Raw genomic sequence first — 103,777 nt, forward strand, 5'->3', positions numbered from 1 at the left:
TAGAGCATCATCGCATTGGGATGTACCGACCATGTTTGATGACTTTTTCATAACTGCTAAAAATGTCCACTCCCATTACACGAGATCCTCATCGAAGGGAAATATCTACTTGCCCCCACCCAATAGCAACCTAAATAAGAGATCTATCGTCTACTCAGTCAGGACCAATGATATATATATATATATATATTTACCTATTAGACTACTTTGGTGGACAGTCCTGTTTTGAAGCAGTTGGGCGACAGTTATCGCCAACAGAAGGAGACAAACTAGGCGTCTGAAAATAACTCGATTGGTTTTGGAATATCGATTCCGCGCTTTGTCACTGGTGATTTGCGGTTTATATCGCAGCGTGTAGAATATACACGAAATGTCCTCCAACTGCGGTCGCCCTAATTTTTCCCAACTTTTTCAATATCTAATAGACCACTTTAGTGGACATTTGTTACTTAGGGAGACAATTCGCCATTTTGAATTACCAGACCATGACCATTGCTGTTACTGAACTAAGGTGGACATTGACGTCGTATTATATGACAAGGTTCGGGAACCAGTTTCGTCAAAAGAGTCATTTACCAATGACAATCACTTTTGACGTCACTATTTGAAATCCACGACGTCATCCTTGTACGATATCGATGATCGCGATATATAATTCGCCGTTTGTTTGTTTTTTATTCATGGTGTTTTGACTAATTTCGTAGTTTTAGAGTATGCCTATATTCATTTTTTGATTCCGTATTCACCGACTTTTAGCACAGCCCACTCCTAGGCTTTTATAAATCACCGCTTACGCGGATCACAGGATGACGACGAGCCTAGATAAACCTCCAACACTTGGGTAGGAATTCTCGTGTCGTCCTCAGCCGGACTCGAACCAACAACCCATTGGTGTTGCAGCTGTGGATTATACCAATGACCATGCCATTTCACCACGCACATATTTGCGTTTGAAAACTGCTGTGAAAATACGGAACATGTGTCTTTATAAGAAGCTACAGTTGGCCATGCTGCAGATTAGATCACCAGTTTTTTACGGCTAGTATCCAAATCACTATGACATTCGTTGGCCAGCCGTGGCTACTCTGTCGCATTAGCAGATCCAAGTTCTAATTAGGTAATAAATATATTCGGTTTAATATAAGCAGCCCTAATATCCCTCGGAAGTATAACGTCTCATGGACCATACAGTCTACTAGCAGGTATGAGGCAATTTTTCCACTAAGGCACTGTACACTTTTTGATCCAATAATACCGAATAAAGACCACTTTAACATGTCTCTAAACCGATCTCAGGCTCTCGCCATGTTATAGCCGCGTCAAATTGTAAGGAGTTACCGTATAAACTTCGCTCCAATTTCATGTTTCTCTTAAAAACCCTACAGCAGATCACATTGAATCTTGATTCGTGATAATCTTGGGCACTTGATAATTGCTAACTTCCATTTGTTTTAAGCCATACGCCAACTTGTTCACTGTTCAGTAATTCGGACCTCGAGCAATACGGCTACGCCCCATGGTGAGCCATGGGTGCATCCTCCAGCCAATGCTGAAAGCGGCCAAAAAATCGTTCGATTCTACCAATGTCAACCTGCTAAATCACACCAAGAAATGAAATAGTTCGAAGCATGCGATCGAAACCAATTTATCAAAACACATTCGCAACAAAATGTTGTGAAGAGAATGCAACGAAAATCATGAAACGAATTGTACATTTAAAATTGCCACCAGGTACTAAACGAAATTGCTCAATCGTAATCTACAGTCGTCAGTGCTAGAGATCACTGACGCTACGTGCTGAAAGTCTGATGTCATAGTCCATGACTATTCGTGCATTTGTGACATCCCCTTATGCAGTGCAGAGCGGCATCTTTTTCTCTCATTGAAGATTTTGGTTTTAACCATTTTTATCCTCTGCATGTCCGGTAAACCTTTCAGGATGTCGCTGCTTTCCACAAATTCTCCAATTTCTTTGTACCCTAAAAAGACACGAGCATATTTCATTAAATCTATAATTTGGGCAACTAGCTGCATATAACTATTGTAAGGTTCAATGGTATTTCAACGACGACGGTCAGAAGAAATCATATAACATCGAAGGCTGGCCTAGCTCGGAAGTAGGATCCAAAGAAATCGATATCTTCACTGCCATGATCAATAACTAATAAATGTATATTACGCGAACACACAGCATCAATTTACATTCCCCCTCGCCATCTCATCCCTGTAAGCGGCGTCTTATAAAAGCCCAGAAGTGGGCCCTGCTAAAAGTCGGCAATTATGGGGGGAATGACCATAGTAGTCGACAAACACCATGAATACCACAAACGAACAAACCCATTCCACTCTACCTGGCAATACAATACAATACGATATTTTTTATCCCCCGCGGGATAAAACACATTCAAAACCTACATATAGCATTATAGCAATTTCGGCTTTTGTGAAAAATCTATCATGCGGTAGCCTTGATGGCAGGTCAGCGATTTACTTGATATACTCGACTATCATAACGAAATTACTATCCTGATCACCGAGTCACACCCTCAAAAATTGGTTCAGTGTAAGATGCAATCACCTGACCTTCAGCCTACCGCATAACTGATTTTTCACGAAAAACAGTATTGGTATGTGTACATTTTGATTGTTTCCTATATGGCAAAATTTCGGATTGTATATCTTCATGATGGCATCTAACATTGTATGAAGATTTAAAGGCTGTGACCCAATAATTAAAGTAGTAAGTACGTTATCAAAGTCGACCATATATTGGCACGGGCTGATTTACTAGATGCTCGACTTTGACAGCGAAATTACTGCGCTAGTCATAAAGTCATAGTCTTGAAACTTGGTAAGATGACAGCATCAAAATATACCATACGAAATGATGTTCCCCAAATCGATATGAAACATAGTTAAAATCAACGAAGAGCAATAGCGACTTTGCCTTTAATTACTGTTGCAGACGGATCGACAATAACAAAGTCGTCAAAGGTTGGACTAGGTTCTATTACGGACTTGAAAAAATTCTATTGTTTGCGAATAACGGGTTTGATAGAGTATAACCGCATCATACATGGGCTGTATAATTGAGTATTCAAGTGCTCAACTGAGGCGTTGATTTTGAGGTAACATTTTTGATTGATGTAACTGGTCCGCCACGCGAGCGATTTGAAGGTCTGAATCCGGCCGGCGAAGCAATTCGAGTTTGACACCCCTGGCTCATGGTACACGGTAGTAATAAGGGAGCGAACACATCACGTAATATCCTTGTCAACAAACCGTAAACATATTGCACAATGTACATTGTACGTGGATAACAACGCTATTTGATGAAATATACCATATCATCGATCATCGAAACATTGCGAAACATTACTCCTCATCAAATTGACTCAATTGATAATAGACATAATGATGAATGGTTCGTTTTCAAAACTTGGCGTCAGCATTGGAATTATTTCGGGCTCGAATCAATAATTTAAAACTTTGTATCATTGCTCTGTTCGAATAGTAAATTAACTGAAATGTGGTATAGACATTTGATAGTTGAGTAAAGAGTAGAGATAATACTTCCAGTTTCGACTTCAACATAGATATAGGCCTACTGTAGGCCTGCTTCAAGCGAAACAACTAATATTATGCTACTCGTATAAGAAGCTGTATGATCATATCAGTAAACTGAATCATTCATGATGGTACAGGGAAGAAACATACCAACACTATGCATAATTGTATACGCACATGACACACATTTTACATAAATTACGATGACCGAAACACATGGCGTATAGTCCCTATGTCTCAGAAAGCCCAACGAACGAGCCGTACCTTGATGTATTTGTCAAATGTAAATTTGCGATTATAATTAGGGCTGGGCAAAATCGAGTACCTGAGTGATTCGATTCTGAATCACGTAAAATGCTTCGAGTCGAGTCGAGTAATCGAGTATCACTCATTATGGCGTCATAGCAGAATATTATTTGTCAAAGTTCAAATATGTACCTTTTAAGCGACCACAAAGAATATAATGCCTGTTACCCATCATATTAAGGATACTTTGTTATTTTTTTCGACCATACCGATTTCATTGCACTTGGTGACAATATTGTGGGATGATCATGACTTCGGAAATGTGCTATTTCCAGTAACGTTCGTAGCTTTGTACTTCATGTTTCGTATGCTACGATATACGGCCAATCAAGGTTTCAAGGCTTCAACAGTGAAATTAGCATAAACTCGTTGATCGTTGATAAACTCCTCGTTGATAAATCAACTTTCAGTGGTGAGGAGCGTATAATTTCAGTACTCGAAAAAATCGGCTTTTACTACTCGACTCGAATCATTAAAATTAATACTCGATTCAGATTCGAGTACTCGAATCATTGTGCCCAGCCCTAATTATAATTTAATCGAAAGATTGTTATACCACCTTTCTGTTGTCCTTTAATACCCTCTAGACTATTTCCACTTGTTTAATATATAATTAGGAACCACTGATATATTGAAATACATGTAATCATACGGAATTACATCGTACCTTTGTCAGAAGAGACATATCTTCCGAGCTTTATTGGCTTAGGATCAAATGCTTCGTTGTCGCAGTCAGAGTCGGTTAGTATATCCATCATATAGTCAGACTAGTCAAACCTAATTCTAAACAGATGCGTGTATGAATATTCTGCTTGATACCGAAGAGAACGCACCGCCTGAAATCCAGCAAAGCTAACCCAACATTCGCCTGTACTCGGAGACACGTCTAGATCTCGAATTCAAGGCCACTCAATTAGTGAGAGCGTCGCGAGAAAACGTAGTGATATGATCCACAGTTGCGATACCAGCCAGTTGCGGTTTCGAACCTCCTTAATTACCTTGGCGCATGATGAGATAATCATCATTGTAAACGAGGATTGCATGCGACATTATGTGATTTATTAGGCTCCAGGCTCCACCTATGTCCGCAGGCCTGTGCTTCAAATCCCGCACTAATCATAAATGTACGTATGTGCTTGTGCACTCGTACTGTACATTTACAAGTAGAAATGTACGTGAGACAATAGCATTTCATTATGATATCTCTAGATATTACCATCCCGGCCACTTACAAAGTATTTGTCTCCGCCAAATCAACTAACGGTTTCGATTCGCCCATATGACTTCCTTTGGTAATAACCCTGCCCGATCAATTATAATTACAATTATCAACATGGCCAAAGCGCCAAACCCTGTATAAACTAATCCCAACCTATCTTCATTTCGAATTGCGAACCTCCTTGATTACATTGGCGTTTAATGGGGTCATCATCATTGTAAACGAGGTATTGCATGGCATGCGACGTAATATGATTGAATAGGCTCCAGGCTCCGCCTATGCCTGCAGGCCTGTGCTTCAAGTCCCGCACTGATCATAAATGGACTGTACGTACGTACACTAGGGCTGTTCAAAAATAAAGTAAAATTTCGGATTCCAGCCATTGACTTATTAAATTGTCAGGTTACCCTAAGAACACTGCACACCAAAGTTGGTTCAATTCTAACAAGTAAAGGACTCCGCAGATCAAATTAAAAATTTTAATTTATTAGGTGAAATTTTGAAAAAGAATTCAAATTTTTCTGCCAACCCCATGAAATTGTTTAGCTGTCTTCAAAGACGATGCAAACCAAATTTGACTCAATTCCGACCAGTAGAAGCGGAGATATGTGAGTTTTTCGATTATAATCCTCGGATTATCCTGGATCGGTGGATCATCCGAGAAGTTCACGTTTTTCATAGGCGGGCTTTTCGAGGTTCCGTCTCGGTCGTTCACACCACTGGGCCATACGAGGTACCGCTGCGTTCGTCTTCGGGCCCCGCGTAGACCGATACCCGATACGATCGTATCGGACTTTCAGCCGACTCGGGATCGGCCTTCAAAAAACAGTGTATAGCGCTTTTTTCACAGTTTTTTTAATCACCGATTTCTCGCCAACCGAATATCGTAGCCGGATAAATTTGGTACCGGCAGACGCGTAATTCGATTACGATTCCAACGATACCCGGGAAATGGGGCTGAGACGCGTAGAAAAAAGTTTTCTTCCAAAAACCCGTGATGGTACGCCAATACGGGTTACGCAGTTGGTTTTTCGATCGGTCGGTATCAGAACATAGATCGAAATACCGATCGACAACCGCTGGTCTTAGGGGTTCGACAGAGTTATCCCCGTTTTCCTCTCGTCGAACTGAACGCGATGATATCCGATTCAACGGCTTGGGCACGGGGATGGCCCGGTATTGGTGTCTGAAAAGTCGGTTTTTGTCTCCCAAAGGCTACCGAATTCGCAGAATATACAGATCGATCAGTAGCTTAGGAATAGCCTACTTTTATCACAAAAAATTTAACATGCCGCCTTTCTTACGGAGATAGGCACAATTCACAATGTTGAATTAGGTCGATGACTTTTGTATTGTATACGTACGCGCGACCAATTGCGTGCCATCAACTGGTAAGGTCTCATGTCCGCTGTCACCGAGTGATTGAAAGATTAGTTTCAGCGTATTAGCAGGTTATTGTAAATGGACGTTACTTTGGACGATGGACTAGCAGATGATGTAGAATGATGCAGAAGATGTATTAGCACCTCATGGCCCTAAAGTTTCATGACAAGTATATCAGCATGAATCCTTAACACGAATCTTATATGAAAAGTTAAAGACGCAAACATGCGTGATGGAGTTACTTCCCAATCAGTGTTTTCATCGAACGATTCGTTCTGTGTATTGAAGAGTATTCTACGTAGCTGCTGAATTCTGCGTACAATAGCGTACAAATTTGGATCGCCACGCTGACTCCTTTTCCATGACAAAAAGTGAGTATTCAGTATAGAATGCATTTCCCTTCTGTTGTAAGTATTATATTTCGTTAACTACGTCACGCGGAAGGGTAAGTACTGGACAGAACAGTCGCCAAACGGAGGCTGCGTCCTGTGATGTTTCCCTCACTAATTCAATTCGTGCCGTGGTAGATTTTCACTGCGTAACGTGCTTTCTGACAGATTATTAAACGTCTATGTGAGTAGCAACGGATTTAGAATCGTCCTTGAAAAGGTGTTCACAGAACTCAATTAGTAAAATGTTGACTTCACGCTCAATATATCTGGGAATAGGCCTACTTTTATCGCGTAACGTTAACTTTATATTGTTTCCCGATTAATTTCAAATAATTCAACTAGCTAGATACTTTCTAAATATTGATAAATCGTATATATACGCTGTGTGAGTGAGCACATAGTTACGATAACATCTGCCTTTTCGTTTCATTGATTCAAAATCAAGTGTGTGGCCTGTGATAAAGCTCCATCTTGATGAAGCAACCTATCATGTTGCATTTTTGTTTTGAAATTTACTGGAGTTGTGTATAATCTTCAAACGTATGTACTGTGCATGGAGCTAACAATTTGGCATTAGATCGCTGCCTTGTTTTTCAGCCACTGCAAACAATCGAGACGTCAAGATAGCTGGGAAGACACTTTAATGAATTTGCCGTCAAGCAATTCTGATCAAAGTGCCTGCGGTCTCCCTAGTCTGCCATAATGATCAACGATGATGACGTGACGCTCTGATCACTCAAACATCAGACTGTCAATGTCAATATATGTATTGTTGCCTTGGCTTGAACGGACGGGGCCGTAATTGATAGCCGAATCTGACTGCTTCTTACCGTGTGTTAATATAAGGAAAATAGAATATCTGTACCCATGTTTTAGTTAGTGCAACGCATATAATGTAAGATTATCGGTTGTAAGCCTAGATTATACCGAGCGTTGTGACCAGCGCATTGTGCGAAACCTGGGTATTTACAACTGATACCACAATATGTCTGATAGCCAGTGATAGGTGTTTGAATGGACACTCTCTTGCCGCAGCATTGTGACGTTATGAAATGACAAAACAAGTCAACTTTGCAGTTGGCTGCTTTCCGAACCTATATCGCCACATTTCAGCCTGATCATCATTATTTGTTTATGTTAGCTTTGCAAAGTCATTTTATCCTTGTACGTGATGACGAATAAACGAGTTTGATTTTTCAAGCAACACTGCTGCATGGTATGAGCGGATGACATGAGCTACGTCAGTTGAATTTAATGTTAAAATTACGGTTGATTGATATCACGCGTTTTCAACCCAGATATGCGTTTCTGGTAAGATGATAGGGTGATTACAATCATTTAAGGAATTGCTACAAACTTACGAAGGTATGGAAAGCTGATTGAGGTCACATGGTCCGTTGGACCTTGCACATAATTTGAAAATTACGACGAGATATATTGTTATTATGCTAGTCGTTGCTGTTCTCCTCTCTCTAGCAACGAAATTATTGTGGGTGTGGAGAGGGATGATTACACCCGCGGCCATATTAGGTCACATTTTATATTCATCTGGTCCAGATTGACACGACATGAATATTCGGCGCCAGCAATTTAGGTACCCGGATCAAGACATTTTTATATCGAAGTTTACGGTCAACATAAGGGAAATCCTATTCGGCTAATGTTTTCTTGCTGACGATCTTTTTGGCTCACTTCTCTGAGACCCATGTTGACCCACACTTTATATGTCTTTTTACATCGTGGCGTGGTAATGGCCAACGCTCGCTTAGATGCCTACGTCTACAGATGATGCGCATTTTTTGTGGAGGAAGGGTGCCTAATAAACAAACATTTATCTACATGAAATCGCGTACAGCGCGAGAAAAATTAAAAAGTTACGAAAATTTTCAAATAAATAGTGAATAATTAGTGTTCATTCACGAAATAATTTTGGCACCATTCGAGCTCGCCCTCCCCCAAGCGGGGTAGGAATATCTGGGTGTGGCAGGAATGGGGGAGATAGCGTAGCAGTGATGCGTGCGGCTTTTTGATCTGTAAATCGTTGGTTCAATCCCCGGGCGGGTCAGACCTAAGATTCGAAAACTGGTATCCACGGTATCCGATGGTTAAGATAAAAATAAGTTTGTTTGCTTTCTCTCTTTCTCTCTCTTGAGCATTAGTAAGGTGAATCCTTTCTTATTTGCACGGTTAGAGCAACAACCCTCCTTGGTTTATCTGGGCTACTCCTCCGACAAAGACATGGATTTGCGAATGCCAGGAAAGCGAACACTGAATTGCTAGGACAAGCAACTGAAACACAGCTGAAGAGAAAAAAATGGAAGCCAATCACCTTCACGATTAGGCCGAGATGGATGCTATAGATTAATAATAACCGTGCTTGGTAGTTTTACCATTCTCTTCTCTGTTCAATATGTCGCAATGCATCTTTAGTACCGCATTGCACATTGTCTGGCTTGAGCGGAAACAATAATTTGAGCTAAATTAGAAATAAAAGTCGGGGGTTCGCTGAGGCTCGCGACGGTCCAAAAGGGGTCCGCAAAGACATGAAAGGTTGAGAATAACTGACAAAAGGTATATGCCTTACGCTCGCAACTGACAGAGCATCTTAAAGCTGTCTTGACACAAGCAAATCAACGACCTATCAGCTCGATATATTGGGTGCGGGAAATACTACAGAATATTTATCATGCTATAACCAATACATATATTTGATGGAGTTGTATTAAGGTAAAGCAGGGATTCTTTTTCACAATATGTATCAGGAGTGTTGAACAACAAAATTTAACGATGGTATAGTGCCCTTTCGCCTTTGCCAAGAGCTAATCAGGGCCCAAATAATAGGAGTCGTCATTAAAATCGTACGATTCGCGGTGTCTACCAAGATCGCAACTAGAACTTATGTCGAGTCATCACAATGGTAGTCAGCATTTTTTATGTCGTCATTTTTTAAAACAGTGTATAAAGTCTTAAAATCCCTATATATACTGGAATGGTCTAAACTGAGTAAATCCTAAACAAAAACTATCATGTATGCAAAGCGGTGTCATTTTATACACGCGAAAAGTGGAAGAAAATCCCCCCTATTGATTGTCGACTTAATGCCACTTTTCAAAATACGGGGTTTATACAGGGGTCAAAATGTCGCCATTGTAACTCGAAATTCCTGCTACTTCATGACTTGATTTCTTTTGGAAGGGACAAATGAGGGACTAATAAGCGTGGTCCCAAACGGATTTGCTTAACAGACGATAGCAACCGAGGGAAAAATGTCGCCAAGAATTAGGGGGACACAAAATTGTCTCCCAATTTTTTTCGTCCCCCAACTGCTACAAAAATAAGTGCGATTGTCTCCCAAAGTAGCCTAATAGGTAAATATATATATATAATGTATACATATCATTGGTCAGGACCTGTCATCTGGAGTGAATTACCACAAGACATCCGTGAATTGCTTCATAATAGATTCAAAAATACCTACTTGATCACCTGTTGTCGTTATATTAACACTGTTGTCATACCTTGCCCAGACATTGCTTCATTGATCATTTGCTACCATCGTTTACTTTTTCTTTTTTCTTTTTAAACCAACATTTTTACAGCCTGACTGTATAGAGTCAAGCATACCTGTTTGATGCTGGCGTGATCAGACTAGTTGATCTTCACGGTCGTATCGATCATTCTCATTCCTATCTGATACCGAATTCTGTGCATGCATTTTTTCTGTACCACCATCGTTGCCGTCTGTTTTTAATGTATTTTGGTTGGATGAAAATAAATACTCTCTCTCTCTCACCGCTAATTCCGAACCGGATAAAACTGAACTGTATACTACGTTGACGAGACGTGTCAAAGCAAAAAAGTATGCATGAAAATATTTGGTTCTAACAAACTCTGGATCCATGAAGAACTCCAGTAGTTACATTACGCATTAAAGTACAAATATTGTCTACCATGTCAACCATGTCATTTGACTGTCTATGATTCACGATGAGCAGACAAATGGGCTGTCTACAACGGTAGGCCTATAAAGTATAGGCTACATGCTGTGAAACGTCGAATAAGTTCACCGAAAATGCAAACATCAACGACACCAACGAAATGCAGGTTGCAAAATTTTTGTGACTTTATAAACAATTTTGACAATTTTTTGACCTAACGCTACAATTTTAACAAAATTTGTAACAGTTCATAACATGACCACTCGCGATTTCGGTGTGTATAGCAAGCCGATATGAAAAAAATGATTAGTCCAGAGTTCACCGGAAATGGAGATGAACATAACATGGGTATTTGGCGTCCAGTTTGTTGATTACGATTACGTCCTGGAATGCGGCCGTGAATATCAAAAAGGTTGGCCATCCGTGCAATACAGAGACGCCGTTATGCACTTACCATAAGTAAGAAGCTGACTTGGACACCGCATACTAATGAAGAACACCTTCGATGCAAATTTGCAAACGGAATCTATTTTTCGGAAGCACAGCGAAACTCTACCTATAAACGATATGCATAAGAAACTCATTCACGTCTACTAACTCGCAGAGTGAAACCAGTCCACCAATGTTAGAACTTTTAAGTTGATAGAAAAAATACGAAAATTGAAGGCAAAGTCGCATTGGCAGCATAGGAACCTGAGCTTTCTACTTAACCTTCGCATGAAGAGAACGTGCTTGCTGTTAAATTTATTCATAAATCGTACCCGACGTAAGTAAAAGAGGATGATTGCAACCTCAGAAATCATGGAATGATACAGTGGGTCATGATAGGCAATACAAATAATTTATTTAAATTAATCTGCTATAGGGAACATTAGTCGCTAATACTTTCTTGGGAACTCAACGGTTAACGGAGAATAATTGAAGATGAACGGAAGTTGGTGCGACCAGTGGTTACTGAAGAATGCATCCGGCGCCTGCGGGTTTTTCTTCCACCAAATATTTGTTCTAGAAAATACGGGAAGACGCATTAGTCTACTGTCGGTTCTATGACATACCAGCATGTGTCGTTAAAAAACCATTGGTCTTGACACCGAAGGAACATAATGCCGGTCACACATCATCACAAGTAATATCGCAGTACTTCATGGCCAGCATGATTTAACCTTGCTTCGTTACCATGCTGCTATTACAGACATGCCGGTCAATCGAGGCTCCAACGGTAGAAAGAAAGTATCATAGCTATATTTCCCGTTGGAAAAAAATTCTTTATGTAAAGAATATATAAATTCGGTACTCGAAAAAAACGATGTTTACAATTCGGTTCGATTCATTACAATTGATACTAGAATGGTTGTGCGTTGTGCCAATCCCTATCCAGGGTTGTAACCAAGTCACAAGGCTCCAAGTCACAAGTCAATCTCACTTTTATATTTTTGACTCGAGTCAAGTCGAGTCATTTTCAATTCCCACCGAGTCCAAGTCAGCGAACAGAGGATCGAGTCCGAGTCATGGTATTATGACTCGAGTCCGAGTCCAAGTCATTGTGTTGACTGCTCGGTTTCCAGTTAAAGTCTTTCTAAACCCACTTTTCTAACTCTGTTTGGTGATATTGAATGGTTCGCATTTATAATATATCAATTTTCCTCACTTTTAGCAGTTTCAGGTCGCATTTTCAAGGACCAGTACCAACAAACAAAATCCCAATAGTGTGATGGCTTCGAAATTACAATGAAATGTCGGTCTTCGCCGTCTGAATCTCGAGTCAATGACTTGCTTCGAGTCATGCGCAATGACTCGAGTCCAAGTCGAGTCAATACACAGATTGACTCGAGTCGAGTCGAGTCAATTCCGTATTTTGAGAAAATGACTCGAGTCGAGTCGAGTCATCCGAAAATCGTGACTCGAGTCTGACTCGAGTCGAGTCATGACTCGAGTCATTACAACCCTGTCCCTATCTAACAATACTACTCCCTAAGACTCCTAGTATTGCAAGGTATGGACGGCAGGCATATTCAACGGTAATATGGGACTGTACCATTTTCAAATTTTTCTCCGTATACGGAGGATAGCGCGACGCAAACAACGCTTCCATGTTCTGACTTCGTGCGTAGACGCCGCGTTGATATGAGAACGTGTCGAAGCCGAACTTTCCGTGATAGTTTCCGCATCCGCTTGGTCCTTGAACATTGAAAAATGAAATAAGAGGCTAGAGCCTTGGCGAGAATATGGATCAAGATCACGAGTCAACCATACGCCCATTGTCTTGGTGAACAAATAGGAGTCGCTGATAATATAGTCCTACTATTCCAGCGAAGTCGTCCGTAGCAATTAAAAACAGATTTGCTCAGCAATAAATGACACATGATCAGTACAAAACACGTGGTGGGCCCACAAAATATATGTTCATCCACGTGTCAATCCTCGTAATTATAAAATTTAGAAGCACGTCCCTGGACATACCTAATCTGGTTTTAGAAGACGCAAACCATCACGAGATGTAATCCTTTCGGCAACACCCATTCCAGATTATAGAGGTAAGCAGTGGTTGGATTCAAATTTTCGTCACACAAAAGTCACATTTTCATTCAGATCGGTCACAAACGGTCATTGACAGTAACCAACAACGCTAACCGATTTGATGATCTAATAAAACTACGGGTGAAGCTTATATAGAATGCTGCACGCTGGCAGAATGCGACCACTGGAGGTAAGCCTGCAATCGAGCAGTCTGCAATTCTATTACGGTGGCACTTACCAACGCCACCAAAGGGAAGGTTTGTGTTGGACATGTGAAGTATCGTGTCGTTCACCGTGACTCCGCCGCTCGAAGTGTTTGACAGCACATATTCCACCACCTTGACAAGAAGCACGTTTTAGAACATGCAAAAACGCAGCAGACACCATTCGTACGCACCTGTTGGTCTTTCGAGAAGACGTACAACGCCAGAGGTTTCTCCATTTTGAGAATAGTCTGCACTGCGTCTTCCTTCCCGTTCACGGCCATTACCGGTAATATGGGCCCGAATATCTCATCGGCCATCGCAGGATCGTCGAGCGAACATTCGTCGATGACCGTCGGAGCTGCCAAACAAAAACAGTGCGATAAAATTAAGGCTGGGCACAATATGAGTACTAATGAGTACTCAAATCCGAATCGAGTATTAATTGAAGTTGATTAAAGTTTCGGGGGGCGAATCGAGAACGAGATTTTACCCCGAGCGTGATATGCATGTTTTGACAAATCTAGGGACATGCTGAATTAACTGTATTGATCCGAGCTGAGTAGAGAGATACCATTTTTGTCGAATACTAAAATTATACGCAGCTTATGTTATCAAAGAGTATCATAGTTTCAATACCTCTTTCGCGCCGTGTAAAGCATTGAAACTGTGATTGGCGGCAGGCGCGTAGCCTTTTGAAGCGCGAAACCCCGTGCTTTTGAAATGACCGTTCAGACGCAAATATTCGGTTGCAATTCAATAAGTCGTATTATCAGTGTTGCGCGCGGCCAATTAGCGATAGGCGTGTTGCCAATTAGCGAGATTGACAGTGCACATTGCACTGCGCAATGTAACGCGACGCGATCTCCCGCTGAGATGATTGCGAAATCAGGTCATTCATTGTCGCGCGCTCGACAATCGTCGCCTGATTTATCACGTCTATAACAAGCCTAGTTCAGCTGGCTTTAAGAATCACTCTGTAATAGGCCCGGTGCGCACAATACCATCGATAGCCTGCACAATCGCGTCTGCTTTGCGTGAGGCGCACGCTATCATCGGTTGGCCTACACAATCGCATCTGCAATAGGCCTAATACGAAAGATATATAATCACTAGCCTAACTTCATCGCTAGCCTAACTATCGCGTCTCGGGCCTAGCATGGTTTGGTTCCTATCTCTCGATGGCTTGGAGACAATGCCGTTAAGTGTATGCTGATTAGCGGTTGTGATTAAAGAGTGACATCGCGAAACTAAATGACATCGAATGTCCGCAAACATGTGCGATGCGTGGGTAGCTGGGTACGTACATGCGTAATCGATTTCCGCAAATGCTTTAACATACCCATCAGAAGAGGTGTGTCAAGGCTTGAGTTATAAAAGAGGACAGGTTTGAAGCACCTGAAATCGGCGTCATTATAGCACATGTTCCATAAAAACTAGGACATTTTGACTTGCGCAAATCGTCGGCGAGGCTACGTAAGACGCGTTGATAAGCGCGCGTATTCAATTGTTCTACGCGTTGATAAGCGCGGGTACCTAATTGTTCACGATAGATCAGGGAGTCGCTAATTAACAGCACTTCCGGACTCGTCGACACTGAGCTTATCATGCGCGTATGTATAATCGTCATTTACGCATGTACTTGACCCTAATGAATTGACGCTATATTAGTAAATTCGAAAAAAACTGAAACCCCGCCCTTTTATTTCAAAACCCCCTCCTTATTTTTCGACTGGCTACGGGCCTGATTGGTGGTGTCACAAAACATGCAGTATGAAGCGACGACATGGTCAGTGGTCACAAAGTGCAATGAAATAAGCATGGTTGAAAAAATTAACTATCTTCGATTTGTGATAGTACTGGAATTATAATCGTTGTGGTTGCATAAAATGCACATATTTGAGCTCTCTACATCGTCCATAGTCTTATGGCATCATAATGAGTGATGATTGTATACCCAATTCACAATCAAATCACAGTGTTCGATTTTCTCCAGCGCTACAAAAAGTGACCACTCTCATCCGAGCAAGCCAGTAGACAAGCATACGGCTCACCAATATACTTATCTTCAGCGTCGGTATCCCCGCCAAAGACAATCTTCTCTTTCGGGGTCTGGTCCAACACACCTTTCAGCCTGTTGAACTGCCTCTCGTTGACGAGTCTTGTGAGGTCGGACGACTTTTGCGGGTTTTCTCCGTACCATTTGGTGGCTACTTCCCTGGATGAGTAAATGTAAAGGTGAATTTAAAAAGTAATTTCGATAGCAGTCGCGGTACCGATGCAAGCAAAAGGCTCGTGCCATTAGATATCGTATCTAGCCTGTCTACTAGTTGTTTGTTTTTGTTATTATTACGTCATACAGACAAAATAGTTCTTACATTTCGAATTTGATTCACCCCATCACTAACGTTCGCTACTGATGAGAGTTAGTCGAAAAGCTTTTAGCGAATAAATTAACAATATGAAGTTATTGTTTCGCGTTATTCTGAAGTTCTGTACCACAAATCACTTGTTCATTAGATATTTCGCCATGCCCAAGCATAAAACAAGACACGAGCTACATATCAACAAAGGATTCACAATATAACGATCCGAGATGGTTTGTTTCCCTACGTTACCATGAATTAGGAAATGATTTACTGTTGAAATCAACAATATCAAAGTGGAGACACAAAATTATGACACTATAGCAGGGTCGTCAGTTCATTCTACTGCCGACACCATACATTTTCAAAATACTGAACCCGACTACTGAAACTTTTCTCCGACCAACATTTCTGTAAATCAGGGGTGGCCAACTTCTCCAGTCGGCTGGACTGCTATGGGAAAATGAAGTACTGGGCGGGCCAGATATCTGAATCCATATATTAATCGCGTATTTCTTCCCCTATACAAGGGATATATCGTATTTAATGCAAAATTTGAAAATTTGAAGTTTGAATCATAAAGACCAAAAACAGTATTCAATTAATTTATTAACGTAATGTACTTCAAATAGCTGTTGAAGTCAATGAGACATCAGTGGTCGATCGAAGTTGTCAACAAGTACTTTGAACTCTGGCTGCATGTCTAACATAGAAAGAATAAAAAAACACAAAGAGAAGAACTAAAGACTAACCTACAGCCACTATAATTTCACGTAGTAAGCAAGTGGTAGGGAATTGCGGTGGACTGTGCAGGAAACTTTTTAGCAACATTTGAGAGCATTTCGTTCCATTTCAAAGTAGTTGGAATCGGAGTATTTTGACAGTATCCCCGAGTCCCGACAGAATGTGTTTCCTCAACTCATATTCCAAAGAATACTACAAAATTTCTGCGACTTGGACTCCATCAAGAGAAAAATATATATGCCCCACGTTCACATCATTGGCGTGATGAAACATGATACCGGGCATAACTAATCTGTTATCCACTTACTTCATAGCCTCGATGAAATCCCGCTTGATTTCCGTATCGCAGAGGACATAATCGGGAGCCACGCACGTCTGTCCAAGATTCATCCATTTTCCCCAAGATATCCGCGCGGCGGCTGGTGAGCACAGACACAGTAACCAACGCGATATGCCAAAACACGCCTGACAAGAGAAGCCGCACCTATCTTTGGATCGGAACTCTTATGAATATAGACAGGCGACTTTCCGCCAAGCTCCAGCGCCACAGGGGTGAGATGTTCGGCAGCAGCTTTCATCACGATTTTTCCCACCTAGACAGCAAGCGAGAAAAATCACCCCCAGTCAACAGATTGGGCTGCGTGTTGGTTACCGTCTTGTTTCCGGTGAAGAATATGAAGTCAAACCGTTCCTTCAGTAACTCGGTAGTTTCCGGGACGCCACCTCGGTAGACAGGATAGCACTCCTAAATATAGAAAAAATCCAAAAGTGAGAGCCCATTCGGCAGATGGATCGACAAAAACTTGGTTTTCGAAGGTACGCCTACCTCATCGAAAGCTAGCGGAAATTTCGCTCCCCACTAGCGCCGCTATAAAACCAGAGGTGGTCAGTAACTTAGTACTTCTACTTTTTCAAAGTACTCAAGTAGAATATGCCTACTTGAACTACTACTAATGTGATATGATATATAACATGATTTTAGCAGGGTTGTAACCAAGTCTCAAGGTTCCGAGTAAGATTTCAATCTCACTTTTATATTTTTGACTCGAGTCAAGTGAGGTTCACCTCTCACTTCAGTGAAACTCTCGGGTTATGTCGAGGGTTTCGCATTCATAATATAAGCCTACTCACTTTTTTCGCTCAAAACATGTTTATTCAAATATAGAAAAGACCGATTTCTGGGTCTATTTTTTAAAGGATAGGTCACGATACACGAGACAGGAGAATGCACAAATTGAACCAAGTCGAATCGAGACACTTTCAAGATAATTACTAGAATCAATTCAAGTCAACATGAAATTGCGACTCTAGTTTAGCCATGACTCGAATCATTACAACCCTGGATTTTAGATTACTTCTACTTACCAATTTTCAGTCTTTTATGCAAAACTAGGTACAGAACAGTTACATTTTTACTAGGAAACAGCTACTTCTGTACTTGGGTACAAATTTACGATGCCACTTCTACGTTTGCTGGAGTGCCAACGATTGCTACTTTGACCAACAAGTCCACTAAGTCAAGCTGCGTTCGTAATGCTGAGCTAAATCTACACTTACCGGATCCAAGTATTGCGGTATCAGCCTGGCTATCACATCCGCCGTGTGAGCGGCTACCTCGGAGGCTTTCAGGATCGCGCAATTTCCTGCGAGAAACGGCCACGTTGAACAGTGGGGAAAAGGAAATAGCATCCAAAACATGCAGTGCCAAGCTACGCACGTTAGCGGAAATGACATTTCTGTGAAGCCGTTATCAGCTCACGGAATGCCCACAAAGTTCAATGAAGTAGGTATGGTCGAAAAAATATCAAATTACTTTATATGGCGTAGAACTGTCATCGATTTCTTTGTGGTCACATAAAATGTAGCCTACATATTTCAACTTTCCATATCATCCACACTCGTATGATATCATAAATCGTAATGTGTGGCACTCGGATACTGGCCTTCGTCACTTCGAACCATGATACTCAAAAGCACAACACCACTGTCGGATGGTTATGTGGCCAATGAACATATTCGACATTTCCACTCTTGGCGGATTATTTGATGGAAGCATTTCCTACTAAAAATCCCACAATTTCTGGTAATGTGCTGGATAATACGAGTATTTTTCATTTTACTCAGAATTCCTTCACGGGCCGTATGTTTCACACCCCTGGTCTAAATCATTTTATAACCCGCCCTTATTAATCAGTATCTACAGATCCGACATTTACACACACCGAAAGAATATGAAAGTCTCACTTCCCCTAATTACGAACCACTGTTCCAGCCACATATTACTTGGATGGCATGTGAACACTGCACAAAACATCAAAATGGTACAGCAGGTGAACTTTAAGAATCCTCAACTTCATGTTTAATTGTCATTTCAGCGGTATCCAATATACCTGCAGCAATCGCAGCGACAAGGGGGTTGAGTATAGGGTTGGTAGGATAGTTCCACGGTCCAATGATCAGGGCAACACCGTATGGTTCTGGCTTGACATAAACACTTGCGACGGCTTGCAACATAGTCCTTGATGGCTGACAAATAAATTGGCATGTGAGCGTGTGCATAAGATACTGGTAAAATCACACCATACATGATTCGGTTTTGTCCAGTCCTTGAGATTATTGATAGCGTGAGCAATTTCACTTCGAATGATAGCCACCTCGGTCATAACTGTTTCGAAGGGCGGCTGAAACAAACAAAAATCTCAATAACAATTCATTCTTTCCCTAAAACTTGATATGTTGTGATTGAATGCAACAGAGATTCCAACATCGTGTGACATGTGATTCGATTGATATTACCGTATATTAAACGTAGGGCGAAGAAGGTCAGATGTAAATAATGCATACACAACATACCGAAATAATCTCAAATCTTCAGTTTGAAGATTGTGACCCTCTTCAGATACTTATCGGAACATGGGTATAAATAATAGTGAAACTGATCATTATAATTGGTTTTTCATCTTTATTATTGGTTCATCAACATAATGGGAACACACAAGCATATGTTCATGACACAGGAAACCTAAGGATTGGATTTCAATCAAGAAGCATGCCAGTCATAGCAAATGACATGCTACAACGAAATCATATTTACACTTTTTGGGGCACTCCATATAATATGTTCATCACTATTTCGATCTCAACTTGAAATTCTACACGAGCTCGTGGTCAATACCTTTCTCAAGTCTTTTTGTTCAGCTTCCACGAACGCAGATTCGTGGTCACAAACCATTTTATAGAGTTGTTTGAGTTGGGCGATCCTCCACTGGATATCTTTTGTCCTGCCGCTTTCGAAAGCGGCCCTATGGAAACATAGTACGTGGATTGACACTGTTTATCAGCATGGAAGAAGCTTGAAAATTGGATCATCAAGACATCGATGTCATTATCATCAGCGGACATTACCTCCAACTATTTGATCGCTGGAAGAGCGGTGTATGTGATTTGAGACCCCTCCAAAAAGAAAAAACAGGTCTTTCAAGTCCGTCGCCTCACACAGGTAAGCCTGCATGCCTACTTGATCATTTCAAGTTTCAGCAAAACCACACAAGGTAGCCAACGACACCGATTACTGGAATCGTTACTCCAAAAGTTATCTCAATTTGATAGCAAGAATCGAGAAAAATCGATGGAAAGTAATTTCAAACACACCTGGTTTTCGCAACAAGTTCTTCAGCTCTCGACATGATCAAATTTATCTGTGAAGGAGTGCTATAAAATTACCGAATCAAACGATTAAAGCATCGAATACGTCACGTAGACCCGGCCCTTCATGAAAGAATAATCAATAGAAATACATATTCAAAACAGTCGAGTATGTAACGGACGCAATGTCAAGAGGACATGAAAATGTATTACCTCGAATAGGGGCCATACATACAGTGGATGATTAAGTGCTAGATAATAAGTAACCAATTCATGCTTTGAAAGAAACAATGTTTAACTCTATATGACTAGCTTCAAACTTCACTCCTCTAAAACCAATACTCACAGTAAATTTTCAATCGGTAAAAAACAGAATTGAGTTCAATTGCACAGTATAACAGATGGTAAGATATTGTTAAAATAGGGCAACTAACTATGGTTATCGTCTTTTGACACAGTATTCCTGATGATTCCCGATTTATCGCACAACAGCATAGGCTTGGCTTTCCTTCATATTCTTCTATTCTCATCACTTTATTCCAGCGTCTCTCTATGCAATACACTCTTCTTGAAAATTGATAGTTGTTGATCACATGCACTTGCAAAAGGCTTCAAAGTCCATTTCTATTCCCGGCAATACGAAACAGTTTTGTTGAATAGGTCACAATTGACAACATATTGTCTTCAAGCGACGAACATCTCTGCGGTACTGATCACATGATTGGTGCAGTTCAGATATCAGCAGCAACATAGCCACGGATTGACGATCACAAAGACGGACCTTCAAGACGTAGCCTACAGCTTCAAATGCTGCGCCTTTGCTTTGACGGCTCTTCATTCATTTGAGTAGACCACAGACGGTCGATCCCATTGCACCATTTTGCAATGGTTTAGTGATGGCGCCATTTCAGCGATGGCGTGCCATTTCACTATTTCTATACATTTTTCAATGTATAGGTATTTGTATGTATCCATTTGTAATGCATACATATTGTACACGATACCGTATTCTATGTTTTCCTAGAAAGGAAAATTCCAAAGAAATTACACACGGCAATGTGTACAATGTAAAATATAACCGGCTGCTACATATCGTTTACATGATACGGAATAGCACAGAATAAAATCAAACAAAAAGCCCACAACCTAAAATCACGGGCTCGTGCTTCGTAGGATTGTCGAGGCGGACAACAATTGCCGTGAGTCTGAAAATTGCAATTTCGCCCATGCGCAAATCCACACGGCCAGAAAAGCAACTAAGATCTTTTTGTAGAACCGACAATGCGTGTTCGTCAAACATGTTTGGCATGCAGTCAACACAACATGATCTACTTTTAATCGTTAATTTCCGCCATGTATACATCCAATTCCGCATTCATTGCACTTTTAGTCTTATTCATGTAGCTGTCGAGTTGTTCATCCAGTTTTTGCTTGTCCGCAGGTGGCTTCCTGGTTCCTACGCCTCTGCCTCGGCTGGCTCCCCTGCCACGTCCACGGCCTCGCCCTCTTCCGACCCCTCTTCCAAATCCACGGTATCCTCTTGGTGATCTTCCTCTCGAAAACCCGCGTCCTCTGCTACTAACAAAAGCACCTCGGCCATTGACAGCAGCGCCTCTTGTCATGATTCTACCCCGCTGAAAACGTCCGCGACCCCTTCCTCTCACAGATGCCCGTACCCCGCGGCCACGAGACGGCACAAAGCCCAGGCGATCCCTCACCGATCGCGTTTCCCTAATATCCAATTCAGCCGCAACCGACGGCCGACGTTCCATTTGCTGGGCCAGCCTTCTGTTCTTTGCGCTGGCAAACCTGTCGCTTGCGGCCTGCGCTCGAATGGTGGCCGGTGTTGCGGCGGGTCGGCTTTTCATGATACCCGAAAAACGGTCGTTCAGACTTATCTTGGTGGAGTTCTTCAAAATAATTTTGGCCGGCGCTGACATTTTGATTTTAACCTAGCGAGAGCTGCAACGCTACTGTGTTAAATTAAATAGGGCTGTAATTTTTTCAGATATAGATGCGTCAAGAGCAGTGGTTCCCAACCTTTTTCGGTGGCAGGGCCAAATTTAGAATTTCAGAGTACGGTGGGGGCCGCACGAATACCAGGGCAATGAAAGGACCCAAAATAGTCACCAAAATATGAAAATTGGCATTGCTCCGATCATTCGCTTGACGCCATTGGCGATTGTGTTGTCGCACTCCCGTTGTTCAGAACAATCAACCTTTGCTGGCTGTTTCGGAGTAGTTTTATTGCCCTGGCGAGATTTCAATTCGTATTTTTGGAATCAGTGCGGCACTTGCTTTCGATAAACACCGACATATCAAATTATTCGGACGTATGGGTCGCGAGCTATAGGACTACCAATTATGCTGCTTTTTGCCGGCTAAGCAGTACGCATCTCGGCGTATTCAATCATGAGTCACTTGTTGCACATCTATCCGTAAATTAGTTATCAATACCCAGGGCCGTAACAGCACTTCGTCAGCCCCCCCCCCCCCCCCCAAACGTTGCTCTTGGGCCCCCATAGGGTGATAAACCTAACTTCGAAGCCCCCCAGACCCCCTCAGGCTAGATGGCTGTTTACCGCTATTTATCATCTAAATCGGGTGTCCGTTTGAGGCAGCTTCTCTCGACTAATCGCGCCAAGCGCGAAAAAGTTCTGTAATTCATGATTGAATCGGTCAATATAATCGGGAATTGCATATATATTGGTATCAATTTTTATCCTCTCTCTGCTCACGTAATCAGATTGACCGAATGAGCCGAGTGAGTTGTGTCGGCAGGAACGAAACAGCACTTCGTCAGGCCCCCCAAAAGACTTAGGTCTTGAGCTCCCATAGGGTGATAAACCGACTCCCCCGTCTCGTTGTTCGCATCTGCCACGAAATCAGGATCCCCGTTTAGTGAGCCAGCGTGGAGCGCGAAAATTTTCGATAATTCAAAATAAAATAGCTCAGTAAGATCGGGAATTGCATATGTATTGCTATCAATTGCTTGTCCTCTCTGCTCATGTAATCAGATTTACCGGTAGAGCTGAGTGAGGTGTCTTGGAAACTGTAGGGCCCGTGAATAATAATTAAACATATTCGGACAGGCGGACCCGTTGGTACGACTTCGTTACATGATGTTATTTGATTATTTCGTGACCTCCAGTCTGCTATATCAAAAAATATAGAATCGCCCAAACGTACTAAACTAAAAGATGCACACGATTTCGAATTGGTAGGCTATAGTTTCTCACTGGCATATAATTCTTCCCTGCGGGATGGTAGCCTATTTGTCTCATGAGGTTCGGATTGCCAAGACAGGAACATTCGGCGCCAGTCATTTAGGCGCCTATGGTCAAGTATACCTATCTGTATCTTTTATAAACATAACAAAGTTTTCGGTCAGCGTAAGGGCAGTTCATTTCGGCCAAGGTTTTCGATCGTTCTGGCACACTTCTTGGAGTCGCATGTTATATGGCCTAAAACTTTATATGTCTTCGTGCGTCGTGGCGCGGTAATGGCCAACGCCGATATGCCCACTTCTATAAATCTTGCGTATTTTATCTTGGTGGAAAAGTACCCAATAATTAAGGCCCAATAATTAAGGTACTTGGAAACTTGAAATCGCACGCAGCGCGAAAGATTTTTGAATATTATGCATAAAATTTCATAAAATACTCTATAATTTATGCTAATTCACTAAATAATTTTGGGCCCCCTTCGAGCTCGCTCCCCTCAATTTCCTGCAATCCTAATTGAAAACTCCAGATTTCAAGCCAAGCAAGAGTATTTTATAAATATAATTTTTTTGACATAAATCGATTTCTCAATATTTTTGTGGGGGCCGCAAGAAGGCTAGCTGGGGGCCGCGGTTGGGAATCACTGGTCAAGAGGATCGATTCAAGGTTGTAATGACTCGACTAAAGTCACAATTTGACTTGAGTCATTTCTTAAAGATGGAAAAAGATACAACTCCCAGTCAGTTTGTGCATTGACCCAACTTGTCATCGAGTCATTGCGTATGACTCGTCCAAGTCATATGACATGAGACATTCTATTATGACAGAAGTCTCATATATAAGGACTGGTAATTGAAAAATAGGCCAAGACACCGTCATTTATCTGTTCGGATAAACATGTTGAGAGTGAAAATAATGAGTAGACTATATTGTGAATGTGAGGCCTTCGATAGGCGTATCACTTAAAAGTTTCAAAAAAGCGAGTTGAACTGATTCGAATTTTGAACACAATGACTTGGACTCGAGTCACACACACTATGACTCGATGCTTGCTCCCCGATTTAGATTCGGACTTGACTCGTGGTGAATTGAAAATGACTCGACCCGGCTCGAGTCCAAACTATAAAAGGATGATCGACTTGTGACTTGGTTACAACCATGGATCGATACAAATATGCTTGCAGTAACTAGTGATGGAGTACGATTTCTATCAACCATTGACATATTCAATACTCATTTTTTATCAGCAACCGGAAATTGAGCTTAATGTTCCTTTGCAAGCAACAAATGATGACGTACCATGTCAACATGCATTTCAAAACGGAGTAAATGAATCAAATCTCACTAGCCTACATACTGGTCACTGGTGTTTAGTTTGCTATTCGAAATCGAATTCAAAACTTATTCGACTCATTATTCTCATCCTACATCCGGCCGACCCGGCTCGAGTCAAAACTATAAAAGGAGGATTGACTTGTGACTTGGTTACAACCATGGATCGATACAAAATATGCTTGTACAGTAACTAGTGATGGAGTACGATTTCTATCAACCATTGACATATTCAATACTCATATTTTATCAGCAACCTGAAATTGAGCTTAATGTTCCTTTGCAAGCAACAAATGATGACATACCATGTCAACATGCATTGCAAAACGGAGTAAACGATTCAAATCTCACTAGCCTACATACTGGTCACTGGTGTTTAGTTTGCTATTCAAAATCGAATTCAAAACTTATTCGACTCATTATTCTCATCCTACATCCTCAGCACCACATTTTAACATGCACTGATATTATATTTTCAATTAATTTACACTGCTGCATGAACCAATCCAAATCACCAGAGACCAGGTATCTAAGTCCCTTCTTCGGCAGTTTTCAAACATTTTTTACCGATTAATTGTCACGTATAGCTTGGCCTAGGGGTTAGTATTATAGCTTTGGTGAGCTCTGAAACTCTGGTTATGGATAATTCAGAAGCTGCCTTATTGATGCACATTAGTCAGCAAAACCCGTTAAAGTAACTAGTAAACCTGTATCCTAATCTCAACCAAATTTAATCCGAACCTCGTAAGCAAAGAATGTCTTGGAACAATCAAGACTAACAGAGCCATAGCTGGACCGGACGACACATACTGTAAGCTGTTACAAATTACAACCATTTGGTAAATTTTATGAATTCGTTTCAAGCTGACTCATACTTGATTCCTACTAGATTCCTATTTCCAGACCCTGGTTCATCCCACATAATACCGATAGCAATATGATATACCCAAAGGCGGAAGTCGACCAGACTACAATTACTGATATCAGTATCACACAGCATGCCAAGTGTACGTGTACAATACATGTACAGTTGTACACTGTACAGTGTACACCTACCTCTACCGACCAGTCGACGACCTGAAGTTAGCATATAGGCCTACTGCTAGTTAGTTATTAGGACTAAATGGAATTACTAGCTCGGTACGCATTGTATGGGAATTAGTATCATTCTATTCTCTCCCATTTCCAATGCAAAACTCATCGTACCGGCAGCAGTTTCTAAACTGCTGACAAGCGGAAGCGCCAATAAGCCAACCAAAAGCACAGCTTCTCCAGCTTCTTAGCCACTCTCATAGCATAGTATAATGTGATCAATACCGTTCTACAGTTATGCGATTGCTAGCTGTCCGCTGTCCATGCAAAAGAAATAACTATATGGCGAAATAATAAGTCTACGGTGGCGCTGACGATTATATTCATCATTGATTTCGGCATTGCGCTTTTCAGTTATTTCATTCCGCCGGAATCTTGTAACAGATACGCCTGACTGACTCGGTACAGCTGGCGTAATTTTTGTGTGGCGGCAGCATACCTACCCAGTACCCATCCTCTTTAGCAGGCAGTGGTGCCACTCCTTGTGTTTTTACACTAGATTTAGTGTATTTTGACTTGACCTAGTGTTACAGCATAGTCGTTATAGTGTATCTATTATCAAAATTCTGCAAATTATTTTGATGTGTTTTGCATATACTTTGACTAATAATTATTACTATGCGTCTACACCTCTTGATTTAGCACAAGAACAAACCCCATAGGTAGATTGCCTTGCTGCCGCTCACGACACCTTCCCGACACGTCCGACAGTCGTCGACCATGTCTGCATTCGAGTCACATTGCAAAAATGACTTGACTTGACTCGGCGCTTCAGAAATGTGGATTGACTCGTGACTCGGAGCAAAAATTATTAGTCAATTTCAAGTCTTCAAGTAAACAGAGTCGATTAAATAACCGTATCTTATGTATGTTCTGATTGTTCGCGATACGCTGGTGTCACTTGTGAGAACAACCAGAGATTCACTGATTAAACGTTTCACTGGTCCTCCATTGTTGCATCACAAATAGATTGACCACAAACGAATTGATCATGCTTACGTTGTCGTAGCGTAGTAGATTAATCTAATCGCAACGGATCTCTGTTTCTGGGACAGCTCAGCTTTACTAATCATCTTGTATAATTTAAATCGAACGAATACAGTTTATGCGTTTATATTCTCATGAATGTATAGATGGGTAATGTATTGTACCATATCAATTTGTATCAACTTCTCGAGGCATGCAGCTATTATACAATTACGCAATCATGTATTTATTAGCAGTTCTATCTGTGCTTGAACGATTCAAAGCCTTTTTGCATGTATATTTAACTTTATATTCATTATTTGATTCAGGCATCTGTATTTCATACAGCTAGCAAAATGTAATGACTTTGAATGATTTCTCATACTTCGAAAATTCAATTTGACTTGAATTGTGACTTGACTCGTGACTTGACTTAACTTGACTCGACTTGACTCGAGTCTACTCCAAAAATTGAGTGACTTGACTTGACTCGAGTCAAAATGTGTAATGACTCGAGATGACTCGTGACTCGAAGGTAGTGACTTGATCCCAACACTGGACAATGTTTATTTTGCATTGCCACATTTTCTCACATTCCATTTTGAGGTCTGCGTATTTCGATTGTTTTTCTGGTTTTTTTTTATAATATAATTTGATCAGCTGTCTGATCTCAAAGACTACTCCAAGTCCTTTCGACTCCGCCTATCTTTTCATTGTGTCGCGGTTTTGTGATGTTTTGAAATGATGAAAGTATTAATAAACTGTACTGATACTGATACTGACCTTTTATAAATATAAAGGCGATGCGTATTGATATAAATAATATCATGTTTGGGAGTCCATTTTGAAGTTTACCAGGCCATGACTGGCAGTTTGTTATTCTGATCGTCATGTCAAGTGGGAAGCAGCGTTTGGTTATATTCACATCACACACGATTTCTTGAGAGTAACGTGGGAAACCCAATACATAAATATATATACGGCAACCTAATATCGTATGAATCCGTTTGGGCACATATTTTATCATCAGGCCGTATCATCGTAACAACTTTAATGAACATGACACTTATAGGCTATGGTACAGGACACAGTGGACTTGGAAACGACCAAAGCTACCACAGAACAAGATCGATCATCACGCGTCTAAAATTAACGATGCAAATATTACGTACATTAGGCTATATTGGTCTAGTGTGGTATAGCTAGTAGCGACCAAGATTTTGTACCCTTCGCGACTAATACTGTAAGACGCCCCGGCGTAACCGCTGCCATTACATAGTTGCAGATTAGCGGTTGGTGTAATTCCTTGCTTGAAACGCAAAATATGACAAAATTAAAAATCATTGGCACGCGAGTTGGTAATATTTTGACAATGCGCATGCGAAAGGTCCCCGACGCCCGGACTAGATTTTACCCATCCCTTATAATAGGCAGTGCGGTAGGCAGTGCGGTAAACAAATTCGGCGTTAAAAATTACGGCATTTTTGAAAAGGAAAATGCCACGCTCAAAGCTACACGCGACTAAAAGACAAAGTTAAAACATTTTATAAGTGTGAATTGGTTAGTTAGCATACGCATAGTTAGTTATTTTTCTACCCTCTTCGTCATTTGATATTGGCTCAGACCAGTGTTCAGATAAGTTCAGTCATTACTTAACTCGAGTCAGACTCGATTCAACATTTTCGTTTGACTTGACTTGACTCGTGTCACTTTGCAAAAATGACTTGACTTGCCTCGGCGCTTCAGAAATGTGGTTTGACTCGTGACTCGGAGCAAATTTTACGAGTCAATTTCAAGTCATCAAGTAAAGTGTAAACGGTACCGATTAAATCACTGTGTCTATATTGTATGTTGGGATCGTTCGCGATGCGCGGGTGTCACATGTGAGAGCAATCAGGCATTCACTGATCCTCCATTGTTACATCACAAAAAATAGACAACAAACGATATCGTCACAGTTTACGTAGCCGAAGTAGAAGCAATTGTAAATTAATCTAACAGTAACGTCTTCTTATACGACTCCGTGCTTGCATTGCGGAGAGCTCACTTTTACCAGCCCTGTTATATGATTCAAATCGAACAAATATAGTATATGCGTTTATATTCTCACGTGTGTACCAAATCCATTTGTTTCAACTTTTCGGGGCTCCGTATTCGATTTTGGCTGACAAATAGCAGACTGTTGCATGTGGCTATATACAGTTCCTCACTATTTTCTAGAAGTTGTACGTGTACGTGAGCGACACAGCACCTTTTTGCATGTATATTCAACTTTGTATTCGTTACTCGATTCAAGATTAATGACCAGCTAGCAAAACGTAATGACCTTGGATCATCTTCATCAATTGTACTTGGCAAATTTAATTGACTTATTGATTAATTCGAGTCACCTCCAGAAAACGAGCGACTAGACTCGATGAGTCACTTTCGCAAGCCGATTGGACTTGACTAAGAGTCCATATGTCCAGTATCCCGCCGGCCATCCGACAGTCGACGAGCATGTCCACATTCAAGTCGAAATACAAGCAATTACTACTAAATAAATACAGTCCATCCTCAAGATTACCGGACCACGACTGACCTATCGATCTCGCTTCCCATGACATGCCGCCCTATTTATTGTCGCTTTCTTTTTCTATACTATCTTCTTTACTTTCATTCAGAGTGCATGCCTCCTCTTTATATCGCCTAGGCCAAGGTGGGTGTCAGATTCCATAGACTGCTCCTTGTCGCTTCGACACCTTCCTGTCTTTTCATTGTATCGCATTTTTTGTGGTGTATTGAACTGATAAAATTGCTAATAAACCAATGATGAATGATGATGATGATGATATGTCCATGACTCGGGATCACTCGTGGCTCGAGGGTAGTGATTCAAATCGCAAAACTGTCTCGACTAAATGGCTTGAGAGCAATTAGCCTAAAAATATTTACGGCTCCACAACACTCGATTAACACTTGTCAGCCTGCTGCAAAATGTTCCAGTGGGTCAAACTTCGCACACCCTGGTTCAAGACTGGACGGAAGGAACTGTTGCTATCCTAAGCAGGTGTAACCCCTTAGCAGGTGTAACCCCTAAACAGGTGTAACCTAGGTCACATTTCCAGCTGACTTCCGACTGCCCACCAGATAACAGTATTCGGTTTGTAGGAACGTATATTCTAGGAATACTTCCTACGAAAGCAGCAATTTACATAATTATTAAATAGCGACAATGAATATGTATCCGCGTGTTCATGCTCAATGCTCCGGAGGTAGCATTCGCTCCCGACTTTCAGTCCTTCTCAATCGGAATATCCGTCCGAGGCGACCGCGCAGCCCCTCGCTCGTAGTCGAACCTGCATTCAACAGAATCACTATTTCCACGTCATTCGAGATACTCAGCTAATACCATACTGAATTTTAGGGTGCTGGAGTGACCTGTCCAGTGCTGTACTGAATCTTAGAGTGCTGGAGTTAATTGGCATTCAACCTTCCGTAGAAACAGGTATACAGATTTTCCGACAGAGATAACAAGAACTTGCGTTGGCACGGTCGTTGGAATGGGCGACCATCTAGGTTGGCAACTGTCCTTAACGAGATACCTCCGCCGTTTGTAGCGGTACATAGGACTCTTCTACTTTATACTTAGGACTGTTCTACTTCACTACATTATTCTTAAACCTAGCATCAGGTCGAAGAATGCAAGTTTGATACAACTAGAATACGCCATTATCAACGAAACGAATTCATTTCAGCAACTGCACATTTTTGCGGTGTTCGTCTGCAAGATGTGCCTTTTAAAAGTACCACATTACCGCGCGACTTCCAAGAACTCCTTGGGTAATTTTTTCAACTTCCTCGACAGTCCACTTCTACTTGGTATAAGCTACTTCTACTTGCAACAGGTACAAATTTCACCAGTCGTACACTCGTACTTGCAGCAACGGTACCAATTTCCCGCCTTTTTAATTAGCGATGGCAACGGGTTATGCACCAATAGCACTATATAACAACCCAACAGATCTAGTCAGACAAACCTAAATTTATCTCTTCCACAACGAAATCATTATCAAGACCTGGATCCTCGGGTGACAGAAGCCCGCTTGTGTCGGCAGGATTGGCAGCAGGCTCGAAACAGTATGTATCGCTCAGACTTGAAGATGATGAGCGCGAGCTCAAAGACGCATGTATCCCGCTGTCCTGTAAACACAGAGCTCAATATAGTCACATGGAAATATTAAAACCATGCGTTACGAACTCCGTCCCCAAGGTTCGGTTTCGGCAAGCGCTTGCGTTGTTCCTGGTAATTCGGATTCGCGAACGACGACGAGCCTAGAAACAGAGTATGTCAGCTACTTGAAGTTCTTAGAACTTCCCATATCCCGCGCAAACCTGCTTTCGAATCCACAACAATCCGTGACACTTTGCTGGCACTGTCTGCTGGTCTACCGTACTTCATGTTCATGTTCACAGGATAACGGCTTTTTCTGTGCGTGAAAGAACCAAGTAACACGATCACGGACTTGGTTACATGCAGGCTATACATTGTACACTACCTGGTCCACTTCCAGCATAGAACTGCACAAGCAAACGAGAGGAGAACCGCAAACACGGTCAGCACAGTCTGAGAAGCGGATAATCCGCGCCCGGCAGCTGATGGTGACACGCGAGAGGATGTCTGAAGAACATGTCGCGAGGCTGTGGTAACCTCGTTAGCTTCATCTTTCTCACAATCTCCTTCGCAAACACATCTGGTCCCTGCAGGGCAACGTCGGCAGTCAGGACACTTGCGTATCAATTGTAGACAATCAATATCATAAAAACCCACAAACCTCCGTCATCGATGGAAACGCACGTTTGCTTTGTCGAACACGCTGGACTGCAGACTTTCGGCGTCGGAAGAGGCTTTCCAACAGTAGTGTAAATTTCTTTTGGGTGTTTGAATTTGCCTCCACTGTGGATTCTCGATCCGCTAGCAATCTGACGACTGGGAACACATTCTTTCAATGCTTCATCCCACCCGCCGCTCGAACCGCATGTGATTTTCAATGATTTCATGTGTCCACCTTTTGTTGCTGTTTCAACAGGTCAAATATTCAGCGGATTACTTTGAGGTCTTATTAAATCCTGCTCACCTGACGAAATACGAAATCCGGCATGGCAATAGTAAGTAATTTCATACCCCACCGGATAGCCTATCACTTTTGGAAGAACTTTCGGGTACGAGATGGAATTTTCGATTTGCCCTGGGTTCGGGCATAGCGTCGACTTCTCGGCAGATTCGGTGCTCCGAACAGCGTACGGGCTTGTCGGCATTTCAACGTCGCTGGTGGTTGACGTAGGGATATATTGCCGTTTTGTTGACGTCGTGGAAGCCGCTATACGCGAGGAAATGGACTCTGTCACTGGTATTTCCGTCCTAGGCCAGGCGATATCAGTCGCTGATGCGGATACTGGGCTGGCAGGTTTTGGTAAAGACAGACACCGCCTCCCATCCTTGCTGAGTTGTTGGTTGTTCGAACACAAACATCGAGGCTCTAGTTTGACCGACTGTAACGATAGGACATCGCTAAAAGAGGATCCGGCGACTAGGACACAGATTCCGCGACACCCCGACGAATCGCAAGGATTTGTTCCTGAACATGAATGAAGCAACTCTTTACATCTTACTTCTCCAGTATAGGTCAGAAATTTTCGGGTCATGCTACCTAACGGATTGTATTGTATATATTCTACCACGCAAAATCGAGAGCCGTTAGCGAGACTTGATGCATTGTAGCCGACTGTCAAATGAACAAAACTATATGCAGTTGAGATTTTCTATGATACACATTCAATCCAGAAACATGTCCGGGTGTGCAGCAGGGATGGCGTGAACCTAGTCAAGGTTCAGGTTCGTGTGCACGCGAACCGTTTTGAAGGTTCTGTAGGAACGCAAACTTGAACCTCAGACGTCGCGTGACGTCATATTGCTAATTCCAACCCAACATTTCAGGGAAGCGATAGCACAGGTACAATTGTACGTGTTACCCAGCGATGACTCGGGCCGCTCAATGCCACAATGCGAAAGTACATATCGACATCTTGAACGCCGCGAAAATTATCAACTGGGGCAATTAACCAACACTCCCAATCGCACGGATTCATTTTTTTATGATACAATAAACATATGAAATCAAGATTGACCCCGTACGCCTACTGGATTTTTCATATCGGACAACGATATCAATTTCATTGATTGGTTGATTAAGCAGCATTTGCCGACTACCTACAGGTAGTGTATTTCGCTCTCGATGTTGTGATTGCGGGTGTCAAGCTCTCGGCAGAGAGTCACTAAAGACAAAACGCGAACGTGAATCTCGCGTTCACACCAGCCCTAGTGTGCAGTAGAATAATCGAAGTCATTTTTTGCGAAGTAGGTTACCAGTAATCAGCATTTACCAGTATCCTTGCGACGGTTGCATTCGAAACAAATGGCTGTTTACAACATGTTTTGAACAGTGTTTTGAACAAGTTTTGAGAGTTTTAAACGAAGGTCCCTTCCATAAACAGAATTTGTTCATTTCCAAGTTGCATAATTATGCCATAATTGTATACATACTTTCCTAGAAACATGTAGTAGTATGAGCTTACGGACGATTTACACCCGATATGACAGACGTATACGAAATTGAATGGTTTGAACGCTCGAAATGGGGACCGCCGACCGTGAAAATGCCGGATGACGATGTGGTGCTGGTGAAGAATATTTTCGGTCCGTATATGACAGGGGTTAGAAGCCCGTTTCGTCAAAGAGCCCTAGTTTCCCTATATTTTCAATTGTCAATGTCATTCGACTAGGACTGGGACATGTTTTAACCAAGGGCCACGTTTGTTTGAACATGTTCGTTTTGAATGCCACTCTACTTGGTGACTTAATATAGTAAGCTTATTCGCTTGTCGTATCACGCTATAATTATTTGTTGATTAGGACTCTCATGCGTCACTGCTAATGATGACCCGACCAGCGGTTTCAAAAGCAACGTGGTTCGCGGACCGGAATTCATGTTTGATCGCATTCTTACTGGCCTATGTATCGAATTGAATGAACTCTTCAAACATGATTCATCAGGTTCCATACCAGTCATATGTCTTTGCAGCACGGCATGAGAAATCCTGGCAACTCCCACTCTATGATTGCGTTGCTTGAGTATCTCTTTACTGTCGTGCAGGATATTCCGCTTCCCGTAAAGGTCGATGTCATGAACATTCCACGACCTGACTTCGCCGGCGAGCCTATCGGCAACGTACAGATGAGCTTCGAAGATAGAAACGGACGCGGGACTGATAGGAAATCTCCCGTTCTCCCGCGACATTATGACCTGCGAAAATACATTGTCCCGATGTTTGACGCACCACCGCAATGCATGATACCAACCCCCCGCTGCGATCCGTCGAGTTTGATGCTCTCCACCATCGCATTAGAATCGTCGCGACTCGCCCATATCACAGCGTCCTGCACCGCATCCACGATGACGTCGGTTGGCCTCAAGCTCCCGCCTTCAACCAAAACACGCGATTCGGAACCATCAGACCTGGCGACTAATATTCTCGGACCACGATACATTCCGCCATCATCAGCAACCAGGATCAACCTGCAGAAAACTATGTTACAGATGATATATTTCCGGTACACGCCTCTGTTCGATCACCCTTTTTGCGGATAAGCTGCTACGGAAACGGGATCATTCAAGCCATCAAGTACAGATGCGACGTCGGTAGACGTTTCCTTCAATGTGTCTGATAATTTCATGACGTATACCGCCGACCTCGAATGGGGCTTTTTCGTAGAAACGACGAGATTTTTCGAGAGCCAATCAACGCATACTGCTTTGGCTTTGAAATCTATTTGATAATTTTTCAACGTGAGCTTGAGCACTTAACTGCTGCGAGGAAGGCGTATCGGTCTTACTCAGATCAAAGGAGATGATATCCTGTTCTCCGTCGATAGCCTTCAATTTACCAGATGACTCCTCGGTCCAGAACACTGCAGAGATGTTCTCATACGGGGCGATATCCAAGATGCTGCTCAAGAGTGGGAATGGTTACACACGTCAAACTACGGGGGTCTCGATGTCCAACTGTCGAGACGTGGTTTGGTTGTATTGCACAGGTGGTTTTATTTCAGACTACACCTCCACTTCTACTCAAAATCAGTTGTGGGTAAAATACTTAGTCTTCGAGTATATGGTTTACATATGATTGCATCACTTTTTTATGAGTGCAGTTGTCACGACAACTGGGCGGAAGAACTACTTTTTATCACGATAACTGGAATATACTTTTCGAACATTCAACTATATTCTACGTTGGCACATACTGCCATTTTTGAAAATGCTACGTTCATTTGTTTAGAGAAGAAATTTACAGTGTTACTTCTACCAGAGAAGTGCTAGTACTAGAAATTATCGACGCCGTCAGGACGACTAGTCTGACGCCATGGCGATGCCTTCAGCTCGATGCATACGCTGCGTAGCAATGATGTTCAACCTATATTTTACCTCTCATTCAGGTCTTCGCATTCGTAGAGCTCATCATAGTACAGAGCTCGTTTGCCTGGATCCCTAATAGAGAGACTCCTGATACCCCGTCCGACTGCTACATAGAGCTTGGGAACTGCGTCTACAAGTGCATTTGTATTTCAAGACAGGGTTAACGCAAACAATCGCATTTGAACTTACCGTCGTCCGCTTTACAAGTGTAATTATTCGCATCAATGGAGTATCCGTCCGCGCACGTGCAACGGAATGATCCCACAGAGTTTTCGCAATATTGGCTGCAGATGTGTTTGATACCAGCGTAGAACAATGCTTCCAATTTTTTTTCGTTATGGATGTTGCTCGAGAGCATCTCCGCGCATTCGTCGATGTCAATGCAGCTGACTACGTCGTCGGACAATCTAATACGGCGTCGATAGCCGATTTTGAATTGGACTGTTGATTACAAAATATGATCAACTTACGTGTAGCCCCAGGAGCAGGTGCAGTGAGCTCCAACTGGTGTCTCGTGACAAATCTGCTCGCACTTTAAGGACCGCGATATGCCAGCTGCAGCACTGCTACAAAGTTTCGCATGACATAAACCGGCTTCGTCGGAACCATCATAACAATCTTCGAAGCCATCACACACAACGTCCCAAGGCAGGCATCCATCGTCTCCTCGACACGAGTACAGTCCATTAGGACAGGTCGCTGAAAATGAGCGCCACCAATAGAATATATACGACTTTCATTGAGTACTGCAACATACAGTTTGAAATGTTTATTTCCTTGCAGGCTAGCTCATCCTCTCCCTCGTCACAATGCTTCAAACCATCGCATCGCCATATGGGATCCAAACACCACGCCTCACCGTTGAGCTGGCATCTGCAAGGTTACGTAATTATATGCAAACGGGAGGACTTGTTACGTTCGTTAGGCCTGAACAAGGCAGATGGACAATAGGAGTGCTCAAAAGTGTCTTTTTTTTTCTCAAATTGTACTGGCTACTTGATAAAATTGTTCCGTTACCTTATTTAAGCCTACACAACAAGTTTGGTTCAATTACAGCCAGTAGCCGCATTGCCACAGGAGAAGAAAGTTTCTATTCACTACATAAAAAAACAATTTCAACATTTTCTGTTCACCCATCAAAGTGTTAGGTTGTCTACAGAAAATCCTTGAATTATATATTATAGTTGCTCCCACCGTAAATACCATTTTATTCAATTCTAAATTTTTCGACGGCAATAACTCCACCTCCAACCAGGTGTTCTACAGAAAATCCTTGAATTATTCATGATAGTTGCTCCCACCGTAAATACCATTTTATTCAAATCTAAATTTTTCGACGGCAATAACTCCACCTCCAGTGCTTGGAATTGAGTCAAATTTCTTGAACATCGTTTCTATAGACAACCTAACACTTCATGGGGTGAACAGAAAATTTTGAAATTTTTTTTATATTAATTTTTATACAAGAAATGAAAACTTTGTTCTCCTGTAGCAATGCGGCTACCGGTTGGAATTGGAACCAAATTTGGTGTGTAGGCTTAAATTAGTTAACCTAAGAACTTTATCAAGTAGCCAGTACGATTTGAGAAAAAGTCATTTTTTGAGATCACCCCTATAGCGAGTAGCGACCTCAAATCCCATCATTTGTGGTCTTCGTGCGTGCTACACCGAAATCATGTGGGCAACGTTACACAAATGCTCATTACCGTTAGAAAGTTGTTGCGATAAGCTATTACACGAAGTTATATCCGAAGCTACGTACGGAAGCGAATCATCGTCACATTGACAATCCTTTTCGTCCGAGCCATCATTACAGTCGCGTTCCCCATCGCATATCCACGATTGCCAGACACACATGTGATCGGATTGACAGACGAAGTCACATTGCTGACCAGAATACTTCGGGTTGCTCGCTATAATCGTATTCTGCAGTGGAATAAAATATCGAACAATTAACTAAAAATGTGAAAGCGGTTTGGACCGGTATAACCTCATCGCATCTGGGCAATGAGCATTCGCGTAGTCAGGCAGGACGAATATTTCCGAGGAGCACAGACATGTGAATGTGACGTCACATGACTATTGTGATGCAATGAAAACGAATGGTCCTCATGAGCTAGTCGAAAAATGAGGCGGCAATAGTGTCAAGTCGCGTGTCTCTTGATGTTATCACACTTTACAATGTGTCCAACCCGATTTCGAACTTTGTACCAATAACGACATCCAATTGGTATACCAAACTAAATCTCATGTGCGTTCACCGTTCATAAATAAGAATCTGTTGGTGAATGCAAACTAATTCCGAACAAATTTGAATACATTTCAATTACTTCTGTACGGCAAGTTGAAAGCCGTGTGCTGAGAACAGAACGAACTACATCCCTGGGATGTATCTCTATAAGAATTGGTGTATTCGACTCATTTACACCTGTTGAAATGGGTGTGAATGCACCTCCTGATAACTGGTAGTGCTGTTGACCTGATTTACAACCCTACATTGTACGGCTAACAAATCCAGTATTCTATAAATACTGATCATTAATAATGACTAAACGAGTACGAGGAGTAGCCTATATGACTAGTCATATCCAGTGCACTGCTCATTACTATACCGAGCAAACTGCGGGGTCTTCGTCGGAGGTATCGCCATCGAGACAGTCGACTTCCCCATTGCACTTGAAGCTCTCGTGGATGCACCTCGAGTTGTTGCATCGAAACATCCCGGACTTGCAAGTCTTGTAGCCTGGGGTGACAAAAGCCGACATTGTAAGCGATTTACGTTGCCCGAAATGATAACACTCGACGTCCTATACTCACGGCAGTTGGATGGGGATTCATCGGATCCATCCGTGCAGTCTACCTGGTCATCGCATAACCAGTCGCCGTCAATTTCTTTTCCATCGTCGCACGCCCATGCTAGAACGTTATGATATTATCTCGTGTTCCGAGCTAAATACCCCGACTTATAGCACAGTACTTACAGGTTACCGCGGGAATCAACGAGACCACGGAAATCCACACCAGCAGGCGACACATTCTACGTTGGTGACCGCGTTAACTGATAAACAAAACAACTGAACCCAAGGTACATGAAATGAAGAATGATCCGTGTTGGATTCTCATGCGCCTGAAACGATTGCTTCGCCCGTGGTAGGTACAATCATATAATTAGTAATTCGCGTCAACCAATCAGTCGTTCTTCGTCACTCGATTGAGTTGGCGCTCAACGAACCAGATTGACAATACGAATTTACATTTGGTAACCGATCCACAATGCAGAGCCCGTGTATCAGCGGTTCTCAACCGGGGGTCCGCGGAGTAGTAGAACTCACATGAACAGAATGACCGTCTGAGATGATATATCCTACTGCGCAGCCTCATTTTAGTTGCTAAATTGCCAAAAGCTTACTGATGCAAATATTTTGCTGTATGGAGGTGTCTTGTTGGAGATTGTGTAAAAATAAAAAGTTTGATCAGTCAATCATCTGGTGACTTGGAAATGTTTATAAAAATCCTTTTCTCCTGTGATATACATAACCATTTTTTACATATTAACTTCAAGATGACCTACCAGATAGAAATCACCAGGCTGGACGGTATATGTTCAATGAAAAAATTACTTTGTCAATTTCGGTGCTATATTTGTTGCGATCACACCCAAATGTGTCGTCGAAAGCGTTACGCAATACGTTACGTTATTACATTCGCCATCACCTCTCTTTGTGAAAACGGATTTCAACAATCGTTTATACCAAATCGAAGGCGCGGATTTTCAAGACACGACCTCGCATTTCAAAACATTCAGCTTCAGAATTCAATTTTAATTAATAAAAGTATTTCCAATTTCTACATAAATAAAAGGCCATGACATTTTTCTCAAGAAGGTCAGTGGTCATTTCGTTGCTGTTTATTACTGTCCTACAGTTGTTATTTGCAAGGGCCAGAAAACGGTCGCACGATAAAAGAGCTAAATTTGAAGTGAAACTTTGGGGCAGTTGCAGAATTCGCCTTGAAATATAAAGTCAACACAATTTCTACATAAATAGTACGATTGATTTTCGAGAAAAGTCATTTTGTAGCTGTTTATCACTAGCCCACAGTTATCATTTGCAGAAGACAGATGACGATTGCACGATAATTGAGCTAAATTTGAACTAAAATTTCGGGGGGTCCGCGGGGTCCGTGACGGCTCAAAAGGGGCCCGCGAAGACAAAAAGGTTGAGAACCACTGCTGTATAGGGTATATATCAGCCTACTATCTACTCACAGGAACATCCTACACAGAAAACGGTCGCTGCTTATTGGCAGAAACCGCCACTCACAACATGTCCTGTTCCTGGCTCGTGGACAAACTATACAAGACTTAACGAAATAGGAAAATAACCGCTGTTTATATCGTTATATAGGCTTACTATCTGAAATTTTGCGAGATGCAATTTAGCCAAATGCCGTGTAAGCGATAGATGAAGATGGAACACCGATCTACCGCGAACCGCAGCCGTTCTAGTTTCACCGTCATATGCTACATACTTGATCGAAATACAATACAATATTTTTACAACAATGCAATCTCGTCCATCAAAATGTAGATATCACGTCGTGTGAATTGCGACATTTAACTATGGCGACTCTTGGTCACGTCGACACGGGAGTGTGAAGTCACGTCACCACGGGGACATTTGAGCATGCGGGTTTAATTTTAAAATCGGAACCTATACCTGGTCACACTTGATTTATGGTGAATTCGAATGCATCATGCACCAGGGGTAGAGTACGGGTTAGAGGCGGGGCTGTAAAGTCATATGCTCACTTGTGGCACGCTTTATGTGTCCACACCACATGCACTTGTGTCCCTACGCCATATCTCCCCGCGGTCGTGTGTGCCAACTGCCCATGTTCATTAGTCTCCATGCTCAAGAATAATTATGCGGAATTGTCGCATCGCATGCTCTCTTAGCGAAAATAGTGTGTATTCACACCCAAAGGGTGGTACACGAAAACAGTACCCAACTCAGAATTTTATACCGCGGTCACAAATCCTCCGCGCTCATACCTTCCTATACGTTCCAACGTACAAGCCTCATTTGGACTATTATGTTGTGTTTGATCTAAACCGTGGTGTAAATCTGAGGTATAGGTTCAGGTTTCGGGTAACATGGGTGTATATTCACACCCATACATCACAGGTGGTACACGGATCCAAATAAACACTTTATCGTTAAGAGGGTGTTCCACCGTCGTTTTTAATTTAGTTGAAAGTACAGATGTCGGCCAACCACTGTAATCGCTGCTGATGACTTACGATCCGAGTATTTGTAGAAACTGCGATGGACACCATTCGCTTTGTCCTCTTAGTTACATCACAATACTTTCATCTCTTAAACCTCTATTATTACTAGACACTTCACTAGGATGACCATGACCATTGCCGACCAAGGACCAATCATTTGGTGGCGATTTTTTCTGTCCGTAACATAATCGAAATTCCCTGGATCCCAAATATATAGGCGACATTTGTTCTGTTTTTGTAATGGAATCTTTACAGACTATTTATAGTTTTCGACACATCGCTGGTTTAAAATGTTAATGACGCGGTCTAAATTCTCAAAGGTTGAGAACTAACGAACACTGGCGTAGCCAAGGAGGGGCGAAAGGGGCGGTCGCCCCTCCCAAATTGTTTGAAAAAGTTTCGCAAAATCAATAAATATTACAGTATTTTGGGGCAGATGAATGTAACCTAAAATTTTTTTCGCGCTTCGCGCCATTTAGTGTCAACACATGTATTGATTTTGTTAAAGGTATTCCGAAAAATAAATTCTACCGCAAATACCCACAGTTGTATTTATCTGCATTCTCAATTATGAGAATAGCACAGGACCAGTATAGATACACTGGTAGCCCGAGGTCGTTGAGTTGATTGAGTCTAGGGGTGTTAGTCAAGTATGGGGCTGGGGACTGTTAGCCGTCAATTTCTGTTCCGGAACACACGAAGACATATAGAGTATAGGCTACACGCGACTCTGCAAAGTGCGCTCCCAAAATGATTGACGGTCATAACACCGACGCGTGTATTCCGAATATAGATTTTCGGGTGCATAAATGGCTGGCGCCTAATGACTCCGTACCTGCAATCAGACCCCTTTGACATAAATGGGTTTGACATAGGAAAATATCGCCACCTCCCGTTAAAAAGGGTTAATATAAAATCGCACGAGTCTGATCAAAGGAGCTTTTTTAATTGGTTTGGTATGTATCAGCGATTCCAATCTTTGAAGTAGCGTCAATCTTTACCAGAGGTTACTAAATAACCGTGCTTCCACGAAGTAATTAATAAGAATGGCAGCACTTGCTCATATACACGCGCGCACCAATATTATTGATCAAATTCTTTCATTTATTGGAAAATAATTACGCTCGGCGGTGCGACTAGGCCCGAAATGCACACTGATGGTTCATCACCGCCTAATACAAGTTGTAGCTGGCAACTGGAAGTTTTCATAGGGTATGTGTGTGTGTGTGTGTGTGTGTGTGTGTGAGTCTAAGAATCGTATGTATAAAAGGGTAGTGATGAAAATGGGCAATGGAAGGATGTACGGTTCTGCGAGGTGTTTCCACAGGGGAGCTCACCTAAACTCATTAACACCCCGTTTTAAAAAATGTTTTTTTTTCTTCTGGCTACGTGGGTACGAGCCTGCGTGTGAGTGATCTTTTGAATGGTCCCAGCATTCTCCGCAAGTCTTGACGTGTAACAACAATAAATGACAACTATGTCCTGCCCGGCAGCCACCCTCTAGAAATTCATAAATATAGTCTCGCCGTGTGGTATGAACGATATAGATCAAGATGCATCATTAAGTGCCCCCTGAATGTTCTATGAAACCACTTATATCAGCCCTACCGGTAAATATGACAATTGAAACGTATTTGCAATATGGAAGCAACAATATAAGGATCCAATTTCATTCATTGAACATGAAAATTTTTCGCGTTTCGCGCGAAGGTGTTGACGCCTGATATTTCCACAATCATTATATTATCACATCACTTTATATCTGTAAGTGGAATATATAAAGATCGCCCCAGATGTTGTGTTAATCATCCAATAAGGGTCCAAGACCATCAGGGAAACCGTGGAAATCTTCTACCAAGAATTATACGGTAAAGAGAATACAGATAAAAACACTGAATCTCTCTTTTTTAGCTTCCAAAAAAATCAAATGAGAGAAGACCAAAGAGAAAAAATGGACGCTGAGATCAAGGAGGAGGAGTTACGGATGGCAATCCTACAACAGAAGAAAGGAAAAACCCCGGGCGGGGACGGAATTAGCTCCGAGTTCTACGTGCAGAATCTAGAAACAATCGCGAAAGACCTGACCGAGGTGCTAAATGACATATACATTTTACAGAGAGTTCCAGGATCCCTGGCAAAAGGGGTAATAAAAGTCATCCACAAGAAGGGTGAAAGGGACAATATCGAAAATTACCGCCCGATTACGCTCCTCAACGTTGACTACAAAATTCTCACAAAGATCTTGTCGAACCGCATGAAGGCCTTGCTCGCGACCGTGACTCACGAGCACCAATTTGTCAATCCGCCAAGGACAATAAACGAACTCAACCTCCTAATACGGGAAGTGGCGTCGGACATGAAGCAGAATGAGTCAGGTGCGATACTGTCGGTTGATTTCAGAAAAGCTTATGATTCAGTAGACCATGAATTTATGCACGATGCAATTAAAAAAGCCGGTTTCGGGACAATTTTCCAGAACTTCATTAAAAGGGTATATAAGAACGGAACGGCAACAATCTCGCTGAACGGGATAACAGGAAGAGAAATCAGCATCGAAAAAGGGATCAAACAAGGTGATCCCATATCAATGTTCCTCTTTACTCTAGTTACAGAGCCCCTGCTGCAGAGGCTAAACGCGGAAATAAAAGGGTATCGGCTCACCAGCTACAGAAACAGGATAACTACACCTTCGTATGCTGATGACGTCACCGTGACCCTCGCCAAGGAGGAGGATGCCGAGAGGGCCGTCAAAATAATAGAGCAATTCGGAAGAGCAAGCGCGCTAAAGATCAACCAAAGGAAGACCATGGCAATCAGCTTTGAAAGGAAAAAAAGCAGAAGCATACAAAAGCAAATAAGATGGGTTAAAAAAGTCGAAATCCTAGGGAACACCATAGCCCACGAGACGAAAGACGAGGAGAAACCATGGAGGAAATCGGTGGACACGACGAAGAAGCTCATGAAAGATCTCGAAAACATGAACCTGGAAAGGTTTGAAAAAATTCTAATAATAAGAACGAATATCTTACCCATGTTCACGTACATCGCAGCAACCTCCAGGTTTCCCCCGGCGCAGCGAGCCAGGTTCAAACGACATCTAATGAGTTTCCTCTTTCAGAAGCACGATAAGATCGAGTATGAGAAGCTAATACAGCCGACAACCAAGGGAGGCCTCGGCCTGATCGACGTCCCAAGGATTCTAGATCTAATATACATGAAGCCGGCTATCCACTTCCTGCGTAAGAGCGGACAACCACCGGACACGGAATGGGAGAACCGGCTTGAGAATCAGCTCGCCATAACACTCCGCAGGTATGCAAAACACCGATTGTCTAATTCCAAGGCACATACCTTTCAGCCCCTACAACATTGGAAGAGGATCAGCGGGAAAATGACGGAACTGCAACTCAACCCAGAGGATATCAACAAAAAGGATACATACAAAATCACTATGGTCAGGAACCATGCAAGATCTATTCAGGAGATGGAGGGCCCGAATTGGGATAACATCCAGAACCCGACTCTCACCCACCAGCAGCGAAGACACAATTGGGAGATCCAGCACCACCTGCTTCCAACAAGGGATCGCCTATATACAAGGTCGGCCGCACACACGTCACACTGTTCCTTCTGTCATAGCAATTTCGAAACTCACACCCACCTCTTTACAGGCTGTCAGAAGATTAAACCTGTTACAAGCATGTTTTTAGATCTGTGGTCGGAGGTAACTGGGGACGCAAGGCAGCCGATAGAAATCCGAACTATCGTAAACATGCACCCACAACAACCCACTCAAGACAGTAATAAAGCATCCTTGCTGGTACTAATTTCCATTCTCAAACAGGCAATATGGACAGCCAGGAATAAGAACATCCACGGCACGCCTGGAATCGACGCGAAATGGATCAGGGACTCTACGCTGAGAAGAATGGAAAGAAGACCGCGGAATGGGGAGGATGATAGAACGGAGGAGATACTGAAGAAAATCAAAGAACGGGCGCGCGCGCTGCGATAAAATGCTTCGAAAATTAACTATTTTGGAAACTCACCAAGCCCTAATTAATCGCGACTGCCCACTTGCGGCCACTCCGAATGTCCCGGCGAGCAGACGTTACCGACACGAAACCATCCTTCTCCGCCAAAATCCTCCTTGCAAAACCCCGCCGATACTAAATGGGCAAATCTCCAGGCTTAGACCCGCACACAACCCCATGAATCTAATCCTGTATGTTTTGTCTATGTAATTGCATGTAAAATATCCGAAAAACCCCGTAGCCTCAGGCAATTGTTAGTAAAATTTATGTTCTGCATCTTTATTTATATTACCATTGTGGCAATATTTATTTATTATTTTCATATGATGCAATAAACTCTTAAAAGTTGGGTCCAAGACCATCATTGATTCATTGTTACCTATCTTTAATACTTTGTCATTGAGGGGCCCCCAGCAAACACAAAACCGTAAAAGGATCATCCGGGATCATCTCGATTAGGTTCTGATTTTCTAAGTGTCGAGGGAATGTCTAAAATACGTAGTAGGATGGTCTTGTGGTTATATTCAATCAGAATAAATTCATACTCGGTGTTGTTCCATCTCATGCATTAGGCTTCGTTATATCCGGTAGTTAACCTAATAATGCAAATTTTCTATCTCTCGCGGGTACGACTAAAATACGTAGAAAGGATGACTTTGTCGGTACATTCAATCACGATGAATTCTATCCGGTTTTGTTCGATCTCATGCGGTAGCTTCGTTCTATCCATTAGAAAACAATGTTCTCCCTTCGTTTTATTGCGTGAGGATGTCACCGGTGTTGTATATTCGTGTTGTTGCTCTAAGGTCGAATAGTTTTGTTTTCCTCTGATATATATGATCTTCATTATATATATATTCGCTCTTTCGGTAATCTCGCATGTTCAACGAGTATGGTTAATAGTTTTATTCAGAGAATAACTAAATAAGTGATATGTTGTACGTTTAGGAATATGATTATCGATGCGTGACTTCTAGAATATTTCGGCGATTCAAATTTTACGTCATCGCGCCATACAAAGATTTGAAGCGCAACAGGTCGCAGCCAGGCATAGTTCGCTCTTTCTGTATGGTAAATGCCGTAAATATATAGGAATTGTGACTGACTGAGGTAGCGGGTTAAAGGTATATATGCAGTAGCATATAGCTTATGGGGTATTTCGAATTGCCTGTAGTATATGACGCCTAGAGCCGTTTGACTTTCTGCAAAACAGGTGTAGACAACTATAGAAAAGTTTCAGCTTTTCCAGGTTAGAATTAGAGCTAAACCGTTTTTCCGAATTAGATTACAATTATATTGCTGGCATTTCGCTCTAATTTAGTGAAATTAGACCACTATAATTCGCTTCAAACATCTGAATTACCGGTACCTATACCTACGGTATATCATAATATTTATGCTTGAATTTTCTAGGTATATAAGTCATATAGATACATTCCTGTAGAACACTGATTCATGATTTTATAAAAGTTGGTGCAAGAATGGACATTTTCAACTTGATGTTGATTAATGGAGCAAAATTTGATATTTGAGTGCAATTATACCTCGAATCCAGTGACAAGATTATTAATCGTTGAAACCAAACGCAGCTTGATTATGTTGGCCCAGAGAATTTGGCTAGCCAGACCATATTGATGGAATATGGTCACAGTAAGATAATATTTTGAGCTATTTTACATTAACTTTCCAACATTTGATTCGATATGTCCACTAAAACAGTTGTTATTCTGCTTTCGAATAAGACCTTAATTGCTGGTTTCAATGGTAACTGTGTTTGTCAAAGGCTGCAAAGGTAATTTCTTTTCCTTGTTAGATGTTTATTTGTTTGTTTGTGGTGTTCATGGTGGTGGTTCGACTACACTGGTCATTTTACACCAGGCTGGTTCTTATTATTATTATTCCGTATCTGCCCGATTACCAGTGAACTCGGCACTTAGTGAATTCGGCCGCACAAACTCGGCACTTGGTGAATTCGGCCGTGGTAGATCTCGTAGCGGTACCGGTCACCATGATTGGTTACTGGAATGTTTGCCAGTGAACTTGGCACTTTGAGTGGTTGTCAATGTTGTACGGCGGTCAGGGCATGCGTAGATCACACAGTCACGGCGTGATTAGATCACAGATTGCGTAATTGCGGGAAATAACGCGACGCTCTTCACTTGGTGAACTCGGCCCTTGGAGGAATTGGCACTAGAACACCTTCGCATTAGAAATGCATTTAGTATGAATGAACAGTATCAAAAAGGAAATTTAAACGTGTCGTGGCTCGTGGTAGATCTCGTAATCTTGGGATCCTTCAACCGTGTTATCGAGACACCCTAATCCCAGAGTGGAATCGTCTCTCCAAAGGCAAAAAATAATTTATTTTGACGTGATCATGCGAAACATTTGTTGATGAGGAACACTGGCTTGTCGTGATCGATAAACGAAGAAGCGCCGCTTGATGTTCCACAGTTTTGATCTCACATACAACGCCAAGATCCATCTTCTCAAAACTTACACGACACAGGCCCGTGACTCACGCCATCGATTCCAAGCAGACCGCGCGTGGTCGGTATATGAGCGCTGTGTTATTTCCCGTGGCTACGCAATCCATGATCTAATCACGCTGTGACTGCGCGATCTACGGATGCCCTGACCTCCTTACAAGATTGACGAATCACTTGATAATACTATTATTAGTTTGATAATTCATATTAATAGCTGTAAATACACTTCATCTCAAAATTTCCCGAGGGCCGAATTCACCAAGTGCCGAGTTTGTGCGGCCGAATTCACCAAGTGCCGGGTGCATCGGCAACCATCTGCCCACTTACAGCACGGCCCACTCCTAGGCTTTTTAAGACATGGCTATGCGAATCGGATGGCGAGGAGGAGCCTAGATAAACGGCCAACACTTCGGTAGGAATTATGGAGTCGACGTGTCACGCTCGAACCCGCAATTCATAGGTGTTTAGCTATAATGGAACGTACCACTACGTTTCCTCGCCATACCTTGTAAAATGAGACCGTAGCATTTGGCATTTCGTGTGGCAATTGACTTTTGTGTGGAAAATTGTGTTCGTTTTAGAACTTATCCGAAACTTTTATCCCGCCATAGATTGTATATGATAAAACAATATCGGAATTGATCCTAGAAGAATTCCAAAGCAACTCACCACAAAGGAGGATTTAAAGAAGTTTGATGGAAAATTGAATGAAAGCAAAAGCCTTTGCAAGAGATGTGGTATGTTGAATCTGTTTTGGTATTTTTAAATAGGCCTACTTTGTTGTGCCGATAGCAGACAGTATATATAAACGTAAGATGTGGAAGCTATCAAGGTGTTTTTAGAAATTCAGTCAGTCAAAGTGGACGATCGTATTGCTTGGATTATATTTAGGCTTATATTAGCATCTTTGAGATGCAACTCTAAACGTGGACGGTCATGAACAGTAAGGCTCTTCAAAAATGACTTTTTTTCTCAAATCGTACTGGCTACTTGATAAAATTGTTAGGTTACCTAATTTAAGCCTACAAACAAAATATGGTTCAAATCCAGCCAGTATCCGCTTTGCTACAAGAGAAGAAAGTTCCTATTTATTATATAAAAATGAATAATAAAAAATTTGAAGATTTTCTGTTAACCCCATGAAAGTGTTACTTAATTACCTAATTTAAGCCTAAACACAAAATTTGGTTCAATTCCAACCAGTGGAAGCGGAGTTATTGCTGTCGAAAAATTTTGATTTTAATAAAATAGTACTTACGGTGAGCACAACTTTAATAAGTAAACAAAGAATCGGTCACCGTAAATACTATTTTATTCAAATCCAAATTTTTCGACGGCAATATCTCCGCTTCCCCTGGTTGGAATTGAACCAAATTTGGTGAGCATCGTTTCTATAGACAGCCTAACACTTTCATGGGGTGAACAGAAAATTTTCAAATTTTTATTACCTATTTATTTTTATATAATAAATAGAAACTTTCTTCTCCTGTAGCAAAGCGGTTACTGGCTGGAATTGAACCAAATTTTGTGTTTAGGCTTAAATTAGGTAACCTAACAATTTTATCAAGTAGCCAGAACGATTTGAGAAAATAAGTCATATTTTAAGAGCCCTAATGTCCATGTTAGAGAAACGTTTTAGGGTAGGCATACTCATATGTCTCGCAGCGTTCTCTACATAATTGTCAATTGCGATACAAACTGTTTGCTTGTATTGGTAAAGCCATCCAACTTCGAATTGTAAAATGTTGGGAGGCTTGATATCAAATTTTTGAAAGGTGCACTTTGAGAAGATTTCGGAATCCGTCAAATTATACAAAAATTTAGCAAATTCTTTGACATATTTCATCTACTTGGGACTCGATCAACGTAAAAGAATTGGTAATCATTTTATACAATATATTGTATTTGTAGTTGAAGTATAGTAATAATTCTTATGGTTACCGCACTTGTAACGATTCACGGCCATAACTGGAATAATTAGAATGATGTAACTTTCAAATTGTCAAGCATTTTGCAACAACATTGTTCTCAATTTTCAAGGTGCTGACCATTCGAGGAAGAATCACCCACCGGGAATTCACGATCCGTAAACGCGGCCGACTGTTTCTCTCCTCAAGCGGAAGCGACAGAGAAGAGGAACGAAGAGAAAAAAGGAGCAGAAATAGCAAGAGTGTGACAAGTCGCGTCCGTTCGCTTTAATGCGTATTTCCATCCGCGAAGTAGTAGGTGGGAAAACTAATGGGCGTTTGGTTAGGGCTTATATAAGGTTGACTCCAGCGCTGTATTTGCTAAATGTTGCTATGAAATAGGGGTGGTGTCATTTGGTATCAATATTGACTATTGAAAGACCATTTGTTAGTGGTCATGGATTTGTTCGGCCAGTATGCAGTAATTTCTGATGGTCACTTCCCGGGCTTCTGTTCTCTAACCCCTCATGATTGTTATTCTGCTTCTAGTAAGACTGTCGATTCTAATGTTTTATCGTATCATTTGTCGGAGGTTTCGCTCGCTTTATTTACAACGTTTTGCTCTCTGCTAGGTCAATTACTGGCTGAGTATCACTACAGCCTAAGAAACTGCACTAATTCTCATTTTAATGTCTTGCTGGTTATCTTGCTGTCAATTCTAATAATTTATTAATGTCTATACCAGTGCCGCCACTCAAATGTTTTGTTCTCTGTACACAATATTGTTAGGTCTTCAGCTTTCCAGGCAGAGTATCATTCCACTTTCTAGACTTGAGTATATATCTCTCCAACTAGCTGCCAAATAACTGATTCATTTGGATTGTTGAATTGATCATTTTGGACAGAATGTGATGAAATTTTAGTCAAGAATTCTTTTTGTGTTAGTGGCTGTTTTCAAAGAGTGCTGAAGTAGTCATCGTTGATCTTGATAATCAATTAGAAGTGACGATTGAAGTCAGTTCTCTAGTCATATAATATTAAAAAATATAATAATAAAACTTGAAAACTTGAGTACAACACACGCGCGTCCACGTCGTCTAAATATCATATGATTGACCGAAAAGATCATCGCTCCATCAAATATGCCGGACCTGATGTGTGGAACAGTATCCCGCCGGCCATCAGACAGTCGACGAGCATGTCCACATTCAAGTCGAAATACAAACAATTACTACTAAATAAATACAGTCCATCCTCAAGATTACCGGATGACGACTGACCTATCGATCTCGCTTCCCATGACATGCCGCCCTATTTCTTGTCGCATTCTTTTTCTATACTATCTTCTTTACTTTCATTCAGTGTGCATGCCTCCTCTTTACATCACATAGGCCAAGGTGGGTGTCAGATTCCATAGACTACTCCTTGTCGCTTCGACATCTTCCTGTCTTTTCATTGTATCGCATTTTTTGTCGTGTATTGAACTGATAAAGTGCTAATAAACCAATGATGATGATGAGTGGAAATAGTTCAGAATCGAATCCATTTTAGTAAGTATGGGCGAAAAAAATGTAGGAGTCATTCGTTAGTCGCTACCTCTGCCATTTTCGCAGTACGAATGTCTTAGCTATTAATCATCATTTTCATTTTATTTCTGCAGGGTGTTGAAAAAAAAAGGCAGCATGCTGGTTATTTAACTGGCTCGTCAGAAGATGAAACCTGATGATAAGGACTGTTTTCACTTTCTTTCTAAAGACATTCGTTCGTTTGTTCGTTTTATTTTTTACAACGGCAAATGCCAATTCGTTTGAAATTAAATTATCACAAATGTGATTATTATGTAGTAAATAATGTGGTGTGTGTACGCAGCCGTGATCAGGTTAAGCCCATAGTGGTAGAAAACAGGTTATTATATCAGGATCTTCTTCTTCTAGCGTAGGATCTACATTCTACTCACCATGTTTAAAGGCTGTAGCATCTGCATAATATTTACATTATTGAAGGACATGGAAAAGACGTTGAATTGAGTCGACACAAAATCCCCCTTTCTACGACCTGCCGAGATCTAATATCTACTATATCGGCTCGGCTTTTCTACATCTTTGGTCTGTACTGTGTTTGCTGGGGGGGGGTGTTCATTTAAGTCATCGAATTTTTCGGCCCTCCCAAATATTTTTTCTGGCTACGCCCTTGCTAACGAATACATGGTACGAGTATGTGGTATGGAAATTTCACGTTCCCTACCATGTAGCCCAGAGATCTCAAACTCAAATGCTCTCGCGGGCCAATTTCCTACTTTTGATGACGCCGCGGGCCGCAGCACCAATAATAGATTAATTCAATGTATTTCCAAGTAGGCCTTATTTGACGGGACTTGCAGACTCACATTCCACACGCATGAAAATCAAAATGTGATTTACTATTGTGAATTCACGCCTGGCACGACAAAAATCACATTTTTAAATATTTGAATAAAATTGTTGCTGTACTTGGCATAGTTTGTCAAAATAAATAGGTGCAGACACCGTGCGACAGTACAGACGCATCAGGACATCGTAAAAGCTGTCGCGTTATAATTTTGCAGGTAGTGGACATTTCACGTGCCACAACCACAGGTAGAATTTGAGAATTTTACAAAGATTGATGTGATATCAGAGCATTGGAGCAGTACACCCGGGTTTCGGGCATAGGCCTACTCCTGATAACTAGGCTGTATTGATCATGTCATGACCAAAGTCAAATATAATCAGCGTTAAATTTACCTTCGAAATGGAACAGATCAATAACACCTTGAACATAATGAATACTGTGCCGTAGCAGTAGAAATGTGCAATCGCCGAAGAACCCATTGGTGTTACAGCTGTGAAGCATAGACTATAGTTAGGCTACGACTAGCCTACTTAATTCGCCACATTTAATTGGCGATAATAACCAACTATACATCAGAGGGGCAACATAATGCCAATGGTAGTTGCCATACCGAGCTGCTTAGATATCTAAATAAGCTACGCAGCGCAAGCTACGAACTTTTTATATTTCACTGTATCTCATACCAGTTTGATAGTTTGTTGCGTCCGTGGTTGTACCAAGTCACGGCATTCTGAGTCACAAAAGTCCTTCTCTGATTGTAACGTTTGACGCGACGAGTACGAGTATGAGTAATTCTACAGAAGGTCGCGCCTATAAGTCCAAATCACAATTTTCAGTCACGAATCATCAACGGGTCATGTTTTACCATCATGAACAAGTAATGTCGCTTAATTGTTGATCTTCCACTGCGTGGTAACTTTTGGAAGTGATGTAATAGTGAAGTTTGACGAGTAGTTTCAGGCTGCTAGAGTAGTTTTGAAGGGAATTTTAAGAATTCTCAAATTAAAAAAGAAATTGGTTTTTAAATATTGTCGAATACTTCTAAATCCAAAATGCCATCGCGGGCCGCACGAAATGGTCTCGCGGGCCGCGTGTTTGAGACCTCTGATGTAGCCTATGCCCTGACTAAAACTGCCAATTGCAGCCAAATCACATGCGACTGATCGTCTGCTTATCGGGTTATATTATAAACATGTCTATTGGCGCTTGTGACGAATTCTACGAAATATTAAATCTTCTAGAACAGCTACGAGGGACAGACAATAAATAGGACATAAACACGACAGATTGCAAAAGTACAAAGTACAAATACGAAAGCTCTACGATAATTTGTGATGCGAAATGTACGGGAAATACTGGTCGACTAGCGAAAGTTTGTGTACGGTCTTTGTATTCAAAACTATTCTAACAGCAGCTTTTTTAGTGTCAACATTGTGAATGACAGCTTTGAATGTTCCGTCAAACTAGGTTCGAAGGTACATATTTCTTTTTCTGGGGTTGAGCTTATTGCTGAGTGCAGTAACAATATTATAACAAATCACGCAATTGTGCCAATTAAAGGCAGTGGCGCTAGTACTCAACGAACGCTAATCATAAATTACTAAAAAATGTCTCTAACAAATGGATGCAGCTACTAAAGTATAAACAACATGAAAGGACGATGTATTGCAACAGACAACATCAATAAACAAATTAAGCAACTACTTTCGTTGGAGCAGCACCTCATAGGTCCAAGAAGCTTGGGGGATATTTACTGGTAGCTGGCCGATGTAAGTCGCATAGACAGAAGCTACAGGGTGCGATACCACTATCACGACCGCAGTAACGAAGCCAGAGATAGCAAGATGTGCTACATCAGCCTTCAATGTTCCAGATTAATTCCTTTATGACGCAATTAACATTCATGAATATCAATTTTTTTAAAACGTCAGTACGATCAAAACACAAAGGAGTCTTATTACGTATATCGATACCATCAAAGTACGTGGAAGAAACATTACATCAGTTGAATACAGCAGCGGGCATACATGAACCAAATTATGGGGAATAATGGATTTGATTTTTCCAAAAAACAATAAATACATTGGGTGTTCATAAAAGCTGCTCGGTGTTGAATAACTGAATGTATAGAGGAAGTTAAGTGTCGGCTAAACAGACAGCAATGGCTACGTGGTGCATTCGAAGCGAAAAAAGCACCGAACAATAATAATTTCTAGCGAAACTCTGTGAAAAAGCTGCATTTGTATCATACGTGAGAATCAAGAAAATTAAAACAGTGAAATACCTATTAAACGACAAACTTTATAGCTTCAGAATCACAGGTGCGAAATCAAACGTATAAAATAATCTAATTTGGTAGTGTTTGATTAGTGTAGATAAGTAATGTCATAATGTACACAATTACACGAAAACGTTACAATACTCTGTCAGACAAGGCACCGAGTTGGAGAAAAAAATATTTGCTAATCATTATGACGACGATGAATTGCGATTGTGCAATGTTAAAAACAGCTAAATAAATGGGATAGTTATGGCTCCTTAATCTACATGAAACAGATAGAATGACATGCTTGGATACTCGAAAGAGGTAACTTATTTCAATGAAACAACATAGACATGTTCTGGGAACCTTCGCAAAGCTAAAGTAGGCACTCTCCGACGCACGAGGCGTATATTAGAAAATTTTCGTGGAACGCAAGATACATTTTCTATATACTATTCTGATAATCTGTATGTACACAAAACACAAACAATCAAAATGGCCTTAAGTATATGGCAAGTAGCATCAACTGGAATGTAACTAATCAGAAAAAGCAGCACCATTGAGTTTTCGTAGTAGCATGGTGAAAATGAAAATAATGTTTTATGCAGCTAGCTAAGTCTTTCAATTCCTGTTCCGACATGTCACCGTTACATTACAAATCAGCAAAAGCTTGATGCTGCACAATCGGAGTTGCAGGAGTCATTATCACGGTGGGATAGTGGCTCCGGCGAATGATGAAAACATGTCAGATTCCGCAAATTCCGAGAAATAATAATTATTCTGTGTGTGTTTTACTGGTGCATTTACAACGCTTCTTTGAGTACGTCGATAACAGCAAGTTTGAACGTCACATAGCTTTGTGTGTATCGGATATGGTTTGTTCCTACACAGTGAAATAATTGGCTGAATCACTCATCACAGTGCACACATTGCGCCCAGAGCATTGTAGCAGACTAATTCCTTTGTCTCCGCCACAATATCTACTTTACCAGAATGACAGTTAAAAGGACCGGTGGTTTTAATTGCGCCTCCCAGATAATAGATTGTAAGGTTTTTGTTTCGCCCGCGGTAACAATGCCAGAGCGACAGGCGACATCAAAAAGGAATATACCGAAAACGTGCACATGTACCAGCAGTACAATATACTTGACCATAGCACCATCTCCTGTGACTTGAAGTCGTTTAGAAGTAGTTAAAATAGAAAAACTGCTGAAATCTAGTCCCGCCCCGATTCCTGTAGATTCACTGCATCATCGCAACTGGCTTGATGTTGTTATTAGAAAAATGAGCGATCTCCCTTCCAAAATTGTCCACCCTTTGTCCCGTCGAAGACTTGTAGTCCGAGGCGTCCGGGGAGGGTTGTCCCGATTGGGTAGAGGACAACATGCGAATGACAGGCGGAAGACGTATCTGGCCGCCTGGCAATTCATCTCTCGAGCCAGTGATATCCGACTTGTCCGGGTCGTGGATGTCCCCGTGGTCACTGGAACGTCCCAGGCGGGAATCGGAAGGCGCTTCCCAAAACGATTCCTGTGCGAGAAATATACGGTTCACAGACGCGCTCCGTGAGGTTGCATGACAATGCGTTGCTTTCGTGCGGCGAAGCAAGTTTCAACGATAAGGACCGTTGGGGATTGGGGCGAGATAGCGTAGTGGTAAAATCCACAGCTGCAACACCAATGGGCTGCGGGTTCGAATCATCATCCGCGTAAGCGGTGTCTTATAAAAGTCTAGAATTGGTCCGTGCTAAAATAATCGGCATATACGTAATAACAGTGAAGAAATTGACCTGGTTTAAATGACCATAGTAGTCGACAAACACCATGAATGCCACAAACAACAATAACCGTTGTGGATGGACCATGGAATGTTATTTCTAGATTTGGACGCGAATCAAGATGTCCACACCACTTAAGCGATCAACTTTCACCTCCACTTAACAATTTTTGGGGCAATCGGCCAAGCCAGTTACTTTTTAAACCGTGGATATTATGAAGTAGAAATTAGTTTTTGTGCATGTTTGCATGCATCACTTTTATGAGTGAAAATGTCACACGAACTATAAGTGAAATAGATCCTAGCACCACCTGAATATATTGAGTATAGCAACGTTGATAGCTTTGACCACCTCTGGATATATTATTATGCAAATATGAAAATTCCCATGCTTATAGGCCTAGTTGACGGCAGTACTTACGTGTAGAACCGCAAGGTCAGCAAGACTCGCGTCTAAATCTTCCTCCCCTCCGTATCCAGGGTTGCACTCCGTAAATCCGCTCATCATACCGGCGCCGTTAGGCGAATTGGAAGCCGAGCTCATCGTCGAAAAATAAGGTGCCTTGTCTCCACCCGGTGTGAGAACAATCATGTCGGTAGTGGACGCGTGACGGTTCAATACCGAGTCACTGCTCGACACGCATCCGAAGTTCACAGACGGCGAGTTTGAAACACCTGAATTGTCGGTTCCATATTATAGACGAAGTCATTTTAGTAAGTTTCCAATTCTCTTACTCTGGCGGCTTGGAAGCTGGTGGTCGTAGTGACCGGCCGGTGCATTGGGCGCTTGCAACGCCGATTTTGCCAACGTGAGTGCGAAATTCTGTTGCGCTAATTCAGTCGAGAAGTGCAAACTGGAAATGAAGCAAATTACAAAATTATAGATTGGCTATGTTGTCAATACAAAAAGATTACCACGTAGGACCAAGTCGAGAACCGGTACCTGAGTGATTCGGTTACGAGTCGACTATCACAAATTATGATGTCACAACAGCATATATGATGTTATGATGCGCAAAGTTCAAATACGTAGTATATATGCCACCACGAAGAAATTAATAATAGAAGATCATTTGGTAATTTCGAACATAGCTATTTCATTGCACTTTGTGACAATGCTGTTGGTCGATCTCGATTTCACAGAAATATATATTTCCACTAACGTACGTAGCTTTGTATTACACGTTGTGGATGATGTGATGCGACCAATAGAGGTTTCAAGATTTCCAAGATGAGACAAATGTATCGAAACTATAATTCTCATTGGCGATGAAACCCTTACTGCTTGTAAAGGATCGTATAATTTCAGTACTCGAAGACATCGTGTGTTTCACTACTCGATTCGACTCATTACAAGTAATACTAGACTGCCTTGTGCCGAGCTTTAACAGAATGCAACACACACGCACGCGGAACAATCCATCACTTCCATGAAAGATTACATGCGGAAGATGAGATATCATTTCCTTAACATCATTTCCCCTAACGTCCCAGTCCAACATCAGGAAAAGTTGCAAATTTACAAAATTCAAGTTTTCTTGCCGCGAATGTTATGAATATATTCCTAAAATGAATCGCTGCATTGGATACAGGAATTCCACTATAGGCAGACATATATAACAGTTAAGATTGTAGTGAAATTGTTTACAAAGTAGATATTCGTAGCAGTACAAAATCATTGTCATAATTCAATTGACACAGAGAATAGCGATTTGGTGACAATATGATATGAGTTTGCGATGCCTGAATTGCATCAACTTTTGGTGATTACGCTGTATATATCTACTTCATGAATCATGAAAAGGTGGAAAACAAACGGCATGCAAACTGCACCCTTGCATTTATCGCACACCATGCTGCCCCAGAGGTGGTGACCTACATATCATAAACACTCAAAATATAATTTTGAATGAGTCCTATCCTGAATGGTTTACCAACATTTGTGCATGCGACTCAATAAAAAACGACAGTGGAGCCACACTTCAGCATGCGGCACTTAAACACGTGACTCCATAATATGGAGTCCATATGCATAAAATTGATACAAACCCCGGAATTAACCCTTACTTAACCCAAAACCCAACCTCTACCCTAACTTAACCCTCTAAATCTAACAGTAACAAGTGTCCATGCTATTATATCGCATGTGTCCACGGACCACCTAATTATGAAATTCCAGAAAACGACATGATATAGAATTATTGATTATAAAATATAGATGCCACCGCAGCTGAACGCGTGGTTAGTCAGTCGGTTGCAGCGATGTTAGCCAGCTTTTGACAACGCGATTGTACCAAATATCAAATCTAACAGCGCTCTTTTCAGGCAAAAATAAGAAAGAAACCGCGTACGGTGGACATTTTTCTCGTCGACCCTCGACCTATCCCTCAGTTCGCGTCATTCGTCGAAATACGACTGTCACATCTTTCTGGATTATCAACTCACTCTTGGCGTCGATGGCTTCCGTTTTGGTGCGGGTCCAGCGACATGGAAGCTCCCGAACCGATGCGGGACGGCGAAGTGTGCGGAGACATCTTCATGAGACTGGAAGGGTGAGGATGAGACGGGTGTTGGTGATGGCCGTGAAGCGACGGAGCGGTGAGTCCGTGCGAGGACAAGCTGAGCATTCTCCTTCTGGCGGCTTCTTCGTCGGCCCGTCGCATTTCTTCGAGCTCTCTGTCTAGCTCCTCTGATAATGTTTACTTTCGATTAACGATTAGGGCTGCACCGTAAACGAAAATACTGTATTGTGTTTGGTCAATTTACACCCCAGCGTCGGGTGCAAATCAGGTAGCCACTTTCTTGTGCGTTATTTCTTTCACACCCATTGCAATTGACGAAAACGAGTCAAATACACTTATTCATAAGGAGATATATCACAGCGATTTATATAGTATGGGTTCTGTTTTCGTGTACTACCATAAGAAGACGCGAAAAGGTGGTGCGCGTAAACAGAACCCACTACACCCCTGCAATAAATCTCTATAAAGATTGGTGTCTTTGACTGTTTTCACCCATTGCATCCGGTGTGAAAGCCGAATATGGTACCAGAGATCTCATTTAAACCCTTTGCTATGGTGGTAAATACGCCTATTTTGCACCCATACATTTACAGTGAGCTCTTAGCGATAAGAGTGTGTATTCACACCCAAAGGGCCGAAAAGGGTGGCTCACGAAAACAGAAGCCAACTCAGAATTATATCGCGGTCATAAATCCTACGTGCATGCATAATTTGGATTAAAATGTTGTACTCGATTTATACCACGGTATATAAGTCTGAGGTAGGTCCTGGTTTCGTGTGGCATGGGTGTATATTCACACCCGTATATCAGGGGTGATACACGGGTGGAAATACTCAATCTTTTCACTCAGGAACCTCAAAGTAAGCATTAAACTCGGAAGATGGACAATGGACATGTATGACATTTCAGAATGTATTATACCAAACTTTCCTGCTTTCAAGTGTGCAAGTAACTGATTAGACCAGTGGTTCCCAACGTGGGCGATATCGCCCCCCAGGGGGCGATTTGGCGGCCTAGGGGGGGGGGGCGAAAGTGACGAAGGGGGCGATATGGGGGCGAAAATGGACAAAGGGGGCGACAGGGGGCGAAAATAGCGAAGGGGGCGATAGGGGGGCGATGACGCGTTAAAACGGCTATATTGGAGTCAAGTCGGAGAAATGACATTTTTTTTTAGTCAATTCACGGAAATTTCGTTGCAAAAGTGTAAAATTCGACAATGAGCTGAAAAGTTGAACTTTTTTTTTTTTAGTCAACCCGCCGATGATTACAGTTTGTATACCGATTTTTCGGTTCACAAAATCTGTGGGGCGATGATCGGCGTCGAGCTTGAAAAGGTGGCGATGAGTCAAGGTTGGGAACCACTGGATTAGACAAACGGGTCTCACCTGGGTTAGACATGCTCCTTCGTATGGATTCTGGGTCTTTCCTTTTCCACTTCTGAACTTCTTCCTTCATTTTTGCAATCTTGGCCGGGTTTAATGCCCACAGACAACCTTTCCTCTGTGATCCATTCGGTTTCTCGACCTTTAAATACCGTTTTTGGCCGTTGTATTAGGATACAATAATTTCCAGGCCTAACCATAAGAGGCCACAAAAGAGATCGCACAGAGCAGCGGATGTATGTCACAATTAGAGGATCTTCTTTCAATTATGATTTACAAGGTTTGGGACGCAAAATCTTCTACATACATCGGTCGCACGTTTTTGACGTTCATTGAAACTGATCCAGCATTTCGTACTCATCAAATTAACGCAGCCAGTATTGACTCGAGCGAAGTTGTAATCTACTTTGTTGTTGAGTGCTAAGTAATTCTTGGCATCGGTCATTTGAATCAGCTCGAATTTGCGGCAGAACATCAAGGGCAAATGTAAATTATCAAAAACCCAATCACCATATGGCATCTCTCTTCAAACATGATCGGAATCTTGACACGTCACCCACCTTTTCAAAACATTTATTGAGAGACAGGTTGTGTCGCACTGAGTTTTTCCATCCGTCGGGTGCAGTTTTAAAGTATGGATAATTTTCCATCATGAAACTATAAATTTCCGATACCGGCAAACATCCAGTTTTGCTATTGTACAAAGCCATTGCGATAAGGCAGCTGTAAAATAAAAGAGCATGGAATATGTGTCTGTCGTGATCCTGCTATATTATAATGCAGCGGGGTGCAAAGCAAGACAGTCAACTACAAATAACGCGGTGAGGTAGGTTATTGAATAACTCTGGTCAACAATGTCCATGTGGAAAGTCAGCATATGCATTTCATAGTGTTTTTGAACCCTTTGGTTTGTCCACTTGACTTCAGCTTAATCACACCAGGTTAAGTTTAATTGTAAACTCCATTCGCGGGCCTTACTCGATTCGAAATTCGAACTTCTTCGCGGACCGCAAAATTTTGTGCACCCCTGTTATAAGTCATGGCGGAGAAGAGAGATGAGGTAAAAATTACTAATCAACTCCTTGCGGTATTGCAGTATTTTACACGCGGATAAATGCAACCGTCTTTACAACTTTAAAGAATCTCACCTATAGGAGTATACAGGCTTTGGATACACTTTAGGCTGTTGGCCTTGATGATGATACCTCGGGTGCATGAATGGTCCCCCACGTGCATAGCCAGTTCTATTGACATTGTATGGTGGTGGTGGGTACGGATGATGGTGACGCAATGGCATATACCTTCTTGACCCATGGGCCGAGTTCTCATACGAATTTCGACCCATCGCGCCACACCCATGGTGCGGTTGAATTTGATATCTTTGATGGTTCATCGCTGTAATAAACAATATGTTGCCGTACTACCATTCCACATTTTCGTGTGTAATCCAGTATAGTTACTTACAATAACACCTTTCATCGGGTACTGTGGGCTGCTGCACCGGCATAAACTGCGTTGAAGTTGTTGGCTGATGTGAATTATGCAATTGCTCCAAATGCTGATTATTATTGGAATTGCCAGCCACTTGCATTGGCGATATTCTCTGTATTACTGATCTCTGTGCGGACATATTGTCTGAGAAATGAAATATTCATATATTGATCAATGAATATCAAATGTATGTTGGGATTGGGATCAAAAGTATACGGAAATGATGTATAACATTGACATCATAGTTAAAGCACCTCAACTCACATTTGGGAAGACCTACCATGAATGTTCCGTACAAACAACAATGAATTGATTGCTTCAATAATTTAAAAATACGTGAAATGTGCAGCTTACCTTCTGATGACGATGCTGGGTCGTGCTGATTCATTTGCTCTGACTGTCCGATTGCTGTAGTTATCACTGTGCCCTGTTCTGTCAACTTCTGTAAAGCCTTCAGGATAATAATAAGAACGCGTTATGTCTTATCGCCATATTTACTGAAAAGGAAGTATTGCAAACTCACATGTACGTCGACAGTGGTTAACCAGGTCAAACTTTGCAGATCATTATGCTCGCCGATTGTAACTGGGTAGTGTCCCATCTCTCTACCAAAGTCCGCATAGCTCCCGACAGAGAAGTGACCGCTAAAAGTGAAGTACCGTAGTATGTGAGCACTCACATTTAGCATATGACATTGTGAAAAATAGTCAATGTGTTCATTCAGTCACTCGTACACACTTTACTAAATACAACAGCACACAAGTACGGTGAGTCACGCCTGGGATAAATCACACTTGTAAATACGAATGTTACTATTGATATTTGTCGAACGAAGTAATTGAATATAAATATTTACGTTATTTCTTGGTGACCCAGCGACATTGGGTGGTGATGGCTCGCATCTGGTAGTATCGATGGGGAATCAATAATGTTTAATCCAGACTGTACTAGATGCTAAAAAGAGAATTTCAAATTAATTTGTGCTTTTTACCTGTAAATAAAATACAGGCAATAACTATTATATCGATACTAAGCATTGCATATATTCTACATAAATCACAATATCACCAAATATTTTACAATTTATGCTGACATAACAACAAACAAAATGTCTAATATCTAGCGATAGTATAGGAGCTACATTATTATTGTTGATGCAACACCAAAACATTTAAAATCGAAACTAAGTAAACATGTAATGTCACAAGCATCATAAACTACAATTCCTTTCAAAGAGATCTGCGTTGGAAATAACATTCAGTAACAATAGGCTGAAACTTGAGATAAAATCATATCAATGCTAAATATTGTAGTCGAGAGTTATTCTGCATAACCATAAGCCCTGTGCTAAGCCTCGTCGAAGTTAAGATAACATTAGATTCATCAACAACGATGCTGTACCTGCTCATCTTCTGAGTGGTAGGCTTCTTCCTTGACGACCATAGTTGATTGAGAATAAATATTTCTGGAAAGAAAGTCAATACGTTAACTGGTAACATTGCTAGCTTGCTATCTATACAGCATCCAATGAGGATTGAGCAGTCTAAGCATAGCCATAGCTGGTGATAGCTGTCACTCGCGCTTGATCAATGTTTTATTGTTTATACCGAAGTCGATATCCAACAAAAAGTAATGCCACACAGGAAGCACAAATGGAACCAATTATGATAAAATCCCACTTCGCGAACTGGAAGAAATCAAGAATGTTGCAACCGAAATTAGCGGCGGTAACACACTACTGACTGCTAAAGACTGAGGCGTAGATTATGGTAGAAGAAGATATATGGCAGCAGAGGAATTCGAACTTCAAAGCACGCGTTAGTGGGATGTCCTGCTAAAGCCATCACAGGAAACCGATATAAAATGAAACTGGTCAATGTCGCAAGCACTTTATCTCGGCTGATCCTACTATTACAAATGCATTTATTTTCTGATGGGGCAAAGGCGGTCTTCAAGACCGTGGAATTGTTGTTGTTTGTGGTATTCATGGAGTTTGTCGAATACTATGGTCATTTACACCAGGCCGATATTCCTTATTTTTAATTCCTTGTAGCACGGTCCACTTCTAGTCCGCTGAATTTTTCGAGCAACCGTGGACTATAGGATTTTGAGCAACATAGTTTATTTTATTCACTGTACCGCCGCAGAACTGCGACTGGATTATATAGGCGATTCCATAGTTCCGACCTTGTCGTAAAGAAGAAACCAGTTATATATTAGCCTATATGATAGTGTACGTGAATAGGCAAACAGGCAGTTTTATTATTAAAGTATACCTAATCAAAATGTAACTGCATTATGCCATATGACCCTAGGGAATTCTCACGGGTATTCCAGTCAGCTGCACTGCTGGAGATAATGGAACGCAAAAGCAATAATTTTAGCCATGTTGGAAACAGCAGTTACACGTCGCTTCGAAATGCGATAGTATTATTAGCTCTGGTGTTTGGGTCGCAAAGAGATCTAGAAAGAAGTTGGCATTAAAAGAATAAATAATGAATTAGCGAATAACTATAGAACTAAACGTTGGCCGAGTGGTTCCTAATCTTTTCCCCTTGAATAAACTTAATTTACTTTACGCCCCTACAATTTAAATGACGAATTAAAGCAAATTCCCACCATGAGGATATAGAGATATCACATAACACTTAATAGGTGAGGTAGTCGGCATTGCTTCTTTGTGACCACATGAAGGATGTGCGGTTCAATGCCAACGAATGAACAGCCTTACTTAGTCTCAACATAAACAATAAACATGTACAGGAGAGTGAACTTCGTAAAGAAATGGGAATACGAAGGTGAAAATGTAGATGATTACTAGTATCAATATAATGAAAGTGGTCATTAAAAAATACGTCATGTAGATTTTGTAATAATCTTTCAAAAGCTTCTCGCGTTTCATCTATACAGGGCGAAAAAATCAAGATAGCAACCTCATAATTTTACGTCGGGCGCTGAGAATCATATCCTGACTGTCTCCCTTGTTAGGAACCACCGCTTCAAATGAAATTAGAACAATTTATGCCATATACAAGGAGCTTGGATTGTGTGGTTGTCCAGTCCATGGTTGTACGCATATTTTCCCTCGAGGAATGAATGTCTTTGTCAAGCGCGTAACAGCTCAATGTTGCAAAATATCGATCTATACCACATTCTCAATTTATGCAGAGCATACGAATGCGGTTCTAGGTTGATAGAGTTCTATGATCGGACAACACATTATAGCAGGTATAGCTATAGCTACAATTTAACATTTACACTACATATAACCAATAGCCATTCACCGAAGATGGATGGAAGTAAATAGCAATCAAGCAGAAGTAAAATAGCCATACCTGTCATTGCCTGATTCCAACGGAGTTTGTTTTGAGTTGGTGTCGTCGTGTGACTTATTCGCTGCTATTTCCAGATCTACCACTTCCGACTGACCAAGTATTTTGCTGATCTCGGTTCGCAGGTCGTTTTGGATGAGTTCTTCGAGGTCTGGTTCTTTGTAGTCCATTCTGGTTCTGCGTGGTTATGACGTAGGAATATATACTCTATCCGTTGCAAAATTTGGGCCATTCAATCCTAGATTAGTAATCACCGGCCTAATTCATAAGTTACTGACTGTAAATGACATTATATTTCCCGTGATTTGGGTGTCAGTAATTTCACAATCTCAGATGCAACATGCCATATCCGTGTTTGCACCGACATATGAACAACCTTGTGTATCTCAAGCCTTCAAAATACTGGTACGGAAAATATTGATTCAAACTCTAAAGCCAACCGTTATCAACAACTGCAGATCGTACATCTAATTTGAGTACCAGGCAGTAAAATCATATCTTTCGACGCCGTTTTGATACTGTTTTCAGCAACTTTCGCTAAGCAATCGTCGTTTCCAGAGACATCAGCCTTCTGCTAGTTCCGGGATGTTTTGAATGGTAACTGTGAGTATATGGGGCTTTTTTCTTTTATGAATTCGGTTTCTCGTTACATATTCAGGTCGTACGTTAACTTTAATAGGTTTTAGGCAAGACTCGACATGTGCGCCGAGAGTGTACTGAATGATAGATAAACCAACCGAGATAGAAGGCCAGTCTTTTAAATTCGAACAGCTCAATTTGAAATTTCCGGGTGTCGAACACGTGATACGTACATGGTACCCGATTGGCTCAAATCGTACGTTCCTGTATTCTTATCGTCAGTTAAGTACACTTGATAGTAAACAAAGGAACCGAGAGAGGGCAAGGAGAGACCTAAATGAGATCGCGAAAAAGTTACGAGGTCCAAAATCGCCAAGTGATATCTCGATTTATGAGTGACTTGTGAGTGTGCTAATCTGCTGCTTTACAGCTGGGTGAAATTGTATCCACCTGTTCAGAATGGCCATTGATGAGAAACACTTGTGTCGGCAAAGATTCAAAATCAGGCAATAATAGTTTCGAGTTTTCATAAACAAAACGCCGGGCACGGCGCAAATACATCTGACTGCGAACTCGCACATATGTGGTATCAAATATATGAACAATTTTGTTGCGCGCCAGGTATAATAACAGATGACACTTCTCTACCGCTTCACATAGGCCTACTGGCACATGAACCAGTCGAAAACGAATATCATGACTGCATAACGAAACTAACTAAATAGCGATAATCGAAGGAATGATTGTAAAATCACCGATATATTTGTTAACATTCAACGGTAACTTAATGGATCAAAGGCGATAAGATTTTCCCATGCGTAAATCCAGCTCATTATAGTAACATAAGACATTCAGGCTAATTCCGCAATTTTACTACTGAACCCCTTGACGTGCCCGTTCTAAAGATAACTTCGGAATTGTACGCATAAGGAAGTGGAAACGGAAATGGAAGGAAGCAACTGAGTTGCTTGACCAATAATTTGATAACTATATGGAAATCGAGTTTGCATTGCGAGTAGAATCGAAATTTCAAAATCACAGGATTGAAATTGCCATCCTTAAACAGATATGACCCGCTTTTCAACCATACATGTCAAATCGTGATACATATCGACTACTGATTAGAACATTTTTATATTCAACCAGTGTCTAGTGGCGCGTATCGTAAACGGCTACCCGAAACTAGACTACGTCGCCCAATATTTTTATAGTGCTTTACCTTGCTTACCCAGATACCCACGGATTGTAGTATAGTGAGGTGACTAAGCTTCGGATGATCGGAATAAGTGCTTGAATTATAGACTTTACTGAATTATTTCATTTAAGGTTTGGTCTGAAGTTCCAGTTTCCCGATATTCGGAAATGGATGAATGGGCGACATTGCGGCTAATAATCAAAACTTTCTAACGATTGTGTAAAAAAGATTACCGTTTAAACACTCCTATCATAGATAGAAATTTACATTCGATATGTTCAAATGATAGTGAAACGAATACGCAGCAGAAGTATACAAACCCCTCAAAAAGCAAAGCAGATATTTAGATTTCGCTGTATCGAAAGTTACTCAAGCGGATAGAAGCTGGCAGTGTTTGCGTACGCTCAGTTCTCTTTTTAGCGCAGCGTCGAGAATATGGTACGTATCTGTCTTGCTTCCAAGTTTACAGAAGTGAATCTACAATAGTTGATTCTCATTTGCCTAAATGCTACTATTGGAATATACGAAAACCCATTCATGCTATTTAAAGATTGTTACAAAATAGGTAATTCTCGATTCCTTTAGATTTAATTGATCATTTTTTTGCAGTCTGCCAACAAGTCATTTCGCATCAAGCGCCACTTGGCCAGGAAGCAAAATATAAACAGACCTATTCCTCAGTGGGTTCGAATGAAGACCGGAAACCGAATAAGGTAAATAATGAACAGAATATTTGTTGCTAAAAACTTACAAAAGTTCAAATATGAATTGAATAATTCTGCGTCTGTAATAACTGATGCAATGCGGTCTGTAGGTTTTGCAATCGCTGTAACAGTCATTTCACCGCCCTGCCATTTAGTAGTTCTAACTTCTACATATATTAAGAAGCCACTATTGACTGTGATGATTCATTATTAGCAGTAATAGGATGGACTGATTGATATCGCCGGCAACAGCATGACAATACGTGATCATGCTTATTTATGGATTGATCGAATTCCAGTTTATACTGACAACTTGAAGTAGTAGGTCTGGAATCATGACCGCCGAGGATAATCGGAATTATTGTAAGGTCTGGTTACGCTGGTATACACATTATTGTACGTGTAAAGTTGATATTTATAAGCAATGGTGGTTACCCGGAGTGGAATTGGTGGCAATGGCACGCAGGATTTTTTGTTTAATTGCTTGATTATTCTATACAGAGAAGCTCTCATCACGCAGGATTTATTTAAAAAAATGGACCGAGATTCCATATAGGGTGGTTACGGGTGCCATGCCAGTAAACTTTACCATTCACATGCTGAAACGATACTATACTAGCAGGAGCAGGAACCTACTGTTTGTCGAGGGCAGTCCTCGTGATTAACCCATCATCGACCATGGTTCCTTTGAAACATCCCTGATTGTGCGCAATATGAGCTAAAGCGAACTACTACTTAGGTTAACAGTGCGTAACTACGAAATGCCTCAGTTTCGCATTGGCAGTAGGCATTAGTGTTGAATAATATATTTGTATCAAAATGAGGCAGAATGTTTTTGGATGACAATTGTCAAGGAAGAGAGTCTTTGAGGTACAGAACTTTAATATACATTTTAATATTATATTTGCAGAATTTATTAAAACCCAAAGCTTTTCGAGCTGACACTCTTCAAGGGCAATCGTCAGCAAATGGAGAATTTCAAAAACATGCATCTAGCTACATTGCATTAGTCAAGGACTAATGGCCATCAACTAGTGGAGAAAAACTGTTGTGTACCATCGGCGTTTCTATACCACTGTTGATATACAAACTTCTTTTGAATTCTCTACGAGTTACTGCCGATTACCCCCGATGAATGTCTGCGGAAAATATTCTGGCTTATTTCAATATGAATATAATATTGAATTATATATATAAGTAATGAACTCCAAGAGTTTCTTCAAATGTAATAGTGATCGACTGATCGTCAATGACACATTCACAGCACATGTAGTACTTCAAGCTATACCGACTCGGACCCGTTGTTACGAGTGAGTGGCATGCCGATTGACATTGTTGCCAATCTTGATGCCATAAGCAGATGACATTTAGTATAATCTTTACGGTTCTATAATATTTCTTACCTTGCTTTCTCTAAAAACATCTATGGAGTCTACTACATTCTCCAGCATTTATTGAAAAAACACAATTCCGAAAATGCATGAAGAAGTACAGATTGCTCATGGTTCACTATTTTCAGGTACAATGCAAAGAGGCGTCACTGGAGACGAACAAAACTAGGGCTTTAGATCCTGTCTCCTATGCTGCACCACCTTCTCTGCAACAACATTGCTCCAATTGCTTGATCGCGGAGTCCTGAATTTTTCACAACCAGATCGGAATCACAATAGAACAATCGTCGGTTTGTTCAGGCCATTTGGACGATCCTGGGTCAATTTACCATTCTAACTTACCTCTGGTTAGGCAGGCTCGGGCATTGTGCCGAGAATTCCGTGGGATATGATTACTAGTTGATGAAAGGACACTGGTTGTTTTTGTCTTTGCGGTACTTGAGATTATTCCGGCGCCTATTGTGTATATTATTTTCCGGTTTTGTTCTACTACTTCGTGGTTGGATTATTACGACAATGTGTTGCGTTTTTGGTAGGTGCGGCATTCGCTAGCGAAATAAAGACAATTGTTCAACCGTCGTTCTGAACTGCCTTCGTTTTCCAGAGGGGTCATATTCCCGGTATCAAAGGATTCTTTTCATTATAACATAGGCGACTAGGCCTATTGTTAAAGGACTTTTAACGACGCGTATTGGATGAAGCGACTACGAGAATGAAATGTTACTCACTTGACACGCATGTCTTCGGTATGTCAAAGCCAAGTCGCGGGAGTGGTTGCCAGTAATCTAGGTCCGGATGAGACGAGTAGTCACCAGGGATCTAATACCTGTCTTGCCTTGGTCTGCGCTCGTTGGTTCGATATGGTTTGTCGTAGCTTTCATCCGATATTTATATCGGATATTCCCACGTTAAGAAACCGCTAACAGAAGCGGCAGCATAAACGGTAAAATAACGCCGTAACTGTCATATCTTGGCGCTAATAATTTCTCCGCGCTCGAAGAGGAAGACATACGCCATCGGTAACCGTCGTATTACGCGCGCCGTTCGTGCACGATTTTTGGCTGCAGCCGAAAACGAAACCATCCTTGTAAACAGATTATTCCGTGGGGCAGGACTGAATGTGTGTTTGTTATGTAAGATGGAGTGTCCGTGCTCGTAAATTCTAACATAGCCCAGGCATCTGACAGCTGTTATTTCCCGTTTGTGAGTCCAAGCGCCACTGAAGATTTCCCGTATTGGCGTTCCGTCTAAGTTCACATGATTTTTTATTCGTGCGTTTTCGGTGACACAAATGAGCGTGGGCAAGCTGCTGCAATTCCGCCTATTATTCGTGATTGTATGTGTTTTGCGGTTCAAATTCCAAACTGCAGACGAATGCGATGGCGCAGAAGAGAGAAAGCTACGCCGAAATCGATGCGAATATATTCTCGGTATCGTTCTGGGAATGGCGCCGATGTTAAACTGGTAGCAGAACGGAAATACCAACTGAAGCGCTATGCTATCTGCCGCGCGGGGATGAAATCTTCTAGGTTCAACTAGTTTCGACATTGACGTGAACACTAAACAGCAGTTTCGATCATAAACATATAATTCATTGCAGTCGCCTGGAGTAATTGCGCCCATAACAAGAGTCCCGTTAGGTCGCGAAAATTATATGCAATCAGTACCGTACTTCATCATGTGCATTGTGTGCATGCGAATCCCGAACCTCGCGGTCAACACTGAGAAACTAGTGGAGTCACCTATATTTTCATATAAAATAGATGTGATTGTGCGAAGTGTAATCAAAGTAGTCAGAGTTGGTACTGTGGTAGAATAATGATTATAGGCAACAGGCCTATATATGATTGGGTAGAAGTAGCGACATCCGAAACACGCGAAAACTGCTTCGAGTGGAACTAGTTATTGAAACTTCTGATGGTCTGAAAATTACACGAGTATGGAAGTATTAAAATGGTAGATTTCGTCGACACGATGTAATTGACACGATGCATCTTCTCGGCTAATGTAAAATGAATACGTAATTTCTGAAAATCCCAAGGTTGCGAATGCAGGCCTATTTTGCAGAATTTTTATGACGATTACACTCGTAAAAGTGGTGCAGAAATATCGTGAAATTACTTTCTACTTCGTACGTGTAAAAAGCAAATTTGTCTAAAAAGTTGAGTGGAAGGATGTTGCGAAAATATAAATTTTATTCTGTTTATGGTCCTAGAACTCGCCAAAATCAGCCTAGCGAATTGTTATCGAGTTTTGCCATTGTGACGCAACAGCACTGTCTGGCTCTTTCTTCTCAGCTTCACTCTCGTTTTGCCAGACAAAATTGTTCCGTCACCATGCCAAAACTCGATCACAATGCGAATTGCTAGGCTGATTTTTGGGGGTTCCAGGACCGTGAACAGAATATAAGTTATATTGTTGTATTCATTACAGCAGCAACTTTCGGTCTTGTGGATTTACAGCTGTATCGGCTATATCCAGGGCCGTAACAGCACTTCGTCAGCCCCCCCCAAAACTTTGGTCTTGGGCCCCCCATAGGGTTATAGACCGAACGTCTGGGGGGCGAAGCCCCCCAGACCCCCCTCCGGCGATGCTCCTTTACCGCTATTCATCATATTCATTGGGAGTTTGTTTAGTGAATGAGCTTTTGTCGCGTCAGCGCGCGAAGCGCGGAAAATTTCTAGAATTCATGATTTCATCGGTCAGTATGATCGGGAATTGCATATATTGTTATCAATTTTTATCTTCTCTCTGCTCACGTAATCAGATTTACCGGTAGAGCTGAGTGAGGTTTGTTTGAAAAGGTAGGACCACTAAATAATAAGTAAACATCTTCGGGCGTATACCCGTTGGCAGGAACGAAACAGCACCTCGTCAGGCCCCAAAAAACGTGGGTCTTGGGCTCCCATATGGTGATAAAACGCCCCCCCCCCATCACGTTGTTCGCGTTTGTCACGAAATTATCTGTACTGTATTGTGAGCCAGCGCGAAGCGCGAAAATTTTCGATAATTTATGATAAAGTCGGTCAATCAGATCGGCGATTGCATATATATTAATCTATCAATTTATTGTCCTCTCTACTCACGTAATTCGATTTACCGGTAGAGCTGAGTGAAGTGTCTTGAAAATGGGAGGGTCCGTAAATAAGGATTAAACATCTTCGGGCGGGCGGACCCGTTGGTATGACTTCGTTACATGATGTTATTTCGTGACTTCCAGTCTGCTATATCAAAAAATATAGAATCGTCCAAACGTAGGCTTCTAAACTAAGAGACGCACACGATTTCACATTGGTATTTCTTCACTGGCATAAAATTTTTCCCAGCAGGATGGTATTTGTCTTGTGAGGTTCAGATTGCAAAGACAGGAACATTCGGCGCCAGTCATTTACACGCCTATGGACAATTAAACCTATATGTATTTTCTATTATGTATATATAACGAAGTCTTCGGTCTCGACGGTCTGCATAAGGGCATAGACCTTTTCGGCCAGGCTTTTCTCGCTACCGATCGTTCTGGCACACTTCTTGGAGTCGCATATTATATGGCCTAAAACTTGATTATGTCTTGGTGGGTCGTGGCGCGGTAATGGCCCAATACCCAATAATATAGATAAATGGTTACTTGAATTCGCGCGCAGCGCGAAAAAATTTTGCAAAAATTGCATAAATTTTCAAAAAATACTCTATGATTTATGCTAATTCACAAAATAATTTTGGGCCCCCTTCGAGCTCGGCCCCCCCCCAATTGGGGGGTTTGGGGTGCGGCAGTTACGGTGCTGGCTATATCACAGATGTATCAGCTATATATCACTCAAGTATCAGCTTTATCACTCTAGTATCAGCTGTATCACTCTAGTATCAGCTGGAATAAGTTGACACAGCTCAACAGCGCTTGCCTTGATCGAATGAAAAGAACGACGTAACCCGACCGCAGTGAGATCTGCTTGTGGATAGTAGGGTTGGAGGCGGGTTATGGTTAAGGCTGGGGTAAGGGCAGTGTTGGGATCAAGTCACTATACCTTCGAGTCACGAGTCATTTCGAGTCATTGCACATTTTGACTCGAGTCAAGTCAAGTCAATCGATTTTCGAAGGTGACTCGAGTCAAGTCAAGTCACTCGTTTTTTAGAGGTGACTCGAGTCAAGTCGAGTCAAGTCAAGTCCCGAGTCAAGTCACATTTCAAGTCAAACTGAATTTTCAAAGTATGAATGATGATTCAAAGTCATTACATTTTGCTAGATGTGTAAAAGACAGATGTATTGGTCATATATCTTGAATCAAATAACGAGTATAAGGTCAAATATACATGCAAAAGGGCGCTGTATCGCTCACGCAGAGGTAGAGCAGCTAACGTGAGCCAAAATAGAGGATCGAATACGAAGCGTCGAGAAGTTGAAACAAAATGATATGATATAATATACTATCCATCTACACATCCGTGAGAATATAAACGCATAAACTGTATTCGTTCGATTTAAATCATACAAGAGGGTTGGTTAAGGTGGGCACTGCGCGATATAAGCACTGAGCCGTCTAAGAAACAGAGATACGTTGCTATTAGAATATGCTACTGCTAGTACATAAACGTAACCTGTCATCAGTTCGTTTTCGGTCAATTTATTTGTGATATAACAATGGTGGATCAGTGAAATGTACATTGTACAATCAGTGAATGACCGGTTGCTCTCACAAGTCACACTGGCGTATGGCGAATAATCCGAACATAAACAAGATACAGAGATATTTAATCTACACCGTTTACTTGATGACTTGAAATTGACTCGTAAATTTTGCTCCGAGTCACGAGTCAATCCACATTTCTGAACCGCCGAGTCAAGTCAAGTCAAGTCATTTTGGCAAAGTGACTCGAGTCAAGTCAAGTCATACGAAAAAGTTGACTCGAGTCAAGTCATGACTCGAGTCATCCCAACACTGGGTAAGGGTATCCCAAGAATAGGGCTGGAGGTGGGTTAGTTTCAAGGTTGGGGTTAGTTTATCCCAGGATTAGGGTTAGAGCGGTTGTAAGGTTGGGGTGAGGGACATGATACTTTCAACCCTGATGTCTGTGACCCATCTAATCTTAGGATACCTCCCCTAATACTAGGGTTACCGTACGTTCTCCTTTAGGAGGATTTGTCCTTCTTTTTTGAGACTTTTGAAAATGTCCTCCTTTGTGAGATTTTGTCACCTTTTTTGAGAATTTTGGTTAAATATAGGGCAAAATTGGACTGATATACAGTAAATCAGCAGTGAAGTAACGCTCCAGCGGATATTTCGGGAGCTGAGCCGGAATGTTGACCTTTTTTTTAGCCAATCGACCAAGGATTGGGAAAAATTTACCATATTTTCAAGATTTCCCTTCGGTATTCTAAGTTTGAAAATTTTGAAAAGTGTATTCCTTTCCCGATTCCAAAATATGGTAACCCTACCTAATACCAGAGGGGGTCAGTAACGAAGTACTTCTACTTTTTCGAAGTACTAAAGTAGTTTTCCTCTACTTCTGGTACTTACACAAGTAGGTTTTTTTTCGCTACTACTTCTACTTCGTAATATCATGTGATCTAGTTACTTACTTTTGCTATTTTCAGTTTGTCAAGTAGAAGTAGTTTCATCCCCAATATGAAAGATAGCCTAAGGAATTTCGGGGCTGTTTTCACGTTCAATTTTCATAAAAGTCATGTAATACCCAGAATTGTCGTTGCGCTTCGCGCACAGTAGATATGGACTGAAAAATATGTATTAACGAAAGTATCGCTGAATATAATTTAGATATCGGGTTGGTTCCGTTTACACCGCATGGTCGCCCACCAAATATTTCATCACGCAGTAGGTATGACCCCCCATAAAGTTTGAAACTATCGTTTCGCAATCTAGCAATAGCCTAATATACCTAGCAGCTCATGACGTGTCTGAGCAGTGGACTTTGGATCACCGTTGAAACTTTCTGGACAAAAGACATGAAATATATTTTCCGCTTTTAAAAAGTAGTATTTGTGTTAGGATCGCATTTCCACATCAATGATAGCATTTACATCCCATGATGTGGACGACTGCTTATTCTGGCAAAAATTGACACCTCCTGGGATGCATCAATATAAATCAAGCTCTCTAGACCTTTCGCGTAGCTCCATTTGCAGCTTTTGACAGTCCATGCGAAAGAATTACGATCGTTTTCACAACTACTTACTTACTTGAGTAGATTTAAAGTCGGTCAATTCTACTTCTACTTCAAGTAATTTTAAGTTGCTTATCAAGGAAGTACTTCTACTCGTACTTGAGTAGATTTTTTCGGCGCTATTTTTACTTCTACCTGAGTAGCTTTGTTGACTACTTTGACCACCTCTGCTTAATATACTCCCAACCCAGCCCCAATATCCCCCACCCTAATATCCTCAAACCCTAATATTGGGATACCATTACCCCAACATTTACCTTACACCACCTCCAACACTAATATATCACCCTCCCCGAACCTAATATCCATCTCCCCAAACCTAATATCCCTCCCCCAACCCTAATACCCCCCTTGCAACCCTAATATCACCCTCTCCAACCCTAATAGCCCTCTCCACGAACCCTTATATCCCTTTCCTCAACCCTGATCTCCTCCAACCGAAATCTTGGGATACCCTTACCCCAACGTCCCAACCTTAATCCTAATCTACCTTCAACCCTATTATCCCGGCCCATCACCAACCCTAATATCCCCCAACGCTAATAACCCCACCTCCAACCCTAATATCCCCCTCCCCAACCCTGATACAGCTGATACAGCTGATGCAGCTGTGATACAGCTGTATATCCACAGGGCCTCAGCTTTCTGTTGATACCCGTTTTATTAAATTTGGCGCTCGACAAGCCGGTCAAAAATGGCCGTAAAGTTGCCTTTGGTCAAATGGAAAGTATGACGTAACCCAAATGCAGTGAGTCGTTCAGTCTCGTTGTGTTCACACCAGAGTTGGATCAATTACAATAATTGAGTTTAATTACAATTACAATTACTCCCTTGCATGTTTCAATTGAATTACAATTAGCCTACTCAATGCTGAAAATATACAATTACAATTACTGATAAACATGTAATTAAATTACAATTACAATTACTGTTAAACATGTAATTGATTCGGTAGAGAGGTGTTCTTTGACAACCGTAGCGACGTAATTTGCAATTAACAATCTCAAGCTATTCATGTTTTATTCATGATAGTAGAATACCCTTTAATTAAAAAAAACTCGAACGTATTCGAACTATTCCTAATCATGAGTACTGACAGCCAATGGAATACTATAGGACAGCCAATGAGATGTAATCAAACGATTAGGCTACTCAGAGCTGAGTGAGGATAATGAAACGTGGTAAGGCGTCAGCGATAAGGATGATACCGATAAGATGTGTAAAATTAAAATAAATGCAAAAGGAAAGAACCTCCTGATAACTACGAATTACAGCATTTTGGTTCGCATTTACATTTTCACTTGCTCGGAAACTGTTAGATTGCATTTGATGAACATTAGGGTGCGAAAATTTCTGGCCCCAGTAAATTTGGCCAAGATTAGGGGTAAGATTGGGATAACTTCTCAACAAATGCGTGATCAAGTTTGATGAAGCCTTGGTTGGAAACTTGAATTTCATTTTGCAATTGTTGCAGCAAGCCTCGGTACTGGTCAGAAATTTAAAAAAGAAAACTCTGACCGTGGTGAAGGAAATGGTTTAGCGCAGGTTTCCGAAGAGTTTATTTGTTGTTCATTCATTTTTGAAATATTAAGATTAATTTAGCCCACTATGATTCTCTAACTTTTTTAGACACGCCCCCCCCCCCTTTATGACAGTGCAATATTTCGTGCCCCACTTATCGCCATATCACACAAGTAGTTAGTATGATCGGTCGTGATTCGCCATTGTTTCTTATGGCGGGGTCGCATGCTAACGCGAAAACCGGGGGTGGCATGCTAACGTTTTCGTCTTATGGCGGGGGTGGCATGCTAACGTTTTCGTCTTATGGCGGGGGTGGCATGCTAACGTTTTCGTCTTATGGCGGGGGTGGCATGCTAACGTTTTCGTCTTATGGCGGGGGTGACATGCTAACGTTTTCGTCTTATGGGTGCGGTCGCATGATAACGCGAAACTCGTGGTGGCATGCTAATGTTTTTTGGTATACGTGCGGCGACATGCTAACGACGATAAATGTGTCTGTCATGTATTCTTACGGGATCTGTGGCGACTCGCCATGTGTTCTTGCGGTCGTGATTCGCACTTTCAGGTATCTCTCGCGTGGTGTTGAATATGCACGAGTCACCAACAATAACCGCGCGGACGGAAACGTGGTTTGTTGTGAGGATTTACGCAGTGCGTGCGACAGACGGCGATTCGAATATCAACAATAGTCGCGTTCGCAAACTAACACTTCAAAAAGATGTGAAATATTTGTAAAATCCTACGATCGCTCACAAGATACCACTTCCGGCATATCAATCTATCACTCAATACACAACCGAAGTTGAATTGTAATTGAATGCGTAAATTTATCACCTCGACATCAAAATTCGAAAACAACAACTTGATGCTTTATGTTCTCACTCTAATTTCATGATAAGTGTAATAAGTGCCGAATAACAGATACACCACCGGCGAGACTTGAATACCAACAAATTGTCACTTATTTCTATTCTAGCCGTAATCCTTTGTGAAGTTACGCTTATTCAAATAGCTGTGAAATAGTTTGCAAAACCCCGCGATCGCTGACAAGATAATGTCTCGGTCATAACCATCTTTCACGACTCGGTGTCATAACCATACCGATCACTCACGCGGTGAAATTTTCGTAATCAGTTTGACACAGAACTTGATTTCGCTGGTAAGATTTAACAAGTAACGAATAACAGACCGCCAGTGTCGGTAACTTGAATAGCGACAAATTGTCACTTATTTCCGCTCTAACCCTAATCCTCTGTGAAGTGAGCGCTTATTCAAAAGGGTGTGATATAATTTTAAAATCCGACGACCACTCACCGGATAATGCTTCAGACATAGCAATCCCTCATGCCCGCTCACAAGGTAATATTTCGGTAATTAGTTTGTCCCAGAACCGTCGCAGACGGTGATTCGAAAACCAACAATTTGTCACTTGCCCGCGATCGCTATATGTTTCACACCTCGCGAAAAGTGGCTGACTTTAGTTGCGTGATAAGATCCATGAAAATATTCAATCGATGTGTTAGTTTGTCAACTTGAAATGTAACTCACTACACAGATCAAGTTGAATCGTATTTGAATGTATTGATTCGACCCAACTCAAATCCTATCAACGCGATCTGTTGAATCGAACGTAACCTGAATATTACTGACGCCAACATTCACCCTCATCGGATCATTCACACATTCCACGCCGCTGTTTTAACACTTATAGAATCAATACCAACTATCTCTGACCCGATAATATTCAATCATTTTGGTAATTTGCCAACTTTAAATCCATTCGCGGGATGTACTAAAGGTAAATCCAAATAATCCAGAATGAAATATTTGGACTTTGACATTGTGCGAATTGAAATAGGTTTGACAAACATGACTACCAACTTTCACCCAGTCACATTTCAAGATTATACTTTGAAACAATCCTTGAAACTGACAACTCTATTCACGACTGAGTTTTCCGTTTATCAAATAGAGTTTCAGTAAATACTATCGCGATTTTTTAATGTGTTACTACACACAATAGAATCAATCAATGAAATAACACCTGTTGTAAATATTTCTAACTTGACAACCACTTGTGCATACCGCGATCGACTTGAGACGCGATGAGTTAAATCGGAATATTTCAATCTATTTGTCGAAACCTTGAACAAACTATCGGGTTATTTTTTGTTGCAATCGAGTGAACGGAAATAGTATTACGTCTCGACATCTCGCCATCTTACCATATTCAAAGAGTCAACCACGAAAACATTGTCAAGTAAATCCGTTACCCGACCAACTCAAGCAGTTAGCCAAGCATACACGAGTCCATACAAACACTAAAACCTAAAATCCATAACAAGTTCGGATGTATTCGTATCCCTACGCATCTTTTTTAATCAACTTGAAAAGTCGTTACTATTCTGTAAGATAGAGGGATTACAACGCGGTATATTCTGCAAGACAAACTAATTACTACTCGGTATATTTTGTGAGACAAAAGTAATTACTCTTTGGTACAGGGGACTTGAGCTTAACATAATATGTTTGAGTATACGAGATTTGAAAGTCTGATCGACGTAGTTGCGACTTCATTTCTTACAATCGAACGCTGGTGTTACATTGAAAGTTATCATGCTGTAAACATCGATTTAACATATGTAATAGTTGATCATGACTTGATTATTAAATTATTCGCGTTAATTAGACCCGGCGTTATGTTGAAAGTTATGACAGCAACAAACTTTTCAGTACCAATGTTATTAACATATTAAGCTGTAAAACTATGCGTGTCTGAAATGTTCTTGAATGGAAAATTATTCCACCTTGGTACATATCACCCTGCGTATCGCGGATATCAGAAAATATTTTACAAATGTAATTGTCCCCACTAACCAAGACTAAAGATGAAACAACAATTTCCTTTGTTAAACAATAACCGGTACAATACTTTATCATCGTAATCAGCAGTGAGAATTGAAACACTTTCGCACATTATCTGGTGTCAAGATATCACACTAGGTGAATTGACATACCGCCGCTTGCATAATACCTAATCCGTTCACACCATTTCACATACTTTGATCATTACAAAAGTAAATTGGAATATGTTTGCTAGATGCATTCAATTCAGTTAGAAATGTCTGGTGCACAACAATCGTAATATCAAAAAAGTACTTGCTACACTGTTATTTGCTAAACGTGTTTTGCATTGTTGTTCATTTGTAGTATTGATTGTTCTTGAACCCTCAAATAATAATTCCCGACATGAAACCAAGCCACTGAAAGTCGTTACCATCACGAAGAAACAATGTGTGCGATGTTTGTCAAATGTATCCTACCTGGCCACCAGAAAACAATTTTCACTCACTCGAAATGAAACCAATGTGATGGTCTCCATTCGATATTTTGTTTGTGTCAAATACTTTACAATGATCACATTTGAGTGGTTGAGGTTTACATCATCAAGCTGTTATTTGTAAATCAAGATTTCGGTAAACTTGTAAATGTATCGTTTAACTAACCAACATTTAGTGATTGTTGAACATACGACTTCGAAATACTGCGTTGATCGTAATTTCCATCATCGTGATAATCGAAGTACATTTCTTTCGAATTCGTAACAACCGGCGTTTCTACGACATGACAAATTTTTGACAAGTTATGCTTAGAAGATTGGTTGCATATCGCGAAAAAAAAAATATACCACTCATATTGATACTGTTACTCCATTGATCGATATTTTCAAACGAGTAAAATTTATTACTTGAGTTTCTCCGCTTAATGTAAATGAAAACTCAGCCGTCTTTTAACATCACAAAGACATTGATAAAAAGTAGGCAATCAAACACAACACTTTGTACGACACTAATTATTGTTCCACACATCTCATTTCATACTAAGTGTATACGAAAGATATTCACGACACATGAAAATATTCGCTCATGCTACGAACATACGCAATGATTGGTGGTGCTTTCAAACTGTTTCGATATCACAAGAACTTTATTGTCTGAATGGGTGTTCATGTATCTTAATAATCAAATAGTTCAACACAGAACTAGTACTAACAGAAACATCAGAGAGTTGTTTACACAAAAGTTTGTATGTGTACAGTATGCAAATACCATGTGTAAGTCCAGCACAATTGCAGTATCCATCCGGGTTTAGTCAACACAAATTTATTACAACAGAGCCACGTAAACTTTCGTGAAAGAAAAGCATACTCACTTCCAGAGGGTTATGTCAACACCATAGCAGTAAATCAGCTACTCCAACAACAAAGTACATATGTTTCTAGCCACGATCCTTACATCTTTCACATAGATCAATCTACTTTGCTAACGAAAAGTGCTGAGTCATCACATGATCGCCCTCACAACAAAACAACTAGTAGATATTATCATTCAAAATATTCCTAACCCTTTACACACCAGTGACAAATCATACAACGAATATGTTTTGTGGGTCGAATTGTTGTTCAGTGTCAAGTCTACCTGTTGAAACGTACATTAAAACAGCGCAATTCAAATAAAACCACGAATCTATTTTCATTTCCTCACAAACTGTCACATACAGAAAAATAAATTTTATTCCGCCAAAACATACTTGTAACCAATCGCTTTCATTAAACACACAACACCATAAAAGTATTTACTTTCTACAACATAGACATTCCGATGTAGTCAAGAAATATTTTTATTAATCAAAATCATCGACTTCTGTTTACGGCGTTAGTGTGTGCATGTCATACATGTGGGATCCGTATTAAAATGGACACGACACGACTGAATGTAAGGAGATAGAAGTCTATCGCATAGATTTACATGTGGTCTTCGCTACGGTTTCAAAAAACGAATCATCTCTTTTGCATTGATCGAGACCGAGCAAGTTAGTTAATGGCCATGATTGTGTTTGTCATATGCGAATGATAGGGTTACTGTCAAATCTACATACAACAACCTTCTGGCACTCATAATAGCAATTTCATTCTCGCCCTTCGTAATTGTAGACTCACAACAAGTATATTGTACAACTCGACAGCTACGTTTAACAACACCAACGACACTAAACATACGATACCTACCCAAGTAAAATTACCATTTTCACCTGGAGGTCAGTCGTTACCTGAGTAAAAATACCATTATTCTTTGGAGATTTATCGTTTAATCAGAGTAACAAAACATTTTCACTTGGGGGTCTATCGTTTCCAAGAGTAACAAGCCCCCTTTCCTTTGGAAATCTATTTTTTCCCTGGGTAACAAACCTTTTTCACTTGGAAATATATTTTTTCTCTGGATAACAAACCTTTATCACTTGGAAATATATTTTTTTCCCTGAGCAACAAACCTTTTTCACTTGGGAATATATTTTTTCTCTGGATAACAAACCTTTTTCACTTGGAAATATATTTTTTCTCTGGGTAACAAACCTTTTTCACTTGGAAATATATTTTTTACCTGAGTACCAAACCTTTTTCACTTGGAAATATATTTTTATCCTACAGCAACAAACCATTTTCACATGGAAAACTACTTTTACCTAGAGTAACTAATCATTTTCTTTTGGAAATATATTTTCTCCCTGGGTAACAAACCCGTTTCGTTTGGAAAACTATCATTTACCTGAGTACCAATACCGTTTGCACTTGGAAATCTATCTTTTCTCTGGGTAACAATACCATTTTCGTTTTGAAAACTGACAACCACACCCGACAATTTGATATTTTTGTATATTGTTACAACGGGCAGTGACAAAATATACACCAACAACGACTCCGATACATTTGTGCAATCGCATATTTACTTGTGTTGGTGCATCCCATCAAAATCATCGGTTACCCACATGCAATGTGCTCTTGTATATCGAAATGTATGTTTGGGAAATTGGACAATAGGTTTCGATAGGTCTGTGATGTCCGGGGTCGTGCTTTGGATTTTCCAGAGTCAAAATGTCTGAATAAAACACCTCCTCGACGATGGTTGGTATGTGGATAACGGTGTTCGGAAAACGGTTGGATTTATGTCACCCATCGCGATAACAATTCCAGGTCGACTTTTCCCCGCATGTTTACTATATTGTGTCTTTATTGATCAATGTATGTCTCAACATTCAGTTTGAAATCGGAAACTCTGATAAAGTACGTAACCGGATCCGGATATCAACTCTGAATCGATAAACCAATGAACAATATTCAAAGTAAACATGTTACACCCTGTGTTTCCACGAAAAAATACCATCCAGACATACGTCGCGCTTGTTTGCCCACACCAGTATACGCGTAAATGGAGGTGTGTGACATTGCATGCAATGTGTTGGTATACAAACATCGATCCACAGACATTATCATAGCCGGTAGTTTTGATGTAGATCGAATGTCACCCGATAACAATACCAATAAGCCACATTGCAATGACTCTGAGTCCGCGCTATTACATCGATATTTCGACACCGTTCACTGATTTACTCGATGGTGTTATCGTGTTGTTACATTGCAAGATAGTCATGACCCTATCTCCAGACAGATCACCCAGACCAATTGGATACATCGGTCAATATCCATCGTGTTGTCGACACCGAAGTTTTCTGCTGAGACTTCAGCGTTTGACCAATGTGAACTATCGAAGTATGGGTGCTCGAAATGATTGCGATCAGTCTTTTAGTCACGATACATGGATGTCGCTACTCCCACATAACGACTCCAGATAAATATAGCGAAAATCTCGGACTGATACTGTGATCCAATAAGGTGTGTTTCTGTGAAGACAGCAATCGTACACCACAATAGAACACTACCTCGTGATTTCACACGCAATCATAAAACACATCATCATAAGGGTCTAGTTCGTCCGGTGACATTTCGAAACGGTCGTCGCCACAAGAGATCGGTAACATTTTGAAACGACATCGCCACAAGTCTATTGACATCGATTCTGTTGGTCATGTCAATCCGTTTCACAATCCACCGTTTTCAACTCCCCGCACCATAGTGTTACGACACAGACAAGAAGCGTCGGTGGAAATAATAAAACACGGAAAGCACACTTTGGTGTTATTTGATATGGATTTTACACCAGACGAACCTCATATTCGAGCAATGTATTTGAATGGCGATTGTATTATTGATGTTCAGGGAAAAGAAATTTATCGATTTATCGGTTTCGTACATATCCAACAAAAACTAGGGTATGTGATTGTGCGTGGTTCGCATATTCGACTGTGAACGCTCTATTGGTATATGCTGTATAGCTCACTTTCACCGTCGTGCGAATAACCCATGTTACGGCTCCATGTTTGTGTGTCTGTATGTCATGCTTCAGATTGACTCAGAGTCATTGCAATGTGGCTTATTGGTATTGTTATCGGGTGACATTCGATCTACATCAAAACTACCGGCTATGATAATGTCTGTGGATCGATGTTTGTATACCAACACATTGCATGCAATGTCACACACCTCCATTTACGCGTATACTGGTGTGGGCAAACAAGCGCGACGTATGTCTGGATGGTATTTTTTCGTGGAAACACAGGGTGTAACATGTTTACTTTGAATATTGTTCATTGGTTTATCGATTCAGAGTTGATATCCGGATCCGGTTACGTACTTTATCAGAGTTTCCGATTTCAAACTGAATGTTGAGACATACATTGATCAATAAAGACACAATATAGTAAACATGCGGGGAAAAGTCGACCTGGAATTGTTATCGCGATGGGTGACATAAATCCAACCGTTTTCCGAACCCCGTTATCCACATACCAACCATCGTCGAGGAGGTGTTTTATTCAGACATTTTGACTCTGGAAAATCCAAAGCACGACCCCGGACATCACAGACCTATCGAAACCTATTGTCCAATTTCCCAAACATACATTTCGATATACAAGAGCACATTGCATGTGGGTAACCGATGATTTTGATAGGATGCACCAACACAAGTAAATATGCGATTGCACAAATGTATCGGAGTCGTTGTTGGTGTATATTTTGTCACTGCCCGTTGTAACAATATACAAAAATATCAAATTGTCGGGTGTGGTTGTCAGTTTTCAAAACGAAAATGGTATTGTTACCCAGAGAAAAGATAGATTTCCAAGTGCAAACGGTATTGGTACTCAGGTAAATGATAGTTTTCCAAACGAAACGGGTTTGTTACCCAGGGAGAAAATATATTTCCAAAAGAAAATGATTAGTTACTCTAGGTAAAAGTAGTTTTCCATGTGAAAATGGTTTGTTGCTGTAGGATAAAAATATATTTCCAAGTGAAAAAGGTTTGGTACTCAGGTAAAAAATATATTTCCAAGTGAAAAAGGTTTGTTACCCAGAGAAAAAATATATTTCCAAGTGAAAAAGGTTTGTTATCCAGAGAAAAAATATATTCCCAAGTGAAAAAGGTTTGTTGCTCAGGGAAAAAAATATATTTCCAAGTGATAAAGGTTTGTTATCCAGAGAAAAAATATATTTCCAAGTGAAAAAGGTTTGTTACCCAGGGAAAAAATAGATTTCCAAAGGAAAGGGGGCTTGTTACTCTTGGAAACGATAGACCCCCAAGTGAAAATGTTTTGTTACTCTGATTAAACGATAAATCTCCAAAGAATAATGGTATTTTTACTCAGGTAACGACTGACCTCCAGGTGAAAATGGTAATTTTACTGGGGTAGGTATCGTATGTTTAGTGTCGTTGGTGTTGTTAAACGTAGCTGTCGAGTTGTACAATATACTTGTTGTGAGTCTACAATTACGAAGGGCGAGAATGAAATTGCTATTATGAGTGCCAGAAGGTTGTTGTATGTAGATTTGACAGTAACCCTATCATTCGCATATGACAAACACAATCATGGCCATTAACTAACTTGCTCGGTCTCGATCAATGCAAAAGAGATGATTCGTTTTTTGAAACCGTAGCGAAGACCACATGTAAATCTATGCGATAGACTTCTATCTCCTTACATTCAGTCGTGTCGTGTCCATTTTAATACGGATCCCACATGTATGACATGCACACACTAACGCCGTAAACAGAAGTCGATGATTTTGATTAATAAAAATATTTCTTGACTACATCGGAATGTCTATGTTGTAGAAAGTAAATACTTTTATGGTGTTGTGTGTTTAATGAAAGCGATTGGTTACAAGTATGTTTTGGCGGAATAAAATTTATTTTTCTGTATGTGACAGTTTGTGAGGAAATGAAAATAGATTCGTGGTTTTATTTGAATTGCGCTGTTTTAATGTACGTTTCAACAGGTAGACTTGACACTGAACAACAATTCGACCCACAAAACATATTCGTTGTATGATTTGTCACTGGTGTGTAAAGGGTTAGGAATATTTTGAATGATAATATCTACTAGTTGTTTTGTTGTGAGGGCGATCATGTGATGACTCAGCACTTTTCGTTAGCAAAGTAGATTGATCTATGTGAAAGATGTAAGGATCGTGGCTAGAAACATATGTACTTTGTTGTTGGAGTAGCTGATTTACTGCTATGGTGTTGACATAACCCTCTGGAAGTGAGTATGCTTTTCTTTCACGAAAGTTTACGTGGCTCTGTTGTAATAAATTTGTGTTGACTAAACCCGGATGGATACTGCAATTGTGCTGGACTTACACATGGTATTTGCATACTGTACACATACAAACTTTTGTGTAAACAACTCTCTGATGTTTCTGTTAGTACTAGTTCTGTGTTGAACTATTTGATTATTAAGATACATGAACACCCATTCAGACAATAAAGTTCTTGTGATATCGAAACAGTTTGAAAGCACCACCAATCATTGCGTATGTTCGTAGCATGAGCGAATATTTTCATGTGTCGTGAATATCTTTCGTATACACTTAGTATGAAATGAGATGTGTGGAACAATAATTAGTGTCGTACAAAGTGTTGTGTTTGATTGCCTACTTTTTATCAATGTCTTTGTGATGTTAAAAGACGGCTGAGTTTTCATTTACATTAAGCGGAGAAACTCAAGTAATAAATTTTACTCGTTTGAAAATATCGATCAATGGAGTAACAGTATCAATATGAGTGGTATATTTTTTTTTTCGCGATATGCAACCAATCTTCTAAGCATAACTTGTCAAAAATTTGTCATGTCGTAGAAACGCCGGTTGTTACGAATTCGAAAGAAATGTACTTCGATTATCACGATGATGGAAATTACGATCAACGCAGTATTTCGAAGTCGTATGTTCAACAATCACTAAATGTTGGTTAGTTAAACGATACATTTACAAGTTTACCGAAATCTTGATTTACAAATAACAGCTTGATGATGTAAACCTCAACCACTCAAATGTGATCATTGTAAAGTATTTGACACAAACAAAATATCGAATGGAGACCATCACATTGGTTTCATTTCGAGTGAGTGAAAATTGTTTTCTGGTGGCCAGGTAGGATACATTTGACAAACATCGCACACATTGTTTCTTCGTGATGGTAACGACTTTCAGTGGCTTGGTTTCATGTCGGGAATTATTATTTGAGGGTTCAAGAACAATCAATACTACAAATGAACAACAATGCAAAACACGTTTAGCAAATAACAGTGTAGCAAGTACTTTTTTGATATTACGATTGTTGTGCACCAGACATTTCTAACTGAATTGAATGCATCTAGCAAACATATTCCAATTTACTTTTGTAATGATCAAAGTATGTGAAATGGTGTGAACGGATTAGGTATTATGCAAGCGGCGGTATGTCAATTCACCTAGTGTGATATCTTGACACCAGATAATGTGCGAAAGTGTTTCAATTCTCACTGCTGATTACGATGATAAAGTATTGTACCGGTTATTGTTTAACAAAGGAAATTGTTGTTTCATCTTTAGTCTTGGTTAGTGGGGACAATTACATTTGTAAAATATTTTCTGATATCCGCGATACGCAGGGTGATATGTACCAAGGTGGAATAATTTTCCATTCAAGAACATTTCAGACACGCATAGTTTTACAGCTTAATATGTTAATAACATTGGTACTGAAAAGTTTGTTGCTGTCATAACTTTCAACATAACGCCGGGTCTAATTAACGCGAATAATTTAATAATCAAGTCATGATCAACTATTACATATGTTAAATCGATGTTTACAGCATGATAACTTTCAATGTAACACCAGCGTTCGATTGTAAGAAATGAAGTCGCAACTACGTCGATCAGACTTTCAAATCTCGTATACTCAAACATATTATGTTAAGCTCAAGTCCCCTGTACCAAAGAGTAATTACTTTTGTCTCACAAAATATACCGAGTAGTAATTAGTTTGTCTTGCAGAATATACCGCGTTGTAATCCCTCTATCTTACAGAATAGTAACGACTTTTCAAGTTGATTAAAAAAGATGCGTAGGGATACGAATACATCCGAACTTGTTATGGATTTTAGGTTTTAGTGTTTGTATGGACTCGTGTATGCTTGGCTAACTGCTTGAGTTGGTCGGGTAACGGATTTACTTGACAATGTTTTCGTGGTTGACTCTTTGAATATGGTAAGATGGCGAGATGTCGAGACGTAATACTATTTCCGTTCACTCGATTGCAACAAAAAATAACCCGATAGTTTGTTCAAGGTTTCGACAAATAGATTGAAATATTCCGATTTAACTCATCGCGTCTCAAGTCGATCGCGGTATGCACAAGTGGTTGTCAAGTTAGAAATATTTACAACAGGTGTTATTTCATTGATTGATTCTATTGTGTGTAGTAACACATTAAAAAATCGCGATAGTATTTACTGAAACTCTATTTGATAAACGGAAAACTCAGTCGTGAATAGAGTTGTCAGTTTCAAGGATTGTTTCAAAGTATAATCTTGAAATGTGACTGGGTGAAAGTTGGTAGTCATGTTTGTCAAACCTATTTCAATTCGCACAATGTCAAAGTCCAAATATTTCATTCTGGATTATTTGGATTTACCTTTAGTACATCCCGCGAATGGATTTAAAGTTGGCAAATTACCAAAATGATTGAATATTATCGGGTCAGAGATAGTTGGTATTGATTCTATAAGTGTTAAAACAGCGGCGTGGAATGTGTGAATGATCCGATGAGGGTGAATGTTGGCGTCAGTAATATTCAGGTTACGTTCGATTCAACAGATCGCGTTGATAGGATTTGAGTTGGGTCGAATCAATACATTCAAATACGATTCAACTTGATCTGTGTAGTGAGTTACATTTCAAGTTGACAAACTAACACATCGATTGAATATTTTCATGGATCTTATCACGCAACTAAAGTCAGCCACTTTTCGCGAGGTGTGAAACATATAGCGATCGCGGGCAAGTGACAAATTGTTGGTTTTCGAATCACCGTCTGCGACGGTTCTGGGACAAACTAATTACCGAAATATTACCTTGTGAGCGGGCATGAGGGATTGCTATGTCTGAAGCATTATCCGGTGAGTGGTCGTCGGATTTTAAAATTATATCACACCCTTTTGAATAAGCGCTCACTTCACAGAGGATTAGGGTTAGAGCGGAAATAAGTGACAATTTGTCGCTATTCAAGTTACCGACACTGGCGGTCTGTTATTCGTTACTTGTTAAATCTTACCAGCGAAATCAAGTTCTGTGTCAAACTGATTACGAAAATTTCACCGCGTGAGTGATCGGTATGGTTATGACACCGAGTCGTGAAAGATGGTTATGACCGAGACATTATCTTGTCAGCGATCGCGGGGTTTTGCAAACTATTTCACAGCTATTTGAATAAGCGTTAACTTCACAAAGGATTACGGCTAGAATAGAAATAAGTGACAATTTGTTGGTATTCAAGTCTCGCCGGTGGTGTATCTGTTATTCGGCACTTATTACACTTATCATGAAATTAGAGTGAGAACATAAAGCATCAAGTTGTTGTTTTCGAATTTTGATGTCGAGGTGATAAATTTACGCATTCAATTACAATTCAACTTCGGTTGTGTATTGAGTGATAGATTGATATGCCGGAAGTGGTATCTTGTGAGCGATCGTAGGATTTTACAAATATTTCACATCTTTTTGAAGTGTTAGTTTGCGAACGCGACTATTGTTGATATTCGAATCGCCGTCTGTCGCACGCACTGCGTAAATCCTCACAACAAACCACGTTTCCGTCCGCGCGGTTATTGTTGGTGACTCGTGCATATTCAACACCACGCGAGAGATACCTGAAAGTGCGAATCACGACCGCAAGAACACATGGCGAGTCGCCACAGATCCCGTAAGAATACATGACAGACACATTTATCGTCGTTAGCATGTCGCCGCACGTATACCAAAAAACATTAGCATGCCACCACGAGTTTCGCGTTATCATGCGACCGCACCCATAAGACGAAAACGTTAGCATGTCACCCCCGCCATAAGACGAAAACGTTAGCATGCCACCCCCGCCATAAGACGAAAACGTTAGCATGCCACCCCCGCCATAAGACGAAAACGTTAGCATGCCACCCCGCCATAAGACGAAAACGTTAGCATGCCACCCCCGGTTTTCGCGTTAGCATGCGACCCCGCCATAAGAAACAATGGCGAATCACGACCGATCATACTAACTACTCACACAATGAAACCAGAATGCCATTAATCCTTACAGATAGTTTGATGATATGGAAGGTTATGACTATTGATGAGAGAATTCTCCAATATGAAATTCGGACTATACACGGAGCAATAGCTGTGAAATAGAGGTGAATCGCGCCAAGCGCGGAAAAAATTTCAGTTTACCGGAGCTTCGCGCCCCCTTCAGATACTTTCACGCCGCCCAAGGGATTGCGTTATGACGACTGTGGTGGAGTGCTGTAATCGACCTTGCTGGCGTGTTGTTTCACTGATTTTCCCTAATTGGTTTAATTTTAGTTGATTTCGTGAGCACAGTGAGATAGTGCTGCATACTAGCATATGTAATAGGCTAATACAATGCACATTTATCAAAGTACCGACTAGCTGCTAGGCATTTTAGCATTGGTGGCATACATGCATGTACGACACAGCCCCAAAAAATTAATATGGAGACTGTGAGTGCTGTGCGTCATCATAGTTATGCAGAACCTGGAAGGATTGTTAAAAGGGGATTTGGCAATTTTCTGGCATCCTTTGCGTCACCTAATTTATTAAAAGAGAAGGGTTGATTACGATGATTGTGTGAGCATACTAAATAATTATATATAGTATGGTATTGATATAGCGATTGTGCCTTCATAATATAAAATCGGAACCGAAAATCATCATTGTACTGGTTGATAAGCCACAGTGTCCCATATGGTGTGGACCAGAGCTGGATCAATTGTAATTTGTAATTTAGCTGAATGTCATTATTACATTTTTTCATGTAATTGTAATTGAAGCATTTCTATTTTGCGTAATTGTAATTTGATGAAAATTTTGCTCAATTACAATTTCAATTACATTGTTATGGAAACCTGACAATCACAACATAAAATAATCAACCAATCAATCATTTATTCGTCACACCAGTGAAAATCCGGTACGGACCAGGATGACGACGAGGGCCGCAAGGCCTTAGTACACGGTCGCCACCTGTAATAATTAGCCTATTTACATCGGTGTTCCATGCGTGCCGCGTTATAAGTAGATAATTCGGCCATGCTAAACTGTTTCCCATACTTCAGTAGCAACAGAAAACTTTGGGACGCAACAATGCTGTCTGGCGAAACGAGAGAGTAACGAGAGAGTAACTCTCTCGATTCGCCAGACAGCATTGTTGCGTCCCAATGCCAATCTCTCGTTTCACCAGACAGCATTGTTGCGTCTCAATGCCAATCTCCAAAACAATGAAAAATTCGAGGCTGATTGTGGGGGTTCCAGGGCCGCGAGCGGAATAAAATTTATATTTTCGTAATCAGTGCAGAGTCAGCTTTCGATTGATACAAGTTTTACCAAATTTAATGCTCGGCAAGCCGGTCAAAAATGACCGTCAAATTGCCTGTAGCCAAATGGAAATTGTGACGTGATACAATTTCACTCAGGCGTGAGATTTGCTTGTGTCGACACCTTATAGGACACTATGCTTTTATCCTAATCCAATCCAAATCCGACAAAATTTCGCAAATCCTGTTTTTACAAATCCTAATCCACATCCATGCTCATTGCTCATCTCTGCTAGGGTTACCATATTTTTGTATAGATAACCGTAGGCTAGTTATCTATAATTTTTGTGACCCAAATTCCGGACGCTTTTTAGCGTGCACTAGTGGATTTCAAAATGAGTTATGAGCACATTGTCTGTCAATATGACGTCACACCAGCAAAGCTTTGCTTATCGACCTTAGGTGGTTACGAATCAGAGAACCAGGATCAGGAGTGTGTGGCTGTGTGTTGTGTAATCGGGACCGAAACCACATTTTTTCAGCCCCGTCCCGCCCAAATAAACAATGATTTTGGGCCCACTATAGGATAATCGATGCGACTTCTAGGGGGCTTGCTATATGCATCTGGTCGTTTTTTTGGAATGACTTCTGTCAATAACATTGTTTCTTCCATATTACTATATAGTTTGATCCTCTCTCCGCCACACAATCAGAGTTTGCGGTAGAGCTGGTAGAGGATAATGACTTCGAAAATACAGGGAGCGTAATTGCACATCGTTAAGTCATGTTCATGTCACACCGATAATATTGTTGATCAGCCTTATGCCGGTGGACACCACGGAGCTTTATAACCACCCCACATCCAATCGTTTCCAACCTGTCATGGTCGCGACTCCATTTCTAATTTGTACGGTGGCCCTTATCAAAATTAGACGAGCTGATTACTAAAAGAAGTTAGCACCTTTGCCCAGACTTACTCACGGGGTATTTTGAAATCTGACTACGTTCAGCATCTTCGCGAAACCCAGAATAAAGGCAAACGACCCCCACGTTTGGAAGCACTATCTCTGAAAAAAGCATTTAAACGACCTTAACCATCTCTAGGAATATACCGTTCTCCTATAATTGTTATTACAATTTAGTTTATTTCAGTAAACGAAGGTTATTTATATTTTATTGCAGTTTTTCCTAGGGTGGTAGTCCCCATATTAAAACATTGAATGTGATAGTAAATGACGCGCAGAGCGACGAAAAATATCATGTAGCATATATATTCCCCAAAATATGATGTTATTATGTTGATTTACGAAAAAATTATGAGCCTACGTCAAGCCTTCAAAATTGCGGACATTTAGGCATATTTTAAAAATTCTTCCCTGACGCAAGTTTGAGCAGTGCAATTCTGGACGTGTGGTATGGTTTATATAGCTCAGTGATTGCAACCCTAGTATAGCCTATCCTCCAAGCCTGGTTTCTTTTGTCTGAATCTATGGTCGCTTCTTATTCAGTCAACCGTAACATGCATTGCCTGTGTGTTCTGTGTTGTGTAAAGCGTTGTTTTTACAGTGATCATCATCATCATCATCATTGGTTTATTAGCAATTGTATCAGTTCAATACACCACAAAAATGCGATACAATGAATAGACAGGAAGATGTCGAAGCGACTTGGAGTAGTCTATGGAATCAGACACCCACCTTGGCCTAGGCGATGTAAATAGGAGGCATGCACACTGAATGAAAGTAAAGAAGACACTGAGCTATATGTAAACAAAACAAGCAAGTAGCAAGGTTGTATTTGAGGTGCGGAACCCAGGTCAGTAAAACCATGCATCCCTTGGCTTCAAACTCTTGGAAACTGCTATAAATTCTTTGCGTGAGGCCTTGCAATAGTCTCAGTTACATTAGTCATCAGGCTATAAAAAACAGTCACCCGTAAAGTGTATTAATATTAGGATTATAATGTATCCGTTATTCGTTGAGTAATAATCAATCGTCCGCGTTAGTATTCTCATCTACACAGAACGCAGTGTGATGAATATTAATAGCATGAATGTTCAGTTGAAATCAACAGACGAACCTTCGTCTGGACCGTTGTGTAGTGTCAGCCTGTATGGAATCGGTGTGCTATGCTCACACTATATTCTATTTTTTAATTATTTTTTATTGAATTACTTTAACTTGGAAAATCATCGCTGCTCACCTGATATATCAGGCAAAAAGGCCAGCGATTCCAATCAGGCCGCGGTGCCGGTATATCAATATACGTCGAGTTATAATAATTGTATTTTAATGAAAAATATTTTGAAACCAAATAAACACCTTTTATTATAGATTTCGAGTCCGTCATGGAATATACTCAAGCCTGTCCATCTGGATATAGTAAAATTTTTGTGAAATACGACTCCTCGTGTAAATACAGTCATGAGCTGCTGTTTAAACCGGATGAAACAAGAAAAGAAAATTCGCTGAAGCCCGCAGGAAGAACGTTACTAGTCGCCAACGTTCCACCATATTGCAGCAAAACCAATCTTGAAAGGATCTTTTCAAAATTTGGAAAGGTTGATTCCGTACATCTAGTTCACGCCCTGGGCGGTGAATCCGAGTATCACGCGAAGCCTCCTGTTGTCACCGACTTGACTGACAATGACAGGAAATACTTTCCAAAGAAAGAAGAATACGGCTGTCCTTTTGCCTTTATAGTCTACCAAGACAAATCATCTATTACTAAAGCTATGGGCCAAACGATCAAAGTAGCTCCAACTCTTTTATCGCGAAATGAAGCGATCGGTATGAAGAAATGGGCACAAGAGTATTACAGCCAGTTCCCAAATCAAGATGAACTGAAAACTAACATCGACGCTTATATGGCGAGATACGATCGTGCGATACTACAGAGAGAGGAGCAAGAAAAACTTGCGGGCGAGGAGGACAATGACGGGTGGACAAAGGTGACAAAGGGCGGAAAGACTCCATTTATCGCAAGAACCGAGGCTAACCAGTTGAAAGCCAAAGAAAAGAGGAGGAATAGAAGCAGGGATTTGCTGAACTCGTATTCCTACCAGATAAGGGAGTCGAAGCGACAAAAAATTGCAGAGCTTCGAGAAAAATTCCAGGAAGACAAGCAAAGGGTGCAGGAAATGATAGAGGCGAGAAAATTCAAGCCATTTTAAAAAACGCTATCAAAGCGAAACTGGAAAGGCAAAGAATCGTTTGCAGGGAAGCGATGCCGCAAACACCGATAGGATTTTAGTGAGGGAAAGAATTTGCTGACAAGAGCTGTCAGAAACAATAAGACACGCATGAGGCCTCGTCATGAAATATGGGATATGCGAGTTGAGATTACTGTACTGTTGTGCCATTGATTGCATGGTGACAATTTGGTTTGGGATCTTTAAGCCATACGGTAGCCGACTGTGCTCGCAGCCACCGCTAGAGCACAATATCAGATTTATAATGACCATATGCGTCATCATCATCCTTGGAAAAAGACTGCTGATGGGCACAAGATGTGATTTCACGTCCCGAATCCGGTGTAATATGCTTGTATTTAACACATTTCGTGTGGCAGCAAAACGACTGAAATACATTTGAAAACTGGCACACAATCATAGAAAATAGTAATAAACAAATGAATGAATGTCAACGTGTCATGAATGGAAACGTTACTACAGTATCAAGGAAGAACGTGCGCATTTATTCGACTCGAAGCAATGAGTGCGTGACCAACAGCTTAAGTAACACAATAATATAAACAAACTTGGCATATTTTTCAACGTATTGAAGCGAATGATGCAGGATGAGACTAACTCTCGGTCTCGTATTTCTCAACGAGATCAGGTGGCAAGTCTCCCGTCCTCAGAAGATTGCGGCATTTATCCTTGAGCATCCCAGGAGTCCGCGATCCCAAATCCTCGTAGCCGTCGTCAAGCATGCTCGACCAATTACCGCGCGGGTGCTTACGAAGTAGGTCTATCAAAGCTGCTGTTTCAGTTGCGGTCCATTTATGCCTCACACGATCTCTCCGTCGCAATCTATCCAGCTCCTTTCGGCGCTTCTCTCTTTTGTCTTTAGCTTGTTTGCTGCCACTGTACTTATGTGTGGATCTTGATTTCAGTGTTTTGAATGCGTTGATTGTGCTTGGTCGTGTTGGAGATCCACCTGTTATAGCACATTAACAAGCAAAATAATTAGGCCATTGCGATACCACTCGAGTACCAGACTTCGATTTCCCGCATCATGGTGTTCGGATTCAAAAGTTCCTCTCCGACCATGAGTGACCGGCATGCTTTTCTTAATGATCATACCATGATATAATTTTGTTTTAAAAAAAGGCCCACTAATTTGAAAAGTTATGTTAATCTGCATTTGATGTCCTAATTATAGATGCTTGAACCCTCAACAGGATGGTTAATTCTGACCAAGGAAATGGATAAATCTTGTCGGTTTCACCCGTCCTCGTGCTATCGTTTATATATCACTGTAAGCAGCTTGCAACCGGATCAATGTCAATGGTTACGGTTGTTCATGAATTAAGGCTCTTATTGCAAACCATATGTAGCCTAATACAGATTTGGCTCCACTGCCCGAAAACCGTAACTCTTGGCGTGACATATGGTTGAGCCATAACTGCTACATATTCTCCATGTCAATTAGCCACACACTATTTTTAAGAATTTCTATTGAAGTTGTCAAAGCGCATGGAGAGCGAACATTTGTGAATATGGAATAGTGTGTAGCATCAAGTTATTGACAGTAGAAAGAACCGGTTCAATTAGTCACATCAAGGTGAAGTAACGCTGTATACCAGGGAGATTGCATAATTGGTAAATCTACTGCAGTTGACACAAAGAGAACCCAGTTCGAGTCTTGGGAGTGATTTGAATAGTTGTGTTTACCTGGGATACGCTTCCGCTATGTTACTGTTCTTAATGTGTCGCTGTATAGATCTCTTTTGCCTTAGGTTCCCGGCCTCCGGTATAATAGCTTAGCTCAGAGGTTCTCAGCAAGGTTTTCTGTGACACTCACCACTGCTCGGAAATCGGAAAACTTTTACCATGATTGACAGTAGTCGAAATTGTATATTGATGTATTCAGACATTGACGAGTTGAATGTCATGCCACAAGAATAGAATAAAATTTGGTTCCCAGGGTGTTACCTATGCTACTTCCATGCTTCTCTCATCAAGCTTCGGGTCCCAAATGTGACACCAACAGCGAATAAGTTTGACAACCTCCGGGTCTGATTATAGTCCACACGGAAAAATATGAAGGATATGTAACTTGTGGCTAGCTCAAAAACGATTTACTTCCAACTATGTCCATTTCATATATATATAACTTGCGATAGCATGCGGGTCAGGAGGCACAGAATGCCAGTTCGTCCCTTCACCCTCAATTGCATTCTGGGCATATCTGGCGTCTAAGTAGATCACACTTTACCTTGCAACTGACCGGAGCTCTTTTCATTCTCGCTTTCGGTAGAAGTGCTCTGCCCTTCCAGTGTGCTCGGCGAACGACTTCGGAGATGAAATTTCGGTTTGCTCTACCGCAAAACAAACGCAGTGGTGTAATTACGAAAGCAGTACAGATTGCAATCAGTATCTACCGTTTGAGTAGCGGCATCCATGCTTCTGTTGAGTATTGGAGAGTTCGAAGGATCTGTTTCTGATATGAACGCAACGCAGTTTTACCACCGAAATAAAGCTGACTGAATACAATTACCTGAATTGGTGATAATGTGCAGGCTGTTCTCCTCGTCGGTAGAACGCAGGTCGCTGTTCAACGGATCCTGAACAAATAAAATTTTTAAGTACGCCAACGGGTATTAACTAAACATATTTCCCAACCTCTATATCCGAAGAGTTTGATATGACCCTCCTACGTTTGATCATCACAGGACCCTGAAAGAACCAAAATTTCAAATACGACAATTCTTAATAACGAAACATATTTACAATTTGTATTTACCTCAGAATCAGAAGAACATGTGTCAGTGGGATCAGCATCAGGATTTCTGAAATAAAATGTGGAAAGGCTACATCTTGCGATGTTACAATTGTGCGGCGGTAAAAGCAGAATAAGAATGTATTTTAGCAGGACTATGCAAGCGCTTGGATGCGCGTCACCTTGTTAACCACGGGGATTCCACGCTGGAATAAATCATGAATGGGTGACGCAATTATTGGTCTCACATCCATGTAAGATTCAGTGTCAAAGTAACATATTCAAGGACTGTAAACGTAACACACTACTACACTAAAACTTTCACCGCATTCTTGGGCAGAGCAAGGTGACACTCTGTAGTCGGGGTTTCGGTAAATTTTCTCTTCATAAGTCAGAATCACGGAAAGCACATACTGGCTGACTCTGACTCCATCCACCTCAAAATTGAACCAAATGTTCCTTAAATAGTGTCGGTGAAGTTACAGAAGTTGTCAAGTTTTTCATGTAGGTGGGCCTTCAATCATAATTCCTTTCTACAAGCTCAAATTATTTCAACTAAAAAATGGTTGAGCCACCTGATACTAACAACTAAAAATGCATTAAACGTGTAATCTTCAGAGTAGATTTACGAGAATGTTGGATTCAAGTCGGAGTTTGTGAAGAAACTATTGGGAGTCAGAGTTGGTATATTGAAAATGTCTAAAGTTAACTATAAAGTAGGGTTGCCATACGTCCGGAATTTCCCGGGCATGTACGGAATTTCACTGTTCAAACTGCGTATGGGAGGAAATTCAAAAATATGACTCATGTCCAGAGTTTTGAAGGCTTGAAATAGGATCGATTTTTTTTCGTAAATCGACATAACCGATATTATTTTTTGGGCAGATTTATGCCACATGCCACTTATACTTTTTCTTCGCGCTGCCCGCGATTTAGTGACAAATCAATTGATTTTAATATGTGCACTGCCGACCTCGCAATACATGCATAAAAATAACCATCATTTACTGATACAAGTCTAATTGTAATCGCAAAATCAAATCAAATCAAAATTTCATAGTGATATATGGAAGAATCAATATTATAAACAGATTTCATTCACAAAATTCAATGACCAGATAGATGCATATAGAAACCAGATGTTGCCCCTCAGAAGTTACATCGATTACCATATGGTGGGCTCAAGATCAGTATTTATGAGGATGGGAGTGGGCTGAAAATGTTGTTTCGGTCCTGGTTACAACACACGACCACATAACTGCACCGACGTAACATTATAGCGGCTCCTGATGAGGATTGTGTCCACCTCTGGTCGATAGGCAAAGCATTGCTAGTGCGACGTCATATTGTGTCTTAACTCATTTTAAAAACCACTAGTGGGCGCTAAAGGGTATCCGGAATTTGCCTCACCAAAATATGGTAACCCTACTGTAAAGTGAACCAAAGCACTGCTGTCACCGAATGTGTTGGCGACAGCTTCACGGGTTCGAAATTGCCCGGCCGACTTGAAATTAATACCTAAATAATCTTCAAATTCATCAACGTAAAATCCAACCAACTTTTTTCGGCAGTTGAGAACCTTGTTTTTCAACTGCTCTGCGATCTCCTCAATGTTTTCGGCCAGCTTTTTGTCGATGCATTCAATCGACCCGTCGACAACTTTAACCGCATTTTTGCTGCACAATTTACTCCATCTGAATAACATGATACTGAGTATGCTCACTCGCAAGGTTCCAACAAGCACACCCGGCCCAACCCACCTTTCTTCCATATCCGCCACGGTGATGTGGCTCCGGAAATCCATGTATTCTTGTATCGCGTGCCATCGCTGTCCCAGATGCATGGCTCCGCACACCAGATATCTCGATCGGCTCCGATAACTCGATAACGGCCGATAACTCGGCCGATAACTCGATCGGCAGGAACTTTACATCGCTTGCATCAGAAGTCAAGCTGCCCTCGGAAAGTGCAGGGCTGAAAATACGACTCAAGTTGATTCGAGACTTTGAGATAACGAAGGAGGCTGGCCGAGTAGGTATTTGAAAGTAACTGCATAAATATATACTCGGCAATGAGTAGAAGTGGCGAGACAAATGATACTTACTTCAAGTAGAAGTATAAAATCAAGGTTCAAAAGTACTCAAGTTGAGTATTTTCTATAAGTAGATTGGTTCGAGGGGTCCTGTGTAGTGTCTACGGCAGGATTGTCAAACTCAAGTTGCGTCACGGGCCGGATTCAAAATTTCAAACCGCTCGCGGGTCAGACCAATAAAATTATTCCAAAATGTTACCTCAGAATCCATGCCCGTGTTGTCAACTTGAACACTCAATTATCCAACCTATGGATCAGTGCTGTATTCTGTCAATACCCTTATTTGCGAGCAATGTCATTGGTAAAACGTCTACGATTGGTCAGTTGAATACAGTTATATAAATTACTAAAACAATGACAATGACTGTAACGACGATAGACGTTGACATCGTGATCTGGCAATTGTTCTGTGAATGCGTTGTGAGGAATACACAAGATTTAACTGCATAAACGCAGGCGTTCAAATTTGGTTCATTATTATTGTTATATCGGGATTTGTATTTTCAGGAATTCGAGGAACCGTCAAGTCAGAAGTGAAAACGAAGTGCGACCGCAGATATTTTAAATATATTTTTGTGTAACAATTATGTTCTCCATGCAGTCTGCATAATACCGGTTTTGAACTGGCGTTTTCACTTCTGTGAATAACTATGTTTTGGTTCATTTTCCCGCAAAACTCCGAGCTCAGTGTGCACATTTTTCTTTAAGGAATCGGGTGTCAATGGCAGCGACTTGTTGCTGATGGTATAGTAATGTGACCTATTAACACACTGAACATTTCTGTCTTGAGGGATTTAAATAAGTGTTTCGTACTAAAAATCTCAACATTAGTCTGAAATGTGCAGGATAATACAGCCATTTTCAGAATCACTTCACAGGCCGTATGTTGATCGGAGTGGCTACTTTTGAAATTGCAAGGTGAGCCTTTGTGAATAATGCAAAAAACTAATGATGCTGCAGATAGCTGGAATCTTTGGGGATATAGTCAGGTACCGGTACCACGATAAAGGGGATGTTTTAAACGTGTCTTATGACAATTTCACTCAAAAAAATAAAGCAAATTTATCCCAAATCTACTTTTCAAGATCCAAATTGAGTAGTATGGTGAGTGGGGGTAATCCAACACATAACTACTTAAGTGAAAGTAGGTAAACCATACTCGGGTACTTAGAAAATGTAGTGCTTTGTTACTGACCACCTCTGCTCAGTTCCGCAGACTCTGGATAACAATCAGCCGTGATATTATTATTGAAAGGCGACGTTGCCTTGCAGGTCTCATACTATCCGCAACGAGTAATTTACACTTTAATAACATGAACAGTAGGGTTGTCCAAAATTTGGAAAATCTTACAAATCCTCCGTTGTAATGTCTTATTCTATAGATTATTGATAAAAAACGACAATGGGCCTAAAAGAAACTCACAGGAAGGCCGTTAAGATTTCGTGCAAAGCGTTTGAAAGTAGCTGCCTAAGAATGGGCGTGCCACCGGCCATAGAACGGCGTGAAGACTAGTAATCACGGCTCTTGATTTGCTAATCGGCTATGCTTCAATGGCCACGAGAGCAGCAGCAAGTTGATTAGGTGATCAAGAAGTCTGCTACCGGCGGCGATTGTGAAAGCGCATTGCATGTAGGTTGGCAGATAATGGTTTAGGATTGATTCAGGGTATGTTGAGGTACGAAATACATGAAGAACAAACAACAGCTGCTTCACAAAAACGTCCAAAGCATGACCGCTTTATTGTGAAGGAAACCGCCGCAGCCTATATGCCTTGTTTTCAACGAGGGAAAGCATAGGCGCTTATGCAAGTGGCAATGGATTCCTAGTTTTAGAAAGGATATATCATTATTGAATACAAATATAAAGCTTAACAACGACACTATTAGTTGTGTGATCTTATTGGGCTCAGGTGGTAGTACATAGTTGAAGTTTTGAATGCTGTAAGAATCGGCGGGTTATGCTTCGCACTTATCAGATGCTTACATCAAATTGTATTCACTTGCAAGTGTTGCTAAAGTCCTTAATGATGACACAGGAAAGCGGTGTAATAGTAAGCACATACTATGCTGGATATGATATGTCAATGATATGGCAAAGTCCTTAATAAACGCGCAGAAAAGGAATCTAAAGGTAAGCACAGAAAATACTGCATAGTGCATAGTATCCAGCATAGTTTGTATATCATATCAAGCACAGTATTAGTGTGCTTACATTTACACCTCGTTTCTGCGGCATCATTTGGGACTTTGAAAACACTTACAAGTGAATTCAATTTGCTGCAAACATCTGATAAGTGCCAGGCCTAACCGTCTGATTCAGCCGATCCCTAGAGCATTCACAACTTCAACTATGTACTACAACCTGAGCCCAATAAGATCACACAAATTATAGTGTCGTTGTTAAGCTTTATATTTGTATTCAATAATGATATCCGTTCTGAAACTAGGAATCCATTGCCACTTGCATAAGCACCTATGCTTTCCCTCGTTGAAAACAAGGCATATAGGCTACGGCGGTTTCCTTCACAGTAAAGCGGTCATGCTTTAGACGTTTTTGTGAAGCAGCTGTGGTTTGTTCATCATGTATTTGGTTTGTTCATCATGTATTTCGTACTTCAACATACCCTGAATCAATCCTAAATCATAATCTGTCAACCTACATACAATGCGCTTTCAGAATCGCCGCCGGTAGCAGACTCCTTGATCACCTAATCAGCAAGCTGCTGCTGTCGTGGTCATTGAAGCATAGCAGATTAGCCAATCAAGAGCCGTGGTTTCGTGATTACTAGTCTTCTCGCCGTTCTATGGTCGGTGGCACGCCCATTCTTCAGCAGCTACTTTCAAACGCTTTGCACGAAATCTTAACGGCCTCCTCGTGAGCTTCTTTCAGGCCTAATGTCGTTTTATATCAATAATCTATAGAATAAGACATTACAACGGAGGATTTGTAAGATTTTCCAAATTTTGGACAACCCTAATGAACAGCTGCTTAGCGCCACATATCACCTGATCAGTCGGTATCTTGATCCCTGCTGCTTGGGCCGCGGCCTTCCCGACCTGACTGAAGATTTGGACGACCCTGCACGCAAGGTATTTGTCAGTATGTGCTGCACGAATATTGGATTGTGAATGCGCAGACACATCATTTAACTTCAAGCGTAGTAGCAAATAAGGAAAATCAGAACTTCAATTTGTTTCACAGCCAGATATGGTCAGAGCGGTCGTCATTGGTACTCGAGTAGGAGTACGGGAGAAGCATCGATTTCCAACAGATCTCAAAACTACTTCAAAGGAAAGTGAAAAATGAAAGAATGAAAAGTGCTCAAACACGTAGTCGACTCCGTTTAATTCAAAATTAAAGTGAAAAACCAATTATTGTTTCATGGTAATGCGTAAAGCCAGACAACATCAAAACCACTGTACAGGGACAGTCACAGAATAACTGAACTGTTGCTGTGCTGTTTTACCGTAATTGGCACTGATTGCATACGACACAGTTTTAGTTAGCTCTATTCTACAATATTTCAATACTAAACGATGCAATTACTATGTGTTACTATGTAACAAACACATATAGGGTTCAAATAGTACAGTAATTCTTCAATACCGAAGCGGTATTTTCACTTGATAAAAGTACACGGCAGTGGTAAGTAAAAGCAAGAAGCTTTAAGCTGGAAAATATGGATAATATGGAAAATATAACGACTCTAACTGAAGGTTGAATCCACAAAACACAATGCTTCGGCGAATCCCACTATACCAGTTAATTGTCAATTGTAACAGCATGAATCATCTTGCCTCACCAAAATTGCTCGAACCTGGGTCCGAATTTTGCGGAGACGAGGAGTTTTATACATGCAATTTCTACTTTTGTTCCTTTCCCGACAATTTTGGCCGAGTAAGGCGGTTGTCGGTTTGGCTGTAACTTCGAATAGTAGATTTGGTCGAGACGTCATTTTCTTTTAGCACTCGATCGAAGGGGGCTACTTCAGAAATTGCGGGGTGCATCTTCTCGATTGCGTGACTGATGACACTACAAATTGGTGCAATTTTCAAGAATGACTCATTCCATTACAATTTAGCAAATTTTCTGATATTTGTAATGCATACTCTCAGAATTGTCCAATATTTACAAATGTTGAATTCTGGCAGCATTAAAAAAAAATTAAATTGAAAAATTTCCAGCGGTTGAAAAGATAATGCAATTTAAAATTCTCATGTCACTAGGTGGCGCTGCATGCAAAAATCTTTAAAATCCATATTTTTTGCTGTAATGATGGTGGAGAATCAATTAAAATGTCTAATTGTACAATTTTGAGGCCAAGGCATTGAAAAAAATCAACTTTTTCGCCCCAAACTCGAAGGAAAAAAAGTTACGGACCAAACAAAATTGGGGGGGGGGGGCGGACTTGAAAATTCATGTAGGATTCTGTTTACACACAAAAAAATTATTGCAAAATGTATTTTGAAGCAGTATGATTGATAAAAAATTGGATTTTAAAATTAATCTCTATTCCACAAGGGAATCACAAAAAAATTTGTCTTTGCATTGAGTAATTGGTTATAATAGTAGATGTGGTGGGCAGCAGTGCAATGCCACAGTTCATTACTCCAAGTAGTCTACGGAATGTTCATTACCCAGCTGTTTTGCTATCGGTATCATTTTTTCTCTGGCAGTCGCAAGTCTCTCCTTCAACGCTGTGCTTAGAACCGACAAATTGCCATCGGGCTTCACAACGAGGGCGTTCTGTCTTTTAAGACATCGAAATCTGAAAACAAACCACAAAAATAACGCCCGTACCATACCTTCGACCATCCGTGGACCGCTTGCGGTTAGAGTACTCAGGTAGTTTTGCCTGCTTACACTACTTAGTAGTTTTGATTTTATGCTACTTATACATCACAGTTTGCAGTATTTTAGGCAAACTAGCTCTAGTATACATACTTTTACCAGTAATCGAGTGGAAATTCAAAGGAATATTTTACCTCTTCTCTGCCCACATCGACAATGGATACTTTGACCGCCTCCGTGTGCACGTAGTATCAAACCCAGATATTACCTGTCTTTGATTTTCGTGTTGGTACAACCGGATGGGAACGG

At 40.9% G+C, this 103,777-nt stretch overlaps 7 protein-coding genes and 2 long non-coding RNA genes across 12 annotated transcripts; 3 read left to right on the plus strand and 6 right to left on the minus strand.

The window, feature by feature from the left end:
* Nucleotides 1–1,629: 1,629 nt before the first annotated feature.
* LOC145433758 (uncharacterized) lies at nucleotides 1,630–4,900 on the minus strand. Its single transcript, XR_013913184.1, has 2 exons — nucleotides 4,541–4,900; nucleotides 1,630–1,979 (listed from the first exon to the last, which is right to left on the minus strand). It is a non-coding gene; the product is annotated as an uncharacterized LOC145433758 (long non-coding RNA).
* Nucleotides 4,901–6,403: 1,503 nt separating this feature from the next.
* On the plus strand, nucleotides 6,404–8,071 carry LOC145433760 (uncharacterized). The gene is made up of 2 exons (XR_013913185.1): nucleotides 6,404–6,846; nucleotides 7,465–8,071. It is a non-coding gene; the product is annotated as an uncharacterized LOC145433760 (long non-coding RNA).
* A 1,512-nt stretch (nucleotides 8,072–9,583) lies between these two features.
* Nucleotides 9,584–94,284, plus strand: LOC145433754 (ribosomal RNA-processing protein 7 homolog A-like). Of its 4 annotated transcripts, XR_013913183.1 has the most exons (4): nucleotides 45,195–46,523; nucleotides 47,832–47,957; nucleotides 49,261–49,446; nucleotides 50,788–52,560. XR_013913183.1 is itself a non-coding variant. In XM_080310955.1 (2 exons), the coding sequence occupies exon 2, from the start codon at nucleotides 92,987–92,989 to the stop codon at nucleotides 93,809–93,811; it is 825 nt and encodes a 274-aa protein (XP_080167081.1). In that variant the 5' UTR covers nucleotides 9,584–9,594; nucleotides 92,973–92,986; the 3' UTR covers nucleotides 93,812–94,284. The 4 variants fall into 4 exon arrangements, 2 of the variants coding, with proteins under 2 accessions (XP_080167081.1, XP_080167079.1); XR_013913182.1 differs by lacking the exons at nucleotides 45,195–46,523; nucleotides 50,788–52,560 and adding an exon at nucleotides 9,584–9,594 and having other exon boundaries at nucleotides 49,261–50,772; XM_080310955.1 differs by lacking the exons at nucleotides 45,195–46,523; nucleotides 47,832–47,957; nucleotides 49,261–49,446; nucleotides 50,788–52,560 and adding exons at nucleotides 9,584–9,594; nucleotides 92,973–94,284.
* LOC145433749 (aldehyde dehydrogenase, dimeric NADP-preferring-like) lies at nucleotides 11,537–21,141 on the minus strand. The gene is made up of 14 exons (XM_080310949.1): nucleotides 20,715–21,141; nucleotides 20,287–20,333; nucleotides 19,811–19,937; nucleotides 19,221–19,316; nucleotides 19,026–19,161; nucleotides 18,193–18,278; nucleotides 17,288–17,380; nucleotides 17,120–17,228; nucleotides 16,943–17,054; nucleotides 15,580–15,743; nucleotides 13,720–13,886; nucleotides 13,561–13,660; nucleotides 12,841–12,983; nucleotides 11,537–11,810 (listed from the first exon to the last, which is right to left on the minus strand). Exons 1-14 carry the CDS (start codon nucleotides 20,808–20,810, stop codon nucleotides 11,757–11,759), a joined length of 1,530 nt encoding a protein of 509 aa, XP_080167075.1. The 5' UTR covers nucleotides 20,811–21,141; the 3' UTR covers nucleotides 11,537–11,756.
* LOC145433756 (uncharacterized) lies at nucleotides 21,289–22,305 on the minus strand. The gene has a single exon (XM_080310957.1). It carries the CDS (start codon nucleotides 22,218–22,220, stop codon nucleotides 21,615–21,617), a length of 606 nt encoding a protein of 201 aa, XP_080167083.1. The 5' UTR covers nucleotides 22,221–22,305; the 3' UTR covers nucleotides 21,289–21,614.
* LOC145433743 (vitellogenin receptor Yl-like) lies at nucleotides 30,033–38,547 on the minus strand. Its single transcript, XM_080310942.1, has 19 exons — nucleotides 38,389–38,547; nucleotides 38,225–38,323; nucleotides 38,020–38,150; nucleotides 37,170–37,333; nucleotides 36,165–36,280; nucleotides 35,878–36,106; nucleotides 35,597–35,814; nucleotides 35,417–35,537; nucleotides 34,828–34,940; nucleotides 34,568–34,760; nucleotides 34,294–34,510; nucleotides 33,997–34,237; nucleotides 32,012–32,512; nucleotides 31,709–31,951; nucleotides 31,433–31,634; nucleotides 31,269–31,363; nucleotides 31,135–31,208; nucleotides 30,914–31,076; nucleotides 30,033–30,232 (listed from the first exon to the last, which is right to left on the minus strand). The coding sequence occupies exons 1-19, from the start codon at nucleotides 38,441–38,443 to the stop codon at nucleotides 30,135–30,137; spliced, it is 3,273 nt and encodes a 1,090-aa protein (XP_080167068.1). The 5' UTR covers nucleotides 38,444–38,547; the 3' UTR covers nucleotides 30,033–30,134.
* On the minus strand, nucleotides 52,661–69,252 carry LOC145433748 (uncharacterized). Its single transcript, XM_080310948.1, has 14 exons — nucleotides 68,862–69,252; nucleotides 64,268–64,441; nucleotides 62,334–62,397; nucleotides 61,789–61,886; nucleotides 61,456–61,576; nucleotides 61,287–61,383; nucleotides 60,906–61,076; nucleotides 60,590–60,836; nucleotides 60,002–60,164; nucleotides 59,445–59,583; nucleotides 57,982–58,225; nucleotides 56,272–56,390; nucleotides 55,958–56,211; nucleotides 52,661–55,290 (listed from the first exon to the last, which is right to left on the minus strand). Exons 1-14 carry the CDS (start codon nucleotides 68,870–68,872, stop codon nucleotides 55,003–55,005), a joined length of 2,190 nt encoding a protein of 729 aa, XP_080167074.1. The 5' UTR covers nucleotides 68,873–69,252; the 3' UTR covers nucleotides 52,661–55,002.
* On the plus strand, nucleotides 64,985–68,712 carry LOC145459725 (uncharacterized). The gene is made up of 4 exons (XM_080338281.1): nucleotides 64,985–65,065; nucleotides 66,386–66,476; nucleotides 66,648–66,751; nucleotides 68,262–68,712. The coding sequence occupies exons 1-4, from the start codon at nucleotides 64,985–64,987 to the stop codon at nucleotides 68,379–68,381; spliced, it is 396 nt and encodes a 131-aa protein (XP_080194407.1). The 3' UTR covers nucleotides 68,382–68,712.
* Nucleotides 94,168–98,445, minus strand: LOC145433752 (uncharacterized). The gene is made up of 8 exons (XM_080310951.1): nucleotides 98,345–98,445; nucleotides 98,144–98,278; nucleotides 96,609–96,654; nucleotides 96,488–96,541; nucleotides 96,363–96,429; nucleotides 96,247–96,305; nucleotides 96,081–96,183; nucleotides 94,168–94,799 (listed from the first exon to the last, which is right to left on the minus strand). Exons 1-8 carry the CDS (start codon nucleotides 98,425–98,427, stop codon nucleotides 94,444–94,446), a joined length of 903 nt encoding a protein of 300 aa, XP_080167077.1. The 5' UTR covers nucleotides 98,428–98,445; the 3' UTR covers nucleotides 94,168–94,443.
* Nucleotides 98,446–103,777: the final 5,332 nt, after the last annotated feature.

The sequence above is a fragment of the Botryllus schlosseri genome, chromosome 2, assembly GCF_051294905.1.
Source record: "Botryllus schlosseri isolate E-star chromosome 2, Bs_hap1, whole genome shotgun sequence".
Lineage (NCBI taxonomy): Eukaryota > Metazoa > Chordata > Ascidiacea > Stolidobranchia > Styelidae > Botryllus > Botryllus schlosseri.

What these genes read in the sequence shown, in the direction of transcription:
- LOC145433743 (XM_080310942.1), bottom strand. Translation starts at nt 38,443, where the DNA reads ATGTGTCGCCTGCTGGTGTGGATTTCCGTGGTCTCGTTGATTCCCGCG. An exon ending in CGGATTTCGTATTTCGTCAG is followed by an intron (nt 31,952 to 32,011) that starts GTGAGCAGGATT and finishes CTGTTGAAACAG; the next exon opens with CAACAAAAGGTGGACACATG. An exon ending in TGTGGAAGAGATAAATTTAG is followed by an intron (nt 30,233 to 30,913) that starts GTTTGTCTGACT and finishes TGTTGAATGCAG; the next exon opens with GTTCGACTACGAGCGAGGGG.
- LOC145433756 (XM_080310957.1), bottom strand. Translation starts at nt 22,220, where the DNA reads ATGTCAGCGCCGGCCAAAATTATTTTGAAGAACTCCACCAAGATAAGT.
- LOC145433754 (XM_080310955.1), top strand. Translation starts at nt 92,987, where the DNA reads ATGGAATATACTCAAGCCTGTCCATCTGGATATAGTAAAATTTTTGTG.
- LOC145433748 (XM_080310948.1), bottom strand. An exon ending in TAACCACTGTCGACGTACAT is followed by an intron (nt 61,384 to 61,455) that starts GTGAGTTTGCAA and finishes ATTATCCTGAAG; the next exon opens with GCTTTACAGAAGTTGACAGA. An exon ending in CCAGCTTCCAAGCCGCCAGA is followed by an intron (nt 56,212 to 56,271) that starts GTAAGAGAATTG and finishes CCGACAATTCAG; the next exon opens with GTGTTTCAAACTCGCCGTCT.
- LOC145433749 (XM_080310949.1), bottom strand. Translation starts at nt 20,810, where the DNA reads ATGAGAATAGAAGAATATGAAGGAAAGCCAAGCCTATGCTGTTGTGCG. An exon ending in ACTGGACAAAACCGAATCAT is followed by an intron (nt 19,162 to 19,220) that starts GTATGGTGTGAT and finishes TTTATTTGTCAG; the next exon opens with CCATCAAGGACTATGTTGCA. An exon ending in GATTTCATCGAGGCTATGAA is followed by an intron (nt 15,744 to 16,942) that starts GTAAGTGGATAA and finishes TTACTCATCCAG; the next exon opens with GGAAGTAGCCACCAAATGGT.
- LOC145433752 (XM_080310951.1), bottom strand. Translation starts at nt 98,427, where the DNA reads ATGCATCTGGGACAGCGATGGCACGCGATACAAGAATACATGGATTTC. An exon ending in GTTCTCAACTGCCGAAAAAA is followed by an intron (nt 96,655 to 98,143) that starts GTTGGTTGGATT and finishes ATTTTATTTCAG; the next exon opens with AAATCCTGATGCTGATCCCA. An exon ending in CAAACTCTTCGGATATAGAG is followed by an intron (nt 96,430 to 96,487) that starts GTTGGGAAATAT and finishes TTATTTGTTCAG; the next exon opens with GATCCGTTGAACAGCGACCT.
- LOC145459725 (XM_080338281.1), top strand. Translation starts at nt 64,985, where the DNA reads ATGATAGATAAACCAACCGAGATAGAAGGCCAGTCTTTTAAATTCGAA. An exon ending in AGCGCAGCGTCGAGAATATG is followed by an intron (nt 66,477 to 66,647) that starts GTACGTATCTGT and finishes ATTTTTTTGCAG; the next exon opens with TCTGCCAACAAGTCATTTCG. An exon ending in AAGACCGGAAACCGAATAAG is followed by an intron (nt 66,752 to 68,261) that starts GTAAATAATGAA and finishes CACTATTTTCAG; the next exon opens with GTACAATGCAAAGAGGCGTC.